The sequence below is a fragment of the Panthera pardus genome, unplaced genomic scaffold (assembly GCF_024362965.1).
Source record: "Panthera pardus isolate Hobbes unplaced genomic scaffold, ASM2436296v1 HiC_scaffold_16, whole genome shotgun sequence".
NCBI lineage: Eukaryota > Metazoa > Chordata > Mammalia > Carnivora > Felidae > Panthera > Panthera pardus.
This window is the reverse complement of record NW_026526721.1, coordinates 49,905,189-50,049,367: the sequence shown is the minus strand read 5'-3', so window position 1 is coordinate 50,049,367 and position 144,179 is coordinate 49,905,189. Positions and strand designations below refer to the sequence as shown.

At 35.6% G+C, this 144,179-nt stretch overlaps 1 pseudogene; it reads right to left on the bottom strand.

Moving 5' to 3' along the window:
• Nucleotides 1-54,823: 54,823 nt before the first annotated feature.
• LOC109266261 (G-patch domain and KOW motifs-containing protein-like) lies at nucleotides 54,824-56,096 on the bottom strand (annotated as a pseudogene).
• Nucleotides 56,097-144,179: the final 88,083 nt, after the last annotated feature.

Sequence of the window (144,179 nt, the reverse complement as noted above, 5' to 3'; positions counted from 1 at the left end):
TGCAGGGCTCAAACCCACAAACCATGAGATCATGACCTGGGCTTAAACCAAGTGTTGGGTAGTTAACCACCTGAGTTACCCAGGTACCCCGCTGGTGGTATTTTGATAGGGATTGCCTTAATTGTGTAAGTTGCTTTGGGTAAATAGACATTTTAACAATATTTGTTCTTCCAACCTATGAACATGGATGTTTTTCTATTTCTTTGTGTCATCTTCAATTTATTTCATAAGCTTTCCATAGTTTTCAGTGTATAGATCTTTTACCTCTTTGGTTAGGTTTATTTCTAGGTATCTTATGGTTTTTGGTATAGTTGTAAACAGGATTAGTTCCATGATTTCTTTTTGTTTCTTCATTAGTGTGTAGAAATGAAACAAATTTCTGTACTTTGATTTTATATTATGCAATTGCTGAATTCATGTATGGGTTCTAGTAATATTTTGTGTTATTTTTCTTTTTTTATTTATATGAAACTTATTGTCATATTAGTTTCCATACAACACCCAGTGCTCATCCCAACAGGGGCCCTCCTCAATGCCCATCACCCATCCTCCCCTCCCTCCCAACCCTATCAACCCTCAGTTTATTCTCAGTTTTTAAGAGTCTCTTATGCTTTGGCTCCCTCCCTGTCCAACTTTCTTTTTCCCTTCCCCTCCCCCATGGTCTTCTGTTAAGTTTCTCAAGATCCACATAAGAGTGAAAGCATATGGTATCTGTTTTTCTCTGTATGACTTATTTCACTTAGCATAACACTCTCCAGTTCCATCCACATTGCTACAAAAGGCCATATTTCATTCTTTCTCATTGCCACATAGTATTCCACTGTATATATAAACCACAATTTCTTTATCCATTCATCAGTTGATGGACAGTTAGGCTCTTTCCATAATTTGGCTATTGCTGAAAGTACTGCTAAAAACATTGGGGTACAAGTGCCCCTATGCATCAGCACTCCTGTATCCCTTGGGTAAATTCCTAGCAGTGCTATTGCTGGGTCATATGGTAGGTCTATTTTTAATTTTTTGAGGAACCTCCACACTGTTTTCCAGGGTGGCTGCACCAATTTGCATTCCCACCAACAGTGCAAGAGGGTTCCCGTTTCTCCACATCCTCTCCAGCATCTATAGTTTACTGATTTGTTCACTTTGGCCACTCTGACCAGTGTGAGGTGATATCTGAGTGTGGTTTTGATTTGTATTTCCCTGATGAAGAGTGACATTGAGCATCTTTTCATGTTCCTGTTGGCCATCTGGATGTCTTCTTTAGAGAAGTGTCTATTCATGTTTTCTGCCCATTTCTTCACTGGATTATTTGTTTTTCAGGTGTGGAGTTTGGTGAGCTCTTTATAGATTTTGGATACTAGCCCTTTGTCCTATATGTCATTTGTAAATATCTTTTCCCATTCCGTTGGTTGCCTTTTAGTTGTGCTGGTTGTTTCCTTTGCAGTGCAGAAGCTTTTTATCTTCATGAGGTCCCAATAGTTCATTTTTGCTTTTAATTCCCTTGCCTTTGGAGATGTGTCAACTAAGACAAGTAAGACAAGCTGTGGCTGAGGTCAGAGAGGTTTTTTCCTGCTTTCTCCTCTAGTGTTTTGATGGTTTCCTGTCTCACATTCAGGTCCTTTATCCATTTTGAGTTTATTTTTGTGAATGGTGTAAAAAAGTGGTCTAGTTTCATTCTTCTGCATGTTGCTGCCAAGTTCTCCCAGCACCATTTGTTAAAGAGACTGCCTTTTTTCCATTGGATGTTCTTTCCTGCTTTGTCAAAGGTTAGTTGGCTATACTTTTCTGGGTCCAATTCTGGAGTCTCTATTCTATTCCATTGGTCTATGTGTCTGTTTTTGTGCCAATACCATGCTGTCTTGATGATTACAGCTTTGTAGTAGAAGCTAAAGTCTGGGATTGTGATACCTCCTGCTTTGGTCTTCTGCTTCAATATTACTTTGGCTATTCGGGGTCTTTTGTGGTGCCATAAAAATTTTAGGATTGCTTGTTCTAGGTTCAAGAAGAATGCTGGTGCAATTTTGATTGGGATTGCATTGAATGTGTAGATAGCTTTGGGTAGTATTGACATTTTAACAATATTTATTTTTCCAATCCATGAGCACAAAGTGTTTTTCCATTTCTTTGTATCTTCTTTAATTTCCTTCATAAGCTTCTGTAGTTTTCAGCATACAGATCTTTTACATCTTTGGTTAGGTTTATTCCTAGGTATTTTATGATTCTTGGTGCAATTGTGAATGGGATCAATTTCTTTATTTGTCTTTCTGTTGCTTCATTATTAGTGTATAAGAATGCAACTGATTTCTGTACATTGATGTTGTACCCTGTGACTTTGCTGAATTCATGTATCAATTCAAGCAGACTTTTGGTGGAGTCTATCAGATTTTCCATATATAATATCATGTCATCTGCAAAAAGTGAAAGCTTAACTTCATCTTTGCCAATTTTGATGCCTTTGATTTCCTTTTGTTGTCTAATTGCTGATGCTAGCACTTCCAACACTATCTTAAACACCAGCGGTAAGAGTGGACATCCCTGTCGTGTTCCTGATCTCAGGGAAAAAGCTCAGTTTTTCCCCATTGAGGATGATATTCACTGTGGGCATTTCATAAATGGCCTTTATGATGTTAAGTGTGTTCCTTCTGTCCTGAGTTTCTTGAGCATTTTTATTAAGAAAGGATGCTGAATTTTGTCAAATGCTTTTTCTACATCGATTGACAGGATCATATGGTTCTTATCTTTTCTTTTATTAATGTGATGTGTCACATTGATTGATTTGCGAATGTTGATCCAGTCCTGCAGCCCAGGAATAAATCCCACTTGATCATGGTGAATAATTCTTTTTATATGCTGTTGAATTTGATTTGCTAGTATCTTATTGAGAATTTTTGCATCCATATTCATCAGGGATATTAGCCAATAGGCCTCTTTTTTTGCTGGGGCTCTGTCTGCTTTGGGAATCAAAGTAATGCTGGCTTCATAGAATGAGTCTGGAAGTTTTGCTTCCCTTTCCATTTTTTGGAATAGCTTGAGAAGGATAGGTATTATCTCTGCTTTAAACGTCTGGTAGAACTCCCCTGGGAAGCCATCTGGTCCTGGACTCTTATTTGTTCAGAGATTTTTGATAACTGATTCAATTTCTTCACTGGTTATAGGTTTGCTCAAGTTTTCTATTTCTTCCTGTTTGAGTTTTGGAAGTGTGTGGGTGCTTAGGAATTTGCCCATTTCTTCCAGGTTGTCCAGTTTTTTGGCATATAATCTTTCATAGTATTCCCTGATAATTGCTTGTATTTCTGAGGGATTGGTTATAATAATTCCATTTTCATTCATGATTTTATCTATTTGGGTTATCTCCCTTTTCTGTTTTTCTTTTGAGAAGCCTGGCTAGAGGTTTATCAGTTTTGTTTATTTTATCAAAAACCCAACTCTTGGTTTTATTGATCTGCTCTCCAATTTTTTTAGATTCTATATTGTTTATTTCTGCTCTGATCTTTATTATTTCTCTTCTTCTGCTTGGTTTTGGGTGTCTTTGCTGTTCTGCTTCTATTTCCTTTAGGTGTGCTGTCAGATTTTGTATTTGGGATTTTTCTTGTTTCTTGAGATAGGCCTTGATTGCAATGTATTTTCCTCTCAGGACTGCCTTCACTGCATCCCAAAGCGTTTGGGTTGTTGTATTTTTATTTTCATTTGTTTCCATATATCTTTTTTATTTTCTTCTCTAATTGCCTGGCTGACCCATTCATTCTTTAGTAGGGTGTTCTTTAACCTCCATGCTTTTGGAGGTTTTCCAGACTTTTTCCTGTGGTTGATTTCAAGCTTCATAGCATTGTGGTCTGAAAGTATGCATGGTATGATCTCAATTCTTGTATACTTATGAAGGGCTGTTTTGTGACCCAGTATGTGATCTATCTTGGAGGATGTTCCATGTGCACTTGAGAAGAAAGTATATTGTGTTGCTCTGGGATGCAGAGATCTAAATATATCTGTCAAGCCCATCTGATCCAATGTATCATTCAGGGCCCTTGTTTCTTTATTGATCCTGTGTCTGGGTGATCTATCCATTTTTGTAAGTGGGGTATTAATGTCCCCTGCAATTACCACATTCTTATCAATAAGGTTGCTTATGTTTGTGATTAATTGTTTTATATATTTGGGGGCTCCGGTATTTGGCGCATAGACATTTATAATTGTTAGCTCTTCCTGATGGATAGACCCTGTAATTATTATATAATGCCCTTCTTCATCTCTTGTTACAGCCTTTGATTTAAAGTCTAGCTTGTCTGATGTAAGTATAGCTATTCCAGCTTTCTTTTGACTTCTAGTAGCATGATAGATAGTTCTCCATCCCCTCACTTTCAATCTGAAGGTGTCCTCAGGTCTAAAATGAGTCTCTTGTAGACAGCAAATAGATGGGTATTGTTTTTTTTAACCATTATGATACCCTATGTCTTTTGGTTGGAGCATTTAGTCCATTTACATTAGGTGTTATTATTGAAAGATATGGATATAGAGTCATTGTGATGTCTGTAGGTTTCATGCTTGTAGTGATGTCTCTGGTACTTTGTGGTCCTTGCACCATTTCACTCACAGAATCCCCCTTAGGATCTCTTGTAGGGCTGGTTTAGTGGTGATGAATTCCTTCAGTTTTTGTTTGTTTGGGAAGACCTTTATCTCTCCTTCTATTCTGAATGACAGACTTGATGAATAAAGGATTCTTGGCAGCATATTTTTTTCTGCTCATCACATTGAAGATTTCCTTTCTGGCCTGCCAAGTTTCAGTAGATAGGTCTGCCACTAGTCTTATGTGTCTATCTTTGTAAGTTAGTGCCTGTTTATCCCTAGCTACTTTCAGAATTTTCTCTTTATCCTTATATTTTGCCAGTTTCACTATGATATGTCGTGCAGAAGATAGATTCAAGTTACGTCTGAAGGGAGTTCTCTGTGTCTCTTGGATTTCAACGCCTTTTTCCTTCCCCAGATCAGGGAAGTTCTTAGCTATGATTTGTTCAAGTACACCTTCAGCCCCTTTCTCTCTCTTCCTCTTCTTCTGGAATTTGTTCTGTTTGATTGCATCACTGAGTTCTCTAGTTCTCCCCTCATACTCCTGGATTTTTTTATCTCTTTTTTTCTCAGCTTCCTCTTTTCCCATAATTTTATCTTCTAATTTACCTATTATCTCCTCTGCCTCTTCAATCCGTGCTATGGCTGCCTCCATTTTATTTTGCACCTCATTTATAGCATGTTTTAGCTTCATGACTATTTCTTAGTCCCTTAATCTCCGTAGCAATAGATTCTCTGCTGTCCTCTATGCTTTTTTTCAAGCCCAGAGATTAATTTTATGACTATCATTCTAAATTCTTGTTCCATAATATAATGGATGGATATATATATATATATATATATATATATATATATATATATATATATATATATAAAATCATTTTTTTTTATTTTTTTTAACGTTTATTTATTTTTGAGACCGAGACAGAGCATGAACAGGGGAGGGTCAGAGAGAGAGGGAGACACAGAACCCGAAACAGGCTCCAGGCTCTGCGCGGTCAGCACAGAGCCCGACGCGGGGCTCGAACTCACGGACAGCGAGATCATGACCTGAGCCGAAGTCGGCCGCCCAACTGACTGAGCCACCCAGGCGCCCCTATCTTAAATCATTTTTGATCAATTCATTAGCTGTCGCTACTTCCTAGAGTTTCTTTTGAGGAGAATTCTTCCATTTCATCATTTTGGGTAGTCCCTGCAGTGGCTCCAAACTGCACTTCCCCTGTGCTGTCTGGAGTAATTTGTTTTGGTGGGCAGGGCTGCAGTCAGAACTGATGTGTGCCCCAGCCCCCCCCTGGGGCCATAGTCAGACTGGTGTGTAACTTATCTTCCCATCTCCCAGGGGCAGAACTGACTGTGGAGTGGTGTGACCCCTGTCTGGGCTACTTGCACACTGCCAGGTTTGTGGTGCTGCTTCGATGGGATCTGGTGTATTAGCCAGGGTCGATCTGCAAGGTGCACAGGGGCAGGAGGGGCAGGATTAGCTCGCTTTGCCATAGGTGGTCCCCTGCAAGAGGGTCCCTGCAACACGGGTGGAATGGATCCACAGAAGCACAGTGTTGGGTGTTTGCATGGTGCAAGCAATTTGTGTGATGGTAACTGGTTCCCTTTGGAATTTTGTCTGGGGGATGGGAGAGGGATATGGCACTTGCCAGCACCTTTTTTTCCCTGCAGAGCTGAGCTCTGTCTCCCGGGACTCAACAACTCTCCCTCCCGGTGTCCTCTCGCCCTCCCTGCTCTCTGAGAGCAGAGCTGTTGACTTTTAACATTCCACATGTTAAGTCCTGCTGGCTGTCAGAACTCATGCAGTCCAGCCTCTCTGTTTTTGCAAGGTAGACTTCAGGAGCTCTGCCTTTCACGGTGGGCTGCCCCTCCACCATCCCCGCTCCCTCCCGCCAGTCTGTGTAGCACTCACCGCCTCTCTGCCCTTCCTACCCTCTTCGATAGTCCTCTTGTCTACACTTGGCTCCGGAGAGTCCGTTCTGCTAGTCTTCTGGCGGTTTTCTGGGTTATTTAGGCAGATATGGGTGGAATCTAAGTGATCAGCAGGACGAGGTGAGCCCAGCATCCTCCTATGCCACCATCTTCCTGCTTGTTGTAGTCTTTTGGGTTTTCCTCATAGAGTATTATTTAATCTGCAAATAGTGAACCTTTGACTTCTTCCTTGCCAATTTATTTCTTTTTGTTCTCTGATTGCTATGGCTAGAATTTCCATTACTGTGTTAAATAACAATGGTGAGAGTGGACATCCCTAACTTGTTCTGACTGCAAAAGTAAAGCTCTCAGTTTTCCCTATTGAGGATGATATTAACTGTGAGTCTTACATATATGACCTTTATGATGTTGAGGTATGTTCCCTCTATCCTTACTTTGCTGAGGGCTTTTACCAAGAGTGGATGCTGTATTTTGTCAAATGCTTTTTCTGCATATATTGAGAAGATCATATGGTTCTTATCCTTTCTTTTATTAATGTGGTATATTACATTGATTTGCAAATATTGAACCAGCCCTGCATACCAGGAATAAATCCCATTTGTGAATAATTCTTTTAATGTACTGTTGGATTCAATTTGCTAGTATCATCTTGAGAATTTTTGCACCCATGTTCCATAGGGATATTTCCCTCTAATTCTTTTTAGTGGGGTCTTTGTCTGGTTTTGCAATCAAGGTAATGCTGGCCTCATAGAATGAATTTGGAAGTTTCCCTTCCATTTTTTATTTTTTGGAATAGTTTCAGAAGAATGGGAAATAACTCTTCTTTAATTGTCTGGTAGAATTCCCCTGGGAAACCATCTGGCCCTGGACTTTTGTTTATTGGGAGATTTTTGATAACGGATTCAATTTCCTTGCTGATTATGGGTCTCTTTAAAATTTCTATTTCTTCCAGTTTCATTTTGGTAGTTTATATATTTCTAGGAAGTTATCCATTTCCTCCAGAATGCCCAATTTGTTGGCATATAATGTTTCATAATAATCTCTTATAATTTGTATTTTTGGTGTTGTGATCTTTCCTCTTTTATGATTTTATTTATTTGGGTCCCTTTTTTCTGTTTGGTAAGTCTGGCTATGGGTTTATCAATGTTATTAATTCTTTCAAATAACATCCTCTTAGTTTTGTTGATCTGTTCTGTTTTGTCTATATTATTTATTTTTGCTCTGATCTTTATTATTTCCCTTCTTCTACCACCTTCACACCTTATTTGATGTTCCATTTCTAACTCCTTCAGGTATAACATTAGGTTATGCATTTGAGACTCTTCTTGCTTCTTGAGGTAGTCCTGTATTGCTATAAATCTAAATTCATTCTCTCTTATGACTGCCTTTGCTGCATCCCAAAGTTTCTGGACTGTTAGGTTTCCATTTTCACTTGCTTCCATGTGTTTTTAATTTCTTCTTTAATTTCCTGGTTAACTCATTCATTCTATGGATGTTCTTTAACCTCCATGCATTGGTGGTCTTTCCAATTTCTTTTCTTGTGGTTGACTTCAAGTTTCATAGTGTTTTGGTCAGAAATCATACATGGTATGACCTCATTCTTTTTGTATTTGTTTGACTCAGTATGTAGGCTATTCTAGAAAATGTCTTATGTGCCCTTGAAAAGAATGTGTAGTCTGTTGCTTTAAGATAAAATGTTCTGAATATATCTGTTAAGTCCATCTGGTCCAGTATATCACTCAAAGCCATTGTTTCCTCTTTGATTTTCCACTTATATGATCTATTCATCGCTGTGAATGGAGTGTTAAAGTTTCCTACTATTATTGTATTATTATCAATGAGACTCTTTGTTAGTTGTTAATTGATTTATATATTTGGCTACTCCAAAGTTGGGGAAATAAATATTTACAGTTGTTAGATCTTCTTGTTGTATAGACCCCTTTATTATGACATAGTGCCTTTCTTCATCTCTTGTCACTTGCCTGATATTAGTAGGGCTACTTTGGCTTTTTTTTTTTTTTTTTTGACCTCCATATTATAATAGATGGCTCTCAATCTCACTTTCAATCTGGAGATGTCGTTAGGTATAAAATGAGTCTGTCTAGGGCAGCATATAAATGGGTCTTGTTTTTTATTCCATTCTGGTACCCTATGTCTTTTGATGGAGCATTTAGTACATTTACATTCAGGGTGGTTATTAATAGGTATTAATTAGTGCCACTGTATTATCTGTAAAGTCAGTGTTTCTGGAGATTTTCTCTGTTCCTTTCTAGTCTTTGTTGCTTTTGGTCTTTTTTTTTTTTTGCACTCAAAGAGTCTCCTTTAATATTTCTTGCAGAGCTGCTTTAGTGGTCATGAACTCCTTTAGTTTTCGTTTGTCTGGGAAACACTTTATCTCTCCTATTCTCCAGCCTTGTTGGATAAAGTATTCTTGGCTGCATATTTTTCCCATTCAGCATGTTGAATATATCATGCCACTACCTTCTGGCCTGCCAGGTTTCTGTGGTGAGATCTACTTCTAACCTTATTTGTCTTCCCTTGTACGTTAGGGTTCTTTTCCCTTGCTTTCAGGATTCTTTCCTTATCTCTGTATTTTGCAATTTTACTAAAATATGTCTTGGTGTTGGCTGGATTTTATTGATTTTGATGTGAGTTCTGTGTGCCTCATGGATTTGGATGTCTGTTTCTTTCCTCAGATTAGGAAAGCTTTCAGTTATAATTTGCTCAAATAAACCTTCTGCCCCCTTTTCCCCTCTCTTCTTCCTCTGGGACTCCAATGATAAAATGCTATCATGCCTTGTGAAGTCACTAAGTTCTCTAAGTCTATATTCATGATCCAACATTTTCCTTTCCCTCTTCTGAGCTTCATTATTTTCTATAATTTTATCTTCTGTATTACTTATTCTGCTTTTTTCATCTTTGTGGTCATTACATCCAGGCAGTTTTTCATCTACGTTATTGCACTTTTTTCTTTTTGGCCTGACTAGTTTTTAGGTCTTTTATCACTGTGATGTGAGACTCCCTGGTGTCTTCTATGCTTTCCTCAAGCCCAGCCAGTATCCTTATGATTGTTGTTTTAAATTCTAGTTCAGGCATAGATTATTTATATCTCTTTTGACTAGATCCCTAGCTGTGATCTCTTCTTGTTCTTTCCTTTGAGACGAATTCCTCCATGTTGGCATTTTGTTTAGGTCTCTGTCTTCTCTGTGTAGAAAGCCTGTTATGCTTCCTACTCCTAAGAGCAATTGCTATATTAAGAAGAGATCATATACTGTCCAGGGCCTGGTGCTTCAGGGGTATAGTGTTTCTGGGGTATGCTGTGTGCGTTCGGCTGTTGTATTTGGCTGCTCTTTCCCTCAGGTCAGTCTTTTGTAGAGTTTCTTCTTGACTAAAATAGGGACTTTTTGGACCTTGTCCACTGTGCGGTGAGTTTTAACTAGGTGTGCTTTCGTCTGCCTGTTAAAAGAGGCTAGATCCTATTTCTCCTAGAGCTAAAGTTTTGCAGCCCTCTTTGTGTTGCTCTTCTGAGGGAAGGGCCCATTGCTATTCTGATTCTCAGCCACACTTGCCATAGTTAAGAAGCACCTACAGAGCACAAGGAGGCAGGGTTTGCTGTGAGAAGCTGGAGCCTCTACTGTGGGCACTGTGCTGCTCACTGAAGTCCCTCCGTGTTGATGGGTGGGGGAGAAAATATCACCAACCAGGGGCTCCTGGGTGGCTCAGTCGGTTAAGCGTCCAACTTCGGCTTAGATCATGATCTCCAGGTCCATGAGTTCAAGCCCCGCATCCGGCTCTGTGCTGACAGCTCAGAGCCTGGAGCCTGTTTCAGATTCTGTGTCTCCCTCTCTCTCTCTCTGCCCCTCCCCCTCTCACACTCTGTCTCTCTGTCTCTGAGAAATGAATAAACCTTAAAAAAATTAAAAAAAAAAAAAGAAGATGTTATCAGCCAGTTATTTCATTCCCAGAGAGGGGAGATCATGCCCACTGCTGTTCAGAAAACCTTCACAGGAAAGTGAAATCTCCCCTCATTTGTCCCAGACTTCCCTCAGATCCCTGCCTTCATCCTGTGTCCAAGCCATCTGACACGTGACGTAACATACTCCTACGCTTTATCTCAGGCACACCAGCTGGGTTTCAAAACTCCAAATTTTAGGTACCCAGCATGGCATTGACCCATGCTGATCCTCTGGGGGAAGATCTCGCCGCATTGTGGCTGGTGCCAGTTTGTCCCAGAAGGGCAATTGCATGAAGGTATAGGGGCTTGGAGTTGAAGGAAAAGGACATCAAAACACTAGTGTCCAGGTTAACTGTCCTTAGCATGCATCTCTGCTCATATGCTCGCGAATGGGCAGCTCAGTGGCACCTCATGGCTCTTTTGTCCCTGTCAAGACAGTGCCACCTCTTCAGAGTACACTCCAAGAAGGGGAACCGTCTCTTTCAGAGTGACCCAGGAGATCATCAGACCATGCTGCACACTCTCGGGTTCTCTGCCTTCCTTCCCCAAAAGAGAACCTCTACGCCCAGCAGGCTCCACTCAGTGATGACATAGACTTCTAAAACTTCAGACTTTGAACTCTGCTGCTTATAAAAATGTGCAATTATCATCCCCTCTTGTTTTCCCCATCAGTGGTTTTGGGGAAATGTTTTTCTTATGCAATGCCAGGTGCTCTGTTCCCTCTGTCTCTCCTCCTCTCTCTTTCCTTGATCAGGCCTACCTCCCTTCTTCAGTACCAGCGATTCTTTTCTCTCTGCAGATCCCACCTCTGCACCTCCTATCTTCCATGATGTGGCCTCTTTTCTCCCTCTAGTTGTACAGTTTGTTCTCTCCGTCCTCTGATTTCCTGAGTGTTCAGAATGATTTTATATTTATCTAGCTTTGTTTGAGGGACAAGGCAAGCATAGAGTCCTCCTACTACTCCACCATCTTAACCTCTCCTCAGATTATTATATCATCGTAATGTGTTGACCTCTTTATCATTATACAATAACCTTCTCTGTCTCTTTTTTATAATTTTTAGTTGAAGATATATTTTGTCTGATACAAATATAGCTATTCCTGCTTCTTATTTGGTTGCCATTTGTTTGAAGTGTCTTTTTCCATCCCTTTACTCTCAGCCTATGTGTGTCTAAGGCTAAACTGAATCTCTTTTAGGCAACTTATTGCTGATATTTTTAAAAGTCAATTCACCCATTCTATGTATTTTAATTGGAGAATTTAAGCTATTTACATTTAAAGTAATTATTAATACATAATGACATACAGCTGCTATTTTGTTAATTGTTTTCTAATTGTATTGTAGATCCATTTCTTATTCCTTATCTTGCTGCCTTTTCTCTGTATGTTTTGATCACTTTAGGTATCAGTATGATTTCAATTTTTTATCAGGTTCTTTTGTGTAATTACTACAGGATATTCCCTTATGATTACAATGAGGTTTATATAAAATATCTTAAACTTAATACCCAAGTTTAACCTAATTACAAATTAACATTAATAGAAATAAAAAAAAAAAAACTTTACACTTTTACTTTTCTTTCACCTCACATTTTAGGTCATTGCTTTTACAATTTACATTTTTTAAGAAAAATATTGTGTAACTAATAACACAATATTTAGTTATGGCTATTTTTACTTTGTTCTTTTTTTTTTTTAACTTTTAAACTAGGGTTTTAAGTGAATTATGTACCACCATTACCATATTGCAGAATCTAACTATGATTATATATTTACCATTAACAGTGAGATTTATGCTACCTTTTTATGTTGTTATAATGTTAATTAGCATTCTTTTACTTCAACTCAAAGAACTCCCTTTAGCATTTCTTATGAGACTGGTGGTAATGAACTTCCTCAGATTTTGTTTGGGAGACTGTTTTTCCTTCATTTCTGAAAAATAACTTCTTCAGGTGTACAATGTTTGGTTGAGAGTTTCTATTTTGATTATGTCAGCCTATTCTCTCCTTACCTGAAGAGTAATTTTACTTTTTGCTCTTCAATTCTTTCTTTTTAAATTTGGACTTATTTTGCCTTATTTTGGTTCAACATATTTGAGATCCTTTGAGTTTTATGGATCTTGACATCTATTTCTCTTGCTATGTTTTGGAAGTTTTCAGCCATGCTTGCTTGCTTGATTTATTTTTGTACTATATTTGATATGTAATATTATATTACTTTCAGGTGTGCAACATAGTGACTCAACATTTATATTCTGAAATAACCACCATGATAAGTATAGTTACATTTGTCACCATACAAAGTTACTACAATTGACTATATTCCCTATGCTCTAATTTACATTCCTATAAGTTATTTTACAACTGGAAATTTGTGCCTCTTAATTCTCTTCAACTATTTTACCCATCACCCCACACCCTTCTCCTCTGGCAAACACTAGTTTGTTTCTGGTACTTATGAATCTCTTTGTTTTGTTTTGCTCAGTTGCTTTGCTTTTTAGATTCCACATATAAGTGACAGTATAAGGTATTTACCTTTCTCTGACTTATTTCCTTAGCATAATACCATCTAGGTCATTCATTCCATGTTGTCACAAATGGCAAGATTTTCTTTCGTGGCTGAATAATTGTGTGTGTGTGTGTGTATCATATTTTTATCTGTTTAATTATTGATGGACACTTAGGTTGTTTCCATATCTTGGATATTGTAAACAATTCTGGAATAAATATAAGAGTGTGTATATCTTTTCAAATTAGTGCTTTCATTTTCTGCAGATAAATAGCCAGACATGGAATTCCTGGATTAAATGGTAGTTCTGTTTTCAAGGTTTCAGGAACCTCCATAATGTTTTCCACAATGACTATTCCCACCAGCAGTGCACAAGATGTTCCTTTTCTTCACAAGCTCACCAACACTTATTTCTTGTCTTTTTGACACTAGCCATTTGGACAGGTGTGAAGTGATATCTCATTGTGGTTTTGACTTGTATTTTCCTGATGATTAGTGATACTGAACATCTTTTCATGTGTCTCTTGGCCATATTAATGTCTTTTTTTGTAAAAATATCCATTCAGTTATGTTTTTAAGTTGGATTCTTTATTTTTTGTGTGTTGAGTTGTATGAGTTCTTTACATATTTTAGATATTAACCTCTATGGAATATATCATTTGCCAATATCTTCACCATTTGGCAGAGTGCATTTTCATTTTGTGAATTCCTTTACTGTGCAAAGGCAAAGGCTAATTTCTATTTCTGATAATTCATTATTAATGCATAGAAACACACCAGATTTCTTTATATTAATTTTGCATCCTACAACTTTACTGAATTAATTTATTAGTTCTAATAGGTTTTTGGTGGGCTTTTTATAGTTTTTCATATCTAGTATCATGTCATGACAGTTTTACTTCCTTCTTAACAACTTGGATGTTTTTATTTTTTTCTTTTCTGATTGCTCTGTCTAGGACTTCCAGTACTATGTTTGATTAAAACTGTGAGAGTGGGCATCTTCATCTTGCCTCTGACCTTAGAGGAAAAATTTTCAGCTTTTCACCATTGAGTATGATATTAGGTCTGGGTTTGTCACATGTAGCCTTTATTATGTTGAGATATGTTTTCTCTATACCTAGTTGTTGAGATTTTTTTTTATCATGAATTGATGTTGAATTTTGTCAAGTGCTTTTGAGATGATCACCTAATTTTGATCCTTTATTTTGTTATTATGTTGTTTTCTGTTGATTGATTTGCAGATGATAAACCATCCTTACATCCCTGAATAAATCTCACTTAATCATGGTGTATGATTCTTTTAATATATTGTTGAACTCGGTTTTCTAATATTTTGTTGAGGATTATTTCATTGATGTCCATCAGGGATGTTGGCCTGTAATTTTCTTTTTTTTTTTCCTCTTTCTTTCTCTCTTTCTTTCTTTCTTTCTTTCTTTCTTTTTAAATCTCTGGTATCAGGGTAATACTGGCCTTGTAGAATCAATTTGGAACCTTTACTTTGTCTTCTACTTTTTGTTCTATTTTTTTTTTTTAACGTTTATTTATTTTTGAGACAGAGAGAGACAGAGCATGAAGGGGGGAGGGTCAGAGAGAGGGAGACACAGAATCTGAAACAGGCTCCAGGCTCTGAGCTGTCAGCACAGAGCCCGACGCGGGGCTCGAACTCATGGACCGAGAGATCATGACCTGAGCCGAAGTCGGCCACTTAACCGACTGAGCCACCCAGGCGCCCCTGTCTTCTACTTTTTGAAATAGTTTGAGAAAGATAGATATTAACTCTTTTTAAATGTTTGGTGTTTGGTAAAAATAACCTGTGAAGTTGTCTGATCCTGGATTTTTGTTTGTTGGGAGTTTTTTTAATTTTCTTTTTAATTACTGATTTAATTTTATTACTAGTAATTAGTCTGTTCATATCTTCCTGATTAAGTCTTAGAAGATTGTGTGTTTCTAGGAATTATCCATTTCTTCTAGGTTTTCCCAATTGTGGTCATCTAACTGTAGTAGTCTGTTACAAACCTTCACATTTCTGTGATGTCTGTTCTAATTTCTCCTCTTTCATTTCTGATTTTATTTGGCCCCTCTCTTTTGTTTTTTCCTTCATGAGTCTGGCTAAAGGTTTATAATTTTGTTCATCTTTTCAAAGAAACAATTATTAGCTTAATTGATAATTTCAATTTTATTTATTTACACTCATCTTTATTATTTCCTTCCTACTAATAATTTTGGGCTTTGTTCTTTTCTTTTTTTTTCTAGTTTAACTTTAGGTTTTGGTTAGGTTGTTTTAGATCTTGTTTCTTTTGTGGCAGGTCTGTATTGCTATGTATTTCTCCCTTAGAACTTCTTTTGGAGAATCCCATAAATTTTGGAACATTGTGTTCCCATTTTCACTTGTATGGAGGTGAAATTTTATTTTGTTTTTGATTTACTGACCCATCGACTGTTGAATAGCATGTTGTTTAGCCTCCACATGTTAGTGTTTTTTCTAGTTTTTCTTGCAACTGATGTCTAGTTTCATACCATTGTGGTCAGAAATGATACTTGATTTTTCAATCTTCTTAAATTATTGATACTTGTTTTGTGGCATGTAATTTATCCTGGAAAATTTTTCGATATGTAATTGAAAAAAAAAGTGTATTCTGCTTTTTGGGGATGGAATTTTTGGTATATATCTATTAAGTGCATCCTTTCTAATGTGTCACTTAAGGCCATTGTTTCCTTATGGATTTTTATGTTTAATCTATCCACTGATATAATTCAGGTGGAAAAGTCACCTACTGTTATTGTATTATCAATTTCTGCCTTTATTACTGTTAATATTTGCTTTGTGTATTTAGGTGCTTCTGTATTGGGTGTATAGATATTTGCAACTGTTATATCCTCTTGTTGAATTATATGACACCCTTTTGTGTCTCTTACTAGTCTTAAAGTTTGTCGCAGATATGAAATGCTACCCCAGCTTTCTTTATCTTTTCATTTGCATGAAATATTTTTTTTCCAGCCCTTCACTTTATGCATTGTTTTCCTAATGTTAATCGTGTTTTCTTATAGTTCATAAACTTCCTTTAGATGTTCTGAATTTTTTGTCTAATGTTCCATAGATCTCCCTTTTTTTAGGGTCAGTTATTGGAGTTTCATTGGTACTATCAAAGTTACCTTATTTTTCATTATCTTTGATTTCTTATATTGATATCCATGCATTTGAGCAATTGCCCTCCTCTTCCAGTCTTTACAGGTTTGCTTTGGCAAAGACAGTTTTTCACAAATCAGCTCAATTTGGGTTTCTGGGTGTGTCTGCTGGTAATGTCCTTGGACCTGATAATGTATGTGTTTTTTTGTTTTTTGTTTTTTTTGACAAGGCTACTGTTTGAGCTCTGACAACTAGGGACTATATGTTTTGCCACTGGCTGTGAACAGTTAGATAGGACTATTGGCTTGGTTCCCTACCCAACTGAGGCTATATGATGGGCTCTGTGGTGGTCTGGATTCTCTAGTCAGGCTTGGATTCTCTAGTCAGATGGTTGGAACTATATTCAGTAGGAGATGGACCTGTGAATTAGCTTCTGTGCTCTGTTAGGGCATCAGAACAGGACCCCCAATGTGTAAACCTCATTTTTCGGGGGAGCTGAATTAGGCTTGAGTGTGCCCTGAATTCCCTGGTCAGGTGAGGCCATTGGTTTTGCTGTGTAGATTGTGGAAGCCACAGGCTGTGCCCTCCATTCAAGTGCTACTATATGTAGTGCTGTTGAATGGGCTTGCAGCTTCCCATGTGCTCTGGTTAGGTTCCCTGTTCAGATGTGGAATAGGGCAGCTCTGCACCCCAATGAGGTCCCTGGTTAGAGTGCACCCTGCGTGGTTCTGCAGATAAGCAAACCTCCAGTTGGGACTACTACTTGGGTATTGCAAGTATAAATTTGGTCTACCAAGATTCATGTGCTGGTTGTTGCAAGCCTCTCCCCTTCTGAGATACAGTCAGATTCCCAGTAGTTGAGCCCTACAGATTGTCCTCAATCCCTATGGTATGAGATCAAAGTAAGGGCTCCTACAAAGCAGCCCACGATGCTGGGGTGGGGGTGTGTGCTAGGTTCTCTTCTCCCACTAGAAGACCTGGAGCTCTTTGCCCTGGAGACCTCTCCATGAAGTTCTGGGTTGACATAGTAGAGGAGCAATGTGGTCAAATGTAGCTGCATTTCTTACCCTTATAATTGTCAGTCTTGGTCTCTGTGGTGCAGGGAGGGTGCTTCAGTCACCTTATGTTCTCAGATTCTCCCCGTGGTGTATTGTTCTTGAGTAGTTGTTAGCTGTTTTTCTTGTGTTAAGGAGCAAAGTCAGGAACAACCTATGTCACCATATTAGTGGCATTACTCCCTTCATAAAACCTATTTTACAACTCTGTGAATGTAAGATAACAGATAATAAAGCAAAATGATTCTTATATAAGTTTATTGACTTCCCTTCATCTCCCCCAACCTCCCTCTGCCACCCTAAAAAAAAAAAAAAACCCATTTGCCTTCATGTCCATAATCATTTCAATATTCTCAATGCATAAATGTGTATGTTTCAGAGATTCTTTTTGAAATTATGTAGAAATGAAGACCCCCAAGTGAGAAAAAATAGAGGTTATCTATTTAAAGTTTGCTATATCATGGTAGGCAGCCTCCATGACTTGATTTTGGTAGACTAAAAGCCAAGCAGGATATTCAGGAAGTTTTATAGTGAAAAAAGGGAAGAATGGAGGTTGTTGGCAGTGAGAAAACAGAGGTGGACTAACTTAAATTGGGGTTTCTTTTGTGATTGGTTTAGATGGAATTTTTGACTATCTTAGGTTGGCCTTGAGTTGGAAGTGGGGACAAAATTTAGGGAAGTTGGCAGTCATTGATCAAGTTCTGGCTGGTCTGAGACTGTGATTTGGCTTTTCAGACTGCTGCAGATGTTATGAATAACATTTCTACTGTCATATATGGCCAGCCATTGTTTGCATCTTCAGTTTCTAGTACTGCCTTTTAGTTATTCTCTTACTTGAGAGAGGTTAACCAATTTAGGGAAAGCTATATATGTAGATCTTTACCAGAGAGGGATTCTTTAGTTACCTCCCTAGTCACTGTATTCCAAGTTCTTCTTGACCTTTATGTTGTTGTGTAAACATGGTGATTATCTAATGAGAGCAGCTGTGCTGAAGTAGTTAAGAATGAATAGAATGCAACAGACCAACATCATTAGCACTGATAAGGTCCCTTCCAATAAGGTTCCAGAGCAAATTATTTCTGATGCCTTTCTTAGTCAATGAGATGTTGAAGATAATAAAAAAGCTGCTTAGGAAGATACTGTGGGAAGGCAATCCTAACCTTTTGGTGATAATCTTTTGCAGTATTTTGCTATGTCAGTGTGGAGCAGGACAGAGTCCAGTAATGAAGATGAAATTCCTAAATTCATGGTAATTCTAGTTACCAATTTATAATCAGAAAATTTTTAAGTTGTATGAAAAGCTTTACTTTTATTTTACACTTCTCTGCACTTTTTGATATTTTGAAATAAAGTACATTACAGAGCATATATAGATGATGTGGGGTAGCCTTATTTTTTAAAACTTTTTACACATTTCTGGAAATTTTTTTTTCCTCTCAAGTTTTTATTTAAATTCTAGTTAGTTAACAAAATAGTGTAATATTGGTTTCAGGAGTACAATTTAGTGATTCATTGCTTGCATATAACACTCAGAAAATTGATATATATATAGCCTTATATAGCCATAAGTGGCAGTACCTTGGTCAAGAGAACCAAAAGTTTCTAAAATTGTGCTAGTTTTAAATTAAGGATGTCATTATTTCTTTCATCTTTTTAAAGATTGTGGATGGTAAAGACACAGTAATTTTTGAATATACAAGAATAATACCCTTAGGTTTTGTGCCTTGGCCGTTTGATAGAAAAATTGATATTCCCCAGGCTGAAAATACAAAATCAAGCATCGTTTCAGTGACTGTAAGAGCTATAGCTTTTCAGCAAGGAAGTACTTTAGTCCATCCCCAAAATAGATCCACAATCACTAAACCATATTCAAGTTTCAGAGAAGATAAAGCTGGGTAAAATCCACATGGCTACGTTCAAGGGGAAGACTCAAGATTCTGATTCCTGGCCATGACCTCCTTTTGCAATTTTTTGAGGATTATATTTTTGACAGTTGATCCACAACTTAAAAGTAACGTCAGATTTTAAACAATATTTCTCCACAAATGTAGATTTAACAAACACAATTTGTCTATGCCATGATGAGTAGTTTCATGAAGAAATCTATTTAATCAATTGTTACCTCTAGGTAACTATTTTGAGTATCATCTTTACTTTTTCCATTCTTCCATCTCAAAATAAGGGGATAAATGTTGATATTTTTAATGGCTTCCTTGAATCCCTCCACAGATTTATCCTCTGAGTGTTTAGATGGCATCATAACCTTGGTTAGGGCTGCTTGTTTGGCATAATGCTCTGCTAGCCATTTACCTTAGTTTTTTTTTTTTTGTTTTTGTTTTTTTTTTTTTTTTTTTTTTTTTTTTTCAATGTTTTTTATTTATTTTTGGGACAGAGAGAGACAGAGCATGAAAGGGGGAGGGGCAGAGAGAGAGGGAGACACAGAATCGGAAACAGGCTCCAGGCTCTGAGCCCTCAGCCCAGAGCCCGACGCGGGGCTCGAACTCACGGACCGCGAGATCGTGACCTGGCTGAAGTCGGAGGCTTAACCGACTGCGCCACCCAGGCGCCCCTACCTTAGTTTTTATACTCTTTTTGCAGGGGCCTCAACCCTCATAATAGCCATTTCTATAGGAAGTTGGAGTGCATCTAAAAGTTTCTGTTGGCCATTTTTGAGAGTTCTAGCAATGATGAAAACCTTCGTTTCCAAAACACCCAGAGTCATTTATTACTCTAAAAACACATATACTATCTGGGTCTATGATTATTCTGATTGTTTTTGGCTACTTGACAAGCTCTAGTAATTGCAATAATTTCTGTCATTGGGACTGATTTTACTTTCGGTTCAGGACTGTGGCCTAAAGAGGGCTTTCAATCAGTGATAGCACATCCTGCTTGATAAACTCCAGTTTTAGTTTTGAAATATAATCCATTAATAAGTAATATTAGGTCAGGGTTTTCAATGGTAGTCTCTAATAAATCTGAGCAAGGTAGTGAAAGTTTCCTATTTGAGGTTGCATAAAGTTTGCTTTCTTCTGGTAGGTACAAGAAGGTGGTGGGGTTCAGGGTGCTACAGTGGTAAATATTGATGTAAGCAAGCAAGAAAGAGAAACTTGGAAGAGGTTAATCAACTAGCTGAAAAGTATTGTGTGTTCCCAATTACCAGTGATGTCTGTACTGCATGGAACCATCAGATTCAATGGGAGACCTAAACCTAGTTAGCAGAAATACCAACAAAATTTTCAGTGGCACTATTTCCCTAAGACAAGGTGGATAAGACTTGGCAACCAAGTAAAGAGTAAGAATGTAGTAAACAATTTTTATTTTAAAATACTTTATTTTTTAGAGCAGTTTCATGTTTACAAAAGTAAGTGGAAGGTACAAAGATTTTCCACATAACCTCTGCTCCCTCTCATGCAGTCTCTGCCATTATAAACATCAATTACCAGAATGGTACATGTTTACCCAGGATGAACTTAAATTGACATCATAATCACCCCAAGTCCAAGCCCACCTTGGAGTTTATTCATGGTGTTGTGAATTTGTTGGATGAATGTAAAATGACATATTTATCATTATAGTATCCAACAGAATATTTTCATTGCCTCCAAATTTCTCTGTGCTCTGCCTATTTCATTTTTCCCCCACCATTACACTGGGAAACCATTGGTCTTTTTGCCATCTCCAGAATATCATATAGTTGGGATCATATAGCATATAGCCTTTTCAGCTTGGCTTATTTCACTTAGTAATATGTACTTAAGATTTTCTCATGTCTTTTAATAACTTCATAACTCATTTCTCTGTAGTGTTGAAGAATATTTCATTGTATGGTTGTACCTCAGTTTATTTATCCATGCACTTACTGAAGGATGTTGTCATTGATTCCAAGTTTTGGCATTATGAATAAAGCTTTTATACAGGCTGTGTAGATTTTTGTGTAGATAAGTTTTCAATTCCCTTGGGTAAATACCAAGGAGAGTGATTGCTTTTATGGTAAGAGTATGTTTAGTTTTGTGAGGAACTACCAAATTCTTTCCAAAGGGGGTTTCTCATTTTGCATTCCCACCAGCAAGGTCTGAAAGCTCCTGACATTGCCAGCACTTGACATTGTCAGTCTTCCAGGTTTTGGTTATTCTAAGAGGTGTGTAGTGGTATCCAGTCGTTTCAATTTGCATTTCTATTGTTAAATGATGTGGAATATCTTCCTATAAGCTTATTTGATACATATATATCTTCTGTGGTAAAGTGTCTCTAAAAATATTTTGTATAATTTTTAATTGTTGTTTATTGTTGAATTTTAAGAGTTCTTGGTATATACTGGATAACAGTCCTTTATCAGATGTGTCTTTTAAAAATAATTTCTCCCAATCTACGACTAGTCTTTTCATATAACATCAGTTTTTAATTTTAGCTTATCAATTATTTCTTTCATGGGTTGATTTCTACTATGTTATCTTCCAGGGGTTTTACTGTTGGGCATTTTAATTTAGGTCTACTTTGAATTAATTTTTGTGAACGATAAAAGGTCTGCATCTAGTTGTTTTATTGTTGTTTGTTTTCGCATTGGATATCCAGTTGTTCAAGCCTCATTTGTTGAAGAAACTATGTTTTTCCTTGTATTTCTTTTGTTTCTTTGTCAAATATAAGTTCACTGTATTTCTAAGTGTCTATTTCTGAGCTTTCTATTCTGTTCCATTGATTGATTTATCTATTCTTTCACCAATACCAAACTGACTTGATTACCACAGCTTTAGAGTAAATTTTGACTTTGGGTAGTGTCATTCTCCCAACTTAGTTCTTCACTTTCAAAATTATATTGGCTATTCTGAGTCTGTTGCCTTTCCATATAAACTTCAGGATCAGTTTGTTGATATCCATAAAATAATTTTCTGAGATTTGATTGGGATTGCATCAAATCTATATAGATTAAGGTGAGAAGAATTGATATCTGACTCTTGAGTCCTCTTAGCCACACCTATGGAATATTTCTCATTTAGTTTTTCTTTGATTTGATTAATCAGGGTTTTATGGTTTCCTTTACATAGGTCTTGTACATATTTCTATAGATTTATACCTAATATTTAATTGTGGTGGGTACTAATGTAAATTGTATTTTTTATTTCAAATTCCACTTGTTAATTACTGGTATATAGGAAAGCAATTGACTTTTGTATATTAATTTTATATACTAAAACCTTGTTACAACCATTAATTTGTTCCAGGAGCTTTTTGATTGATTCCCTTGGATTTTCTACATAGATGATAATGTCTTCTATGAACAAATAAAGTGCTATATCTTCAGTTTTAGGAGTCCTGTTTTTGTTGGGCTATTTACTCCCAGTTCAATACTTTGGTTTTGTTATTGGTCATCATTTGTTGGTGATTGGTCCTTATCGTTGATGGAATCAGACCATTACTTTCATCCACTTTTGCTCTCTTTTCTGTTTCTGTTTTGTGTTATGTTGTCTAAAAGTGCTGCTTGTCATAAAAAGAACCACAGAATAGAACATAGGTACAGGTCCCATCAACCTGTTGTTCGAGCTTCTTTCACAGACTGGTGAATATGAGGTTTTCACTGGACTGGCATCCATTTGTACAAACTTTACTGTGGGTCATCAATAAAATGATGAGATTCTCCTTCTATTTTGATTACTTTGTCCAAAGAGCTTGGCTTTTATACAGAGAGAGCATTTTCTCTGGTTTTCCTTCACCAAGAGAAACTTTTAGTCTATGTTTTCAGAGGTGGTTGACCATCAGGTTGAGTGCCCACAGTGACACTGACCCAACAGTCCAGAACAACATGGCACAAAGGGCTATTATGGTACTGCACCTGGTCAGAGGTTGGATTCCATCTCAGTGAGCAGTGCAGGTCCTATCTTAGTGGAACTCCCAGGAAAACTGTGGGAATAAACAAAGGCCACACAAATTAGAACAGAGACTATTTATTCAGAGCTTGTTAAATTAAAGGGAGTCAGTCATCATCACTTACAGTTGGCAGAGACTCAAAGGCAGTAAGGTGAGTGGGAAAGCTTTATAGAAGGAAAGACTTCAGTTGTGCCTAGCAGTGGGTTGTTGGCATAAAACTGCAGGTGGGATATTTGGCTCTTTCCAGTTGGTCATGAGTTGGAAGTAGAAATTAGGGAAGCTGGCAGGCATTGACAAATACTAACCCTTCTGGGCTGATGGAGGTTGTGATTTGGCTTCTTAGGCTGGTTGATGCAGAGGTTTGGGGTCATAGTATCACTGTCATGTATGATATGGCCATTGTCCATTTGTATAATCAGTCTCTCAATTATAACATCCATGTGTTTCCCTCATAACTTAAAATCTTAAACTTGTTAGTTTTAATATTTGTATGAGAATCATGACTTTGCTTTTCAATAATTATCCTTTAATAATACACTTTCCAGGGGTGCCTGGGTGGTTCAGTCGGTTAAGTGTCCAACTTCGGCTCAGGTCATGATCTAGCACTCTGTGAGATCGAACCCTGCATTGGGCTCTGTGCTAACAGCTCAGAGCCTGGAGCCTGCTTCAGATTCTCAAACATTCTTTAAAAATTAAAATAAATACACTTGCCAAAATATAACTTCTATGTCTCCCCAGGTTCAGTCAGGATCTTCTGTAATGAACACTCTATCTTTCTGCTCCAGGGCTTAAAAATCTTTGATAGCTCCTCCTGCCTATAGTATAAAATTGAAACATGTTATCCTATTATCCAAAAGTTTTCTGAGATTCAACTCTTTCTTTTCTCTCCAGTGTCATTTTTTGACACACATCCCTGCTTGCTCCCTCTGTGACCAAGTGAATTATTTGCCAATACTCTTGGAGTGTTTGCTACCTCCAAAATTTTATGGATGTTCAAATATTCTTTTTTCCTAGAATGTTGTCCTCCTCCTTCTGCACAATAAAACTATTCTGACCTCTACGCCCAGGTAGAATTAACCATGTTCCAATTTGTATATTTTACATGTCAGTACATCTGCCAAGACAACCAACAGTTCATAGCAGGTTTTCTTTTTCATATCTGCCTCTAAGATCTCCTTAAAGGACCAAAGTCTGTGTCTTAGTGACTTCCAGTGTGAGGCACAAGATAGAAATTAAGTAATTGATTGCTGAAGGAACAAATGAAGGAAGAAACTCTTATTCATAGTACCAACACATCATAGCAAGAATTAAATTAATTAGATATCTTCCTAAGCACTGACTAGAAATAACTGCACTAATAAAAATAGAACATTTTGTTGGAAGAAAGGGGCTGGAGAACCAGAGGAAAAAAATAATTAAGACTGGAAAGCAAGAGAGGAATTTTGAAGAGGGGAGTGAAATGTTAAGATAAAAAGATGAAAGCAAAAACAGAAAACAAAACAGGTTATATACTTTAGCATTTTTATAATATCCCAACCTTTTAATATAATCAAAAAGGTATCTGGCTGTCTTTCATATCATACTGGAGAGGGAACATTTCCTCTTCTGTATTCATATATCCTTCATGATTATCATCTCTTGGTCAAAACTTCCGACAGTTTATTTTATATTCTGTTTGTGAGAATACTATCATTCAGTTCCATTGTGTTTCTGGAAGTATCCAGCCAAATGCCTCATCTCAAACTTTACCTGAATTCTACCTAATTTTTACCTTTTTCTATAACTGGATGAGCTATTGGTAAGGCTTGTTTACTTCTTTTGTGAACAACTCTTCTGTGTTATACTAGCTATTCTTTTTTTAAACCAGAAAGGCCATTCAGCAGTTAACAGAATAGCCTTTTATTATGCCTTTACATATAGCCCTTAGTTCTGTGAATAGTTTTTAATGTAGTTAAAGCTACAGTGTCAATCGATATTTTATTATTATTATTAATGTTTATTTACTTATTTACTTCGAGAGATAGAGCATGAGTAGGGGAGTGGCAGAGAGTGAGGGAAAGAGAATCCCAAGCAGACTCTGGCTGTCAGTGCACAGCCCTACTTGAGGCTCTATTTCATGAACTGTGAGATCATGACCTGAGCTGAAATCAAGAGTCAGACTCTCAATGAACTGATCCACCCAGGTGCCAATATGTATTATTGATAATAAGTTTGCCTAGATGGGCAAGGCGATGTTTAGAACTAGAGTTATGGTAAAATCCAATTCTTAACATTCAACAAAATACTAATGTTTTAACTGAAACTGATAAAGAAGTGGAACAATAGTTATAATTTCCAGCATATAATTAGCAAAGTATTTCATGAAGTAATTGACTATAGTTCTCAGTTTTCATATCAGTCTTCCTTATGAAACTTTACCATAAAAAGTAAAAAAAAAAAAAATCTCTTTAATTTTGCCAACTATTCTTTTTCATTTCACATAACCAATCTGAATTGTTGGCTCTTAGAAAAAATTATATTTAAAATTAAATATGGCCTGTAAACATATAGGCCACACCACCAGATAGTGGTAAAACAGTATAGTAATTAACTTCTTAGGGGGTCTCTTTATTACCTGGGTGAGTTAAGTTTCTTTTGTTCTAAGTATCAGAAACCAACCTGAAAGCTTAAAAAGAAATGACAAAACGGTGCAGGCATAGATCTTGAAATTCAGTGTCAGACATTTAGCTAGTCATGAGGAAGAACTGAAAATGCGTAATTGAAAAGCTGGTGGGACCCCTGGAAATAGACTCTGTGCCCCTCTTTACTCGTTTCTAGATTTCTACTATATCTACAAAGAGTGACTTCCACTTTGTAGTACACACAGCTAAATCTACTTACTAATGAATTCTGAGTTTACATGTCACAGACTCAGGTACATGAAAATGCTTGATTCTCTCTTGGCCCTGCTTCAACCGGGAGCATTCTGGAGAAGCATAAACCCAGGTGCCCGTCCCTGGTTCTGCCAACGGTGACTGTGGGTTGTGGTCTCTGCGAACAAATACGGCTGCTAGGAAGCTGTGTTTGTTAAATCGAAGGGGTGGTTAGAGAGGCTAATTAAGGAAGGTATTGGAGGGGCGCCTGGGTGGCTCAGTTGGTTAAGCGTCCGACTTCAGCTCAGGTCACGATCTCATGGTCCGTGAGTTTGAGCCCCGCGTCAGGCTCTGGGCTGATGGCTCAGAGCCTGGAGCCTGCTTCTGATTCTGTGTCTCCCTCTCTCTCTGCCCCTCCCCGTTCATGCTCTGTCTCTCTCTGTCTCAAAAATAAATAAACGTTAAAAAAAAAAATTAAAAAAAAAAAAGGAAGGTATTGGAGACATGGCAGACGCGCAAAAAGGTGTGTACTATGCCCACCCCCTTTCAACCTATCCAAAGACTTTCATGTTTTATTTTAGGTGTTTTAATATTAACATGATGTAAGATAGAAGCGGACATATTTCATCCTTTTTTTTTCCTAACACTTTTATTTGGTTAAATTACAATGTTGTGCTGAATACTCCAGAGGATCCAAATACTGACAGGATCTCATTGCTTCTCTTTATCTAGATTATAGCTACTTTAGATACATATTTTAGAAACATAACATATGTATAATATATATAAGTATAAAAGTTTGTTAGGCATCACAGAAAAGACTAGAAATACCTTCTAACTTTCATTGCTCTTCTTTCTGGGTGTTCTTGAACCTTTTTATCTCCCTCTTTGTCTTGAATAATGGAATTATTGAGCTGGGTGTGAGGTGAAGATTCCATCTATGTCTTTAGGTTTTTTATTCTGTAGAACACCAACGTGGAGGCCTTATTCTTCACAGATGTTTCTCTGAGGAAATTGCACATGTAATTCCATCTTGGTGTCAACATCCTACAAGACACAAAATGCCACATCCACACAACCAAAAGGTCTTTCGGAGTGGCAATAATTCTTCCTTTTCCTTTTGTATATTTAATAGTAAAGAAGGTAGTGTTTTGAGATGAAGACACATTTGGAGGAAGATCCAGACCTCACCTTGCTAAAAAGAAAGTGGACTTTCCACAAATATTTAGACATTGGAAAGTACCACTGGGCACTGGGTATCTGGGCAACTGAGTCTATCTACCCAAATATTCTCCTCTTTCATTTAATGCATATTTGATGGATCCATCACTATTTTATCTTAGGGCTTCTGGTCACAAGAAAAACAGGGTTCTTCTGAAGACCTCATTAGAGCAATGGTAATGACGGTATGATGGACAATGTACTAATAAATCCCATATAACATGTCATCTCACCTGTAAATATCTCAGCAACATTTGGTGTGGATTTGGTTTGGCTATTATGCCACTTCCAAATGCACACATGTAACCACATTTTCTCACCTTTGCTACACCTCTTGGTGATATTGAGTCTTAGATAAGCTGGGGTTTGGACTACAGATCTGAGGGTGGGTAGGGATTTTTCTAATTCATGTATTCATTCAACAAATATTTGTCAAGCTCCTTTCACATGCGAAGCACCATTTAACATAATGGTGAAAATACTGGGAACAGAACAGACAAGACTCTTCTTTTGTGGAACAAGTACACAAATAGCATAATCTCAGGGACTGTTAGTTTCCATGAAGAAGACAAAAACAGGATAATGTGATAAAGAGTAGAGAAGTGATTCTCTAGATACAGAGACCCTGAGAGGAGGCAATAATATGGGAGCTGAGACTAAGTGATAAGAAACTAGCCAAGCAAAGATCTTTGAGACAGCAGACAGAGGCATGAGCAAGTAAAAAGTTTCTGAGAACAAATTTTACATGCTAGAGAACAAAAAGCTGGCCATGAAACTAGCACTTAAGAAGTTGGAGAGGAGCAGGGATCAGGTCATGTAGGGCCCTGGGATGATGATGAGGCAAGAACACTATAGGGACTAGTTGACAAAAAGAAAGGAAAGAAAGATAAAGAAAATTCCTATCTAGTTTTGATACACTACTATACAACTGAGAAGGATAAAAATAAAAACATAGTTCCTTTATTCTAGTAGTCTAAAGGTCTAATGAGAGAATATATACACAAAAATAACCCTAATGAAATGTGATCCAGGTAAATGGAGATGTACTATACACTGAAATTTCTAGGATCTTCAGAAGTAAATCAAAGGAGTATTTATCCCTTATATATTTTGTGATGTATATACAAAAATGCAGGAACTTGAGACTTGATACATTTTGTTTAGCTTTAGGGAAAACAGAATTTCAGTGAATGTGAAATAGAATAGAGCATTTTTTACATTTAATCTTATCTCTGAAGGTAGGGGAACACAGGCTAAAAGCTACATGGCTATGGAAATCAGATGAGAATTTTGTAGACAGGAATGATTTCCTTATTTATATATGCTGGCAATAATTGCCAATAGAAAAGTTTGAAGATATGGAAAAGTGAGAAGACACTTCATGGAATAGCATCCCCTTGAAGATAGCTGAAGATGAAATTAGTTCCCATCTAGGCATTTGCTTTGGGGTACACCTTACTTTAACTGGAGGAGTGTAAAGATAAGTAGAACATTAGGGAGGAGGAAGCATGAAAGCCTTTTACCACTACTGTTTGTGAAGAAAGGAAAAGTGGAAGATAGAGATGGGAGATTAATTAGAGTATGATCATCTTAAATTCCCACAGATAATTTAGAAAAAAAAACCCTAAAAGATAAGAGAGTGGATAGTAAGGAAGAACCAGCATTCATTCCAGAGAAGAAAAATTATGATGTGTACAAGGGACTTCAAGTTCAGTATGGGGTGGGGGGAAGATATGGGCATGGGAGTGTGTAGAAGAAAAGGACATTTTGTGATGAGAGTGTTTTAAAAACTCTCTGCTTCACTTACAAAGAAGCCTCACTTTAATGGTATGTTCTTTGTTCAAAGTGTCTTCTTATTCCATTTAATGACTTCATCTAAGTCTAGACTCAGCTGTAGTTTCTGAGGATGAAAGACTAGTGAAAAAAAGCTTGCTTTAAGCCCACAAGGCCCTCTCAGCCTTAGTACTCCCTAGGCTGCCTAGAAGCTCTCTATCAACTTAGTTTGTGAATTTTGACTCTCCCCATATGAGTGCTGCAATGATCTGATGGGAGCACAGTGTAAAGAGGGCTTTATAGAAGCAGCAACATACCTGTTTACTTTCCACTTCTGCTATTTCTGAGGCTGGCTTTATACTTTGCTTTTAGCAAATTGTACAAATGCAAATCCTGGGTACTGATTCTGCCAAACTACTAGAGTGAGGTCAATGTGTTAATGGACCTACCCTCCCTCCTTAACTACTTTATCCCAGAGCTTTTTACTCTAATATGACAGGAAAAAACACACCAGCACTTTGTACTCCAGGTTTGCCATATTTCTCAAATGGTAAATCTTTTCAAAGTGTAAAATGGAAACGTTTTCAATGGGAAATAATGGCATACATATCTTTCACTGAATTTTTCTTTAAGGCTACTAAAATGACGTAGTACAGAAGCAGCCCTGTCCTATTTGAGAGATTTGTAGTAAAGGCTGTGTGCTATAACAACAAATACAAAATGCATTTTACTCTTAATATTTTTGTCTTAGAATTTGAGTGCTAAACGTCCCAATTTATTTACATTTGCTGCCCAAGAAATGGCATTTCGTTGTATTACAACTTGGAACTTATATTTTGATGCTGTAACTAGCACCATGTCTTGCCATCTGCTGGCCAACAAAGTAGTTACTTGTAATTTCATACATGACACCTACTCAAAAACATGTATTTAAGGGAAAACTCTTGGCAGTATAGCATTTTATTATGCAGTTTGTCCAAATGTATACCAAATGTGGAGATACCATTTTTTTTATACCAGAGGAAAGAATATTTTACAAATAAGTCGACAACCCCATAACCCCTAATTTTCACTTGAAAGTGATTAATTATGATTTGCATATTGTACTTTAAAAGCAAGAAACTTGCAATGTTAAGTTCACGCAGGACTGAAACAAGAATAGAAATATTCTACTGTAGAGTAATATGTGAACAATAGGGTAAATCTGAGAAAGATAGCATATAGTTTAGAGACCAGGAGCAAAGCCCTGGATGTCAGATCAATTAATATGTAAGTAAATAAATAAATAAATAACTTTATAATATTCGCGGCCATATTAACTGTTTTTTATGAATCTGGTATCTAAGTGGATCATAGACACCATAATTAATTTCAGGCCATCTTCACTATCCAGGTTTGCTGGTACACTTTGGCCAGGTTCTTCAAAAATTTTTTTGTATACTGTCCAAAGTAATTATGAAAGGGTATGTGCCCCTTATACATTAGGTTAAAATGTAAAATTTCATCATTTAATTATAAATGACAGGTTTCTGCACTATTGTAGTTTTGACATGTTAAAGTTTTCAATTTGTTAGAAAAATATTAAAATTTGCTAAACTTAAGAGAACAGTACAATAAATCCTCTCTATCCATTATCCAGATTCAACAATTATTTGGATTCTACTTCATTGAATCCTATTTTTTTTCTCCTTGTTGAGGCATTATAAAGCAAACCCAGGGCACGTGGGTGGCTCAGTCTGTTGAGCATCTGACTTCCCCTCAGGTCATGCTCTTGCAGTTGGTGAGTTAAAGTCCCACATCAAGTTTACTGCCATCAGCACAAAGAAAGCCTGTTTTGGATCCTCTGTTCCTCTCTCACTGTTCCTCTCCTACTGCACTGCCTCAAAAATAAGTAAAAATTAATCAAACCCAGAAATCATGCCATTTTAATGTATTTCAGAATGTATTTCTAAATAGTATGCACTTTTCTATTATAACCATTATCCCGACAAATTAATGGTAAGACCGTGGTATCATCTGATAGTTCATAGTCAAATATTCCCTTTCTCTAAATACATTTTTAAAGTTATTTTATTCAAATGAGATCCCCCTAGGATCACACATCCATTTGGTGTTATAGCTCTTGAATCTTTTTAATGGTAGATTTTCTTTCCTTTTCATGCTTTGTGCTACCAATTTTTACAGAAACAAACAGTTACTCTCTAGAATGATCTACGTTCTCAATTTCTCACTTTGCTTCTTTGAAGTATTATTTAGCTTCTTGTTCTATCCTCTATATTTCCCATAAATTTAATTATGATCTAGGCTAGAATCAGGGAAAAGTATTTTGGTAAGCATGCTGCAAAGTGTGGGGTGCTTTACATAGGATCTGCTTTACAGAAGGACAAAGGGTGATTTCACCCCTTTTGGAAATACAAAGATTTCAGTGGGTTCAAATGATGATAGTTGGTCCCCTCCACTATAAATTCTGCTATCATCCTTTCCTGTTACAGTTTCACCCACTGATGATCATTATCTTTAAAAATTGGTTTATACAATTGTAACTAATATTCAACTGACAAAACAAAATTACAAACTTCAATAAAAAAACTATGTAAAAATCATTGCAAATGCACATCTTAAAGATACAGATGAGACAAGTTTTGGTGACCTTATTAAAGACATGATGAAAACTATTAGATTCAGTGTACCTTCACGAGGCATCCATTGTAAGTTTCAAGATGGTTAGATTCATGTCTTTCTTTTTTAAGTGAGAAAACAAATTGTGAAAGGACAGAAAGGAAAAAACTGTAAGCCTTTCCTAATTTGTTCCTAGCTTCTGAAACAAATCAGCAGTGGAGCAGGGTAAAAAAGGCATTTTTAAAAGGTTATTTATTATTTATTTTGAGATACAGTGCATGAACCAGGGAGGGGGAGAGAGAATCCCAAGCAGGCTCCGCACTGTCAGCACAGAGCCCGATGCTGGCTTGAACTCATGAACCATGAGATCATGACCTCAGCTGAGATCATTAACCAATTGAGCCACTCAGGTGCCGAGTAAAACACATAGTCCTTACCAGCCAACTTCCCTAAGAAACTGTCCCGAGTTGAGTTTTAATTCCGTTGGGTACTGGTTTTGACCTGCTCTGAGTGGAGTTTTCTGGGCCAGAGGTGGCAAGACTAGAGATGTGGAGGGGATCACATTAGACCAATAAGGAGAAATCCTCACATGGAAGTCTTTAAGATTGGCAGCTGTGCTAATGACTTAGGTGGCTGTCCTGTGCCCCAGACAGACAACTTTGTATAAGAATAGATGTAAAGAGGGGCTTCAAGTTTCTGAAAATTATTAAAATTCCAGCTAGTGTATTAACTTCTAGCCAAAAGGCAGGCTTTCTCTTCCTCATAGCCATGGGCTAGAGGATTGCAGCCTAAGAGCATACTCCTTGAAAGTCCCCTGAAATGAAAGTAAGGATGGAAAAAGAGGAATTACTCATCAAGTTTGCACCAAGGCTCAGAGTCCAGATGAAAAGACTTGAAGCCCCAAGTAAGGGCACCAAAATGATGAAATTATGAAGTGAGGATTGTGAGCAAATGGCTAAGAAAGAATTCTTGAGATGTTTTTGGTGCAAGAAGGTGGTTTTATTATAGCATGGGGACAGGACCCATGGACAGAAAGAGCTGCACTGGGATTTTGAGGAGGGACTGATTATATACTTTTAAGTCTGTAGAGGGAGGGGGATAGAGATAAAGTAAGTTTCTAAGGAATTTGGGAAGCAAGGATTTCAGGGCCTTGAGGGGCAAGCTGCTGTTAAGGTTACTTTTAGGTTTTAATAAAACATAGACATTAAGGTAGTAAGGCAGCCATGTGTTCCTTGAGGAAGGTCACGCTGTGTGTGTGACTATCAGGTGTCTTATCAGTGGGCTGCAAGCTGTAAGGAGACCTAGTTGAAGCTATATTTCTCTTGCCTTTGTTTCCCTCATTACTTCCTATAAAGATAATAAGGGAAATACATAAATAGTAATTCTTAGTTTTCCATGTCATAAGATCCCTAGATTTTAAAATAATATGACAAAAGGAGAGAAAAGAGAGGATTAAAATATCTCTTTGAAAAGAGGGCTATCAAGATTATGTTTAAAAAGGGGTTAGACAGGAGATATTTTCATTTGTGATACCTTTTTTTGTTTACAATCAACAATGTTGCCTTACAAATAATTTACTTCCTAAGTCTATCCATTCTTAATGTATACTAACATTTGTGACTTAGATCCAAAGATTTAAAACTGCATTTTGCACATGCTTGGGGCCTCATTGTCTTTACAGAGTGTATTGGGAGTTTTGAGGGAATAAAAATGCCTTTTTGGGGGGACCTGGGTTGCTCAGTGTCTTAAGCATCTGACTCTTGATTTCTAACCTATCAATTAGATCTCTTCTGCAGGAAACAGGGCAAATGGACTGAGGTACGCTATATCCAGCCCTGAATGGCCCTAAATCAGGACCTCAACATAAAAGCCTCTCACAGAATGTGTTTGGCCACTAACCAGGCTGATAAACTCTCTCGTGATATATTGGATAATTGTCTAGACAGGCCTCCTCTGAATAAACCCAGGTTGCTGGAGAAAACACAGGCTGTCCTTAAGGAAGGGGATGTTGACACTCTCTCTCTCACTGTTCCTTCTAATAGACTCAGGTTACTCTACCTGTATGTGAGGGTTTCTCCTTCCTTCATTTCCCAGGTTAATGGCTAGGATAATTGGAGCCAACTATCTGTGGTTAACCTACCTTAGGATGGGGACTTTAAGGAATAGTCCCAAGCAGGCTTTTGTTTTGGGGAAATTCCCTGTCTTCTCTCGTCTAGGTGGACTGCCCATTTCTACTTGTTGGTCTAAAACAAATAAATCAAAAAACACTATCTTTTCATCTGTCCAAGCTGATGAGCTTTAGGACTGGGAGACCTCTTTCTGTGACCTCTGAGCTTTTATCTGCCTCCAACCTTCCTGGTGGCACCTCACCTCTTCTGCCTTCCCCTCCCTCTACTCCCACTTCAGATTTCCCCTCCAGTCCCCTTAGTTAAAATTGACAAGGGTGAACAAATTGACTTTCAAGTGATCCAAATGGAACATATTGGGTATTTAAACTAATTTCAGTTTGTTGCTTTAATTAAAATAGAGTCTTTAGAATTATCAACATTAAATGTGAAACTTCTTCTACCTCAGTTTACTGAAGGTCAAATAAATTCATGTCATCTATGTTGCAACAATTTTTAGCAAAGGGATGACTTAAAATAATGGTTAATTTGTCTGTCTCAAAGTTCTCATGAACAATTGTTAAAATAGCTTTCAAAGTCTTTGGTAACCTGAAACTTTCAAGTTTTGCTTGGATGAGAAATTGGATTAAATTTGTTGGAATGTAGACCTTTTCCAAATAGGATGAAATGTGGAAGTGTTGATTACTGAACATAGGTTTATGTTTTTGCCTTCCTATTTTAAATCTGTTAAAAAAATACTTCTGCTTAATTGATTCATAAGCTTGTCATCTAAAGAATTCTGGTATAACAGTTCACAATTGCTTACTGCTTAGAAACCTTAGTCTCCAGTGAAAACTAAATGTAATTCAGACTGATGGAAGTAAGGAAAGCAACCCTGTATATAGAAAAGCAGGAGATATATAAGAAAACTCCTAAGAAATGGGAATACATTTTTGTTGAAGGTAAAAGAAGGTAATTGTTTGTTAAATGAGACTGGTTATTTGGAGGAAAATGGCTTAGGTGAAAATCTGAATGCAAAAGAAAGTTGCAGAAGGTTTGTGAAGGGAAAGCTTTAAAAAAGAATTTTATGTGTGATCAAAACTAAGGTTAAAATGAATTAATTTTAAAAGTACACTGGTCTAAGATTAAAATTCTGCTTTTGTCTCTGTCAAAAAGATAAAGTTTTCTTGGTTTTTGGTCTGCTCCTAATAAAAAATGTAAGCAAAGTGTGTTTTTTTTTTTCTATTTTGTCTGCCCAGAAAATCAGTTATTAAGTTCTTTATCAAGTCTTTGATTACTTAAGAGATCTAAAACTTATCAGTATTAAAGGAGCTAAGTTTTACTAACAACTACTTAACTCTACCCATTTGCCTTTAAAATTTTATTGCCACCTTAGTTAAATAATTAAGTTTTAGGGGCACCTGGTGGCTCAGTCAGTTAAGTGTCCAACTTCGGCCCAAGTCATGATCTCACTGTTCGTGAGTTTGAGCCCTGCCTCGGGCTCTGTGCTGACAGCTCAGAGCCTGGAGCCTGCTTCGGATTCTGTGTCTCCCTCTTTCAGCCCCTCCCCTGCTCATGTTCTGTCTCTCTCTAAAAAATAAACAAAATTTTAAAAAATTTTAAAATGGTCTGTAATCCTATCTGGGCATGTGCTTTGTAACTATCAGAAGTTTTTAACAAACTTCCCTGAGATTTAAATTGTAAATAAAGTCTTTTTGACCAAATAAGCTTGTTTATTTGGTATGTTAAGTTACTTAGCACTGTCAAACAAATGATAAAATTTAGGTTGTATTGCTTGGGTAAATGCTATAGCTGTTTATAAATGCTATGATATATATAACATAATATAAAATTTCTGAAGTTTAATATGTTTTGATAAATATTCAGAATACTGAGAGATGACCTTATTGTGTCACAGAAATAATGGAATTTCCTTGTCAATTGCATGACAATCTTTTGTCATTTACAAAATGTTTCACCATTAAGGATATTTGTAAAAAAGGACTTTGATATATTTAAAATCATAAAAATAAAATGGATAAAAATTTCCAGAACAGAAAAAGCATTCAAACTTAACAAAAAATTAGACAATAATTAGTTTATGGTTCTTGTCTGAAATGTTTCTAGTTCTCTCATGTTTGCTTTTCCACATTGAAAAAACTTTCTCTTAAGGTAACTATGATATACAAAAGTATAATAAAATATTCCTTTGTGAACCATTTAAAGCATTTAACTTTTCTCGGGGCACCTGGGTGGCTCAGTCGGTTAAGCGTCTGACTTCGACTCAGGTCAGGATCTCACGGTTCCGTGAGTTCGAGCCCCGCATTGGGCTCTGGGCTGATGGCTCGGAGCCTGCTTCCGATTCTGTGTCTCCCTCTCTCTCTGCCCCTCCCCCGTTCATGCTCTGTCTCAAAAATAAATAAACTTTAAAAAATTTTTTTTTAAAGCATTTAACTTTTCTCCCTGGATCCTCTAAATTTCAAAAACTCTTAGTAAATATTCTTTCTTCCATGGAAATTATAATAATTTGCCTAAGTTCAGTATGAATCTGTTCTTGCAACAGAAAACCATTGGAAACATTGATTACTTTGCCAAGGCTTTGACTGGAATCTCCTATTTGAGAGAGGTATACATAGACTCAGATATGAACCAGACAGCTTTAAGGAATTGAGTCATTGACTTTAGGAAACACAGTGCCATAAAGCCCCTTGGAAACGTTGGCCTGATACCTCGCTTTACAGAGTTCCCAGCGGCCTTACTGGGTGAGTAAAGAATGTCACTTCCTGGCAGGTGCAGGAACCTCAGGACACTTTGGGAACCTCCTGAAGAGGAATTCACCCAAATCTGAAGGTATTACAGGCATGTCTGATGGCAAGTACTTGGCTTGGCTTCTAGTCTTGAGAGGATACTAAAAGTTCATCAAGTTTCCTTATAAAAGGTTCCAGCAAAGCAAGTTTTAAAATATTTATGTGATCAATCATTCTTCTTGCTGAGCTTATTAAATAATTAGGCCAAATTTTCTAAAATTGGACTGTTTTACAAACAAATTAGCCTTAATTTGGCTATCTCTGAAAATAAGGGCGATTTTATTTTACCTTTTTTTACTGTTTTTATTTATTTTTGAGACAGAGACAGAGCATGAGCAGGGGAGGGGCAGAGAAAGAGGGAGACACAGAATCCTAAGCAGGCTCCAGGCTCTGAGCTGTCAGCACAGAGCCCGACGTGGGGCTCGAACTCACAAACTGTGAGATCATGACCTCAGCAGTAGTCAGAAGCTTAACCAACTGAGCCACCCAGGAGCCCCAATAAGGGCGATTTTAGAGGGAGAAATTGTTTCAATAACACATCTTTGTAAATGTTAAATTCTAGTTCTGATTGTCTTTAAATATTTGTTATTTGCCAAAGCTAGACACCTTGAGGTAAACTTCAGAGAAATGGCCATAAGACTCATGTATAGATGATCTTTGGTCCTGTTGCTCTATGGGCCACTCAAAAGGATCACCAGAATAATTTGAATTACAAACCAGAAAAACCAATCAGATTCCTGCTTCCTGTGTCCACTCCTTCTGAGGATGCTTTAAGCCTGGCATCTAAAAATCTTCTCACTGACAGCAATCAAGATTCAGACACTGGGTTTATAATTTGCTCTAACCATTAACCTAGATTTTTCTTTTCTTTCCATAAAAGTGCCTTTTATTAATTATCTGATTGCTTACCAAACAAAACAGTGTCTGTATGATGGTTAACACCGCATGCTACACAATTAAGGCCTTAAATAACTTTCAAAATAATATATTATGAAACACTGAAATAACTCAAATGCATAAGGCACTTCGACAAAATAGAATGACATTAGATGTTTTAACAGCTGCACAAGGTGGAACTTATCCTATCATAAAAGCAAAATGCTGTATATATATTCCAGATTACCATAAAAATATTTCTAGATTTCCAATTGACATAAATGCTCAGATTGGCACTTTAACTGATCACTTTCTTTCCTTTAATAATTGGTTAAACTCCTGGACTAAAGGAAGGTTTTGGTCACCTATCAAAGGGTTCTTTTTTGGGCTTTTTTTTCTTTTTGTTATTCTAATCATGTTTTTCTCTTTTCTCCCAAGTCACTCCACCTGGTGTGAGACTCCTTCATTGCCATAACTTCAAGTGGACAGATGATCATTTCTACTGAGCACTGGGTGTTATAGGTAAACAATGAATCATGGGAATCTACCCCCAAAACCAAGAGCACGCTGTATACACTGTATGTTAGCCAACTTGATAATAAATTATATTTTAAAAAAAGAAAGCTTCCATATGATATCAACTCTAGATACAGTTGCTTTAGCCTTCCCTAACTCCTATTAAATTCTCAACTGACCAACCTTGACCCACAGGTAGGGACATCTCTACAACCCTATTCAGCAGGAAGGAGATACAAAAGATGAGCCCTTCAGCCCTCAACAACCTTAAAGATTTAAGGATAAAAGTTGTTTTGGAGGGGGGATGATGAGGGAGACAAAGGCAAGAGAAATGTAGTTTAAATTTCCTTTCAGCTAACAGCCCACTGATAGACCCCTGAAACATGCAGAGGGTGACCTTCCTCAGGGAACACATAGCTCCCTTACTGCCTTAATGTCTATGTTTTATTAAAACCTAAAAGTAACCTTAACAGCAGCTAGCCCTGCAAGGCCCTGAAAGCCTTGCTTCCAAAATTCCTAAGAGACTTACTTTATCTCTATCCCCCCTCCCTCTACAGACTTAAAAGTGTATAATCAGTCCCTCCTCACAATCCCAGTGCAGCTCTTTCTGCCCATGGGTCCTGTCCCGATGCTATAATAAAACTATCTTTTTGCACCAGTCTCAAGAATTCTTTCTTAACCATTTTCTCATGAACCCCACTTCATAATTTCATCAGGCAGAAGAAGGCAGAAAAGAGAAAGAAGTCAGAATTGCAGAGAGAATGTAAAAAAAAAAAAGATATCTGCTTTTTACTTTTAGATTATGCATTTGGATTAAGACTGCATAATTTAGGTGGCTTGGAACAAATGGAACATCTGGAACAAATGGATTGTTTTCTGTGACTCCTTGGAGTTCCACAAATGCATGGAAACACCAGACTTAATTTATACTGGATGAGGTCAATACCAGATTTTTTTATGAAGCAGACTAAAAAGGCAATGATTGTTCACTGTGCCCCTCTTTCCCTCTACCCTTTCCCCACTTTTTCTCTTCCAGAATTTACGTTTTTAAAAAGTCATTCCCCATTGATTACTGTATCAGCCTGGGGTTTCCAGAGATATAGAAATATGAGGATATATATAAAAAGGGATTTAGTATAAGAAATTGGCATAGTTGATTATGGAGGCTAAGAAGTCCCAATATCTGTAGTCTGAAGTTCTGAAAAACATATTCCAGCTCAAAGCCATCAAGCGGAGAGTAAAATCTCTCTTGCTCATCCTTTTTGTTCTAGTTAAGCTTTCACTGGATTGGAGGAAACTCACCCATTTGGGTAAGGAAATCTGCTTTGTTCAGTTCATTAATTCAGATGTTAATCTCGTCCAGAAACATCCTCAAAAACACATCCAGAATAATGTTTATAAATCTGAACACCATATGACCTAGTCAAGCTGATGCATAAAATTAACCATCATGATCAAAATTTAAGTCTCTGACATTCTAGCAAGGAAAGACTGGGGAAGGGGGTGCATCCCCAAACAAAATAATAACTAAAGCTGCTTAACAGGTTTTCCTTCAATAAACAACTGCTTTTATACCAAAGTGGTTGTCAATATTTCATTCTAAAATATGAAGGAGGTTTTAACTCACTACAAGTCCAATAGGTCTTCTAAGAAAGAATAGAAGAGCTAGGATTGAAGCATTTCAAGAGGGTTTCATGGAAGAAGGAAGGGACTTAAGCCTTGGAAATGAGTGAGGATTGAATCAACAAAGAAATGCACAAATGCTGCCTTACAATTGCATTGTGTCAGGATCACATCACAGGTTAACAAATGGCATCAGCAAACAATGCAATGTGCCAGTGAATATTTTGTATTCCCAGTTCTTAAATTTGGCCTTGTAGAGAAAATTAGTTCATATTTGCTCTCCTGTCTTTTTCATCAATTGCCTTGAGCCCTGTCAAAGACATGTGCTATGGAAATAGGAGGGAGCAGAACAGAAATTACTTCTAAGTTTATCAATCTCTTTTTCTGTTCAGCTTGTCATTAGATATGTCAAGCTAAGGTTTAGCCTAAGTTCATGATCCATGGAGATATTTTTAAGAATAATAAATACATGAGGTGAGACTATTCAAATAGTGAAACTGTTTTTCTTCTTCTTCTTCTTCTTCTTCTTCTTCTTCTTCTTCTTCTTCTTCTTCCCCCCTGACTTTTGGATCATCAGAAAAATAATTTTCAGTAGGAAATCGACCTGAGAAGATAGAATATCTTGGCTATCTGATTAACCCATGAGTGATTTTTTTTTTGGTAAACCTATAAGGTCTTATCTCAAAAATGTAGATCTCACTTTCTCAAGGTCAAAGGAGAGATCATGACTTCTTTAGAGTAAACATATGTCAGGCATCAAAAAAGCCCTAAAAGTAATAAATGTAAGTCTGTAAATGCTATCTTCTATTATATCAAACTACAGGTAATTGTCGTTTTACTGCACCTCACTTTACTGCACTTTACAGATACTGCAATTTTTAAAAACTGAAGATTTATAGCAACCTTATGTTGAGCAAGTCTATCAGTGCCTTTTTTTAAACAGCATTAGCTCATTTCATGTCTCTGTCACATTTTGGTAATTCTCACAATATTTCAAATATTTACATGATTATTATATTATGCTTATCTGTGATCTATTATCTTTGATGTTACTATTATAAATGTTTTGGGACACTATGCACTATGCCCATATAAGATGGCACACTCATTCAATAAATGTTGTGTGTCTGCTCCACAAACTGTTCCCTTGTCTCTTTCTCCTCAGGTTTCCTTATTTTCCTGAGACATAACAATTGAAATTTGGTCACTTAATAACCCTGCAATGGCTTCTAAGGGTCAAAGTAAAAGGAAGGATTGTACATCCCTTACTTTAAATCAAAAGCTAGAAATGATAAAGCTTAGCAAGGAAGGCATCTGTAAAGCTGAGAGACCAAAATCTAAGCATCTTGCACCAAACAGCCAAGTTGTGAATGCAAAGGAAAAGTTCTTGAAGGCAGGTAAAAGTGCTACTCCAGTGAACACATGAATGATAAGAAAACAATAGAGCCTTATTTCTGATGTGGAGAAAGTTACAGTGGTTTGGATAGAAGAGCAAACCAGCCACAACATTCCTTTAAGTCAAAGTCTAATTCAGAGCAAAGTCCTAACTCTCTTCTATTCTGTGAAGGCTAAGAGAGGGAGGAAGCTGCAGAAGAAAAGTTGAAAGCTAGCAGAAACTGGTACATGAGGTTTAAGGAAAGAAGCCATCTCCATAACATAAATATAACAGTTCAAGGTGAAGCAGAAGGTTATCCAAAAGATCTAGCTATGGTAATTAATGAAGGCAGCTACACTAAACAACTGATCTTCAGTGTAGACAAAATAGCTTTCTATTGGAAGAAGATGCCATCTAGGACTTTCATAGCTAGAGAGGAGAACTCAATGCCTGCCTTCAAAGCATCGACGAATAAGCTGACTCTCTTGTTAGGGGACTGATACAGACAGAAAATTTAAGTTGAAACCAATGATCATTTACCATACCAAAAATCCGAGGGCTCTTAAGAATTATGCTACATCTAAGGGTGCCTGGGTGGCTCAGTCAGTTAAGCACCAGACTCTTGGTTTTGGCTCAGGTCATGATCTCATGGTTTGTGAGTTTGAGCCCTGCATCATGTTCTCTGCTGTCTGCACAGGTCCTGCTTCAGATCCTCTGTCCCCACCTCCCTCTGTCCCTCCCCCACTTGCACTCTCTCAAAATAAATACATAAAAACTTAAAAAAAATTATGCTACATCTATTCTGCCTGTGCTCTAGAAATGGAATAGCAAAGCCTGGATAACATTTGTTTGCATAGTTCAGTGAATATATTAAGCCCACTGTTGAGACCTACTGTTCAGAAAAACAAACAGAAACAAAAGGAATCCTTTCAAAATAATACTGCTCATTGAGAATGTACTTGGTCACCCAAGAGCTTTGATGGAGATATACAAGGAAATAAGTCTTATTTTTGTGCCTGGTAATACAACATCCATTTTGCAGCCCATGGATCGAGGAGTAATTTTGACTTCAAGTCTTAAGAAAAACATGTCAGAAAGCTATAGCTACTATAGACAGTGATTCCTGTGATGGATCAGTTCAAAAGCAATTGAAATTCTTCTGGAAAGAATTCACCATTCTAGATGCCATTAAAAAAATTTGTGATTCATGGGAAGAGGTCAAAATGTCAACATGAACAGGAGTTTGGAAGAAGTTGATTCCAACCCTCATGTATGACTTCCAGGGTTTCAAGGCTTCAATGGAGGAAGTCATGGCATATATGGTGGAGACAGTAAGACAACCAGAAGTGCAATCTGAAGATGTGACCGAATTGGTACAATCTCATGACAAAATTTTCACGTGAGGAATTGCTTCTTACGGATGAGCAAACAAGGGGTTTTGAGATGCAGACTGTTGAAATGACAAAGGATTTACAATATTACATAAACTTAGTTGATAGAGCAGCTGCAGGGTTGGAAAGGATTGGCTTCAAATTTCAAAAAAATTCTGTGCTAAAATTCACTCAAACAGCTTCTCATCCTACCAAAAAATCATTTGTGAAAGGAAGAGTCAATCCATGTGGCAATTTCATTTTTGTCTTAAAAAATTGCCACCACCCTGATCAGTCAGCAGCCATCAACATTAAGACAAGACCCTCTATGGGCAAAAAGATTACGCTTTGCTCAAAGTTCAGATGATAACATTTTTTAAAAATGAAGTATTTTTAAAGTATGTACAGTTTTTGAAAATAGTGCTACTGCTCACTTAGACTACAGTATAGTAGAACATAACCTTTATATATACTAGGAAAACAATAAATGTATTTGACTCACTTTATTATAATATTAATTTTATTGTGGTGGTCTAGAACTAAACCCACAGTATCTCTAAGTTATGCCTTTATTTAAATAAATATCAGTGAATTTCCATATTATTCCTATAATTTAAGGGAGTATAATGATTATGCAAATTTTAGAGAATAGAATAACCATAGATGAGAAAAATATTAGTACTTAGTTTTCAGTTTTATTAAATCTAAAACTCTTGGAAATAAGTGTTTTTTCTAACCAACTTTGAACTTTTTTCTTTTTTAGTTTTTAGTTGTTTTTTAAAATTATTTTTGCTTTTGAAATCTAAGCAATGACATTTACACTGATTTGTATTAAAAATTAAAAAAAATCTTGAGCTCACATAAACCAATTTAATAATAGGTGTGTGCAAAATATCCCAGGCCAAATAAATGACCAAACAATACTTGTTTTGGTGTATATTACAAAAAAAAAGGCTAGAAATAAATTTAAAAAATAAGTTTTAGGTCTCTTTTTCTAACACTCAGAAAACATATTGAATAAAGAAATTGGAAAGCAGAATTTGAAGAACTCATCAACCTAGCTTTTGATAGAAGTAAACACAAAGCATCTTAGTTACTGATAATCTTACACTCTTAAAAAATCTAACTCAGTAGGAATACCCACAAACTCTCTTGGTTACCCTGACCAGGGATTCACTTTCTCAAGAAATAAATTTTGAACAAGAAATCATAGTTTTTGGTTTCATCTTGTCATCTCCACCCTCCATGAATATTGAGCACATCTAAGGCACAACTAAAACTAACTGAAAAATATGGTACTAATTGGTCATCTCTATACTTTTCTCATTGGACCAATAGTTCCCAATGGATGGAATAAATAAATATAGATGTGAGCCATCACAAAGAAATCTTGCCATTAACAACAACATGGATGGAACTAGAGTGTATTATGCTAAGGGAAGTAAGTCAGAGAAAGACAAATACCATATGATTTCACTCATATGTGGAATTTAAGAAATAAAACAGATAAACATAGAGGAAGGGTGGGAGAAAAAGAGAGGGAAACAAACCATAAGAGATTTTCAACTATAGAGAACACATAGAAAACTACAGAGAACTTGCTGGAAGGAAGTGGGTGGGAATGGGATATATGGGTGATGAGCATTAAGGAGGTCACTCATTGGGATGAGCACTGGGTGTCACATGATGAATCACTAAATTCTACTCCTAAAAACAATATTACACTATATGTTAACTAGAATTTAAATAAAAAGTTGAAGAAAAAAATCTAGATGTACTGGCAATTAGTTCCTGAAGTCTGTATTTTGCTTTAGTCATTTTTTTTTTTATCGTCTTGGTTTACTGTATATGTGATTTATACTGCAGAGAGAACAGACTTTGGGGAAATCAGACTGTATTCAAATCCCTAATTGTTCAATTTTTCAGTTGTATTATCTGGGGAAAATGTCCTAACCTTTATTCACCTCAGTTTACCCTAGTTGTGCATGTTAGTTGAGGCCTGAGCACATTGTTCAAAATTAATGTTGCACTGTGCCCTTTAATAGCACTTCTTTCACACACTTTTATACTTCATAACAGTCATAAATACAAAAAATAGTCATCGTATAAAAAGCCATTTTCTTTTATATTCTTATATTTTTCTTTAAAATAGTTTTATATTCATGCAACCATTTTGATTACCTAATGCATTTCATTTATTGTTCAATTATTTCACAAACATTTATTGGTCTCCTACTATGTGCCAGGCAGTGCCAAATCCTGAGAATGAACGAGGTATAATCCCTACTCTCAAACAGTTTATAGTATATTAGGGAAGAGTAGAAGGAAAAAAAAATGAATGGTTATATGTGCTATAACAGATACATAATCAGAGTTCTTGGGAGAGAACAAAATGAGAGATACTAGAGTATCTATTTTAAAAAATTTTTTAACGTTTGAAAGAGGCCTTGGAGAATGAAAAATATTCCTCAGATAGAAAACCAGGGGAACCAGGAAAAGGATAATGTTAGGCACAATGAACAGCTCATGCAAAGACACAGAGATGTGAAACGTTAGCACATCAATCCTAGCAACCATACTCTTCAATCAATTATAAATCTATTATCACTTTCCAGTAATCTTGGTTCCTTAATACATTCTCTGTGTATGACTTATAAAGTAATCATTTTATGTAGGTATCGATCTACATAAAACTATCTGGAAGTAAGAATACCTCAGCTAATTTAATTCCATCTCATTTCTATTTGTTTAAATGTTTGTTTATTTTTGAGAGAGAGAGTGTGTGAGCAGGAGAATGGTAGAGGGGGACAGAGGCTCCAAAGTGGGCTCTGCACTGACACCAGCAAGCCCGATATGGGGCTCAAACTCACAAACCATAAGATTATTACCTGAAGTCGGATGCTCAACCAACTGAGCCACCAAGCCACCCCTCATTTCTATTTTTAAATTTTAATTTCATAATATATTTTTTCACACAGTACAGTCCTATAGTTCCAAAATTGAAAGATCAGGGTATACATCGAAAAATTTCCTTCTCACAGCCACCCATTTGTTAACTTACATCACTGCTATTTAGTCTCTTGTTTTTGTCTACAGTTATTTTATGAACATGCTATCAAGTACTCTCAGATATTCTTTTTTATTCTGTAATAAATCCTACAGATCTTTCCATGACGCCACAAAAAGTTATTTCTAATTAATATAATTTAAATAGTCTCCTTAAATAGACATGCATATTGTTTCCAAACTGTTGCTATTTAAATAATGCAGAAATTAATATTTTTTACATGTTATTTCACTCGTGTGAAATGTCTCTATAGGCAAAATCTAAAATAAAATTGGGGGGGCGGTCAATGAATATACATAATTATGTTCAACATTGCCAAACTCTTTTTCATAGTGGTTATATTACCATGGTACCCATACTGAAACCAGCAATATACAAGGGTCTCTGCTTTCCCATAGCCTGGGTAACAATGTGAGCTATTTATCATGTATTTTGGGGGCTATTTTCTAACCTGGTATATCTAGATAGATAGAAAATGCTTTGTTTTGGATATAAAATCAATGCACAGAAATTGGTTGCATTCCTATATACCAATAAGGAAGCAACAGAAAGAAAAATCAAGGAATCGATCCCATTTAGAATTGCACCAAAAAAACATAAAAAACCTAGGATAGGTTCCTGGATAGGAAGAACAAATATTGTTAAAATGTCAATACTACCCAAAGCAATCTACATATTCAATGCAATACCTATCAAAGTAACACAAGAATTCTTCACAGAGCTAGAACAAACAATCCTAAAATTCGTATGGAACCAGAAAAGACCCCAAATAGCCAAAGCAATCTTGAAAAAGAAAACCAAAGCAGGAGGCATCACAATCCTAGACTTCAATCTGTATTACAAAGCTGTAATCATCAAGATAGTATGGTACTGGCACAAAAACAGACACTCAGATCAATGGAACTGAATGGAGAACCCAGAAATGGACCCACAAATGTATGGCCAACTAATCTTTGACAAAGCAGGAAAGAATATCCAGTGAAAGAAAGTCTCTTCAGCAAGTGTTGCTGGGAAAAGTAGACAGCGACATGCAGAAAAATGAACCAGGACCACTTTCTTACACCATACACAAAAATAAACTCAAAATGGATCTAAATGTTAAGACAGGAAGCCATCAAAATCCTTGAGGAGAAAGCAGGCAAAAACCTCTTTGGTCTTGGCCATAGCAACTTCTGACTCAGCATGTCTCCAGAGACAAAGGGGAACAAAAGCAAAAATAAACTATAGGGACCTCATCGAAATAAAAAGCTTCTTAATAACAAATGAAACAACCAGCAAAAGTAAAAGGCAATTGACAGGATGGGAGAAGATATTTGCAAATGACATATCAGATAAAGGGTTATTATCCCCTTATCAAACTTATCAAACTCAACACCCAAAAAATAAATAATCCAGTGAAGAAATGGGCAAAAGACATGAATAGACACTTCTCCAAAGAAGACATCCAGATGGCCAGCCAACACATGAAAAAATGCTCAACATCACTCTTCATCAGGGAAATACAAATTAAAACCACAATGAGATATCACCTCACATCTGTCAGAATGGCTAACATTAACAACTCATGCAACAACAGATGTTGGCAAGGATGCGAAGAAAGAGGATCTCTTTGGCACTGCTGGCGGGAATGCAAACTGGTCCAGCCACTCTGGAAAACAGTATGGAGGTTCCTCAAAAAACTAAAAATAGAACTATCCTATGACCCAGCAATGGCACTACTAGGTATTTATCCAAGGGATACAGGTATGCTGTTTTGAAGAGGCACATGAACCCCAAAGTTTATAGCAGCACTATCAACAATAGCCAAAGTATAGAAAGAGCCCAAATGTCCATTGATGGATGAATGGATAAAGAAGATGTAGTATATATAGAGAGAGGAGTATTACTTGGCAATCAAAAAGAATGGAATCTTGCCATTTGCAACTATGTTGATGGAACTATTATGCTAAGCAAAATTAGAGAAAGACAAATAGCATATAACTTCACTCAAAGGAGGACTTTAAGAGACAAAAGAGATGAACATAAAGGAAGGGAAGCAAAAATAATATAAAAAACGGTGAGAGGGACAAAACATAAGAGACTCTTAAATATGGAGAACAAACAGAGGGTTACTGGAGGGGTTGTGGAGGGCGGGATGGGCTAAACGGGTAAGGGGCATTAAGGAATCTACTCCTGAAATCATTGTTGTGCTATATGCTAACTAACTTGGATATGAAAGAAAGAAAGAAAGAAAGAAAGAAAGAAAGAAAGAAAGAAAGAAGAAAGAAAGAAAGAAAGAAAATGCTTTGTTCTTTTTAAAGATCTTTCTATATATATATATATATATGCAGTGTTTGAGTATAATTTTGTATAGTTTTATATTATATGTAGCAATGAGCATGGTTTTATTACTTTAAGAATCATTTTTTTTTCTTTTCAAAATTTTTTTAATGTTTACTTATTTTTGAGAGAGAGACAGAGAGTGGAGGGGTGGGGGCAGAGAGAGGAGACACAGAATCTGAAGGAGACTCCAGGCTCTGAGCTGTCAGCATAGAGCCTGACATGAGGCTTGAACTCACAGACCACGAGATGATGACCTGAGCTGAAGTCAGGCACTCAACAGACTGAGCCATCCAGGTGCCCCTGAATCATTTTCTTTTTTAAGGGGATGCTTGATCTCAAGTGTCCCCCCTTTTTCCTATTTAGGTTTTGATCCTATTCTAATGTAATTATAGGTGTTCTTTCTATATTAAAATCAGATAGACAGATATAGATATTTAATACACAAAGTAAAATCTATGATGAGAAAAAAGCATTTGTATTCAAAAAGTCTATTTTTCCTCTATCTATAATTACTAGAGTATTTTACAGTCAATACAGATTTTCCTTCATACCAATACCCACACTCATAATTCCCAAATGTCAAATTCTAATAATAAATAAATGGAAATAGCAATAAAAGATGGTGGGTATACTTAAAGTCAAACTTGAAATTAGTGCTATTAATTTTTTATTACTTAAAAGAAAAAAATTAATGAGTGCTCCCAATGTAATGAATTTCATAGATTTCGATTTTATTTTGAGATGACATTTTAATGAGAAGTGTAAGTAAATTAGAAAAAATAGTCACTAACACATGAAATAAAAACTCATTTGCAGAGCTTTTTGGAATGGGTGGTCGATAAAGAGGTTGACGTGTTGATCATTTTCTGTACAATATTCTGTGAAAATATTTTTAGATGATTTCAAAGGGGGACATACCATTTTAGGCAAAAGAGCTTCTGATATTTTTCAGAATACTTTTCTCTACCAGGCACTGTGACCACAATGGGCAAAATGCATGGTAGCACTATTATAACAGAATGAAAGATGGACTTACGAAGTTAATATTGTAAAAAAAGGATCTAAAGTAACTATATTAAGTGATGTGATTTTGTGTGAGTATTCCTTCCACATCAAGTTTCACTGAAATACATGGTGCAGCCATCTTGTTCATTTTCATACATCTTTACCTATTTAATTTAAAATGTAAACACTCTACATAACCAATTTTACTACATAATAAAAATGTTTTAATACTTCACTGAAAACTCAAATGTGTTTAACAATTTATTTTTAAAATGCTCTAAATTGATAATGTGCAGAAACCAGCAAGTTTTAAGGTGACATGATTTGAAATAGTCATGGAATGCTACCATTTAAAAATAACAAATATGTATCATATAAACTGCATTAAGTAAATCATAAGGTTTTTACATAGTACTAATGATTCACCCTGAGCATACTGTGAAAGTTCAATCATTAAACCATTCATTACCAGATGCCAAGAAGAAGTAGATGCTAACCCTGCTGGATCTCTAATCTTTGGCCAAGGCACATTCCAAAAACAGTGAGAAATTAAAAGCTTTGCTGATTGGATTACTAACACGCATAATGGTCAAAAGGAATTTCAAAACGCAACTATTTCAGAAATCTGTAGTTTTCTTGGATACAAAACTAAGAAAAGTAAAATTCTTTAGAATATGAGATCATTGAAAAGTCAATTCTTTCAAATACACATATAAAATACCACAATTCCTACCATTTCTGTGTTTGCCTTGCATCTTTTCCAAAATAACAACATTTAGATTTCAGTGTTTTGTTTAAAGGCATTCAGTTTTGTATCCTTTCATTGGTAACTCTAAAGAGGTAAAAGACCAAAAACAGAAAAAGACAGGTACCATTGTTCTATATTTACAAATGAGACAGCTCTAGTGACATCAATAATTATATTCATTATCCTTATATCCTTGTGACTTTTAGGTGAACATGTATCTACCGTGTTTCTGTGGCAACTAATTTTGGAAATGCAGAAAAACAACCTAAAAAGCCAGAGCTGCTTTGGCTTATCTGCAAAGTTTGGGGACTGTTATTGTACATAGCCAACATAATGGCAGTGCTCTCTGGTGTGAGTTCTGGGTATCCCTCATGAGTTTAGATTTCTGCTCATTTTTATAGAGTACTAATCCTGTATGTTTTCCCTGTATAGCCTCACCTTCCATTGATCTCCACCAAATTCATTCCTGGACTAGAGAAGAGGCTAATAACAGGAAATATTCCTGTGGTTATTATGGTCTAAATACTGTGTTCTTTTGCTGTCCTATTATAATTATTCCTATAATAACTCTATGAAGTAAAGGCATTTTTCACTCACCCCTTTACAATTAAGTAAATTGAGATAGAAAAAGAATAAGTTATCCTGCTCAGATTATCCAAATGTTAAAATTCAGGGCAGAAATTGAAACCCAAAGTCTTTGGGATGTCAGAGTCCTGGATTTTAGCCTGTTTTTCTCCCTTATCTAATAGATTCTAAATATCTATATTAATGACTAAAAATGTCTTCAAAGGTGAAAGAATCAGGTTTGGTTTTTTTGGATTCTGCAGTTAATTTGGGGGTATTCAAAAAACATAAATTAGTAGACTGGGTCAAATAAAATCCATTGATGTCCTAAAGATAACTCTATGTGAAACCTTTTGAAAATATAATTTAAAACTATGGTAGACTTCCAAAAATATATTAGAAACAAATAGAATATAACCTCCAGAGGTCATCTGAAAATCAAACTACTTCAGATTTGTCACACACAGGTGTCTTTTACAAAGAGGGTATTCACCTCCAAAAGTCAAACTACCATATAAATCAAAAAAATACTTAAATTCAGGTTTCGTTTTTTTGTTTCTAAGTTTGTACCTGACTATATTTACTGTCAAAAATTAAACTTGAGATATTACAATGGTAATAAAAATGTCACGTAGGATTTGCTTATATACTTTTAAATGATATTAAAAGTGAGTTGTAAACTGGACTGCATAAAAGAAAAATGTGTATGGCTATTGATCTTCTTTAAATGAGAAGGTTTCACCATTGCTGTGGTAGGGAGGCTTGCCACAGGAATGTAGACAGCTCATTAATGTCCAAACTTAAAGATAAAGTGCCCTATTTTTAGACAATTAGAGGGTTGAAATAGTGTTTTCTCATCTTAGAATTCTACACAATAGCATTGCAGAAGACCATTTCAAATGATTAAGTAAATCTGTGACCTTGAAATGTGGGTAAAACACATGAGAAAGATAGGAATAGGGCTGAACATGTATCTGAGGAATTGACACAACATGGTGACATATAAGAGACCACAGGGCCTAAAACTATGCTTTCCTCAACTGTCAGAGAGGAAAAAAAAAATGAATTAATCTCCCTTACACCTACAGGGACATAACCCAATATGTCTTGATCAATCTCAAAGACCACATAAGTATGATAGTGGATATACAACAAAGCTCCCCAAATTAATTTTACCCCGATGGTGGTGAAAATAATGTTTTTATGTGATCATTTACTCCTACTTTTTTTAAATCATTTCTTTGTATATAAGTCATCACGATGTTTAGATATCATTCTAGAATATGCAACAGAAAAATGTTTGTACAAAAATATGTATGTCTACCTTTAAAAGAAGAGGTAAAATGTGTGTTCCCAGCAAGTAGAAGGAATCCCAAACAGTTCTCATGTGAATAACACCAGGTTATTGCCCACAGGGCCTGAATGTTGTCAGTGGTCTCAGATTTAATATCTTCCAAGATAGAGAGGAACAAAGTTTTTGCACCAGACTACTATTCATTCTTGAGATACCATGCTGTTTATGTAAATTTTACATTTTTAAAATCAGGAATTTCAATATCTGCACTTAGATTTTTTTTTAATATTCCCTAGTCATTAAATGACTATTAATTTAGCTTAAATTTCAAATGGTATAAAAACACATACTGCAGTGCCTGATTTTAATGCTGTACCTTAGAACAAATTTTGCCATTATACAGGTCAGTTCTGAAGCTGGTTCCTTTTGTGAAATACACTCTCATGGTAACTCCATATTTTATATTTATGTTTGAATTACATGTTCCTATTTTAATCATTTGGATTACAAACGTCATCATAACAAATGTGTTTAGTAATATTTATATTTATCATGTTGCTATACATTCTCCCTAATCATCAGCAGAGAAGAGGAACTCACTGTTCCTGGTCTCAGGCCCCCTGAATCATTTGGGGTTCTGGAAATTCTCCCTCTGGCTCCATATTTAGGATCAAAAGAGAACATATTCTCCCCTCCTTGACCCTCTTTAGTTCCCATTCTCCATTCTTTCTAGTCCCAGAAAAGATTCCTGTCTCATCCTCCCCAGAAGTACACCACCTACATGTGAGGCAACAGTACTGGTTTCAACATACATTTATTTCAATTACTAAGAAAAACTTCAGTTTACCCTCACATTAGCATTCATACCTCCAGGACACCTGCACTAGTTGACCAGTATCCCATATATTGACCTCATTTTCCAATTCTTAGAGTCTGTCTCCTCTCAGAATCCCATGTCATACAAACCTGATTTAGAAAAGCCCACTATCTAGGCCTTTTTCTGTTGTATCCATAAGCATGACTCAGGGGAAATCACATCATCTCTTTGAGCCACATTTTCCCTCTACAAAACAATGGGTTTATTACAGGACATATTATGAAGCTATGTGAGCATTCTGTGGTTAGCTGACCATAGGTGACAGATCATTGCTCAATATATTTGATATTATGACTTAACCTTTTGAATTTATTTGTGGAATAGAGATATTTAAAGGGGATATAAAGATAAACAACACATGACATAAAAATAGAATTCCTACCCAGTTAAATATGAAAGTAACCTTTAGTCTTTTATTAAGCAGATAAACCAGGAAATGTTTTGATGAGAGAAAATGAAATGAAAATTAACCAGCATTTTCCAATGACAAATGTTAGCCTAATAATAGGAAAGAATGTTTTTCTACCAATGTTATGAATCCTATAGTAAGAAATTCGGAAAAATCTCTCTACCTGATGCCCTCATTTAGTAGCTGACTTATTGAATCAGAAAAATTCAAGTCATGCTAGAGAAGTGGTTCTCAGATCCTGTGTATAGATTTGTTACAACACTTGGGAAGTTACCTTATAAAAGAGATTTCTGATTAATTTACAGGCCTAAGGAAACAACACCACTGTAAGTATCAACGATTTATAATTTGATAAATATTTCCCATGCTCTGCCAAAGATTGTGATAAAAAGCCAGACTCAGGATTACTGTCCTAGAAGATATTATCTATTGCCTTCATCTTTAAAGAATTAGTCCTGTTACATAGCCTATAAAGTAGCACATATAAGAGACAAATAAAAATTTTGATCTGAAATTTCAATGAAGGTAAATAAATCCAGATCAAATTATGGCTCTTACCTGTGTAATTGAAGTTCAGTAAAAGAGTAGAACTTAAAAATTCTCATCAAACAAACAGACAAAAACTCAAGACAAATATGTGAGAGGTAATAGATATGTTAATTCAAAGGGGGGAATTCTTTCACAATGTATATGTACATCAAATCCTGATGTTGTACACCTTAAATATCTTTTTTAAATTATTTTTAATTTTATTTAAACCCAAGTTAGTTAACCTATAGTGTAATAAAACTATTTTTACCTTCATATGCATCAATATTTTCTTTATATAACTTAGGTACTCTCATTTTGGGTGCATATATTTATAACAGTTATATCATCTTTTTTTAAAAAAAGTATCAAGTTAGTTAACATATAGCATAGTATTGGTTTCAGGGGAATTTAGTGATTCATTACTCATATAGAACACCCATTTCTCAGCCCAACAAATGGCTTCCTTAATGCCCATCACCCATTTAGCTCATCCCCCTACCCACCTCCCTCCATCAATCCTCAGTTCTCTTTATTTAAGAGTCTCTTATGGTTTGCCTCTGTCTTCTTTTTCCTTCCCTTCCCCTACATTCATCTATTTTGGTACTTAAATCCCACATATGAGTGAAATCCTATGGTAGCTGTCTTACTCTAATTTTGCTTAGCATAATACACTCTAGTTGCATCCATATTGTTGCAAATGCCAAGACTTAATTCTTTTTGATTCCTGAGTAATATTCCATTACATATATATATGTGTGTATATATATATATATATATATATATATATATATACACATATATATACATGCATATCACTGCTTCTTTATCCATTCAAAAGTCGATGGACACTTGGGCTCTTTCCATGACTTAGCTATTGTTGATAGTGCTGCTATAAACATTGGGGTGTATGTGCCCCTTCAAATCAGCATTTTTGTATCCTTTGGAAAATACCTAGTAGAGCAATTCCTGGGTTGTAGGGTAGTTCCATTTTTAATTTTTTGAGGAACCTCCATACTGTTTTCCAGAGCAGCAGCACCAGTTTGCATTTGATTGGGGATGATTTAGAAGCAGTTGTGCCTAAAGTTCCCACTTCCCTTTTGTTAATTTTTGTATCTCAACCCATTATTACATGGGAAAATGTTTGAGGACTGACAATCTTTTTGAGAGTCCAGTTACCTGGAGCAATCAGAGAGATTCTACCCAAGACAAAACTTTGTTACCTTCAAGCCAAAGTTTCAGGACTAAAACAGGGGCCCCCAAAATTAACTGGCGCCTCTGGGAAGTAGTGCAAACACATCCCATTTGTGAGTGGAAGCCTCCCTTCCTGTAGGCTCTCTTATCACTGGCTTAAGATATACTGTGGATGTCTGGCCTGGACCAGGAGTAAAAGCAGAGCCACCACTAGGATTCTTGCTCAGGAAGTTGTACAGAGATGTGGCATTCTAGACTCCATAGCATCTGCTCAGGGAACACACTTGGAAGCTTCTGTATTCCGAGAATGAACTTGTGAGCAGATCCTTTAACTTGTGTGTCAGCCCATGCATGGTGGTGGGACTGAAGCCTAGAATGGCTCCTACCTCTGTCAGCCCAGCTCCCTCTTCCACCCCGCTCAGCACACACTTATGATCTTGTCATTTCACTGAGGTTTCGAAATGATTTTTATAACACCCTAGCTTCTGGAGAATATTAGGTTTGTTTCAAGCCTCCCTTCTGGTCTACCTATTTCATGACCTGTCCCTGTCCTGGTTCTGGGGCTGCCTGCAAGTGGAGGACGGAACAATGATCTCCCCACCTTTGTGAAGACTGGCTTTTCACACTGTACAGAGCTGGCAGTAGCCTGGGGGTGGGGGATGGGGGTGGTCATGGGTCAGTCTTCATCTGAGTTACTGGGGCCGAGGTACTGGCAGACAGCATCATAGTGAAGCTCCACCAGCTGATTCTCTCTTCACAGTTGCACCAGAGCCCGGCTCCGTTTTCTGTCCCAGTCCAGCAGGCGTCCCACTCTTCCAGCCTGTGGCCCCAGCACCGGTTGCCTTGGACTTTGGGGACCAGGGTCTCCAGCATGTCTTCCCTCAAGCCTTCCAGGACTAGGCCTTCATCTGTTAGACACACACAGGTATCTGGGCTGAGGACATCTTCAATCGTCATCTTGGTGTTGTAATACCAGCCACAATACAACCTTGTGCAGCTTGTCCACAAAGGAGGTTTTATGCAACTGGCTGAGATCCAAGGAGTTCTTGTCAAACTCCTGCTGGGAGACAGGTGCAGCCAGTATTCACTAACAGTCACCATTCGGCTCCCCATGGCCAGGTGAACCATGGCCCGAACACTGTCAGGATCGAGGCCTTCTACCTTTCCATAGAGGCCTCGGTGAGGGCCAGAACCACCACACCTCCCCGGGGCACCAGTCCTTGAGGCTGGTCTTCCTTATCCTTCTCTTGCTCCTCATCTGGGCTTCGCAGGTGGTGGAGGCCGGTGAGGGGCCAGGGCCCCGACTTCAGTCAGGTTCGCACCCAGGCCTAACCCCTTCGGCCTTGGTGGGTTAACACAGGGCTTCAACACTTGATTGAATGTGCGGCCAATGCCCTCGCCAGGTTTCCAGCCCATACCTCATAACACAGCCAGCCCATAGGCTTCTACAGGGACTGCCTCCTAGTCAGCTTCCTCCAGCACTGTCTCAAGCCCAGGGTTTGCTATCTGCCACCTCCTGGTTGGGGATGCATTCTTGCTGGATCATGGGGTTAGCAAGCATGGGGTCAACACCTGATTTTTCTCTCTCCTCCAGGGACTTCTTGGAGTTCTCAGTGAGCTCCTTCACAGCCTGGGACAGCACCGTATCCACCAAGGCCTCAGTATTTGTGGATGACCCAGAAGCCTGGGCCGGTAGCTGCCTGCGATGGCCATTCTGGATCAAAAGGATGACGAGTTCCTTGGGGGGTTCTGAGGGTTTCATTCTCGGCAGCTTGCTCCCTTCCAGGGTCTTTAAGAAATCCTTCTCCTCCAGAGCCGCACCTGAGTCATCTGTATCCGCCAGCGGTCTCTGCTCCATTGTGTGACTAAAGCTGAATTTAATTGAGGCAGCAGAGGCTCCCGCGGGCCACAAAGTACCCTCTTCAGCGTCCACCATCTCACCCCTCCTTCCCGGGCGACTTTTACACCTTAAGTATCTTAATATTTTACTTAATTATATCTCGATATAGCTGCAAAAAAATATGGCTCTTATGATGCAATGTTATTTTCACTAAGGTTCTTTCCAAGTTGACTTAATGCATACTTGACAGAATTAAGGATATGTAATTCTCCCTTATTCTGTTTTAGGAAATGAAGAAAATAGGTTTTCAAACTAATCTCATTTGCAAAAATATACCATTAACTACCTTTACAATTCTATTGAACTAGGCCTACTTTTTCTTTTCATTTTTAACTTCAGACAAATATCATTTTTAAAATATTTTTATATGTTGTTCCTCGCTAATTTTTTTTTTTTAAAAAGGATTTACTGTCAGGTAAATCATGTAGATCAAAGGGCACAAGTTTTCAGTTATAAGAGGAATAAGTTCTGAGAATCTAATGTGCAGCATGGTGACTATTGCTAATATAGTATTGTATACTTGAACCAAACTTATTTTAAGCATTAAACTCTTTAAGAAATTACGAGATTTTCTTATCTGCTTTTTGAGTCAGGTTTTCAAATATTCTTGAATAAGCAGTTGTTGTAACTGGCTTTCTTATTATACATTGCTCATGCCATGATGTCAAGTTTTTATTCTCAGTGTGATAATTGTCTCCATAACATTACAATGATATAAATGAGAATTACAGCTGCAAATTCAGAGATACACATGCTATTAATGATATATGCTCTAAGAATCTTAGATTGGGTTGAACTACCATTGAAAACTAAAAATTATAATCAGTATACTGTTTTATATATGAATAACACTATCAAAAAATTGCTTTCACCTGTTTTATCATGCAATTGGTCTGTTTCACAGAAATAATAGCAGCTATCATTTTATTTTTATACATATTTTATCTCAGAATTTAATCTCAGAATAGAAATATGTCCCATATAGAGGTCCTCCTAAAACTTATCTCCAGTATCAATTTAATTGATATGAACAACTATTAGGCAGATGTTAAAACTCTCTCACAGGAAAGACCCAGCATTGGTAAAATAAAACAAAACATAAAACAACAATAAAAAAACAAAAACAAACAAACAAAAAACCCTTATCCTAAGTTCCAGTGCAAATAAAGTAAATGGAGAGAATCTGATTGAGGCCCAACCTAAGTTACTTCAACAGTAATGCTATTTGGATTACACTGTGTTCTTCTCCTGATATAAAAATAAATCAGATAGGAATCCTATGCTCAATTCTGTTTTGCTAAATTGTTATTTCTGCTTTTCCCTAGGCTGTGTCATCTACTGCTCATGATTCAGATTTATCTGGGCATGTGTTTCAAATTGATGGTATAAGCCTAAGAGAAATCTGTTTATGTGTGTGTATCTGGACACACACATAGGATAATCCACCCTGTCCATCACAAGAAGTCTCAGTGCCCAGGTGTGAAATAAAGGCACAAAGAAAGCCAGTTGTTTAATGGGAAGTGTGGTAAGTTATTCAAATCCATTTTCACCCCTACTCCCTGGGCTCATGTTCAAGTGGAAGGGAAAAGAAAGTTGTTAGCAAAAATGAAACAGATGCTTACTATGAGGTATAGGCAATGCGACTATATGATCCTTAACTTAGCATGTATAAAGAAACAGGAGCCCTTGTTTGCCACAGTGAAATAAATGCTTGTTTATTTTTTAACTAGAGACAGTACAAGCTGGGAAGGGACAGAGAGAGAGAGAGACACACACACAGAGGATCCGAAGCAGGCTATGCACTAACAGCAGAGAGCCCAATATGGGTCTCAAACTCACAAACTGTGAGATCATGACCTGAGCTGAAGTCAGAAACTTAACTGACTAAGCCACCCAGGTGCCCCTGCCACAGTGAAATAAACAGCAAAAGAGAGCTCAGCCATGACAAGAGTTCTACTCAGTTATCTGCTGTAACAGGACCAATTTGCAGCAGCTCTTGCCATGCCTAAGGGACCAGTGGTGACGACAAATCAGAGAGAACGTACCTACAGTAGAAAAGCACTTCCAAAAAAGGAGCTCAAAGGCCCTAAGGAAACCGGATATAATAAGAAAGTACATGCGAATCTTCTCTGAGAACTTCCATAAATATTTATTATGATGAGCACAGGGAATGCAGTTGTTAGTACACTATATTAATAAACTGTCCCCATTTGTATCTATAATCCAATATGGTCCAGTAACATTGAGCCTCACTTGTAGCTATTTATGTACATGGCCCATTCCATATTAACAGGCTTTTTGACTCATATGAACTCTAAGAGACATGTATGAGGTCAACTTTAAATTCCCTGAAAAACTCCCCATACCACCAGTCAATGAGTGGTAGAACTAATATTATAACCAAAGATTTGGTCCCTTCAAAATCTGTATTGTTTCTTCTACACTACTGCTTATAATCTAGCCAAATTAAGAGCAACTATTGCCCTTTTGGAAACATCCTTGGAAATTGTGTCAGGATGTTCTCTTATCTAACTTTTAGATATTTTGTGTAAAAATTACTTAATATAAGCAAGGCTGTTCTCACCTTTTTCTGTTCAATATTGTTTTCTAGTGTGACAACAAAAGAAAAATATATTAAAGTCAAAATGATTAGAGGGGTGCCTGGGTGGCTCAGTCAGTTAAGCATCTAGCTCGGTTTCAGCTCAGGTCACGATCTCAAGATTTGTGAGTTCAAGCCCTGTATCAGGCTCCATGCTGCTGACAGTGCAGAATCGCCTCCTCCTCCTCCCCCTCCGCTGTTCACATGCTCACTCTCTCTCAAAATAAACAAACTTTAAAAACACGGCAAAATGATTAGAAAGGAGAAAATAAATTGGTCATTATGTTCAAATGATAGAAATATCTACATAGCATAGGTTTTGAAATTACATAAAACGAGTTAAGCAAGTGCTAAATAAAGATCGATATACAAAGTTCAATTGCACTTGCATGTGTACCAGCAAAGATTAAAATTCTTTAAAAACATTTGATACTATTTTTTAAAAATTAAAAAAAAAGGAGGGGTGCCTGGGTGGCTCAGTCAGTTAAGCGTCCAACTTTGGGTCAGGTCATGATCTCACAGCTGGTGGGTTCCAGCCCTGTGTTGGGTTCTGTCCTGACAGCTCAGAGCTGGAAGCCTGTTTCGGATTCCATGTTTCCCTGTCTCTCTCTGTCCTCTCCTGCTCATGCTCTCTCCACACCCCCCTCTCTGTTAAAAATAAACATTAAAAATTTAAAAAATAAAACCATTTTATATGATTTTAAAATAAGAAAAAATCCATAACAAAATGCCCAAAAAAAGGGTATGTAACATCTACACCCAGAAAATCATATAACATTATTGCAAATCAATAAAGAAGAGCTAAATTAGTAGAGACCTATCTATGGGCTTGAGTGGGAAGACTTCATAACATATTAAGGTGTCAATTCTTCCCAAATGGATGTATGTATTCATTGGAACTTCAGTTAGAATCTTAATGGGATTCTAATAATATTTGAACGTTTGCTCTAAAGTGTATATGGAAGAACAAAGTAGGCTTCCTGAAGAATAGGGGATTTACTTGCTTTACTATATGGGAAGATGATTATAAATGATATAAGATGTATGGTGTAGGTATCGAGTAGACTCATTGATGAACAGAATAGAACAGGCTAGGTATTGGAATCATACATGTATAGAGCTCGGGTAGCTCACAAATATATGATGGCAAATTAGAGAAAAAAGTGCCAAAAAGAAATACTTTTTCACATGAAAAAAAAAAAAGCTGGATTCTTACCTTCCACCATAAAATAAAAAAGAATTGAAGACAAGGAAGATAATCAACTCCACATAGGTTTTCAGAATTATTAATCTAGCTTGAAATTTTTTTAAATTTTTTTTTAAACGTTTATTTATTTTTGAGACAGAGAGAGACAGAGCGTGAACAGGGGAGGGGCAGAGAGAGAGGGAGACACAGAATCTGAAACAGGCTCCAGGCTCTGAGCTGTCAGCACAGAGCCTGACGCGGGGCCCGAACTCACAGACCGTGAGATCATGACCTGAGCCGAAGTCGGACGCTTAACCGACTGAGCCACCCAGGCGCCCCTAGCTTGAATTTTTTAACATATAACTGCCTTTCTAATCCGAGTTTAAGAAAGGATTTCCTAAACAAGACACTATAAAAAACTTGAGAAATTAATTTCTATAAAGATCAAGAAGTTCTCTTCATCAATGGATACCTTTAATGAGGTCAAAAACTAAGCTACACACTTGAATTATTTGCAATATGTATTACTGACAAAATAGTTTTCAGAATATTGACTTTTAAGCCAGTAAGAAAAAACAATCCATTAGATAGGAAAAGTAATGAGAAAATACATGGACAGTAAATATAAGAAGTGATTATCAAAATAAGTAATCACAAAATATAAATCAATATTAAAATGACATATCATTTAATACCCTTAAAATCTGCCAAAATTAAGCAGTTGGACAATTTGAAATATATGGTATAGATCAATGCAGCAATAGAATCCCTTACACATTGCTAGGGCAATTTCAGCTTTGTTCAAAACACACTTAAACTTTACAAGATAATGCCAAATTGGTTAACATTCACATGCTATGATAGATATTTAATGGCCTCAAATTCCTCCCTTTCCTGTGTGCACTTCCTTTTATCATGTGACTTTGCTGCCTCTTTTATTAAGAGCCGGAATGAATATAAATATCAGGAAAAACAATAGCATAGTTGGATTTTATAGGACCCTGAATAGCCAAAGCAATTTTGAAAAAGAAAACAAGGCTGGAAGCATCACAATTCAAGCTATATTACAAAGCTATGGTCATCAAGATAGTACGGTACTGGCACAAAAAAACACTGATGAATGGAACAGAATAGAAAATCCAGATATGGACCCACAACTATATGGTCAACTCATCTTTGACAAAGAAGGAAAAAATGCCCAATGGAAAAAAGTCTCTTCAACAAATGGTGTTAAGAAATGGAGAGGAGACATGAATGAACATTTTCCAAAGAAGACAAATAGCTAACAGACACATGAAAAGATGCACAATATCACTCATCATCAAGGAAATACAATCCAAAACTACAGTGAGATAACATCTCACACCTGTGAGAATGGCTAAAATCAACAATACAGGAAATAACAGATGTTGGAGATGACATAGACAAAGGGGAACCCTCTTACACTGCTGGTGGGAATGCATACTGGTGCAGTCATTCTTGAAAATAGTATGGAGCTTCCTCAAAAAGTTAAAAATAGGGGCACCTGGGTGGCTCAGTTGGTTGAGCGTCCAGCCTTGGCTCAGGTCATGATCTCATGGGTCGTGAGTTAGAGCTCCCCATTGGGCTGGCTGCTGTCAGCCTGTCAGCACAGAGCCCACCTTGGATCCTCTGTCCCCCTCTCTCTCTACCCCCCCCCACTTACACTCTTTCTCAAAGTACAAATAAAACATTAAAAAAATTATTTAAAAACATTTTTTTTAAAAAGAACTACCCTACAACCCAGCAATTGCACTACTAGGTATTTACCCAAAGGATACAGAAATACTGATTCAAAGGGACACATGCATCCTGATGTTTATAGCATTATCAGCCAAAGCCAAATTAGGGAAAGAGTCTAAATGTCCCCTGAATGATGAATGGATATAGAATATGTGGTACATATACATACATTGGAATATTAGCCATTAAAAAGAATGAAACCTTGCCATTAGCAATGATGTGGATAGAGCTAGAGTGTATTATGCTTAGTGAAACAAGAAAGAGAAATAGCATATGTTTTCACTCACATGTGGAATTTAAGAAACAGATGAACATAGGAGAAAAGAAAAAAAAAGAATGGGAGGCAAACCATAAGAGACTCTTAACTATAGAGAACAAACTCAGCATTGGGGTTTAGGCTAAATGGGTGATGGCCTTTAAGGAGGGCACTTATTGTGACGAGCACTGGGTGTTATATGTAAGTGGTGAATCATTAAATTCTACTCCTGAAACTAATATTACATAATATGCTAACTAACTAGAATTTAAATAAAAACTTGAAACATTAAAAAAATACAGAAAACATTCAGTGGTTGAAGTTAACCATTACTTGTCTCTGTAAAAAATAAATGTACTCTTTATGTGATTGTTTCAGTGACAGTTTTATTTAAGTAATTGAGTAGACTTTTCCATATATTGTGCTGTAATCTACTCAAAGTTAAAGTTACATTAACAACTTTCCCTTTTGATTCAATTTAGCAAGTCACATTCAAATCTTTAACATTATTTATTTATATGCTATCGTATACTAACCTTGCTCTTCTTTTCTGAAAGCAAATGTTTGAATTTAGTCAGCTTCCCCAAACCTTCAGAAGGATTTTTAGCTTATGTTAACTTCCTTATATTTATTCCAAAGAAGCAAATTAGCACATTAAATTTAAATCAGAAATGAATTTTAAAACATATTTAAAGATCATGGGGTGGTTCTACTTTTCACTTTTTTGAGGCACAATGGAATATTATTCCACCATTATAAAAATGAAACCTTGCCATTTGCAATGACACAGGTGGAGCTATAGTGTATTATGCTAAGCAAAATAAGTCAAAGAAAGACAAATGCCACATGATTTCAGGAATATGTGGAATTTGAGAAACAAACTAAGCAAGCAAAGGTAAAAACAGGGAGGCAAACCAAGACACAAACTATAGAGAATAAACTGATGGCTAATAGAGGAGAAGTGGAAAGGAGAATGGATAAAATAGGTGATAGGGATTAAGGAGTGCACTTGTTGTGATGAGCATCTGGTGATGTACAGAAGTGTTGAATCACTCTATTGTACACTTGAAACTTATATTACATTGTATGTTAACGATCTGGAATTTAAATAAAAACTTAAAGGGAGAAAGAAAAAATAAAGGTGTTTAGAAATACAAAAAAAGTGCATTTAAAGATTGTGCTAGTTAGTAAAACATATTAAATAATTATGATTCATTGAGTATACCACTCCAATTAGGTCTGACCACTACATAAAAATTTAAAATTGGTTTCAGTATTAGAGATTGTAGAAGATACCATAAAAAATAAATTTAAAACAAATAAGATATTTCTTTTTACTCCTTTAAGGAGTTCCCAATCCAACTAAAATACCTTCAGCAAGTTGAATGCAGTTGTTACCTCTTGTGACCACTGGAATTGACACAACGCCTTACAGGTAATAAGCCCTCAACAAGGAAATTGTGTTGACCTGATGAACATCTGCAATACAAGACGTGCAACTCAAATACAAGATTTCTAGTCTATTGATTAAATATTAAAATTAATCCATTTTACAAAGTTTATTAAGCACCTTCTAAATACATAACATTGAGGCAAGATATAATCTAGATTTCAGTGAAAGCTATCATAATATTTGCACCTTAAAGAAGTTTATAACTATTCTGAGAAAAAAAACAAAACAAACAAACAAAACCCAAAACACGATAAACCAAAAAGAGAAACTACCTCTTGGACAGAATACAAAGTTCTGCAATGCTTAATATCTGTATGTTAAATCATGACTAGACCACCAGTACTGTAAGGGAAACGGAAAACAGAGGAGGAAGATACTTAACTTATATAAGGACAGAGTACCAGTAAAGTTAACATTTGACTTAAAGTCCCCTGTCAATCTTCAGAAGTCACACACCAGGGTCTAAAATAAGGATCACAAACCAGGGAAATGGACAAACATCCAGCGTCATAAAGAATAGGAGCTCAGAATTCTCTACATAAAGCAAACCTTCCTAAAGGGAAACACGTTCAGTAGGTAAAATTAGGAAAACCAAAAAAATCAACAAATCCACTCTTCAAGAGCATGCCAGCCCAATAGGAGTCTGAATTGGGACTGAATGGAAGGAAAAAAAGGAAGTAGAAAAGAAGAAAGTATTCCCTAACCATAAGTTCATAATCATACACACTTGTGTCATAAAATCATACCAGGTGTGGCCTTAAAAGTATGAGGACAATGATGCAATCTTGGGGCACCTGGATGGCTAAGTCAGTGGAGAATATGACTCTTGATCTTGGGGTTGTAAGTTCAAGCCCCACATTGGGTGTATCGATAACTAAAATCTTAAAAACAAAAAAGTACCCTAATGCAGCTCCATATTGGCTTTCCCATAGGAGTTTGGAAAAAGCAAATATAAATGTCCTTTGGAGGAAAACATTTTAAATAAAGACACCAACTTCTTCCTATTTATGAAATTCCAGAAAGCAGCCCCCATTCAAAATAATGAGACCCGTCAAGGATCACATAATCATGTAAACCCAACAGAAAAGCCAAACTGAAGAATAAGATTCCCAAACTGCACATGATGGAATCACTGAATTAGTTTATAAAATAAAGTATTGAGATGTACACAAAGAGAGGTATTGAAGTTATAAACAAAATTCAACTAAATATACCTGAAAATGTTGAAATATAGGACAAATTAAACTTGAGAAATGGAAAATAGACTACTTATATTAAATCTGAGTACTCTTATTAAAATAAAAAGTTTACTACTAATATTTAAATTTAAATTTTAAGAATTCATACAAGTTAAAAGCAATTTAACATAGCTCTGAAACAATTAGTGGAGTGGAATGTAGTTCTATAGAAAATTTGTCAGAAAGACAAAGATACAAAATATTAAACAGGGAGGGTAGAGCGAGTAAGCTTTAATTCTATTTTTAGGAGCTGAGCGAATAGGAAGATTAGGATAAAGGCCATATTCAATGAAGTAATGTTAAGTGATACCCTAGATTTTCTATAAGATCCCCTTCCTCAGACTCAGACAATTTAAATAATCCCAAACAGGATTAATAAAAAGAAAATCCCCAATTGGATATGTCATGGTAAAATAGCACAGGGAAAAAGGAAAAAGGAAGGTTTTAAAAGCAAAAAGCAAGATCAGTTGACCTACTAGGGAATAACAGATAGTCTACCTCTCGATAGCAGAAAAAGAAAGCCAGAAAAGAGCGAAATAATATCTTCAGAATGATAAGGAAAAATATCTATCAAAGTATAATTGTGGTATGAATTTGTTTTCTTTGTTCTCTTTATTCTACTTTTAATTAAAATAGATTCTCATTTATTAAAAATTACTACATTAAGTAGTAAAAATGTCCTATATTTTCTTTATGGTTTGTGTTTTTATCTTGTTCAAAAACAACCCTTCCTTATCTGAAGTTCATGAAGAATAGTCTCCTTTATTTTTCCCCTTTATTTCCTTTTAAATAAGATTGTTTTTAAGCCACAAACTTAAAGAAGATTTTTCAACATCCAGCTGAGTAAAGATTTCATTTGGAATATAAAATTAACTCCAAATTAGTTACAAATAATGATCTGTAAATCAATAAGAAGACAATGTAATAGAAAACCATGGGGAAAAAAACAAACGTATTTCACACGAGGACTTCAAAATTAGAATGATTATGTCAAGCTGAGAAATATTGATTTTTTTCCCTATTCTTTAATGGCACAAATAGTTCTCTATGATATACTTCACACAAAAAATATGGTAATAAATAATGTGAAATCACTATCAGGTAAGATATAATTAAACTTCTAGTTAATTTCCATAGGGATTTCAAGGAAAGAGAAAGTACAGTGAGCCTGGAAGTGTTATCACATTCTTTTAGGAGCAGTAATTTGCATTGTGACATTCCTGACAAGAGAGAGGAAGGAAGAAGAAAGGAAAAGATACACAGGAAAAGGGAAAAGATAGTATTTAGGGATGGTAAATGTGGGGCCATTCTAAGTAAACCAAGGCATAGCTCTAACTTTTTTTTTTCCTGTTACTAAGCAAACCTTTTTTAAATTGTTCGGTTTGCCCCCTTGAAACATGTCAAATGACTCATTCCAGGTTTAGGGAGAGAGCGTTGCCTTTCAATAGTTCCATCCTCATATCCCAGAAACAATCATTCTTTCACGGCATGGTTACCTCATTTAGTCACCTCTGGGAGCTTTTGCAGGTGGGCAGTATTTCACACGCAGTTGGGTTTGTGTACTCTAACATCACTGAACAAAAACAAATTCATTCAGAAAAATAGCACTAGAGGGATTGGAGGCTGCTAAGGATAGTCATTCTCAGAAATGAAGTGGCCCAAAGCTTTGCTTTCCTTCAGAGTACAGAAGGGAAGCATTTTTATGAATGACATAAGGAGAACAAGCAGAGGAAGGAGCAGAGACAGAGAGAGGTAGGCTGTGTGTATCTATGCATGTTTGAAAACTGTGATTAAACTGTGGCCATATTTTGTTTTACTGTAATTTTCTAGAAAACAAATGGTTTTATATAGGTAGTTATATATTGAAAAACATACATGAAATCAGCCACTTACAGGACAATTTCACTTTTTAAGAATATAGGTCTAAACCTTAGCAAATAATTAGATTGCCACAAAATCAATATAATTAAATTCTTCCTATAGTCAAAAAAACCAAGGACTCTTTCAGTGGTGCATTATTCATGTGGCCCAAAAAAGAGCCACACAATCGACTTGGAAGGTAATGCTGCAGAACACCAGTTGCAATGGGAACAATAAATGTATCTAATAAAGCTTTCTCCCAGCTAGATGGGCAATTAAGGAATAGTCTCTGCCACAAAATTGTCACAGAAACAATACCTAAACCATGTCTCTGGATCCCTCAAACCTCTTTCTGGAGAGAAGAAGTGTTCTTTTCCAAATGAAGCCTTGTCTTAGTAACCTGTTTTGTGATGAGGGCTGATAATTGCTGTTAAGTTGAGCTTTTTGGCTATACTGAAGCAGTTAGATTGGCTAGGTACTTAGGCTTGAAAATCACATTTATCAAGCCAACCTAAAAGGTCTATTATGTAGTCTTAGACCTTGCTAAGAATGCTAAAGCTAGGGAAATTATAGATCATCCAGAAAAGTCCCAGTTAGGTCTGGCAAAAATAGCTGTGCCACAAAAGTATTATTTGTAGGATTAGCTTTTATTAAGTTAAAGCTAATTAACAACAAAGGAGTTCTATAAAGACTCAATAATTCTTTGGATTATCTGGTAAAGACTTCTAACTGGTTGATACATTTTATAAGCTTCAAATTTCATCACAAAGTAAGGGAACATTATGGTGTATGAGTAAAAGAAAAAAATTAGTTTTAATTTAGGACTTTATTCTATGGAGGGGTTTTATTCCTAAATGTGAATGCTGCAGTATCACAACTAAGATTTTAACTATGGGGAAATATGTATCATATGCTTTTGAAAGTGTCGTGGTTTTATTATCTCTGAAAATGCCCTCTTATCCTTCTCCCTTTCTTGTCCTTTCTCTTTCTCCAAAGGCAATCTTGTTACCAAAGACATAGACCCTGAAACCGATGGTTTGTTAGGATTCCAAGGAGGGAGACGGTGATCACAATACATAGAAACACACTTCCAAGTTTTATCAACAGCAAGTTGAAACAACCAACCACTCACTTCAATATTCATTACCAAAATAAATAAACTTAAAATATATATGCACAAAATTCAATTGTTTGGGGGTGCCTGGGTGGCTCAGTTGGTTAAGCGTCCTACTCTTGATCTGGGCTCAGGTCATGATCTCATGGTTTGTGAGATCAAGCCCCACATCCAGCTCTGTGCTGATGGTGCCAAGCCTGCTTTGGACTCTCTCTCTCCCTCTGCCTCTTTCTCTCTCTCTCAAAATAAATAAATTAATTTAAAAAACACGCAAAATTCATTACCATGACCCTTGGCACTCACTTTTATCCAATTCAAAGCTTTAATGTTTTTTAATTTTTATTTATTTTGAGAGAGAGCATGAGTGAGGGAAGGACAAAAAGGGAGGAAGCAAGAGACAATTCCAAGCAGGCTCTGCCCTGTCAGCATGGAGCCTAATATCGGGCTCGAATTCATGAACTGGGAGACCGTGACCCGAGCTGAAACCAACAGTTGGATGGTTAACCAACTAAACCACCCAGGCACCCCTCAATGCTTTTTTTTATAGGTTGGAGGTTACAGAAGGAATAATGCAAAGGAAAGACTTAGTGTATAAAGTTCAGGTTTAATTATATCAGTAAGTCCATTTATATTAATAGAAAATTCTATTATACCATTTAGAATTTGGTGTTAAAATTTGAAAGTGTATATATATATGTGTATGAAATTGTATCTTGTGTTTCTGAAAATTTTATAACATGAGGATCAACCTAATTCCAAAGCAAAATTCTCATTGTGATTCCATTACGCACATAAAGTGAGCATGTTACACATAACAATGAACAGTACTGTCTGGAGGTGCAATTTCTCTGCTGTAAAGGAAAGGAAAAGGGAAAGGGGAAGGGAAAGGGGAAGGGAAAGGGGAAGGGGAAGGGGAAGGGGAAGGGGAAGGGGAAGGGGAAGGAAAGGAAAGGAAAGAGTCCCTTTATACATGGCAATTTAAAAAGAAGTAAATGCCTGTGAAGGATTTGTAATGGATTATTAATAACATGAACCTAGCTCAAGACTGTCTACTCACCTTAAACTGATTTTTTAAAGTTTTTCTAGAATGAGCATTTCCTCAGTGTAAGTGATGATAATTATAATACGAGTCATAATTCTTTTCTAGACAGAAACCTGATATTGCAGTTTTTAGCCCAGAATTACTTACCTGATTTATAATATCTAGTTTATAGTGAATATAATGAAAAACTCTAAGGATACAATGAAGGGTTTTTTTCATATTTAAAAAATCAATTTTACTCACAGGTTATAATAAGACCCTGGAAGTTCGATAGTAAAATTCATTCCAGCCTGTTGTTTTACACTCCTGCTCTGCATGCATATAGGTTTATTATGGTCCACTTGTCAAAGTTTCCATTTCTTGTCCTTTAATACTCTTTTTTTTTTAAGTTCTTTTTGTCTAACTCTTTCCTTTTTTCCGCGCTCAGTCACAACGCAAACACACTCACACCATCACACACACACAGGCACACAAATCCACAATCACAGTAAAAAATCTCACGGCTTTATTAAAGTAGATTATCAAAAGGAAGAAAGTTAAGTCAAATTGTGGTCTTATGAGCTTGTCCCCCAGGTACTGTTTCTATGTGGTGACCGAAGATACATTTATTATACTCTTTGCAATGTCTAAAATTTTAATTTTCCGCTATGAAGCTTCTCAGGTCTGTCTGGGATAGTCGGAAATGTGTTTCTAATTGCTTTTTCCATGCAAAAGAACTACAATAGATTACCAACAACAGGACTATTAATCATCGATCTAAGTGCAGCTTTTCTTCTGCATGCAATATTTATAAGTGTTTATATACTCCTGGCTAATGCTAACAATCAATGCCTACTTGATGAACCAACCTATATAATTGTCAAATGCCTGAAACTCACCAAAAGATTCAGTTTATCATTGGCTTCTGTTCCAGATTATACTTGTGATTAAAAGAAAGAGAAAGAGAAGATATCTTTTTCAAGTTTCTATTAAGAAGAGGAAAATGTTCTAGCTGCATTTTCTTGTAGATTGCACAGAAGCCTTTCATTACTGTCTATTTTCTTACATCAACTATAGCAACAAAATAAGAAGAGTTCGTTTTTCCTACCACTGAATTTGTGAAAGTCATTTCCATGTACAGTTTCTGGGATGCTGAATTAAGAACAAAATCCAATTACTTTGATAGTTTAATCAGAAAAGTTCAGAACTTGGAAGAGTTAAGCTGAATTCTCAATCTCTTTGGTGTCTGTTTAGTTATGTTTAGTAAGGTAGGGCACTATTTGCATTCTCATAGTGATGTTCGTTAACTACAGGTCGGCCTATTTTTTAAAATTTTAAAAATTTTGGTAGTTAAATTTACATAGAGTATTGTATTTCAATCAAGAGTATGAGTTTTCCTTTTATTTATTTATCATACAAGTATGGAATTGCAAGACTATGTTTTACATTTGAAATTTTACAATTTATTCTTATGTCATATATTAATGAATCTATATGTCTATAAACTATATGATTTTAGTATCATATGATTATACTATATGATTATAGTATCATATCACACTCTAAATTTGGAATTTATTGATTTTCCAACTAAATTTTTGCCCTTAAATATTTTTCTACAGAATTCAAACCAGAAGAATTTTGAAGTCTACATTGATTTATTTGGTAATTTATAAATATATGCTATGTATATCATACCACACCACGTTCTATAAATGGTAAAGACTCTCTTCATATCATTTATCTCAAGGTTTGTTTTTTAAGAGGAAAAAGACAACCATGGCAAGTTCAGTACCAATATACAAATGTGACATAAAGTCATCCTTGAGGAATGACAGTGGGAAATTAGGGGATTAATGCTGGGCAGTGTAGACAGAAGACAACATCTCAGAGAGAGTGGGGCTTAATTGTGTCAGGAAGAGTAGCTGGGATTTGGTCAAAGAGAAGAGAGGAGCTCAAGTCGGAGGGAGACTAAGCAAAAGCTCAAGTGTGGAAATGATTTGTGTGGCTCAGTAGGCAGATTGGGGGAGGTGGCAGAAGAGAGGGGAGTGTTTCTGTGAGAATCACTGAATAGCTGGAGATATGTTTATGAGGGCAGTATGAGCAGACTGTATGCAGGGTACTGAATTTCAGGCTCAGTCTGAAATTTTATCTTGTAATAGAAACCCATTTTATTTTTTTTTTTAATGTTTATTTACTTTTGAGAATGGGAGTGGGAGGAGGGGCAGAGAGAAAAGGGAGCCACAGAATCCAAAGCGGGCTCCTGGCTCCCGGCTGTCAGCACAGAGCCCGACGCGGGGCGCAAACCCACGAACCACGATATCATGACCTGAGCCTAAGTCAGACGCTTAACAGACTGAGCCACCCAGGTGCCGAATAGAAATCCATTTGAAAATAATGTGTAGGAGGGGACAGGTGAGAAGCAGAATCTCACAAACATTTATCTAAATGAAGTTGCAGGTAAGACAAGAGCTGCACTGCCACAAGACAGGTTAGCCTATCATCTCAAGAGTACCGTTAAACCAACCCTTTTGCCAGGCCACAGAATGGATATCTTGGTGAAGGACTGGGAGTTTGTAAGGATTGGAGAATTCTGTTTTGCTTTTCTTTTTTATGGCTGGAATTTTTTAATGAGGTGACATTGTAAAGAGGAAAATTAGACTAACTAGGCTTTAGGAAATTTGCCTATTTCTTGAGAGGGTCTTTTGTGGGTTTCTGGTCTCCCAAATCTCCAGAACATGTTACTGACACATGCAATTTATTGTTGTTTCCAGGACTTAGTATTATTCAAGATAATGGTGATACATGGTTTTCTCACTGTGAAAGTAAGGCTCATAGGATGAGATCACAAATGTGACCGCTTCTCGTCTATGCCTCAGTAATCACACATTATTTTCTTTCCTTCTCATTGTCTAGCCTCATCTCTGCCACAAAACCCTTCCTTTTTGTCCCTTGCTCTTTTTATCATCAGTACTTTCCTTTTGTCTTTTTTCTACTTTTTGCTACTACAGAATGGTAGTAGAAGGCACAACAGAGGTATAGAACAGTGTCAAAACAAAAATAGGGAGCCCCTTACTTCTAGACTGAGGAGCACTCATTGTGGGGGAAAAATGATTCCTGAGTATCAACAGACTTAATTCAGAGTAATTAGAAAAAGTGATAATTACGAAAGCTAAAGAATGCTATTTCCTTAATTTTTTCCTCTCATTTTATCTCTTCAAGGATAGGCTGTTCCTATCACAGTTTATAAGCATGCCAGGTAGCCTCATCTATAATGATGGAAGTTTGGATTGTCATCTGATGGAGTGACATCAAGAGAGTTTCCCCAACAGTCTTGCCAAGTGGAGCAAGCACAAGAACAGTTTTGTGACAAAGATACTCTGGATGGAAGTATCTGGATGGAGATACTCTGGATGTCTTCATGTCACCACTCAACCACCATAAGGATATGGGGCTGCAGGAAAAGAACTTGAAGAGAAGAGACCCTCTGCATCCTACCTTCCCTGCACAAGAGCCAGTGGCCACATACTTTGAAGAAGTATGGTATAACCTGCCACCATTTCTAACTTACACCTAACCCCAACCTCTAGATGATAACTGTCTAGAATAGTAACATTTAAATACTACTAATAAAATGCACACCACTATAAGTTACATATGCTTAATATGCATGGATATTTAAAATTTTTTTTCAGTGAAAGTACACAGGATGGCTCTTTTATTTTGCGTATGTTTCCTGAGATATTTTGTTTCCTTTAAGTGATCTGAAAACACCATACCATGGGCCATTATTTACATATCTTATAAAAACTAGACTCAGTCTGAGCTTTCAGGGGGGAGAATTTGGCCCCACGCTGAGGAGACACTCCAAAATTCATCCTTCCATATGAAATTCAGAACGTTTGCCACAATTTTTAAGAGCGGCATATCCTCTAACAGTAGGCTGTACATACTAAGAAAAATCTTTGGAATTTTTTAGCAGGAGAGGCCCCTTCAGTATTTGTACATCTGTTCTCAGTATTGTCGCCAGGTATGTAGCCTTTCTGGTAGATGACGAAAGTTAATTAAACCTAGCACATATTTTATTTACAATATTTTAGCATCAGAGTTTAACACAATTCTGTTGGTATCTTTTTCTTCAAAAATATTTACAATTTCCATTTTAGTGGGCTGCTTGAACATTAAAATCAGACTTCAATTCTTTAATTAAAGTGTAAGGGCATTACCACAGAAAGCTCTTGTTGCTCAAATGAAATATAAAGCATGTGGGGGGAAATGAAAATGTCCCAAGCTCTCAGAGGCAATTAGGCCCATTAGTTGCAGTTCTCCTTTAAGAGGGAGAGGATAATCTAATTGAATGACCATATGCACTACTTTATTAGGCTGATACTTTGCATTTTAGCATAGCTGACATTTATGAAAAGAACCCTTCACTGGGACAATCTTTGAAATGGCCAAAACAGACAATTTATCATCCGGTCTGCTGCTTAGTTGAAATATTTGCATAATGTAAAACGTCAGTGAGGTGACTGCTATCTGAGAACTGAACAATTTTTTTAAGTATAGATTTCTAGCACATATTCTCCTCAGCTGCACACCTAAAGATTGTGATCAGCATCAAATCATTTATCGTAAAAAAAGACTTTGGAGTAGGGTATTATAAAACTAAATGAAAGACCATCAAATGTCAGGTCAAGAGGCTGATTTTGATAGAAATGATCTATAAATTGTTTAAGAGTTATGCAAGTTAGATATCCAAAGGAAAACACAGCTATTTTAATTGATTTTGCTTATTGGAAGATACCTGGGGTGCCACTGATAAACTGATTTCTCAACTTTCAGGGCATATCTAGTTTCTACAATCACAATATAGTATCATGATCTAATTGTGCACAATGCATCCCTCAATTAATCAAACAGTGCCCTTGCCCTTCTTTGAACAATTGCCTGATATTTAACTAAGGCTATTTAGCCAACAAAACTCTCCTATGCTAAAAGGAAAAAATAAGTCCTAATCCCTAACTAGATGGCAGAATAAGAGGATCCTGAGTTCACATCCTTCCACAGATGGGGCAAGTCTACAACCACATAAAGGGCAACTCTTTGATAACAGCCTAAAGACTAGAAGAAGAGCTCTTCCACAGCTAAAGAGAGAAAGAGAAAGCCACATCAAGAACAATAGTAGGGTCAGAGGTGTGGTCTGGCTGGGACTGACACTCCTGACATTGCAGCCCACAAGCGTAAGGGATATCACAGGCGAAGTGGTCCAACCTGAGGAGCAAAGGGTTCAAGCCCCACATGGGGCATCCCTTATCCTGGGGCCCAACACAGAGAAGATAAGCTTCCATATTGTCTAGTTTTGAATCAGTGGAAATTAATTCTAGGAAAGCCAGAGGGATGTAGGAAACAGAGACTCCACTCTTTATTAAGGGGCCCACACATAAACTCACTTTCTCTTTAAAACCCAGCACAGAGGGGTGCCTGGGTGGCTCAGTCAGTTAAGCGTCTGACTTTGGCTCAGGTCATGATCTCACGGTGGTTCGTGAGTTCAAGCCCCGCATTGGGCTCTGTGCTGAAAATTCAAAGCCTGGAGCCTCCTTCTAATTTTGTGTCCCCCTCTCTCTCTTCCCCTCTCTCAGTCTGTCTCTCTCCCTCTCAAAAATAAGCAAACATTAAAAAACACACACACACAGAGACAATAGTTTGAAAAGTGCCTGGGCCTCAGGATTTAATGACTTAATTTTAGGCTGTGTGACAGAGGCTTAGGCATCTGTAGGAAATTCCTCCAGAACAGAAGCACTGGTGGGCATCATTTTTCTTGCCTTCCTTCTGCCTACTTGACACACTGCTGGTGGGTGCCACTTTTGACAATCTCCATCTGCCTTGCTAGAATCACCCACCCTACCCCAGTGTTCCCCTGTGGCCATGCCCCAACAGGTACCCCTCCAAAGTAGCTCCTGCCCTGACCCACCCACTGGGCTGCCTCGTCCAGGACCAGCTCCGTCCACAAAGCGCCTACTGCCCCACCACACCAGGCAGGTGGCCTCAGCTGAGACTGAAGGCCTTGCAAAGTATCTTCTGCCCTGGTGGCCACAACCAACTTAAAATAGAGTTATATAGGTTGTTATATATGAATCTTATGGTAACCACAAACCAAAAATCTATAATAGATCAACAAAAAATAAACAAGAAAGGTATCCAAACACAACACTAAATGAAGTCATTAAATCACAAGGAAAGAGAAGAATAAAGGAAGAAAGAAGAACTATAAAACAACCAGGAAACTATTAACAAAAAGAGACAGAGGGTAGTGAAATGGAAAGAAAAAAAAAAATCTATATGCTACCTATAAGAGACTCACTAACAAACCTAAAGATACATACAAATGAAACTAAAGTGATGGTAAAAGTATTCTATGCAAATTGAAGTAAAATTTTAAAAAACTGGGGTAGCAATACTTAGATCAAACAAAATAGACTTTGAAACAAGACTGTAATAAGAGACAAACAATTACTATAATCTGAACATTTGGGGGTACCTGCGTGGCTCAGTCAGCTAAGCGTCTGGCTCTTGTGCTGTTCGTGGGTTCTAGCCCCCATCAAGCTCTGTGCTGACAGTGCAGAGCCTGCTTGGGATTCTCTCTCCCCCTCTCTCTGCCTCTCCCCTGCTTGCTCTCTGTGTCTCTTTCTCAAAATAAATAAACTTTAAAAAGTAAACATTTATAAAATAGAGAAACCTTGGAAAATTAAATTGCATTATATATCTTTCCTATGTTTACTTTCAATAACAAATAATATTAGTATTTTAATAAAAATTAGAACCACCTCCTTACTACAAATCCCAAATAATCAGTTTTGTTCTGGATTTTATCAGTGGATATAACTTTTATTTTGTAAAGTTATTGTGCTTGAAAATGTTTGTTACCAACAAAAGTTTCTATGTCACAGCATTTCTTACTAGAGCAGCTGGTAAAGGTTATATATACTCTGTGATAGGTTAGCTTTGAAATGGCTAAATAGGGTAAAATAAAAGGGGGGACTATACTGAATGCACTGAATTAAAAAGTCAGTGGGAATTTCCATTTTAAGTAAGTCTTGTATCATGCATAATAACATCTCAATATATCTTATATTGATCCCCTTATCAGTTTTGGTATTACTCTTTTCTAATTAACTTTTTTCTAATTTTAACTTTTAATTTCTAATTTAATCTAGTAGTTTGTTTACATTTCAGACAAGATTTGTGTTGGGTTGAAGTAATGACAACATTCAAGGAGTAAACATACATGTTTGTGGGTTATGATCACTAAACTAAATCAAAGGTTGTTCTAATCTAAATATTCAAAGAGTAACTGTACATTTACAAATAGTTCTGTTCTTTTCCTCCAGCAGTTCAAGTGAACTGAAACATTGTAAATTAAACAAAACAAAGGAGCAAAAATCTAAGAAAATCATCTATTAAATAAATTTCATAGGGCGGACTTTCTCTTTTGCAGATTAAATTTAAAATTGTAAGTAAAACAAGCAAAAATTTTAAAAATTTTTGATTTAACAAGATACAGACTATACTACATGTGTTTGTGGATACCTACAAATAAGGCTAACTTATAGACCTTTTAATCTTCTGAATCCATGTGGCAAAGACAAAGGAAAGAGTAAGTTTATTTAAAATAAGTTTTAAAATAAGTTTTAAATTGCAAAACCATCCTAGAAATGCTAAACGACTAGTAATAAAATCAGACATCTCGTAAGCAGTTTCACAATAACAGGATTGCAAGAAAGATATCTCATAGAATAATTGTCATTGTTTTTACTTGATTTCATTAGCATGTGTATAAATTCTCAGCTCTATGTCTTGGCAATTTATCTATGTTAGCAATTTCTAATAGCCCAAGAGAATACAACATAGTTGTTTTCTCCTTTCTGTTCTGGTGACCATAGAATAAGTCTCACGTGTCAATCCATGTATTTGAGATTGGGATTAACTTCAGTAGAAAATACATGGATTTGTGGAAATACTAGAAGGCAGTATAATATAGTAGTTAGGAACAAAGATCCTTTATTTAAAAATATTGGAAATTCTGAATTTAACATTTAGTAGCTATGTTTTACTTGGCAAGTTATTTAAGTCTATAAAATTCAATTTGTCAAGCTACAGTTGTGGTGAAAATCCAAGAAAAAATGGTTTATCTTAGTATTTGGAATATGCTACTCTAACATACAACATAGTCTTAACTATGATTTATTTTTGCCTAAATTCATCAATCTGATAATTTCCTTCTTCACTTTGAGGAAGTCCTAAGGATTCATGTTGCATTATTCCCTATGGGAAGAAAGGCTTGTTTTTCTTTTCTATATATTTTTTTAAATATAACTTCATTGATTTATTTTGTCAATTATATATGTAATGGATGTCTTCACAATCAAAATAATTTCAAGAAATAAATAAAATTTAAACCTTTCTGCCATTTTCCACTCTCACCTTCCTGAAATAACCAGCATTAATGGTATTGTGTTTAGTCATCCAACTTTATTTCCACAGCACACACATCCACTCATATGTAGAACTCATTTTTCCCTAAAAATATGTTCTGTATCGTTTCCTATTCAAAAATGTATATCATGGTAGATTAACCATAATTTTGAATATTCAAATAAACATGCTTCCAATTGCAATGGCAATTTCTAAAAATTAGTTCATAAAATATTTTGAGCATTTGTAGAAAAACTGAAAGAAATGCACAGCATCCCAGGAAAGGAGAGGATATTGAAAACAGCACAAATATGATTGAAGGTGTCCATGTTTAGTTAAAATTCAATTACTCTCAAATTCAGCCAGAAACTGTTTTTAGTATTTGTTTTAATAAAGACAGAAATATTTAGGTGGTAAGGAAGGATAGGTCAAAGAAATGTCTTTTGCCAGCTAGAAATTTATTATCCATCATCTGTTTTTTTCGTATTTATAACCAAAATTCATGTGTTAAAAATGTTGATCACTGTCTGTATTTATATACAAAATCAAATAGATAATATTTTGGCCAATCAATAGCCAAAAGGACACATAGTTTCACATTCAATCTAATACAGCTACCTTGCTGTTTTAAAATAAATAATTCAAATGCCTACTTGACAATCTAGTCCTTTTTACAACTCAGAAAAGGAAAGTAGAATTTCTATTCCATAATGTGAATGTATACTCCCCAATATTTTAAAGTCACACTGTCTACTGCCCCATTATTTTGATACTTAAAATAATGCCAATATTCAGGCCATGAACAGTATAGAGACTACAGCAAACAGTGTTAAATCTGCATTTATTGTCCTGTATGAGGTTTATGTTAAGCTGTACAAAGTTTATCAGTTTATCAGTTTCAAGTTACATTTTATTAAAATATCACTCTGGGACTTCTCTTATAATCAGAAGGGAACACTTGATACTCATATTAAAAAAAAAAAAAAAAACTCTCATCCCAAATTCCAATGTTTATAGGAGACAAAACCAAACTTTATTTTTTCAAGTTTTTATTATAATTGGGATTAATTACCAGTAAATTCAGGTCTAAATTTTATTATCTCACCCTGCGTTATAGAAGGAAAACTGAACTCTGTGTCTATATTTAGAATTACTTCTTTGAGTTAATTCTATGTCCATTATTATTTTTCTTCTGGAGTTGCCTCAACTTCAGGAAATTGCTCTGGTGACCAGATTTCATTAAGTACGTGTATAAATTCTCCACTGCATGTCTTGGCAATTTATCTATATTAGCAATTTATAATAGCCCAAGAGAATACAACATGGTTGTTTTCTCCTTTTTGTTCGGTGATCATAGAATAAACTTCATTCTTCAGTCAATGGAATTGAGCTTGGAACTAAGATAAATTGCTTCTAATCTTAAGTTCCTTGAGGACAGATAGTCACATGTGTGTTTTTCCAGTGTCTATCATAGCGCATTATACTTAGGCAAAGAAGACACTTTGAATCCTTGAATTGAAATATAATTAATGGAAAGATAGAGTATTATTTAGTGCAGTATATATCTAAAAGTTTGTATACCCAAATTTTATGTACCCGGGTAGACAAGGGAGCCAAAACAGAGTAAGGTACACCTGAGGGGTACTAATATCTTTGAGCCTCAGTATTTTATTTTTTATTTCTACAAAATGGGAATGATAAAAATAGTAACAACTACTTCATAGAAGCATTGTGAAGATGAAAACAATACAAAGGAATGAGTATTCTATGGCACATAATATGAACCACTAAGGGGGAGTAATAGTTCTTGGACTTCTTGAGAAGAAGGGAAAGTGAAGCAATATTTTTGAATCCCTACCATATGCATCATATTTGGTGATAAAATGTTTCTTAGGTTACTCATTTTTTAATTATTAAATAATCAAATCTATTATACATAGAAACTGAGACTCAAGGGAGTTATAGTTATATATGGACATGTGGTAAATAAGAGTTCAAGCCTACATCTTCTCAGACCAGAGGCCTTGCTGTTCCCTTGATACCCTGAACCAGAATGCTATGACATTTGAGGGCACGCAAGCATAGAGAAAAAGCATGTAGCAACTTGGGTCACTATCTTCTCTTTATGATTTCTCGGTGGATTTTCTAGGTTATTATTAAACAATGTTCACCTGGAGGTAAGTGGGAAAGGAAGCTCACATGATCGGATACTAGTTTAAATATTAAGCAATACACATTTATACACACTCTAGTGAACACTCAGTGCATGTGAACCATTGCTACAATTATCTGATAAAGATGGGATTGAATATAATGATTTATTCCATAATTCTGAATACAAAGAGAAAATGATTACAAACTGGTGAGGTCAGGTGTTCTAGTATAGCTCCTTTGTACTTCCTTTCTTTCTCTGTGTTTCTCATGATAATGACAAACCCTGCTGACTTAAGTCACAGGTGATAGAACGGAGCTGCCAACAAATAATGGTAAGAGCTCAGAAAATATTACATTTTATGGAAATGCTAAATCAAAGAGTCAAACCTTTCTGGTTGAGGACAATAGACAGGATATTCTTAGCACCTAATGCAGTCTCTAATCTAGTATAAACCAAAAATTTCAGCTATTTATGAAAATTACTTGCAGCAATTTTAATTTTAAGGCTTTTAAAATGCAGGGACCCCCTAATGAGAATTCATTTCTACTTCAGAATTTTCAATGTTGTCATTTCATTTAATACAGCTCCTAGGTTCTTATGTTTCTTTTTCAAGTTTCTAACATGTTAGAGGGTTTTTGTGGATTAACGAAGAAATACATGACAAAAATACATTTTGATATCATTCTCTCACTTTATCTAGCAGTTTTCTTATATGAGTTTGCAATAACACAAAAACACAACAGCAAAAGGAACGCTTACATTAACATTAATTCTCTCTTTGCTAGTTATTCTTTAACATTATATATATATATATATATATATATATATATATATGTATAAAGTTTATAGAGTTAAGTCTGTTTATAGAGTTAAGTCCCCTTCAGAGTAACCAAAAACATTTGCAGAGGATTAAGCCAACATTTAGGAAGTTCTAGATCATAAACTGTGGTCCTAGAGATTGTGTTTTTTCTTTTTGAACATCCTCAGTGACTTAACATGTCTCAGACTGCTGATTCTCATAATGTTTTCTAGATTCCATAAATGCCAGGCTTTTGAACATTTTTTCCACACACATACCACATCACCCCAGCCAGAACCAGGTTTCCTCCATGTTATTGCTTATCTGGGAAAATAACAGTTCAAAAAGTCCATTCAGATCAAAACAATTTTATGGTCTAATCAAGAGCCATGCCTGGATTCAGAAAGACCTGTACAGAGCACTGGTGGCATTGTACAGAATGACTAAGGCTTCAAGCAGGATTTCAACAAAATAAAAATTATATATTGTAAAACAGATTATAATCTAAGTACAGACTTACGTTTTCTCTGTTATTTTTAGTGGTCCTGTGTCTGATAGGAGAATGTGTATGTGTGTGTGTTTGGGGGAATGGAGGGGATTCATGCATTTTTGCATGATGAAAAAGATATGAGGACATCATCATTTTTATCCACATTAGCTGAGTATATGTATAGGATAGTATTGCCAGGTAATATACAGGATGCTCAACTGAATATGAATTTCAGATAAATAATGGGTTATTTTTAAATATAAGTATATCACAAATGCGGCATGGAGCATAGTTATATACTTATGGAGTATACTTATATACTAAAATGTTATTCATTGTTAATCTAAAATTCAAGTTAAACTGGGTGTTTTATATTTCTTGTTACATCTGGTAACCCTAATATAGGTACAAACTTCCTAGAAAACAATTGGCTAGAACTCAGTAATTCCACTTAGAACTCAATAATCTGTTCAAAGGAAATCATATCAGAAATGCAGACAAAGATGTGCCTTTACAGAGACATTCCATTTCATGCACTGAATTTCATACATATTCTAGGTACTGGGAATAAAGCAGAGAAGAATACCCTAAGATTCTTGCTTTCATAGAGCTGGCATTCTCACAGAGGACCAAAACTGTTAAAATAAATACGTGAACAAAGTTTTGGTTCCACGATGAGAATGAAACCAGAAAATATGGAAGAGAGACTGAAGATCTACTTTTGATTGGGCTTTAAGGGAATGCCTAAGTGCAAAAGTGACATTTAGGCTGAGAAGTAAATAAAAAGTAGGAGCCAGCCAGACATGCTACTGGGAAACAAACATAACGGTTGTAAAAGCTGCCATATCAAAACAACAGTTAGAAAAGTGACAGCATGGCTGAAGACAGTAAATGCAAAGAGAGTTTATGAAACAAAATCATGGGGGTTTGCAAGATCTCATAAATTTGGGATCCAAAAGGTCCGAGGACTTGAATTTGGATTTTATAGTAAATGAGGAAACAAATACAGGGGGTTAAGCAGGTTAGTGGGAAAAAGGGCAATTTTTGTTTTATAAGGATACTTCTAGTAAGTGGATTGTAAGCAGTCAAGTGTGCCAACCAGGCAACCAATGAGGGGGGGTCTTGTAGGGAGAGACTAAGGTGGTAGTAGGGACATGAGAACTACATGTATAAGGAACATGAGGAGTTCAAGGTGACAGGATTTCCTGGCACAATGGTTGTGGGGATTGAAATAAGAGAGGAGTCAATGGTACCTGGTCGTTTTTTTTTTTTTTGGGTTTTTGGGGGTTTTTTTTGTTTGTTTGTTTGTTTGCTTGTTTTTTGGCTTAAGCAGATGGTAGATGGTGGCAACATTACTGAGGTGTGTGCATAACCAAAGAGTTTGTTGACTGGGAGTTTAATTTGGTGTATGTGAACTGTGACATGCTTATAAGATATTCAGGTGGAGATGTAAAGAAGCAGGTGGCTGTGAGTCTGGAGTTCAGGAGAGATACCAGGCTGAAGATGTTGCTTTTTAGGTACTTAAAGGCATAGCAGTGGATAAGATTTTCTAGAAGAGGTTATAAACAGAGAAGAACATGGCAACAAATGTGAGTCCTGAAAAAGAGACCTAGAAAAGAGCAGCCAGCCAAAGAGACTGAGGAGGAGGAGCAAACGAGTAAAGAGACAATCTATCAGAGTACAATACACACAAAAACACTAGAATATTTTTTTCAGAAAATAGGATTGGTCAAACTAGACAGAACCTGGGAACGAGGTCATTTGAGAGATGAGGCAAGCTCATTTAGTATTTGGTAATATGATGGTCACAGGTGATCAGGGATGAGTAGATTCAGTGGAGTGCTTAGGAGCAGAAATCTGGCTGAACTTAATAAGGGAAAATGCAGATGAGAAAGTGAGTAGAAAGCTACTGACAACATATTCAAGGAGCTGTGCTATATAAAAGGAAGGAAAGAAATGTAATTATATTTTAAAAGAAGTGGGGTTTTTTTAATAGATGGAACAACCTAAAGAATAGCTTATGACAATAAAGATAATTCAACAGAGGGGGAAACTGATGGTATGAAAGAGAGAGAAAATTTGGGATAAATAACCTTGAAAGATGAGATAGGATGGGATCTGGAACACAAATGGGAAGGCTGACCTTAGAGAATATTGGAGCACTTCCTGAATTGTAGCAATGGTCAGATGTCAGTAAAGGGGGAGGAGAGTATACGGGGTGTTTGAAATAATAAAAGAAAATATTTAATACTATGAAACATGGATTCAACTTGAAAAATCCAAAAGTGAGAAATGAGCCGTATCATGAAATGTAATGCATCCATTAATACGAATATTTTAATGAGGTAGGGAAAAAAAACCCCTCAATGTTAACTTAAAAAGGATTAAAACTATGTATCTATAGTATGATATCAAGTATGTAAAAATGTGTCAGAATAGTAGGACCTCTGCTAAAATACTATTAGTGGTTAAATGTGGGTTTTGTTATTATGACTATGGATTGTTTCATATTTTACACGTTTATATAATAGGGAAATACTTTTAAAGAATGTTTCACAGTAACGGGTTAACACCACATGAAAAAGGATTCTCTGTCCCACTTCACAAATCCCCACATACGAGTTGAGTAATTCTAACACTAATCCTAATTTATTTTTAGAAATTTCAAATGGAAGGCCAAGTAGTAAATAAAGTATGCATAATCAAGGTTTGCGTTAGAAATATTTGACAGTCTCCTGAAGAAAGACGCCACAGAAGAAAACAAATTGTATCCAGCATTTTAGAATGATCTATTTGATACATTCATCAGGCTGTACTTCTTACCAAAAGAAGAGGAAGAAGCTGGGATTGACAAAAAGTATACAAACAAGGGCTGGAAGACAACACTATAAAACTAATTGTAGATCCAAGAACCACTTTAATCTCCATAAAGGAAACTCTAGAGGAGATGCTGAGGAGGAAACTCGATTTGTTTCAGATTCATTATTCTGCAGTGTCGATTAGTTTTATATCCTGCAACCTAGTCTCATTCCTATAGTTTTTAATTCAACAAACAGATCTTCAGGGCTCAGTGATTTTTTTAAATTATAGGTCTCCTCATTGAACACATTTATATTAAATATATCTTATTAAAACATCTGGTTTTCAGGGGTACTTTGTTAATCACCTGACTTGATTTCGGCTTGGGTCACAATCTCATCCTTCAGGTTCATAAGATTGGGCCCTGCCTCGGGCCCTGCACTCACAGTGCAGAGCCTACTTGGGATTCTCTCTCCCCCTCTCTCTGCCCTTTACCCGCTCATGCTTCCTTGTTCTCTCTCTCTCTCTCTTTCTGTCTCTCTCTCTCTCCCTCTCTCTCAAAATAAATAAAGAGGGGCACCTGGGTGGCTCAGTTGGTTAAGCATCCGACTTTGGCTCAGGTCATGATCTCATGGTCCATGAGTTCAAGCCCTGCGTCAGGCTCTGTGCTGACAGCTCAGAGCCTGGAACCTGTTTCAGATTCGGTGTCTCCTTTTCTCTCTGACCCTACCCCGGTCATGCTCTGTCTCTCTCTGTCTCAAAAATAAATAAACGTTAAAAAAAATTAAAAAATAAAGAAATAAACATTAAAAAAAAACATCTAGTTTTCAGTTATAATTAGAGGCTGCATTTAACAGGTAAAATGGCAAAAAAAATAAAGTGATCATTTTCTTTTCAGGATATAAATATACTAGAACCTTTAAAAATTTTAATGTAGAACACATTTTTGGTAGAGCCTTTAAAGTAAGTGGTTTGTCATTATTATTTAATAATAGGTAAAAATCTACCAGCAGGCATGTGACACTCTGCTGGGGATTTTCTTTCTTCTTTTTTTATTTTAATTTTTATTTTTTGGGGGGGGGGGGGCATTTTTTCCTAGCTGTTTGTCCCATTAAATAGATTGTAACACCCCAAAGAAGAGGAACTGCATTTTATGCATGCTTGCATTCCCAGAATGCAGCATGGTTCCAGGAATATGCTGAGTGGCCAATATACTTATTGAAAAAATATACAATATAAACAAAAAATACACAAAATATACAGTATACTTGTAAAAAAAATAAATAAATAAAAGAAAGGAAGGGAGGAGGGAAGAAGAGTGTGTGTCCTCCAGAAACCGCATAGTCCCAGAGAGTGCTAAGTATTTTTAAAACATAATGTTCCTTTTCATGGCTTCTAAAGAAATCTTTCTCCAACACAGTTGGAATTTCAAGGAGCAGTCATCTTCATTGACTGTGTTTGGGGAGTTTGAGAGGCCATCAGTCTTTAAGGCTGTTTGTTGATCTGGAACATTTCATCAAAAACATGTTGTTTTGAAAATTAGAAATGAAAAAAAAACAACAACCAAAAAACCCTCTGTGCTGTCCTGAGGGAGACTTATTTCTAATCGATTGAACATGCCTGAATGCATTCTTTAGGCTTTGTAGAAGTATTAAAACAATGACTCATCTTGTAGTAACATAATAATAGACAGCATCAGTTGCAAATATAGAACAGCCACTTGTAAACATCATGAATATATCCAAAGCAGCAACTGGGCCATATTTTAAAATGACTTATCTATAGCGCTCTTGTAGAATGACTCAGATTAAAACAGAAAGCAAAATGGTTTAATTCAGAATTCAAGCACTTACCCAATATTTTTTTTTCCTATTTCTATTTCTCATATACAGTACTATAACAGGTAGTCACACAGAATGAAAACTAGGTAAACTGGACAATGGTAATTGAGAGTAGAGTGCTATTTCTGACCATTAAGATGCATTTATTTTTATGTAAGGAATCACTACATTGCTTACATATTAAGAGCTATTTTTAAAACTATGATTTGAATATCTTACCATACTTGAAAAAGCTTAGTGTTCTGAATCATTTTTTCCTTTGCTTTCTAAGATATTAAAAAAAAAGTAATCATCTTTATCCTATTTCCCCCTAGATCTAGTTCCCTTAGGAAAGTCTATTCTAAACAAAACAGAGTCTTACAGGCCTCTAAAAAAGAAAACAATACATCCAAAAATTACGTACACTAAAAAAATAGAATTTATAAGTCGCAGTTAGTTGTACTCCAATAAATACAAAATAATTATATTATCTGTTAGTCAATTCTTCCTAGATCACCATATATTTTTTATAAGACCTAGTTTCTAACTTAAAGGAACATTTAATGATTTCGTGAGGTATGTTACATACATACATGTTTGATGCATTTTACATACAGCTTTTGGAGAGCTTAGCCCACACCACAACCTGTTCAAGGCTCTAGGGATGCAGAGCCATTTTCTCAGGGAGATTCGAGTCTAGAATGTTAGGAGAGATAGCTGTTAATCATGTTACTGGAAATGAATGTAAAATTGTAGCTATGGCAAGTACAATGACATACAGGTGGTTGGACTCTGTGAAGCTGTAATAGGAAGTTTCGTCACATAGACCTTAAATCTTGTTCTCTTGAGCTCTTTTTAAACCACGTCATCTATTATTGATCCCATAAAATACAGAGTTCAATAATCCTGAATTTTACAATGACTAAGTAGGCTTTATCCCACAAGGACAGGACAAGCATTTTAATATGCTAAAAGTGTAACTTTTCTGTGTACATGGGCATTAAACTTACAGGACAAATCGTAATTTCTAAGCATTTGTCCTTTCATGTCAACAAAATTAATTCCTTGAGGTTTGGACAGTCTTTTTAAAATAGCATTATCACTCCATTTTTGATGGAGGAAAATATTCATTTACTATTTTCATCTTTCCCGTCTCCATCTTCATTTCAACTATCTCTTCCATCCTTGACATTAACATGAGGAATCTTGTAAGTTATTAAGATTTCTAGGGTTTGTTCTAACAGCAAATAAAGCATAATTCTTCCAAAGGTCATCAGATTGTAAGGAATGACTAAGACAAACTAATTTATTTTAGAACTACTAATTTTTAAAATAATTTTAATTATTTTTAAAATAATTTTAATTATTTTAAAGTTAGTTTTAAAATAATTTTAATTATTTTAAAGTTAGTTTTAAAATAATTTTAATTGTTATGCAATTAAAACTAAATTGTTTGCCATTTTTGCCAATGGGTTTTGGAAAATGAGTTCTTTAAAATTAAACGTAGGAATGAACCATTTTAATTCTCTAATAGCCACAAGAAATGATATTAAACAGCTTCTCCTTTTTTACTTTATTGTTTCCAAAATGCAGACACTAGGTATCAATATAATTTACTTAAATAATTACACTTTTTTTTAAGATTGTTGAATCCCCATTGATGGGGGGAAAAATGAGCACTTACAAATCAGGGAAAACTCTGGCAAGAATTGAGTGTAGCTAATTAATATGTTCCAAAGTCAACCAAAAACTAATCCTTTAAGAATAAGGGACTAAAAAATTGGAGGAAGCTAGAATTTGTCCTGGGAAAACAAACAAACAAGGGAAGAACTGGACTGAATACAATGTGCTATACTTATTTTGAAGAATAAATTTTTTAAATCACTGCTTTCATGCTTTCATATACTACTCAATGGCATGGAAAAGCAGTACATTAAATCTTGGAAGCTCTTTTAGTTCTATTTCCTGCTATTTTTTTTTTCAAGTATGTTTATAGGATTGCAAAATCTATAGGGCACTTTGTACATTATTTGGTCATTCAAATAATAAAATAGTAAAAGTGTAAACACTATTTTTGCCTTTTTAAATACATGATATTAAAAAGAAAACTTTTTTTAGTATTTTTAATAATTTTAAAAGTTCAATTTAGTAACAGAAAACAAAAGAAAAGAGGAACTATTCATAAATGGGAAAATGCTAATGAAAGTAATGTCATAGCGGACAAATTAAAAAAGAACAAACTAACTAAAATAGGTTTAAAAAGCAAGTATGGTCTTTTAGGAATTCTAAACAATGTCAAAATACTGATCTTTCAATGGAAATCAGAGTTCCAAAATCAGTAGAGTATATAAGTCTTGGTCTCAGGGTTGTGAATTCAAGCCCCACGTTGGTTGTAGGGCCTACTTAAATAATAATGATGATGATGATGATGATGATAATAAAATTTAAGAAAATGAGGATATGAAGAAAAGGTAACACTTTTTCACTGCTGGTGGGAATGCAAACTAGTGAAGCCACTTTAGAGAATGGTATGGAGTTTCCTCAAAAAACTCAAAATAGAACTACCCTACAATCCAGCAATCTATTAGGCATTTACCCAAAGGATACAAAAATACAGATTTGAAGGGGTACATACACCCCAATGTTTATAGCAGCATTATCAATAACAGCCAAACTATGGAGAGAGCCCAAATGTATGTCCATCAACTGATGAATGGATAAAGAAGAGGTGAATATATATATATGTATATATATATATATACATACATACATATATATAGGGTATATGTATATATACATATATATGTATGTATATGTATATATGTATGTGTATATGTGTATATATATGTATATATGTATATGTATGTGTGTGTGTATATATATGTATGTGTGTATATATATGTGTGTGTGTGTGTGTGTGTGTGTGTGTGTGTGTGTGTGTGTGTGGTGGAGTATTACTCAGCCAGCAAAAGAAAGAAATCTTGCCTTTTACAATGACATGGATAGAGCTAGAATGTATTATGCTAAGTAAAATAAGTCAATCAAAGAAAGAAAAATACCATATGATTTTACTCATATGGAATTTAAGAAACAAAACAGATGAACATATGGGAAGGGAGGGAAGAGAAGAGAAGGAAATCAACCACAAGAGGCTGTTAATGATAGAGAACTGAGGGTTGATGGAGGGAGGGAGGTAAGAGATGGGCTAGATGGAAGATGGGCATTAAGGAGGGCACTTTTTGTGACAAGCACTGGGTATTGTATGTAAGTGATGAATCACTGATTTCTACTCTTAAAACCAATATTGCACTGTATGTTAACTAGAATTTAAATTAAAAATAGAGGGGCGCCTGGGTGGTCCAGTTAGTTAACAGTCTGACTTCGGCTCAAGTCATGATCTCACTGTTTGTGGGTTCGAGCCCCACGTCAGGCTCTGTGCTGACATCTCAGAGCCTGAAGCCTACTTTGGATTCTGTGTTTCCATCTCTCTCTGCTCCTCCCCCACTCATGCTCTCTCTCAAAAATAAATAGACATTTTAAAAAATTTAAATTAAAAAATAGAAAAATACATCTTCTATGGGACCAAGGAACTTTCCAAAGCATGACTGGATCACAAAATTCTGGCTTCTACTGTCAGAGTAAACATATCAGTGTCTTCCCTTCATTCTCTTTATGTTTTTCACAGGTGTTGAGTTGACAGTTTGAAACAGAATAATTTGGTAAATAGACTATTGTGTCTACACAGAGAGGTACAAACACCAGAGTTATGTCCAATTTGGTAATCTTATTTCTTGGTAGTGTTTAAATATGCACAACAGCTGCAACTATTCTCAGATCTGACTAACAATTTATCCACTGAAAGCAACTTTCATCAAGAAGAAACACTGAAAAAATAATGGAGCATCATTTGAGCATTGCACCATGTTTTAATCAAGCAATAACAGAAACAGACTTTCCACATCATTAGCAGTGTTCCCTTAACATGATCATGTATGCGTGATGTCCCAATTTCAAACACCATATGAAAATCTTCTCATTTCCAAAAGGGACTATGGAAAAGCCATTTGTCCGACTGCATTAATTAGCCATTTTTTTTTCCTAAAATACCTGGAAATTTTGTGATATCTCTGTTAACCACTAATATCAATTTACCTCAGAAATCTTGTTCATCCCCATTTTTGCTTACTAAATGCAAATAAAATGTCTGGACCCGGCATCAAGATTAATATGGAACCAAACCACAGTTAAAATTCAGTCAACAGTTACAGACTCAGATAAAGGTCAATAAAATGGGAAAATATCCTCATTATGAAGATAAACATGAGAACTGAATGGATCGGCTTTGAGATCACAGTTCAAACTGTCCTTGGCTTTAGAATGATAAAGGCATTTCTATTCTATTTGTAATACCTGAAGAAGATTAATATTTTTCAACGTATATTTGTCTTTCTAATTTTCTGCATATATTATACATTTTATCACATGTATGAAGCCCAGACAAGTAATTTTTTTATCAGAAATCTGCAATAAACTACCAAAATAGACTCAAGAGAAAAGAGACCCATGAAGTCATGTCCCACAATCACTAAGGGCATTAAATGAGTTTAAAGACTCTTAAGCAAAAAGTTGCCATAACAAAATTATTTAGGCAACAGTAATCACAAACCACTATACACATATGAAAATGGCCCAAACTTGGAAGTAACTAAGATATCCTTCAGTCAGCAAATGGGTAAATAAACTCTGATAAATACAGACAACTATTATGCAGCCCTGCAAATGAGTTATCAAACCATGATATACATATATATATATCAAACCATGAAAATATATAGAGGAACCTTGAATACCTATTACTAAGTGAGAGAAGTTAATCTGAAAAGGCTACATATGGTAGGATTCTAATTATATGACATTATGAAAAAGGCAAAACTGTGGAGACAGAAATAAGATAAATGGTTACCAAGGTGGAGATGGGGACAAATAAATAGGCAGAACACAGAGGAATTTTAGGGCAGTAAAAATATTCTATATGATACTATAATGATGAATACATATTATATAATTATCCAAACCTATAGAATGTGAAATAACAAGAGTGAGCCCCAAGGTAAACTCTGGACTTTGGGTGATTATGATGTGTCAATGTAAGTTTATCCTTGGTAAAAACTGTACCATTGTAGTGATTAATGTGTATAATGAGAGGCAATATATGTGTGGGGGCAGAGAGTATACAGAAAACCTTTCTTTCTTTCTCTCAATTTTGTTTTAAACTTAAACCTGTTCTTAAATTTTTTTTTAATGTACCAGGATTTAAGAAAAATAGTCTTTAACAGGAGCAACACATACTATGAGTATCTGAGAATAAGTTAATCATTATATAATAAAGAAATTCGTAGGTAAAATTGCAAAGAATAATTGACAAACTTAAAGAAAATCTGTAATACTGAGAGATATAAAATATGAAGTTTGTTTCCACTAAATTACAAAGCTATACTAATTAAAACAGTATGGTATTGACATAAAAACAGACACATAGATTAATGGAAGAGAGAGCCTGGAAATAAACCCAAAAACATATGTTCAATTAATTTATGATAAGGAGCCAATAATATACAATGGGAAAAGGACAGTTTCTTCAATAAATGGTGTTGGGAAACTGGACAACCATGTGCAAAGAAAGAAAGTGGACCACCATCTTATACCATACACAAAAACTAACTTAAAACTGATTAAAAACTTGAATGTGAGACCTAACTCCATAAAACTCCTAGAAGAAAACAGGTAAGTAAGCTCCTTAACACTGGTCTTGCCAATGAGTTTGTTTGTTTGTTTGTTTTGGATTTAACACCCAAAGACACAAAAGCAAAAATAAACAAATAGGACTACAGCAAACTAAAAAGCTTCTGCCAAGCAAAGGAAACCATCAATAAAATAACAATGCAACCTACTGAATGGAAGGAAATATTTGCAAATGATGTATCTGATGAGTTAATATCCAAAATGTGTAAAAAAAATTCATACAAATCAAGAGCAAAAAAGTAAAAGAAATCCAATTAGAAAACTGCCAGAGGATCTGAATAGATATTTTTCCAAAAAAAAATGTGCAGATGCCCAATAAGTACATGAAAATGTGCTCATCATCACTAATCATTAAGGAAATGTAAATCAAAATTATAATTAGATATTACTTCACACCTGTTAGAATAGCTATTATCAAAAAGTCAAGAAATATGGAGTTAAGGAAACTCTTGAGCACTGTTGGTGAGTTTGTAAATAGAAACAACCATTGTGGAAAATATGGAGTTTCTTCAGAAATTTAAAAATAGTAATACCATATGATCCAGCAATTTCACTGAGTATTTATCTGATAAAAATAAAAATAGTAAATAAAAAAGATATCCACGTTCATTGCAGCACTATTTACAATAACCAAGACATGGAAACAACCTAAGTATCCATTGACAGATGCACGCATACATATCTATACACACAACATATACATACACACAGGGATATCACACAGCCATAAAAGGAAGAAAATCTTGCCATTTGCCTTGAGTATATTATGTTAAGTGAAACAAGTCAGACAGAGAAAGACCAATACAAGATGATCTCAGTTAATATGTGGAATCTAAAAACAAAAAAAAACCCCACATATACAGAAAATAGACTGGCAGATGCCAAAGGCAGGGGGTGAGTGTAGACAAAATGAGTGAAACAGGTCAAAGGGTACAAACATCCAGTTATAAAATATATAAGCCATGAGATGTAACATACAACATAGAGACTATAGTTTATATAACACTGTATTGTATACTTGAAAGTCACTAAGAAAGTAGATCATAAAAGTTCTCATCACAAGAAAAAAATTATAACTATGTATAGTGATGCATGTTCACTAGATTTATTGTAACAATCATTTCACTATATAAACAAATATATAATCAATATTGTACACCTGAAACTAGTAAGTTATAGGTCTACTACATTGTAATAACAAACTTTATTTATTTATACATTCATTCATTCATTCATTCATTTATTTATTTAGAGAGCACATGTATGCAAGTGGAGGAGAGGGAGCTAGAGAATCTTAAGCAGGTTCCATACAGACCACAGAGCTTTATGCAGGGCTCAATCTCATGACCATGATATCATGACCTGAGCTCAAGTCAAAAGTCAAACACAACTGACTAAGCCACCCAGGCAACCTGCAATAAAAATTTTTAAATAGGAAGGTGTAATGATTCAATATTGTAAAGATTTTTTCTCCCCAAGTAAGCTATAAATCAGTGCTTTCCCAATGAAAAGTACAAAAGAGCTTTCATAGACTAGGACAAGATAAACCTCCAATTCATATCGAAGAGGAAGGATTCATGAACAATCAGTATAACTTTGGAAAGTGACAAGAGGAAAATACAACTTTAGTAATTAAGACAACGTGGAATTAGCCAAAAAATAGGCAAATATACAGTAAAAATAACAAAATAGACTAACACTTATCTAAAAATATGGTATAAGATTTTGTACAACAAAAATCAGTACAAAGGGATTCAATCAATAGTCCTGAAACAATTGACTAACCATATGGAAATTTCCATGTAAATTTAACAACAAATAAAAATAAAAATTGAAGAAAAGAAATTCCTTTGACATTGATTATGGAAAGATGTTATAATAGGACAGCAAAAGGCAAACTATAAAATAAAAACTGACAACTTAGAAAATAAATAATATTTAAACCTTCAACATAACAGAAACAAATTTTAAAGACAAGCAAATAATGGCAGAAAATGATTACATGATATATTTATTCAATGTACCACAAATGTCTAAGAGGTGTTTATAAAATGGCATGAGCGAATTGTAGAGATACTTGGAATTCACACAAAAAAGTAAAGATCCCTGAACTAATAGAGCTCATATACTGGTAGGAGAAGTAGATAGAAAAAGCAGACTATACATAATAAGTTAATAAGTTAAACATAGAAAGTTAATTAAAACATAATAAATTTGAAAAAGTAAATAAAACACAATAAGTTTAATAGCTATTCTTCTCAAACTATTTCAAAAAAAAAATTGAGGAGGAGAGAATAATTCCAAATTCATTTTATGAGACCAGTATCATCATACCAAAACCAGACAAAGAAACCACACACAAAAAATAAATTTTATGCCAATATCCTTGATGAACATAGATGCAAAGATTGGCAAACTTAATTCAAAAATACTTCAAAAGGATCATACACAATAATCAACTGGGATTAATCCTAGGGATGTAAAGATGTTTCAACATTTGCGAAATCAACATAATATACCACATTAACAAAATGAAATGTAGAAATCATATGATCTCAATAGGGAAAAAATTCAATTCCATTTATGATAAAAACTTTCAACATAGTAGGTATAAAGGGAACATATGTCAACATAATAAAGGCCATATATAAAAAACCTATAGCCAACATCACATCAACAGTGAAAACCTGAAAGCTTTTCCTCTAAAATCAGTATGAAGACAAAGATGCTCACTCTTGCCACTTTTATTCAAAACAGTATTGGAAATCCAAACTATAGCAATAAGACAAGAAAAAAAATAAGTAAAAGTCCTCCAAATAAGAAAGAAAGAAGTAAAATTGGTAACATTTGAAGATGACATGGTACTATATACAGAAAACCCTGAGGTATCCATCAAAGAATTGCTAAAATTGATAAATTAATTCAGAAAAGATGCAGGATATGAAACCAACATACAGAAACATGTGGTGCTTCTATACACTAATAATGAACTATCAGAAAAAGAAATTAAGAAAGCAATCCCATTTACAATTGCATCCAAAACAATAAAATACCAAGAAATAAATTTAACCAAGGAGGTGAATGACATGTGAAAGTGATGGGACACTATTCTGTGAAAACTGAGAAACTGATGGAAAGAAATTGAACAGTATACAAATAAATGGAAAGCTACATCATGCTCTTCGATTGGAATAATTTATATTGTTAAATGTCCATACTCCCCAAAGTCATTTACAGATTTAATGCTAGAGTGCTGGCTGTTATATGTAAGTGATGAATCACTAAATTCTACTTCTGAAACTAATAACTAATATTACATCATATATTAACTAACTAGAATTTAAAAAAAACTTGCAACATTTAAAAAAAAAAAAAAGAAAAGAAAACACTGCACTGTAGAAGGTCTTGTGTTCCCAGGTAATAATATACAAATGTTATTCTGTAGACAACAGCAGGCCAATAAAATTTTTTAAACTGTGAAAGCAAATAAACAAACACCAATGGTGTTTTTCACAGAACTGGAAGAAATAATTCTAAAATTTGTATGGAACCACAATACATCCTGAATAGCCAGAGCAATCTTGAGCAAGAAGAAAGGTGGAGTTATCATGCTTCCTGACTTCAAACTATATTAGAAAGCTATAATAATCAAAACAGTATGGTACTGGCATAAAAACAAACACAAAGATAAATGGAGGATAAAAGTCAAAAAATAAACCCAAACGTATATGGAAATTAATTTAGGACAAGGAGCCAAGAACACACAGTGGAAGGACAGTCTCCAATAACTGGTACTGGGAAAGGTAGACAGCCATTAAAAAAAAAAAAAAAAAAGGAATTACACTACTAACACCATACACAAAAATTAACTCAAAATGAATTGAAGACTTGAATGTAGACGTGACACCATAAAATATTTAAAACAAATTCTAGGCAGCAACTCCTCAGCATTCATCTTTAGCAATGCATTTGTTGATCTGATGCCAAAGGGAAACAAAAGCCAAAACAAACAAATGAGACTACATCAGACTATAAAGCTTTTGCACAATGAAGTAAACCATCAATAAAATTAAAAGGCATACCATTTATCTAATCTAAGGCAAATCATTTATCTAATAAGGGGTTAATATCAAAAAATATAGGGGCGCCTGGGTGGCTCAGTCGGTTAAGCGTCCGACTTCGGCTCAGGTCATGATCTCACGGTCTGTGAGTTCGAGCCCCACGTTGGGCTCTGTGCTGACAGCTCAGAGCCTGGAGCCTGTTTCAGATTCTGTGTCTCCCTCTCTCTGACCCTCCCCCCATTCATGCTCTGTCTCTCTCTGTCTCAAAAATAAATAAACGTTAAAAAAAAATTAAAAAAAATATATATATATAAAGAACTCCCACAACAATAAAAGAAACTCAGTTTAAAAAAACTGGTAGAGGATATGAATAGACATTATTCCAAAGGTGACATCCAGATGACCAATAAGCACAGGACAAGATGTTCAGCAGCACTAATTATTAGGAAAGTATAAGCCAAAATCACAATGATGGACTTCTGGATGGCTCAGTCGGTTGAGGGTCCGACTCTTGATTTCAGCTCAGGTCATGATCTCATGGTGGTGGAATTGAGCCCATGTCAGTCTCCATACTCAGCTTAAGATTCTCTTTCTCTCTCCCTCTGCCCCTCTCCCCCCACACACTCTCTCCTTTTCTATTTCCTTCTCTCTCTCAAAAAGTAAAAATTAAAAAACAACAACAACAAAACAATGAGATATCACCTCACATCTGTAGAATGGCTATTATCAAAAAGACAAGAAATAACAAATGTGGCCAAGGATATAGAGAAATGTGAACCTTTGTGCACTGTTGATGGGAATGTAACTTGGTACAGCTACTATCAAAAACAGTATGAGGTTCCTCAAAAAAACTGAATAAGAAAATTACATACCATCAAGTAATTCCACTAATGGGTATTTATTCAAAGAAAACAAAAACACTAACTTGAAAAGATATATTCACCCCATATTCATTGTAGCATTATTTACAGTAGCCACAGTATCCAATTACAGTGTCCACTGATGGAGGAATGGACAAAGAAAATGTGGTGTGTGTGTGTGTGTGTTGTGTGTATTCCATGTAATATCCAACCATAAAAAATAAGGAAATCTTGCCATTTGTGACAACACTAATGGAACTTGAGGGCATTATGCCAAGTAAAATAAGTTAGACAAAGAAAGACTCACTTATCTCACTTATCTGTATGATCTCACTTATCTGTGGAATCTAAAGCAAACAAAAAACCAAGCTCATACCTACAGAGAACAAATTTGTATTTGCAGAGATGAATATGGGAGACATGGGTGAAATGGATGAAGAGAGACAAAAGAGGACAAACTTCCAGTTCTAATACAAATAAGTCATAGGGATATAATGGATGGCATGGATACTATAGTTAGTAATACTGTATTACATATTTGAAAGTTACTAACGGATATCTTAAAATTTCTTATACGAAGAAAAGAATTCTGTATGTATGGGGGACAATTGTTAACTAGATTCACTGCAGTAATTACTTCACAATATATACAAACATCAAATTATGGGTATACCTGATATTAATACAATGATATATTAGTATACTATCAGTATACTTATTTCTCATTTGAAAGGCTAATTATTGATTCATTATCTTTAATAGATAAAGGTCTTATCTATTTTATTAGATTCATACTTTTTTTTTTTTCAGATTATATATCCTTGTGTGAGTTTGGGGTATTTGTGTCTATCAAAGAGTTGGTACATTTCATCTACATTGTCAAATATATGGGCACAGAGTTGTTTACAGTAGCCTTTTCTTATCCTTTTAATATCATTTTGACCAGTGTTATTACACTGCTTTCAGTTCTGATGTTGGTATTTTGTTTCTTTCCTCTTTTCTTCTTGGTTACCCTGGGTAAAGCTTTATCAAATCGTATTCATCTTTTCATTGGACCATCCTGTGTTTTATGGACCTTTTCTTTTTTTCAGATTCATTGATTTATACTTTAATTTTACTTATTTTTTTATGTTTGCTCCAAGCTTCAATTACTCTTCTTTCTCTAATCCCCTAAAGCTTAAATTATTGATTTTAGATTTTTTCTAATATATGCATTTTACTGCCATAAATTTCTAAGCACTGCTTTTGCTGCAACCCACAAATTTTAAGCTTCATTTTCATTTACCTCAAAATGTTTTTAAATTTGTCAAGATTTTGACCCATGTTTATTTTAAAAAGTGGTCATCTCCAAATATTTGAGGATTTTCCAGGTATTTTTCTGTTACTGACTTTCAGTTTAATTCCATTATTGAATGTGCATTGTATGATTTTTATTATTTTAAATTTGTTAATGTGCCTTATGTCTCAGAATGTGGTCTATTTTAGCAAATGCTCCATTCAAAATTGAGAAGAATGTGTATTCTGCTATTGTTGGAGGCACTCTTCTATAAATGTCAATTAGATTCAGTTGATTTATGATGGTGTTCAATTCAATTATACGCTTACTGATTTTCTGCCTTCTGAATCTATCAATTAGTGATAGAGGGGTATTGATTTCCAACTATAACAGCATCTCTCTCCTTGCAGTTCTACCAGTTTTTAGCTTAAATATTTTGATGGTCTTTTATTAAGTGTATATGAATTAAGGACCGTTGTTTCCTTAGGTTAATGGTATGTTGGTGTATAATGTTCCTCTTTGTCCCTGATAGCTTTCCTTCTGAAGTCAGTGTTGTCTAAAATTAATATACTAATCCAACTTTGATTGGTGTTAACATTATATGGGTTTATTTTTACGTTTGGCCTGAGTATTTTTTTTTAATGTTTATTTATTTATTTTGAGAGAGAGCAAACAAGTGACAGAGATCACCCGTGCAAATGGAAGAGGGGAAGAGAGAGGGAGAGAATCCCAGGTAGGCTCCATGCTCAGCATCGAGCCCAAGTAGGGCTTGATCTCAAGACTGTGAGATCATGACCTGAGATAAAAATCAACAGTCAGATGCTTAACCAACAGCTATCCAGGCACCCCAGCCTGAGTCTTTATTTTAAGTGGATTTCTCATTAAAAAAAACAAAAAACAAAAAAACAAAAAAACCTAGAATTGGGTCTTCTAGGTTTTTAGTCCACTCTGACAATAGTATATTTTAATTAATGTGTTTAGAATATTCACTATTCAAGTGATTGATACAGTTGTACTAATATCCGCTAAGTCGGTTACTGTTTCCTATTCGTTGCACTTGTTTGTTGCTTCTTTCACCCTCTTTCTGTCTTTTCGAATTTCAGTTGATCATTTTATGATTATTTTTTATTTTTTAGCAAATTACATGCTTTTCTCAGAAAACTAAGTTGATTATTGTTTCCCTAAGGTTTGCAATATACATTTTCACTAATCTAAGATCATTTCTGAGTAGCACTATACCAATTCACAGGTAGTACTGCTACCATATAACCAAATATTTCCAGTTTCTCCCTTCCATCATTTATAACATTATTATTATTCACTTAGTTTATCCATATAAATATCACCCAATACACTGATGTTATCTTCAGGTTGTATTTGGATCAATTATAATTAAAAGATTTTAATATTATTCAGTTTCAGGGTTCTCTATATGTATCTGAATTGGTTACCTGTATCATTTTCTCTCAACTTAAAGGGCTTTAATATTTCTTTCTTGAAAGGCAGTTCCTCTGGTGAGGCGTTCCCTCAAGTTTTTACTTCTCAACTTTTCAAAGAGGGTTTTTCTGGGTATATAGTTCTGGGTTTGTGGATTTTCTTTCAGCACTTTCATTCCACTCTCTTCTTGCTTACATGGTTTCTGATGAGAAGTTGCCTTTAATTCTCACCTTTGTTCCCCTATAAATATTTGTGAAGCTGGCATGATTCTTGGAGGTAAAAACTTAGGAAACTGCAGGGCCTTCTTAATGCTGCAGTTCTCAGGGTTACTCACTCTTATACTAGTCCACACTCATCCTCCAACAATTCATTAAAATTATCAGAAGTGTTCCTACCAGTTTATGGATCTATTGGGTTCTATTCCAGATAAGCCAGTCTTATTTGTGACTCCCTGGCTTCCCCTGTTTTCAGGGTGGCAGTTTGCCCAGTCATTGATTTTCAGTCTGTTCAATTTTTTTTCTTGTTGTGAGGAGAGGAGTGATCATGTCCAAATTCTGTGTTAGAACCGAAACCAGAAATCCCCAGAGCCACATTTTTAATCCAGGAGTTAGTACTCTAGGCCATGTGCTCTTAATTACTTTGCTGTGCTGACCCATTATACTTCCAAAATCAAGCCTCTGCTTTTAACAGCTTGTGTGGTGATGAGAACTTGATTCTGTTTGTGAATTTCAGAGTGTTTAATTCATTTTGTGATAGGAAGAGTGTGAATTTCTCAGCTGTTCTTTCTACTGCAACAGTCAGGCACTTTTCCAAACTTAAGATGCAAGTTCCCTAGAGGACAAACACCTCAGCTTTTCAAAATCATCTTCTTGCCAGAGCTTAGAACTATGCCCTACAGTCACTAAGTGCTCAATAAATATGTTGAATAAATAATTGTTCTAGGTTATTCCAGGAATGGAGACTTGAATCTAGGTTTAAAAAAAAAAACTAATAATAAAACCCTGGGACCCTAACTCTTTCCAGGCCAATATTAACTCCCAGAACAAACACTGACACTAAGAAGCTGTATGCAAGATTTCATGTGGGTTGAATCATGACTCTTCTGAGACAGGGATGCCCTTGAAGTCTGGTGTCAATACAAGTAATAGTACATAGGTCTATGAAAAATATATCAAACAATTGACCATAGCATAGATCAAGTTCCAGACAAAGGGTGAAAAGGTAATTTTGAGGCTTATAGGGAAGGGAGAAATCCATTACAAGTGATATAGTAAAGAAATTGGAAGAAAAACTTGGCCCTGACAATAGTATAGGAAACATTTAAATAAAAGGAAATGAGGAAAGTGAGGAGCAGACAGAAATTCCAAACAGAAAAAGCAGGATGAGTCATGGAATGAAAGTGGCAGCATGGTTCACGGAATGAAAGAGAACAGCAGGAGCATGATTTGTTGGGTATAGAGGATTTAGACTGATACAGTGTTAAGTCAGGTTAGAAAGATAAGGGCCAAGTGCTCATTTAAACTTTAGTCATTGGGGCACCTGGGTGGCTCAGTTCAGCATCTGAATTTTGTTCAGGTCATTATCTCACGGTTTGTGAGTTCAAGCGCTGCATCAGGCTCTCTGCTGTCAACATGGAGCCCACTTCAGATCCTCTGCCACACACCCCGCCCCACCTACACTCATGCTCATGCTCTTTGAAAAATAAAAACAAATATTAAAAAAAATAAAGCTTAGTCATAAAACCAAATGGTAGACTGGGGCGCCTGAGTGGCGCAGTCGGTTAAGTGTCCGACTTCAGCCAGGTCACGATCTCGCGGTCCGTGAGTTCGAGCCCCGCGTCAGGCTCTGGGCTGATGGCTCGGAGCCTGGAGCCTGTTTCCGATTCTGTGTCTCCCTCTCTCTCTGCCCCTCCCCCGTTCATGCTCTGTCTCTCTCTGTCCCAAAAATAAATAAAAAACGTTGAAAAAAAAATTAAAAAAAAAAATTAAACCAAATGGTAGAAATAAAATGTGCCTTCTGTAGAAATTCTAGACCTCTTCAGGAGCATTTTTTTCTAAGTGATAGTAAATCACAAGAGCACTAGATGATTTGGCATGAAAATGATCCACTAAGTTGTAGACATAATCCAATTACATTGCAATCAATACCATAGGATTTTGGAACATTTGCCATAAATTTTTATATGAAACTCTATTATCAAATATGAGTGCAGTTGTAGTGAAAATCCCAGGTTCCCATCACTATTGGAAAGTTTTCTGACCTTAAACACCTCAATCTAAAATGAAATAAAGTATGTGGAAATTGGCCTGAGAAATGGAATTAAAAATCTAGAGAATAACTGAAAAAGTAATGAGAACTATATTCAAATATTTGAGGATCCATCAACATAATGTTTTATCTAGTCTTTAAATAATAAACCCAAACACCCTCAATATGCATTAATTTTTTAATATTTTTATTTTTTTTAACATTTATTTATTTTTGAGAGACACAGAGAGACAGAGCATGAGCCAGGAGGGGCAGAGAGAGGGGGAGACACAGAATCTGAAGCAGGCTCCAGGCTCTGAGCTGTCAGCACAGTCTGACATGGGGCTCAAACCCACAAACCATGAGATCATGACCTGAGCTGAAGTCGACTGAGCAACCCAGGTGCCCCAAATATGCATTATTAAAGAAGTGTCAACTTTGTAGTAAATTAAGCCCACATGATTTAAGACTTACAAGAACTTATCAAAAAGTTAGAGTATAAAGCAATCATTATCCTCTAAGGAATATTCACTATTGCAACAGGTTTGATTTACCATCAACTATGCTTACCTAAGTCTGTGTATGTGAGAGGTTGGCCAAAATCTCAGGGACCATAAAATTATACAAGATCTAACAGTAAGTAAATAAAGTTCTCCTCTCTCTTAAAGCTCACCTATTACATGATGCATTAAGCATTTTAAAAATACCACTTCTTGGGTGCCTGGGTGGAACTGTCAGTTGAGCATCAGACTTCGGCTCAGGTCATGATCTCGCAGTTCATGAATTCAAGCCCTGTCTCGGGCCTTGTGTTGACAGCTCAGAGCCTGGATCCTGCTTCGGATTCTGTGTCCCCCTCTCTCTCTGCCCTCCCCCGCTCTCACTCTCCCTCTCTCTATCAAAAATAAATAAACTTTAAAAAAATTAAAAAAAATAGCACTTCTTCATTTCTCTCCTCCACAGGTTCTGTGTTTCAGGTTGATTTTTGCACATTTGTTGTTAACCTATATCAATACACAGTGACATCCTGAGCAATAGAAATGCGTGCTCATTTAGATTTATTAAGCTATATTGTTATCTGTTATGTTGCAAAAAATACTAACAGATCATGTTATGCTTCAAAAGCCTCAATTACTAGAGCTTCTGTGACAATGCCATATTATTTTCCATTTGACTTCCAATACCAGTGATACCTGAGTGATATATCAGGTTTAAAAGCAAATAACGAACTATGTCTACATACATCAAATTCATGATAGGAGAACCATTTGTGCATCGTAGAAAATACTGAGGTCTAAAAACAATTGATCCTTGAATGACACATTCAAAATGTTTGAGTAAGACAGTAATGTCAAGAAAGAACTCAAACAATCATCAGAATTGATTTTTTGACGACTTTTACTCCCATTATTAGTTTTACATTGATGTAACTTTTATATGTTTTCACGTTCTAAGGGTTTCACATCTATAAAAATAGGTCAAACATACAAAAGTTTCAAATTCAAAGCTCAGCAGACCAGGAAATCCAAACTTAGGTTACTGGAGATTTTATTACTTCAACGTAATTCACCTTCTTGTCATTCCATAAAATCCTGCTGCAGATAAAGTCCTAACAAGTGTCCATATGAGATCCAATATAATATATTCACAAGAATGAGTTTAAAAAGACATATACAAACTGTGTGTCATTATAAATCGTTTCCTATCCTTAAGTACAGTCACCTTAACATGCATATTCTCTACCATGTTATGTAAAATTATTCTATATACTCTTGTCATGAAATAACTATTTTATAACAACTAAATAGCCTTAATTGATCCTGATAAAATCACTTGTCAAAATACTAGTTACAGGACTTTTAGAAAAATATCTTAACATAGAATTCAATATTTATCATTCGTCTTCTGTGAAAAATTATTAAATGTTCTTAGTCATAGAGAAATTAGTCACTTTCACACACTTTAAGATGAAAACTTGGTTCATATTTCATCTTGTATTGACAATTATTTCTGTTCAAGATTTGATATTTTCAGAATGATTTTAATAAGTCCCTTATATAGTGTTCTGAGAACACCAACTTCAATTTTTCTGATATTTAAATCTTCTCAGAAGGATCCATAATGCTCTTTATATATTTAAATTACTGTATTTAAACATCATATTAATCTTATCATTTTTAGATCCTGAATATCTTTCATCTTTTATTTGATTTTATTAAGCAATCACATTCTTCGTCTTACACTTCCTTCTAGAAGTTCTAATTTTATTGAAGTGCTCAGTTCTTTTACAGAATCTGATGTATAGTGTATTACAAATTATTTGAGGATATTAAACAACTTGCTCAATAATTTGTATAATAATTGAATGACATTATGTTAAATCAGCTCTTAAGAGTGCCAGTGCCAAGACCTAAAATCTGTGCTTATATTCTTATACTTCGTTGTGCAGCTCTGTCCAGGATTTAGGCTATTAGAATTTTCATGCTTCTTCTCTAAGGCCCACCACCATGTTGCAGCTCCTTCTAATTAGTCAGTACTGCACTTCATAGTATCACTGACCAAACTGTGTGAGTGAGGACCGCTTTATGATCAAACCAGCCAACTGTTTGGCCCCTTATTCTCTTTCCAGTGTCATGCTGTGCAATGCACTGGGACACAGGCAGTTCTGTGACAAATGCCAATTTTAATATCATTTTTAAAAATCTGGAGAAATATCCCTTAATTGTATGTTATGTCAAATCAGCGGTTTCCAACCCTTGTTGCAGATTAGAATCTCCTAGTAACTTGAAAGTAACTTTTGATGTCCAAGTAACCAATGCATTGAAAACAACTGGTCCAAACTTATGTGTCACTTTTGTTTGAGATAAATTATAAAATCTTCACTACACCCTGAATTTTCAGGAAATTGTCAGAAACATAGGCTTTCAATCTACTAAGATGATATGAAAAAGGAATGTTACAATGATGTACTACAGCTGATAAATACTAAGTTTGTTAAATGACTTGAAAAATACCCCTATGTCGATGAACATGGCAAACCACTTGTTAGTTTATTCTTAGAAATGACAAAGCCAGAAAATCTTACATGTAGTTAACTGTTAGCTGACATGTTAACTGACAATCTCAAACAAAGTTGACCTTATTTTTTTCTTTTTTCTTATTTTGCTATTATCACGTTATAAAAGTGTGTATTAAAATGCTCTATATTATATAACCTTGGATATGTGGGTATCATATGTGAAATATTATCTTAAACAAATGACTCTTTGTGAAAATATTTCCAAATTTTAAAGTTCATTCACTCACTAATTCAAGGAACAAGAGCCAAGATTCTGCTATTGGCCAACAAATTTTCCAAGTTCTGAGAATAAGACAACAAACAATGGACATGGATTTTAGCTTTGAGAAACACCAACTAGTTTCAGAGACAAGTCTTCAAACAATTAACTACATTTTCCTTTAATAATTAATACTGTAATATTCAAATCATATTAAAATAATGGGAGAATGAGTCTTAATAGTCCTTATTAATGCTCCATAATATAATAGATAATTGTGTTCAAATCTGTGGATCTTATAAAACTCAGAGCATTTTAAAAATAAGATATTAGAGAAATTCTGAACCAGGGAATAGAAAACTTGAGCCCATCACCTATTGCTATCTGACTTGAGAGTTAAGAATAGTTTTTATAACAACAGGTGTTGGCAAAGATGTGGAGAAAGGGGAACCCTCTTACACTGTTGGTGGGAATGCAAACTGGTGCAGCCACTCTGGAAAATAATTTTGAGGTTTCTCAAAAAGTTAAAAATACAACTACCCAGGGCGCCTTGGTGGCTTAGTCGGTTAGGTATCCAATTCTTGGTTTCGACTCAGGTCATGATCTCATGGTTTCATGGGTTTGGCCTCTGCCTGCCTCTGGCTCTGCATTGGCAGCATGAAGCCTGCTTGGGATTCTCTCTCCTTCCCTCTTTCTCCACCCCTCCCTCACTCATGCTGTCTCTGTCTGTCTAAATAGATGAACTTTAAAAAAATGTACAACTACAATCTAGCAATTGCACTACTGGGTATTTACCCAAAAGATACAAAAATACTAACTCAAAGAGACACATGCACCCAGATGTTTATAGCAGCATAACCAACAATAGCCAAATTATGGAAAGAGCCCAAGTGTTCATCGACTAATGAATGGGCAAAGAAGGTATACACAAAATGGAATATTATTCAGCCATAAAGATAGTGAAATCTTGCCATGACGTGGATGGAACGAGAGAGTATTATGGTAAGCAAAATAAGTCAGAGAGACAAATACCATATTTCTCTCATAAGGAATTTAAAAACAGAACAAATGAACATGGGAGAAAAAAGAGGCAAATAATAAAACAGACTCTTAACTATAAAGAACAAACTGAGGGTTGATAGAGGGAAGAGGGTAGGAGATGGGCTAGAAAGGTGATGGGTATTAAGGAGGATGCTTATATTAAGAAAGACACTTATTGTGATGAGCACTGGGTATTGTATGTAAGTAATGAATCACTAAACTCTACTCCTGAAACTATAATATTACAGTGTATGTTCACTAACTGGAATTTAAATAAAAACTTGAAAAAAAATAACTTTTATACTTTTAATGACTGGGAAAGAGTAATATTTCATAAAATAGAAAAATTATATGAAACACAAATTTTAAGGTCAGTGAAACACAGCCACACTCATATTTTGATTATTGTCTATGGTTGTGTTGCATTGTAATGAGAGTGTTGAGTAGCTTCAAGAGACCAGTCTGGCCTTGAAAGGCTAAAGACTATCCAGGTCTACACAGAAAAAGGTTGTCAATGCCTGTTCTAGATCAACACTGTTGAATAAAGCTTTTTCTGTGATTATGGAAATTTTCTATATCTGCTCTGTTGAATACAGTATCCACTAGTTACATGCAGCTATTGAGATCTTGAAATGTAACTACTGTGATAAACTTATTTTCTAAATTTAACTTTAATTTAAATTTAGCTCATTTTGAATATTTCATTTTAGTTATTTTAAGTTTATTTAGCTCATTTTGAATGATGTAATATAGCATTAATCATTAAGAGTGTTTGCTCTGGAGTTAGGATGCATGGAATTTATTCCAGCTCTGATATAAACTGGTTCTGAAACTTGGAAAATTTAATTTCTTGAATGTACTTCTGGATCTTGGGTAGTAGTACCTATCTTAGTTATTATAAATATTAAATGAGTAACATTTAAAAAAAAACTTTTTAACGTTTATTTATTCTTGAGACAGAGAGAGACAGAGCATGAACAGGGGAGAGGCAGAGAGAGAGGGAGACACAGAATCGGAAGCAGGCTCCAGGCTCTGAGCCATCAGCCCAGGGCCGGAGGCGGGGCTCGAACTCGCTGACCGCCTGATCGTGACCTGAGCTGAAGTCGGACGCTTACCCGACTGAGCCACCCAGGCGCCCCATAAATGAGTAACATTTTTAAAGCACATATAATTCTCCCTGTCATACAGATGCTCAAAAAATAACAATTACATTATTATTAGTTTTGACATTAAAATATATTCAGCAAACTAATATACCAAGTATTTGTATTTCTAGCACTTATTGTAGGTGCCAAGAATATACAACTAGAGCAACAGAAAAGACATCTATTTTTTGTACAACTTAAATATTGTAAGCCACCAAGTAAAATAAAATACAACCCAACCTGAAATTTGATATAAATTACAGGTAATTATCTAGATCATATCAATTACAAGATAATATCAATGTCATGAAAGGAAATAAACCAGAAATTATCTGAAGGCAAAAATCTGCTACAAGCTATAGCTACTAATTTTAAATTTTCATTTACATTGGATCATCTCCAATATCCCTAATAATTGAGTTTATAGAAATAAAACTAAAAATTAAATTTTAAAAAGAAATTTATATTAATGGAAAGCCACTAGTGTCTGTTTCATACACTGAGATTTCTGAATAAATTTTATTTTTAAAGTCTTCTACTGCTAATGTGTGTTAAGTATCACTGTTAGGTCTAGAGAACAAGCAATTATAGAACTGAGTAACCAACATGGAAGCTCTCTAATTTGCCTGAAGGTGTTGATTCTGCCAGAGCTTGGTTGAGAGACTACACGACCAACAGAGTTCTGATGACCAATGTGCCTTTTCTGGAGAAATGACATATTTAGGAATTCTAGGCACAGGTAACTACAATAGCCACATGAAGTTGTAGGTGAGATTTGAAAATTTATTCCACATTCCTAGAAGGGCTAATAAAAGCATTTCTGGAGGTAGGCCTGATTATTGTCTATAATTTCTTTTTTGAATAAATTCATAGAATTTATAGAATAAATATGGAACCAATTTATTTCAATTACCATGCCAAGGTTTTCTTTTAGGACATTTTGTTTTAATTAAGTAAAAGCATCTCCCTTGTAACATGGCCCTTTCCTGCTATTTAGTCTCATGAGCAAGCCAGAATTGTTACAGGGTAATCAAAACAGAACCACCACATGAGACACCTGGTTCCTACCTTAATTGACAGGGAACTACATCAACTAGGTCATTTCTGGCAAAACCAACACTCCAGTCCAACACTCAAGCAGAATAAAGGAGGAACATTCTGTCCAAATGGTATAGTCTAGTTAATGAAATCTAATGCTTCCTAAAACTCATCCTGGGCAAGCAAAAATGTGCCTCCAGAAATTGGCTTCTTTGTCAAACACTGAATGCCAAATATTTTCTTAAGGCTACAATCCTGAACCATCCTGATACTCCACACAGGTTGAATTCCACTGGAAATCATAATTAGGTTAAATCATGGTTGGTCTTTTCTCAGCCAAGGAATACAGTAAATTAGGAACTTTTGGTTCAAGACTAATCAAGAAGAATGCATGTCCATGAAACTAATATATGTTTAAAAATTAATAGCAGAAACTTGAATACAGCAGATGATATGAACATTTGACCATGTTTCTTAATAAAATATAATCTAAAATCTTAAATACTGTTATAAAAAAAAGGGAATGTATCATAATATAGAATGTGGCATTTGCAAATAAAAGTATGTATACAGAGTAAAGCCTAACATCAATTTTTTTCAATAGTACTAGACAATACTTTTAAGAAATGTAAATTTTTAGGAAAAAGAGAAGAGTACTGAAGTACAGAGATGGCTGCATTTTGAATAAACTGCTCAAATTTTTTCCTCAGAGGAGCCTTATAAGAAAAATTACTATGAGTCATTTTATGGGAAACTAGATTTTAGCAGGTTGAAATTTACTGGGAGCCATTTGTGCACCCCACAATACTATCAACTATGAGAATATAACCACAAGTAGAATCCCTTCCTCATATTTTTAGTTTGAGCCCTACTGTCCATCGACTGATGAATGGATAAACAAGATGTGGTGTGCGTGCGTGCGTGTGTGTGTGTGTGTGTGTGTGTGTGTGTAGTAGTGGAATATTAGTGATCAAAAAGAATGAAATCTTGCCATTTGCAAAATGTGGATGGAACTGGAGTGTATCATGTTAAGTGAAATAAGTCAGAGACAAATACAATATGATTTCACTCATGTAAAATTTAAGAAACAAAACAGATGAACATAGGGGAAGAGAAGGAAAAGTAAGATAAAAACAGAAAGGGAGTCAAACCATAAAAGAGACTCTTAACTATAGAGAACAAACTGAGGGTTGCTGGAGGGGAGGTGGGTGGGTGGAGATGGGCTAAATGGGTCATGGGCATTAAGGAGGGTACTTGTTGGGATGAGTACTGGGTGTTATATGTAAATGAGGAATCACTGGGTTCTACTCCTGAAACCAATACTACACTATATGTTAACTTTTGAATTTAAATAAAATCTTAGAAAGGAAAAAAAAGATGTTATGTAATTAGAATCACATTGCTGTATTTTATAATGGATTTTTAGTTTTTATCAAAATTGTGTTAATTTTTTCTCATTCTAATATTATCTTCTATATATAAATTTTTATTATTTATTTATTTATTTATTTACTTAGAGACAGAAAGCACAAGTGGGGGAGGAACAGAGAGAATCACAAGCAGGTTCTGCACTCAGCACAGAGCCTGACATGGGGTTCGATCTAACAAACTGGAGATCATGAACTAAGCCTATCTCAAGAGTCAAATGCTTAACAGACTGAGCCACCCAGGTGCCCCTATATGCAATTTTATTTGTAATTTTTTACTTAAAAAAAAAAAATATCCTTTCCCTTCCCCCCCAACTCTATAAGCTTTGGATACCACAAAATCTGGATCTAACTTTGATTATCAGATTTCAAAATGGAAACTAGTAAAAATACTATGTTAAAGTAAACTTACTGGACTATATATATATGTTCCATAAACAAAAGAAAACTACAGAAAATGCTAAAAATGTGTAACTCTAGATATATTTCACAGTAGGTATTACGTTTCTTTATTGGTAATCTTAAAACAGAAATTCCTTTGAATTTTGTAAAAGTGGAAGCTTTAGGTCAGATATAAGGCAGCCAGAGAAAGGAAGGGAAATCCAACATTTTTAATGTGTTACTTTGAAAGATTTTTCTTTTCAACCACATTTTACCTAATATTATCTCTGAGCTATTAAAAATTAATAACTTCATATGATACATGATTGAGTTCATAGCTCTCTATTTAAATATTACAGTTTGCTCTGGAAGCTTTAAAGTAACTTACATAAGTGGGATGAATTAGTAACCCATATACCAACTGTTTCTCTGCCCATTTTCATTATCAAGTTGTAACATATTAAAGAATATTATTCAATACCTATTCCTCTTATATGCAGAATCTTTCCCTCTCATTCTGTCCTCCTCCTCACATTACTAGTCACACCATGAAAATGAAGCAACCTTGCAATTTTTTTATTAAAAAATGTTTTTATAGCATATATACACCTTACTTGTCTCCCCAATCCCTTTAGCAGATCATTCCATTGTCTTCTTATTTGCCCAGTTTCTTTAAATTTCTTTAACTTTTATATATTTTTGAGAGAGAGAGAGAGAGAGACAGACAGACAGACAGACAGACAGAACATGAGCAGAGGAGGGGCAGGGAGAGGGAGGGAGACACAGGATCTGAAACAGGCTCCAGGCTCCTACTGGTCAGCACAGAGAATCATGCAGGGCTCAAACTTGGGAACTGCGAGATCATGAGCTAGGCCAAACTTAGACGCTTAATCGACTGAGCCACCCAGGCTCCCCATTATTTGCCCAGTTTCTATACAAGATGTGTTTTATTACATGGAACTTACATTGCTTGATATTATTTCAAGTCACTCAGTCCCAGTTTCTATTTTTTATTTTTTTCCCTGTGCTTCCATTGGGATGGATTCTATTGCTAGGTCTCCAGGTTCGCTAATCTTCTGCAGATAGTTTCTAATGTTATCTGCTGTTTAACTCATCTAGAACAACTTTTATTTTAGTTATTTCTTATCTCTACAAATTCCTTTTTGCCTATTTTTATGTCTTCCATTTTTCCCCAGAGAAAGCAGGAGCTGTTGTTGCATTAACTTCATTTGTTTATCCTTTTTTCATTGATCACAGTCCCACCCTGCTAGTTAGCTAATACATGAAAAGAACTGCTCTATGTATTTTGTCCAGTTTCCTAATGATTTACAACATTAAGAAAAGTGTAATACTCCATCATAGCTGGAAGCAGGGATCTTCAGATTTTTTTGTTCATGTACATGTGACCCAGGCAGCCATTAGCAGACCTTAGTTCAAAACCAGAAGGCTCATTAACTCAACAAAAAGACATTTGTCTTCAGTTATCTCCACGTGTGATGAGGCTAACTCCATCATGACCTGCAGTTGTTTGTGTAATATCCAACTGTATCTTAGCATCAAAGTGTATATGTATGTGTCTATCATTGATTTGAGATCATAACTGAATAGATGAAATGGCTCAGTATTTTACTTTGGATACTTTTTTTTAAAAAAGGAGAATCTAAATCACAATATGAGAAATTAATGTAAATATAAGAAATGGAGGGGCGCCTGAGTGGCTCAGTCGGTTGAGCGTCTGGCTTCAGCTCAGGTCATGATCTCACAGTTTGTGGGTTCGAGGCCCGCATCGGGCTCTGTGCTGACGGCTCAGAACCTGGAGCCTGCTTCAAATTCTGTGTTTCTCTCTCTCTCTCTCTCTCTCTCTCTCTGCTCCTCCCCCGCTCATGCTCTGTCTCTCTCTCCTTCAAAAATAAATAAAAACATTAAAAAATTTTTTAAAAACGTAAGAAATTGATAAAAATAGGAAAGGAATCAGTAGAAATTATGAATAAATCTAAGATTGTAAAAATACAATTTTTAAACTAATGTGATGTTAGAACCAGAATGTGATAGAAAAGAGGAAAAAAAGTAAAAATACAGATCATTTGTTGAAATATAATTATAAAATTCCTAAATAAAATACAGGATCAAATTGGCAATATATGAATAATACATGATGTCCCCAAAGGATTTATTCCAGGATATGAAGATATTCCATGTTAGTTCATTCTGTTCAATAAGCACTGGTGACCTTGGGATCAAATTACAGTAAAATTCACAAGACAGTACATTTCACATAATAAATATATTCTTTTTTAAAAATCTTTTTTTTTTAATGTTTATACTTATTTTTGAGACAGAGACAGACAGAGCATGAGTGGGGGAGGGGCAGAGAGCAAGGGAGGCAGAATCCGAAGCAGGTTCCAGGCTCTGAGCTGTTAGCACAGAGCCCCACGTGGGGCTCGAACTCGCCAACGGCAAGACCATGACCTGATCCAAAGTCGGACACTCAACTGACTGAGCCACCCAGGCGCCCCTATTCTTTTTTTAAAGTTTATTTTTATTCATTTTTGAGAGAGAGAGAGCAAGTGGAGGAAGAGCAAGAAAGAGGGAGACAGAATCCCAAGCAGGCTCTGCGCTGTCAGCTCAGAGCCCCATGTGGGGCTCGAACTCACAAACTGTAGGTTCATGACCTGAGCAGAAATCATGAGTTGGACTCTTAACCAACTGAACCACCCAGGTGCCTCTAATAAATATATTCGTAATTAAAGCTAGGTAAAAGGCAACAATGAAGTGTGTACAGAAACAACGAAGTGAAGGTTCTAGGACTCTCAGGCACAGTTTTCTGTGTCCACAGATCATTTCACACTTGAAATACACATATTCACCTAAGTACAGGGAAGCCATAAGCTTCATGGTTTTATTATATGTTGCTCGTCCCAAAGCAGCCCCTTAAGAATAATGACCAACTCATATTCAGGGCCACTACACTTCATAAATACTAGTTACTAGTTACTCAATAAACATTATCGGTGATTAAGTACACGTTGTTGTTCTGGCACATAGTTCTTAATGTGATTCCCATCTATGTTGGCTGTATTATTTTTTGTAGATTCTTTGAATTAATGTTGCAAAAACAATCTGGCCAGGCTAAAAAACATCAGCCATTCATGAAACTATAGAAAGAGCCACAGAACTATCTATTAACCTCTTCCTTCCAGTCAGTATGGGGAGATAGATATAGATATATAGATGTATAGATATATAGATATTTTTTTACCCTAATACATGAAAATGAGAAAGGATTCACCTATGTACACAGATATACAGAGTATACACGAGGGATCTGGTAAAATTCAACATTCAGTCTTGATTTTTTTTAAATCTTTAATAAAGTTAAAAAAAGTCCTTAGTAAAATTAAAAAAAAAAATCCTTAGTAAAGTAAGACTTTACAAATATCTTAAATATCTTACAAATATCTTTATAAATATCTTTACAAATATCTTTACAAATATCTTTAAAATGGTTTAAGAATACAAATTTCCAAATAATTGTCAATGTCTTATGATACTTAATGGTGAAACATTGTATTCCAATTAAAGTAAGAAACAAGAGAAGGAAATGATATCATCAAGGTACCAGTACAGGCAATTCCCAGCCTCAGTCTTTTTTTTTTCCCCCAGAAGACCAACTAGCAACTATCCGGACAAGACACTACTGTGAAAATCCCAGAACTCAGAGATGAGGCTGAAGCACTTCCCTGGACCAAGAAGGATGGCATTAGAAAGGTTAAGAGGAAAAGTTCCATTTTTACCACACCACCTCTCTCCCAAGTCAGAACAGTGCTGCATCAAGAGGGCTTTCTCCAACGGTAAGGAGAGCCCAAGGTGGACCTCGAGCTCCCTCCCAGTATTGTGAAACACTTCTGGAGGTCCACACAAGTCTTGCCTCATGGGGATCCCCAGGTGACTCTGCAGGGCTTAACCACTAGGGATCAGATAGATGAAAAGGAGGGAGAGCCTTATATCACCCAGCATTCAGATCCTGGTGGACTGCATTACTGCTTGCAGCTGTGCCCAAGCAGCTATCTAAGCCAGCAGCTCTGCACAACAGCTCTGCAGCTGGTGGCCCAGTCTGGATAGAGGATTCAGGTGGCAGTTCTGCTTGATTTGGATTCTCAGCCAGTAGGCCATACCAGCCACAGAGACTATTCTAAGTCTGCACCAGGTCAGGGAAGCAAATTCATAGCCTCATCTAACTGCTGAGCATAGCCTCCCATCCCACTGGATCAGGAAACCTGGCCAGAGAACCTGGATAGCAGCAGAACCCATTATAAAGCCCCATTGGGCAGTGAACCAAGCCAGGAGCCCTGCCAAGGTGTTGTGCATTGCATCTGGCCTTTCATTACCAGGGAGTCTCAACGGTGACCCTAGGCAGCCTCTGAGCACATCCTGCAGGCCTGCCTGATGACTGGACACAGGCTGTGGCTTAGACCAGGAAGCGAGCCCAGCCAATGGCTATGCCCAACCACTGAGCACTGTCTCTAACCCCAGCCAACATCAGGATACAGTAGGAGGCTGCACCCTACCAGCAAGCAACCATACCTAACAATAAAACACAGCCAGCAGGCTACATGATCATGAAGCGCAGCCTCTGTATCCTGCCCAACTTCAGGGCACAGCCTGTGGCCCCATCAGATTACAGAGCATAGCCTGAGACTCTTAATGACCACAAAGCCCTACCTATGGCCCTGCTGAACACAGTTTTTGAGGCCTCACCCTGTCAGGAACAACTGCAGAGCCCAGCCCTCAGTACTCCTCAATTGCAGAATTCAACCAGTGAATTCTGAATCCTAGCTGGATTCAGACCCTGCCCAACCAGAAATAAATGCAGAGCAGAACAAGTGGGCCCCCTCTAATCATACAGTCTAGCCAGCAGTCACAACCAATTGGGGAGCCCACAAAGGGGCCTGCTTGAACCAGCAGCCCAGCCAGCTGGTTTACTTGACTGCAAAGCCCAGGCAACAGTACCTCTCCCAGATATCAAAACAAAGGTAGTGGGATTGCCCAACTAGAAACCCCAATAGCAAGCCCTGCCTGCCTAGAAACTACCAGCTGACCCATTCAATATCCCAAGCTGATCTGACTTGTGATGGTCTTTCCTTGCAGAAGCGAACCTGTCAAGTGTGGAAGAGAAGACTGCTTCCTCAAATGTACAGATACCAATGCAAAGATACAAGAATCACTAAGTATCAGGTAAACATGGAACCAAAGGAAACTAAAAGATATACTCATTGGTAAAGATAAATATACAATCCAAGTAGATTCTCTAATATTTTATTGGTGGCACATAAATCACAACTATAGTTTTAAATTTAAACATATTAACAACCATAACTAATTTATTTTTGGATGCACAATATAAAGAGGTAAATGTACATCAGTAACCTAAAATATGAGAAAAGGGGAAGGTAAAAGAGTAAATCTCTGCTATGAAAGTCATCAGCTTAAACTATGTTATTTCATGTAAGACCTATAATAAATTCAAGGAGTAAAAGCACACACAAAAAATGTAACAAAATCACAGAAGACAGAAAGAGGAGAATCAAAAAAAGCAAAGGATTTATAGAACACTCAGAAAATAATTAAAATGACAAAAGTCCTTATCCATCAACAATTTCTTTAAAGGTAAAAATGTCTCCCATGAGAAGACATAGAATAGCCAAATGGATAAGAATAAACAACAAAAACAAAACAAAAACCCCCACAAGATCTAACAATACACTGCCTACAAAAAACTCACTTTACCTTTAAGGACATATATAGATTGAGAGAGAAGTGACAGTAAAAGTATTCCAAAAGGTGCCTGGGTGGCTCAGAGGGTTAAGCGTCTGACTTTGGCTCAGGTCAAGATCTTGCAGTTCCTGTGTTACAAGCCCTGCATTAGGCTCTGTGCTGACAGCTCAGAGCCTGGAGCCTCCTTCGGATTCTCTCTCTCTCTCTGTCTCTCTGCTTCTCTTCTACTGGCACTCACTTGCTCTCTCTCTCTCTCTCTCAAAAATAAACAAACATTAAAAAAGAAAAAGTAAAAGTATTTCAAGCAAATGACCACCAAAAGAAAGCAGGTATAGCAGTTGCTATACCTACACACAGGGAAATAGCTCCTTGACATTGGTCTTGCCAATGACTTTGTATATTTCACAAAAAGCACAAGCAACAAAAATAAAAATCAATAAGTGGATTATATCAAACTAAAAAGCTTCTGCATAGTAAAAGAAACGAACAAACTTAGACAACCTGTGGAATTAGAGAAAATATTTTGTAATCCATATATCTGATAAGGGGTTATTATCCAAAATGTTTAAGGAATTGGGGGTGTCTGGGTGGCTCAGTTAAGCCACCGACTCTTAATTCTGGCCTAGGTCATGATCTCAGGGTTAGTGAGATCAAGCCCACATAGGGCTGTGTGCTGACTGTGCACAGTCTGCTTCAGATCCCCTCTCTCCCTCTCTCTCTCTGCCCCTCACTCTCCTTCTCTCTCTCTCTCTCTCCATCTCTCTCTGCCCCCTTCCCTCCCCCCCTCAAAATAAATAAACATTAAAAATATTTAAGGAACTGAAACAACTCAAGAGCAAAAGCCCCAATAATCCAACTGAAAAATGGGTGAAGGGCTTGATTAGACATTTTTCAGAGAGGATATTCAAATTCCCAATGTGTATATGAAAAGGTACTCAACTTTACTAATCATAAAAGAAATGGTAAAACAAACTACAATAATATTACCTCACACCTGTTAGGATGGCTATCATTAAAAAGTTAAGAGACAGCAAATGTTGGCTAGGATGTGGAGAGAAGAGAACCTTTGTGCATTGTGGAAAACAGCATGAAGATTCCTCAAAAAATTAAAAATAGAACTACCATATAATCGAGCAATTCCACTTGAGCATATATCTAAAGGAAATGAAGGCACTATCTCAAATATCTGCACTTCCCTGCCCCAAAATTCATTGCAGTATTATTTACAACAGCTAAGACATGGAAACAAATTCAGTAGCCTTCAGTGGATAAATGGATTAAAAAATGTGACATATATGAAATATCCAGCCATGAGAAAGAAGAAATCCTGTCATTTGTAACAAATTGCATGAAACTTGAGTACATTATGCTAAGTGAAACTAGTCAAAGAAAGACAAATACTGCATGATTATCACTTTTATGTGGAATCTAAAAAAAACCTGAACTCACAGTAACAATAGCAGTGGCTGGGTGGTAGAGGAAATGGGTAAAGGAGGTCAAAGTATACAAATTTCCAGATATAAAATGAATGAATTCGGGGGGAGTAATGTACAGCATGGTGATTATAGTTAATAATACCATCAAGCTGTTTACTTGATAGCAGCTAAGAGTAAATTGTTAAAGGTCTCACCACACACACACACACACACACACACACACACACACACACACAAATAGTAACTATGTAAGGTTTATTGTGGTAATCATTTTGCATTACATACATATATCAAATCATCATGTTGCACAGCTTAAATTTACCCAATGTTATATGCCAATTATCTCAATAGAAGTGAGAAAAATATAAAATACTGAAAATAGATGAAAAATAATGTAAGAAACAAGGTAAAAATGTACTCATGTTAATATAATTTACCTTTGTTCTGGAATTCTTAGTAAATGTAATTTCATAATAAAATTAAATAGCAAAGTATAAAAGCAAATAGAAAGGAGAAAATTAATTACAATAACTGCTTCTGGAAAAACATTAAGGTGGCTGATTATAAAATACATGTTAATAAATCAATAGAGTGTTCTTTATTAGTTAAATAATTGAGTACTTGTTGTGTGCCAAGTACTCTGTTACTTAAAAGATCAAACAGTGAATCCTTTCCACAATTAAATTATCAATAGCAGTGATCATCAGAGTTTCATTGGAATTACCAGAAGAGTCTTTGGCTAAATATACACACTTGAGGCACATTTCAAACCTATTGATTTACAATATTCAAGGTCAGGGCATAGGCTACTTTATTTCAGGAGAAAAAAATTAACATTGCCCCACTGTATAAATTAACATTTTTTTGTAGAAAACAACAAAGGTGAACTACAGACCCAGGAGATATACTAATTGAATGGATACTCCTGGCAAACAACAACAACAACAACAACAACAACAACAACAACAACAAAACACCAGATAGCCAATAATCAGGAATAAAAGGCCATTACTAAAGACCACTTAAAGAAACAGAAAATGGAAATTTTAATATTCTGAAAAATATTTATGAAATATCCTGCTTGCTCCAGCACTTTTTCAGTTAGATGTATAATTTGGACAAATTTCAGAAGTGATCTCATATAACTTCAGTTTTTAGGCAAATATTTATTAGCAATTATGCATCAATACTGTGAGTAAGCCTGTGAGACATGAAGATGGAAATACCATTGCCTCCAAATTCGCAAACCAATGTGATAAATACTTTTGAATAATTTCAGAACAATCTTATGTGCTGTTATAATAGCCTAGAATAGTAAATGAGCATAAGAATAGTCAACCCAAGTTTCAGATTGCCAATAAAGGCTTTTGGTAGCAATAGAAATAAAGGTAAAACCAAAAAAAATAAATGTAACAAAGTGGATCTTGAAGGATAAGAGATAATGGCAATGAAAGCATCTGCATGGGGACAAGAGTGTAAGTCAATAGTCATATAAATATGACCCAACTTCATTTTGGGAGAAACTGATCAAATTGTGTATTGATTACATAGTTAAACTTGTAACTGAGAGGGGCGCCTGGGTGGCTCAGTTGGTTGAGCATCTGACTTCAGCTCAGGTCACGATCTCTCAGTAACTTCGAGCCCCACATGGGGCTCTCTGCTGACAGCTCAGAGCCTGGAGCCTGCTTCAGATTATGTGTCCCTCTCTCTCTGCCCCTACCCTGCTCATGCTCTGTCTCTGTCAAATAATAAATAAAAACATTAAAAAAAACTTGTAACTGAGAAAGAGGAGAGCTTAAAAGTGGTTGTATATCAAGGATAGGATGATGAAGAACTTGAGTAACTTTGTATTCTATGCTTAAGTTGACGGCATTTAAAAGTGTGAGCTGCAGAATGTTGTCAGCATCATATATGAGCCTGTAAATGCAAAGTCTCAAAGTTCCATTCCAGATCTGTGGAATCTGCATCGGCTTTTTTAATGATTGCCTGGTGATTTCTATGCACATTTAATTTTGAGAAACACTGAATCAGAACAATCAAAAGGGAATATTTTATTCATTGATGGAGGCAAGATTCAAAGAGGAAGAACAATTGGAAAGGCAACTAATAGCCTACATAAAGTATACAAGATACAAGATCACTTCATACTTGTTAGAATGGAGATGATCAAAAAGAAATAAGTGTTGGTGAACATGTGGAGAAAGGGATCCCTTGTATACTGTTGGTGGGAAAGGAAATAGGTTCAGCCACTATGGAAATCAGTATGGAGGTTCCTAAAAAAATTAAAAATAGAACTACCATATGATCCAGAAATTCTACTTCTGGGGACTATCCGAAGAAAATGAACACACTAGTTAAAAAAAAAAAAAAAAAAAAAAATATATATATATATATATATATATATATGTGTGTGTGTGTGTGTGTGTGTGTGTATGTATATATATATATAGATAGATATGGATATATATAGATATAGATATACACACATATGTATGTGTATATATATATATATATATATATATATATATATATACACCCATGTTCGTTTGACATTATTTTCAACAGCCAAGATATGGAAACAACCTTAGTGTTCATCAACAGATTAATGGATAAAGATGTGGCATATATGTATATAAAGTGGAACATTATTCAGCCATAAAAAAGAAGAAATACTGCCATCTGCAACAACATGGATAGATTTTGAAGACATTCATGCTAAGTGAAATAAGTAAAAGAAAGACAAATACCATATGTCATCATTTATGTGTAGAATTGAATAACAACAACAACAACAACAACAAGAAAAAAACAAAGCCAAAACATCCACCTCATAGATACAGAGAACAGATTGGTGGTTGCCAGAGCTGGAAGTGAAGTGTAGGAAGGTAGGGTGGGTGAAATGGTTGGAGTCAAATGGTACAAATTTCCAGTTATAAAATAAGTCATGGGGTGTAACATACAAAATAGTGACTATGGTTAATAATGTACTACATAGTTGAAAGTTGCTAAAAGTAGATCTTATAAGTCGTTATAACAAGAAAAAAACTTTTTTTTAAACTATGTATGGTGACAAATTTTAACTAGGCTTATTGTGATTATTTCACAATGTATACAAATACCGAGTCATTATGTACATCTGAAACGATTGTTTTATGTCAATTACATCTCACAAAAGAAGAGAAAAAGGAGAGACAGCTGTAGTATTATACATACAAGTTGAAAGGGACTTGATAAGTCAGGAAGATAATAAGAAAGAAAATCTGAGAAATAATTTAAAGGGAAAATAAGATATATATTTATTAAGTTAGATTTGAGGATTGAGGGGAGGGGGAGTAAAAAATTATGCCCAGTCTACTAGCCTGGGTGAAAAGACAGATGATGACTATATTACTAGGAGCAGGTATAGAAAATACTTCATCATACAGGGAATAAAAGCAGATGAATATTATGTTATAATAATTCATGATAATGCAAAAAAAGGCTTTTTTGTTGTAAATTTTAAGTCCCTGATTTCATGGTGTTTCACACTTTGAAATTTACCTCTTTAACAGAGATAAATTTTATAAAATAAAAGTCATTTTCTTCACAATTTAAGACTAGATTTCTATCCAATCATGAGTTTAGGGTTATGGTAACATAATTTATGTTGACAGTTTCTTGAATTATGTTCTCTTATGTGCCGTACTTATGACTACTGCTCAGGAAATATCAGACACATTTCAAGATTGTTTTTCATTAGTATTAAAACATTTATAGGAGAAATTGCCTGAGTTTCCATCTTTTCTAATACTACTCTAGAGAGCTGTTCTGCAAGCTGTGCCCACATAAGCTATCCTTCAGCAAGTCTTCGTTTCAGCATTTCCAAATGCATCAACATTACTCCTGCTCATAATGGCTTTTTTGTTTGTTTTTTAACCGAGGCAGTCAGAAAGCTCCAGCAGAATATGCCCAGAAAGTTGTTGGCAATACAAAGTACAAAATAGTCACATGTTGCAGGACTTGTTCAGCATGCCTGAATTATGGGTTTTGTCACCAAAATGGAAATAGACAATCAACTTCTAGGTATTTGACTCCATAAGAAAATTATTAATAGCTGTCTTCATTATGCATACACTGAAAATTCATGTGAGATGGAAAAAGAAGTGTCAAATAACTATTTGAAACGCAAATAGGTAAGTTGCTTCCTGTGAACATCAAATTTTAACCATTTATCAATGATAAATAACAGAACAGAATGTTCTTAGCTAAATCTGAGAACACCTTAATATTTTTTTCTTATATTTGCCAGAAACACTGCCCTGTTAAATTTTTCTTTTTGCTCTATAAAATTTCTGCTGTTGTTTTGATTTGATATTGAATTATACTTAATACTAAATTATATTACCGTCCTGTGTTTTATGTTACCCCTTTCACTGCAACTGTATTACAAAAATTTTTTTCAACATAAAGCCTAAAACAAAATTCGACATGTTCATTTATATTGAAATTCATCTCTGTGAAATACACTGATTGAGCACTTATGGTTTAAAAGCCATTCTTCTAGTTATGTTATTACTGATGTAGGAGGGCAGGAATAGAAGGATAGGCAGGATATAAATTTCATTTTAAATAACAGAAGATCCAATATGGCCAAATGAGTAATATAAATAGGTAACCAACAATATAATGGAGAATAATCTGAAAACAAAAGACAGCCTAAATCCCACAGAATACATTTGGAACCCTTTAACTAAAAATTTGGTATTTATACTCAATAACATTTCTGTGCCTATTGGCTTCTATTTTTCTTCAATAATATGTTTATAGTCTATGCAGGTGAATTAAATAAAGCAATGAATTTAAGATGGTTTACACAGGTTATCTAAAGCCTAAATCCATTCATAAGAAGAGTTAAGGAAAAAAATCTGTTTTATCATTGGGTGGCTTATAGGCTACTTCCATGAATATAAATATGAATATTATTAAAAAAACATTTTTAATGTTTATTTATTTTTTGAGAGAAAGAAAGAGACAGACTGTTAATAGGGGAGGAGCGGAGAGAGACAGAGACACAGAATCTGAAGCAGGCTCCAGGCTCTGAGCTGTCAGCATGGAGCCCGATGTGGGGCTCAAACTCATGAACCACTAGACCATGACCTGAGCCAAAGTCAGATGCTTAAGACGACTGAGCCGTCCAGGTGCTCCTGATTATTACATTTTTACACAAGTAAACTTTCCTGCATGGTCTTCCTTGTGCAGCAGTGAGTGCCACCTCAAATTTGTGGACGATTTAAGTTAGGGCAGTGAAGTTTAATTTTTGTTTTTTCTTTTTCAAATTGGCTGTAACATGCTCATGTAATAATCAAAGAGAAGAAAGTTTCCAAGAGACTGCAATTTGATGCAAGTTGCCAATGGTAGACTGTCATTTCCTGAAACAATTCTTTTCCTTCTCGGTTATTCATTCAAAGGGAATTAATTGTGCCACTGAGATTCCATTCAAATGATCTATCAGGTTACTCAAGTATTCACCAGGCTCATAGACACATATGTACCTTAAACTTTTTAATAAGGGTAAGTATATTTATGTAATTCTAGTTCATTTTTAATGAATATTTTAATCATCTGGCTTTACAACTTAAGCAAACAAAAAACAAGGACAGAAAACCAATTTGCCAATCGAAAAATCAGAAGAATGAATACATCAAAGTTGTTTTTCTTGGTTCTATTACTTTTTAGAAATACCCTTGTCCATAATTTCTGCTTCTACTTTAAAATTAAGATCAGCATCTTATATGTGGCAGCTCAATCAGAGGTGATTCTTCTCCGTGATGCTTTGTTATTTACTACTTAAAATGATTTTTCTTCCCAAAAGCAATAGACTTCAATTTAAAATCCATGCAGATTCTATATTCAAAGGAGATTCATATACTGTAACTACATATAACAAAATTGTTGAAAAGTCTGTCATGAAGCAACTTGACAGCCCGGAGGCCAAACAATAAATGTTTGTCCAACTGAAATCTCCAGACCCATTCTTCATATTTTCACATTTTCTGTGTTCTTTGTAAAACACAGAGCATGAATAAATAAAACAAATGAATATTTAACATAATCTCATTTCAGTATCCTATTTTGCTTCAGGTTACCCATTCGGATTTTGCATTGGCTTCCTTAATGAGACAAATTACATATATGCCTTTGTCTCCAGGAGGAGATCTTCTAACTTCTCCTAAAAACCTGAAATTTTTATTAAATAAAAAGAATTTAGACTGCACAAAAGGAGTTTTGTGCTCCCTTCCTTGCAAAGAGTATCTGCAGGAGGAGTATTTTTGAGGTCAACTACCAAAGGTTATTGCATCAAATTCTTTACCAAATGGTTATTATGTATAGATTTCAACCTCCATGAAAGCCATTAGAAATGACTTTTTAAAAAATGGTTCCATCAAACTAGTCAACTAGATGTCTGTGGGATGAAAAGACCCAAATAGCATAGATTAAATTCCAAAATCGCTCTTAAGGGAAAAAAAAAATAAATGTGCTATCGAAAAAAATAAATGTGCTATGCTATGGAAATAAAAAGAAAATCAACAAGGTTTAATTTTTCCTATTATGGATTTTACATCCTGGTTGGAGAGTTTTATTTAGTAAAGGTCTTCAATAGATTTTGGAACCGGGGGAAAATTATATTTATGTGATTCCTACAACTGAGTTCAAAACTTAAAGGTAAATCTTGACCCAAGCACTGAGCTAATTGTTATATTTTCAATAACATGTCTGAAGGATTTTGCAGAACACTTTAATTGGACCATATTTGGTTCTTCAAAGTTTACGTATTTAACTGTTTAGTGATAAACTCAATAAACTTAAGATTAAAATTATCTTTGATGCAAACTAATTGAGTAATCCTATAAATATGCTAAAAAAATTTTTAAAAAATTGTAAAATGGCTTGGTGTATTTTTGGCTTTACTATTTGAAAAATAAGACTTCTTATCTAAGTCTATTTTTCGAATGTAACCTTGGTGATTTGGCCTTGTTTTTAAATGTCTTCATATGTACATTGAATACATATTTCCATTTCCAATAATTCTTCTCAGCTCATATCACTGTTAGCAATACATATGTATATTAAATATATATGTATACTAAATATGCAAGTATAAATGTATATTAAAAGACTTTTGTCTTTTTTCACAATGTGATTGAGTAACTTTTGGCTTTTTCCTATAGTATAAAGAACGCAAGCTTTGAGTTAAGTTAGATCTGAGAATAAGTAATAGCTCGACAGCTTTTCTGGACCTGTAACCTTGAACTAAGTTCTAAAATTATACTTAGAGTCATCACTAAAATTACACCTATAGAGAGAATTATAAGTAAATATTATACTCTATGTAAAATGTTTGATATGATGTCTAACCTGGTGAAGGTAGAAAATGCTTGTCTCCTTCCCCTTTACCAAAGAAGGATATTAATATTTTAATGAAAAGTAAGTGTTTTTATTCAGAACACATTCCTAGGTTATTTCTATGTGCATTGCAAAGACATTCGCAATAGTCTAAAACGGTCGATAGGGCAAATGTATTCTGTTTCTTTAGATATGTGCTTTGCATTTTTCCATATCCACCCTCCTTAGCCACATTGATGAAGCCTTGTGCAGCACCTACTGGATGAATGACTGAATGTTCACAAGTAAGCAAAAGACTGGTAGGACCAAGGAAAACCTTACTATCACAATGCATCTCCACGAGCACATTGTTGACTCATATGCACACTGGTTTGTGGAAGAAACAAAAAGCACTGTTTTAGCCAGTTAAAATAATATTAGATGGTATTTTCCAAAATAAATATTTATCAGCTGGCATATTGAATTGAATGGAAATTGGGTTTGAAGTTTTTAAATATATTATTCTTGAATATCCTTGGTGAGTTATATTATAGAATATCCTTAAAGGAAATGAAGAAAATGCCTATTTCAATATCTATTAGAAAAATACGTAGCTGGGGTAAGACACAGAGCTGTAAGCCTCTGAAATAAAAAACAAGCACTATCAGCTTTTTAAAACAGCTTCAAAAAATAAAATACTAAATGAGATGCTCAGAGAAAAGGTCAACACAGGGTTTGAACTTGTATCCTGATAAAGGACATGTAGAAATATGACCCTGAATTTAAATACTGACAATTCTGAAATGCAGTGGCTTCAGATAAATGAGGAATACTATCTGTATGCCATGATGTCCAAGCATCCTAATGGCTTATTGTGAAACCCCTAATGTATAAGTTACAGATACAATGGCTGGACTAAGACCTTAAGAAACAGAGGCATTAATTTCACCAGTTTGATAATTTTCATCCATGCTCAAATCTTATCTCTTACAACTTAGCCAATTAAATGCAAAAATCAAATACAATAACAAAAAGTAACTCAAAATGGATCATGTATCTAAATATAAATGCAACACTAGAAAACTTTTGGAACATAGGAAAAAATCTGGATGATCTTGGGCTTGGCAGTGACTTTTTAGATACAACACAAAAGACAGGGAGGTGGAATTCCTTAAAAATGAAAACCTGTGCTCTGTAAAATACACTATCCAAAGAATGAAAAGACAAGCCGTGGATAGGGAGAAATGTTTATAAAAGACCTATGTGATAAAGGACTATTATCCTAAATATACAAAGAACTCTTCAAACTGAATAAGAAAACAAATAACCCAATTAAAAAATGGGCAAAAGACCTGAGTAGAAATCTCACCAAGAAGATATGTGGATGTCAAATAAACACATGAAACGATGTTTCATGTCATTTGTCAACAGAGAAATGCAAATTAAAACAACAGTAAGATAACACTATACACCTGTTAGAATGGCCAAAATCCAAAACACTGACAACATCAAATCCTGGTGAGGATGCAGAAAAACACAAACTCCCATTCATTACTGATAGGAATGTTGAATGGTACAGCTACTTTGGAAGATAGTTTGACAATATCTTACAAAATTAAACACTTACCATATGATCCAGCAATTCCATACCTGAGTGTTTACCAAAAGGAATTGAAAATTTAGACCTACAAAGAAACTTGCACATGGATGTTTACAGTAGCTTTATTCATCATTGCCAAAACATGGGAGCAAACCTAAATATGCTTTACTAGGTAAGTGGAACACATCCAAACAATGCAATATTATTTGTCACTAAAAGAAATGAGTTATGAAGCCATTAGAAAAATAGACAAAAATGCATATTACTAAATGAAAGAAGTCATTCTAAAAAGACTGTATACTGTGATTCCAACTATTTGAAATTCTGGAAAAAGCAAAACTATGGAGAAGGTAAAAAGATCATTGATTGTCAGTGGTTAGGAGAGGAGGAGGGATGAATAGGTGAAACACAGAGGATTTTTAGCCAAACTATTCTATATAATACTACAATGGTGGATACATCATTATACATTTATTCAAAGCCACAGAATGTGCAACACTTAAAGTGATCCCAAAGGTAAACTATGGATTTTGGATAATGTCAGTTTGCTAATTTGAACTAATATACTTCTCCTGTGCTCTGGTAAAGGATGTTATTGGGCAGGGAGAGTGGAGGGGGGAGCTATATGGGAAATCTCTGTATCTACTGGTTTTGCTGTGAATCTGAAAAACAAAGCATTAAAAAAAAAAAAAAAACAAAACAAAACATCTAATGCAAGAAAACGTATTAAACCAATGGTGGGAACATAGTGTTTCTCATGAGTCTTTCCATCAGTTTCATACTTAGGCTGAACTGACATTAGTCATAGCTCCTGTAGCAAGCAGACTGGTTTTATTGAAGTATAATCAAGATAAAGACCCTTGAGTCCATAAATAACAATAATAATATCAGTGTACACACACACACACACACACACACACACACACACACACACAGTTTGGGTTCCAAAAAAGTATGAACAAAGAAAAACTGCTGAAATTTTGATATTCAAATGGTTGCTGACCTATCCATACTTTGGTCTAGCAAAAGTTTTGTATCATGAAACAGGAAACTAATCTTATCAACAGCTACTGTATGAAAAAGTGAGGAAAACGGGGGAAAAAAATAAAAACCTGATAACAGCTTTGGAAATAGTGAATCTATTAAGCAAGGAGGAGGGAGACTGACTAGAGAAGTTGTGGCCTGTTTTTATAACAAGTTCTGACTCACATTGTCAGCCCACTGCTCTTTTAATTACCTGGAGAAAATCCCATTCAACTGTTATATCATTCAGTTGAGAATGTTAGTTATGGGTGCTGATTCACAATTAGGTGAACTCTGGTATTGAATCCAGTAACAGCTTGAATGTAGTATCTTCTTAGGTTCAGTAAAAATCAGTGAAAGATAAATATAAATAGGAGAAATTTTCCCTTCTCTCTGCCACAATAATATGGTATGCAACACTAAAACATTAGATATTGTAACAATGGCTTAGAACGGATTATATGATAATCAAAACAGTCTCCTCCAGTGTGCCACTAACCCAGATATGGTAGATACAGTAATTATACATCATTCTTTGTGCTCCTACTTGGAAGACAAGAAAGCATCCATACCTCAGTCCAGATTCATTTATTACCTCACATTTGGATTATGGCTGGTAAAAAATTCCGAAAAGGAGTACACGGGGAAAAATCATTTCTCAGCCTAATGTTAATATTGGTAAAGAGATTAAAAATGTATGAAAACAGAGTTATTAAAAAAGACTTGGTGGTCCAATGTTATCATTAAAGTGTAGAAGGCAAAAATATATCTACTTCATCATCATTCCTCCTAAAAGGACACCACCCAGGTATTGATCCTAGTATAAATAAGACTAAGTCTAAATAAATAAGCATAAATAAGTAAGTATAAGTATATATAAGTGAATTCACATGAGTTTACATAACTGAGTTCACGTAAGTGAGTTCATGTAAGTGAGTACAAATAAGTCTAAAACATGCAAATCAGAAAAAGAATCAGGAAAAGACTACCAGAACATGCTACAGAAATCATTTCCATCAGAAAATAATAGAAGTGCATAAATTTAAGGCTAGGAACTTTCCTGTAAACCTGGTAGAAAATGCAAGCTTGCATGCCCCTCATGTGGTAGAAGTAGAAAAAGTTTGTCCTTGGGTTGTTGATGAAAATCTCCATGCAAGGTTATCTGTACCAATGACCCCATGGCACACTATGGAGCCCCAGGTAAAGCTGAATATTTATGGAGACACAGAGGTAAAAACAGCTAGCTAATGATAAAAGGAGAAATAGGAAACAAGATAAATACATCATTGGGTAACACCATCCTAATAAAAGTATATAATTGTATGTGTGAGTAATAGCTGTGTCAACTTTGTCTAATATTTATTAGAAATGTAAAATGAGAAATATTACAATTTCCTCAGCCACCTTTTCTGATAAATGCTTTTAGGAATATAGAAGGCATAGAAGGCAATAGAAAAACTTTTGTTAAAAGAAATAAAGAAAGCAGGGAATTAATACTAATCAACTCCCTATGGTCCAGTGTATTAACCCTATAATTAGGTTGATGGACTTACAGGGTGAAACATTAAGATTTAAATTTTTGAAATAAAGATGGCAGTGGAATGGATCTTTGAAAACAATAAAAAGTAACATATAATTCTATACACAAAAAAAGACATCTTTCAAAAATAAAGGACTGAATAAAGACACTTGTAGACAAATAGTTTGAGAGAATCTGTTGCAGGCAGGTCTGCACTGAAAAAAAAAAACGCTAAATGGAAGGAATGAAGAATACCACAAAGGGCAAATGGACAGGCAGATATACATACATACTGAACATAAATAGTAAATCTAATGTCTAATGGACTTCTAAACATATGCAGAATTAAAATGTATTACTCATTTATAAGGTATTTTATCAAACTTGGAGTAAAATAGAATTTCTTTAGATTCATGGCTTCAGATACTTAATATTTTAAATATGCCAAATCTCTCCAAATTAATCTGTAATGATGCCAAGCAAAATTACAAATAGTGTTTGTTTCTATGATAATTGTCAAGATCATTCTAAATCTTTACAGAAATATGAAGGGTCAAGAATACATAAAGCAAAAACAAAGAACAGAGGGGCCAAGATGACGGAGCAGCATGGAAGTTTGTTGTTGTTGTTGTTGTTGTTGTTTGCCTCTCTCATCCCTGAAATGCAACTAGATCAACACCAAACCATCTTGCACACCTAGAAAACTGATTTTTGGATTAACAATATGTACAACTTGAACCACAGAATTCAGCAGGTATGTGGCACAGAGAGGTGAACTGGAGAAGAGAGAAGCCTTGGAGGGTTGGAAGCTGTTTTTGCTTGTGGAGAGAGGATGTAGAGAGAGGGGAGAGTACAGGAAAAGCACTCCCCACAAAAGCAGCTGGAGAGAAAAAGAAAGAGTGGAAACACCTGCAAGGGACTGAACAAAAAAGGGAGAAGGGAGAAAGGAGAAAGGAGAGGGTTTAGATACTACTAATGACTCTATAAATAGGAGAGCACAGAGTCTGAAACTCCACAGCTCAATACCTGGCAGAGCTCTGGTGGGAAGGCCAAATCCCTAGGAGAATATAGCAATGTACTAGGGATCCAAGGGCCATATGGGGAGAGGCAGTTCCTCTTCTGAGGGGGATGTTTGGTAGAGACTGTGTGGCCTCCCCATAGACAAAGGTCCCAGCAGACTCCAGAGAACAGCCACATTTGCTGGTGTTGGAATAAGGATATCAAGGGTGAAGCCTGGTGCCAGATGTGTGTTGTGATTTACCATAATCCCTGAAACACTACTGCTATACAATCGCACAAACTTTTTCAAGGGTGGGCTGGCACCTGGCCACAGTCTCTGGGCATCTGCAGCAGCATGGTCATGCAAACATTCCTGGGGGTGGGCCAGCACCAGCCATTGCTCAGGGAGACTCTCCCCCAGAGGATATGCTACAGGGCCCTCAAAAGTGAGGGGTTTGGGAACACAGCTCCATCTGAGATAAAACTCAGGTGGGAGGTGCTTCCTGGCAGGCTGACAGGTTGGTCATGGAGGGTGTAGAAGTGGGGAGTGGATGGAAGCCAGAGACAAAAGAGGGGTGCTTGATTGATTACCAGTAAGCAAGAGCACAGATTTCTGACACTAGAGAGTGGGTAGCTGGGTGACTCCATTTTCACCCCTTCCACATATACATGCCTACATGTGCCATAATAATCAACCCCAGTAAACAAAGCAGCAATGTCTACTGGAGAATGAAGCCATTACACCATGTCTGGTCCAACTGAACCAATTGTGCTCTAGAGGAACACCACAAGTTTATCCACCTGCTTAGTTTACGGACTACAAAGTGTTTCATAGTTTGAATTCTAGGGAAAACTGGATGTAATTTCAATCATATTTCCTTCTGTTCACTGGTCCATCCATTCAATTATTTTTTTTTTATTCTTAAATACAGAAAGACAAAAAAATTACTTTTATTTTCCATTTTTATAGAAAAGATTTTTAATTTTTCAAGTATATTTTTTAATTTTTTGTGAATTCTTAAATTGTATTTTACGTTCATCATTTCATTTTATTCTATTTTATTGTATTCACTTTTTAAATTTTCAAACATTTTCTTTTTTTCCTTTTTTTCTTTTCTTTCCACCTTTATTCTGTTAAGCTTCTTTTTTAAAAATATTTTTTAATTTTTTTTTTAATTTTATTTTGGAAAGGGAAAGACAGATGGAGTGCAAGCAGGGGAGGGCAGAGAGAGAGGGAGACACAGAATCTGAAGCAGTCTCCAGGCTCTGAGCTGTCAGCACAGAGCCTGATGCAGGGCTCAAACTCACAAACCATGAGATCATGACATGAGCCAAATTCGGATGTTTAACTGACCGAGCCACCAAGGCACCCCAAGTTTCTTGAAACAACCAGACCAAAACACACCTAGGATCTAGCATCCTTTAATTTTTTGTGTGTTTTAATTTTTCAATTTTTGTTTATTGTTTTATTAATTATTTTTCTTCCTTAAAAATGATGAAATGAAGGAATTCACCCCAAAAGAAAAAACAGGAATAAATGACAGCCAGGGACTTAAAACAGATACAAGCAAGATGTCTGAATCAGAATTTAGAATCACAATAAGAATACTAGCTGGGGTTGAAAAAAAGCATACAATCCCTTTCAGCAGAGATAAAAGGAGTAAAATCTAGTCAGGGCAAAATTAAAAATGCTATAACTGAGCTGCAATCTCGAATGGATGCCACAGTGGCAAGGATGGATGAAGCAGAGCAGGCAATCAGTGATAAAGAAGAAAAATTTATGGAGAATAATGAAGCAGAAAAAAAAAAGAGGGAAACTAAAGCAGAAGAGCATGATATAAGAATTAGAGAACACATTAAAAAGGAATAACATCTGAATCATAAGGGGTCCCAGAAGATAAAGAGAGAAAAGGGGTAGAAAGTTTTCGAGAAGTTAGATAGGAAATTAAAAAGTTCATGGAAGCCAATGAAAATGATAACACCACAACCCTAAACCGCTGGGCTGCAGGAAAGGCAGTATAAGAGGAAAGTATATAGTAATTCAGACCTCCCTAAAGAAGGAAGAAAGATCTCAGATACACAACCTAACCTTACTCCTTAAAGAGCTGGAAAAAGAACAGTGAATAAAACCCAAAACAAGCAGAAGACAGGAAATAATAAAGTTTAGAGAAGAAATTAATGCTATGGAAACCAAAAAAACAAAACAAAACAAAACAGTAGAACAGATCAATGAAACCAGAAGCTGGTTCTTTGAAAGAATTAACAAAATTGATAAACCAAGAGCCAATTTGATCAAAAAGAAAAAAGGAAAGGACCCAAATAAATAAAATCAAGAATGAAAGAGGAGAGATCACAACCAACACAGCAGAGATAAAAACAATAATAAGAGAATATTATGAGCAACTATATGCCAATAAAATGGGCAATCTGGAAGAAATGAACAAATTCCTAGAAACATATACACAACCAAAACTGAAACAGGAAGAAATGGAAGATTTGAACAGACCCATAACCAGTAAAGAAATCAAATTAGTAATCAAAAATCTCCCAAAAAACAAGAGTCCAGGGCCAAATGGCTTTCCAGGGGAATTCTACCAATCATTTAAAGAAGAGTTAACACCTATTCTTTTGAAACTGTTCCAAAATAGAAATGGAAGGAAAACTTCTAAACTCATTCTATGAATCCAGCATTACTTTGTTTCAAAAACCAGCCAAATACCCCACTAAAAAGGAGAACTATAGACCAATTTCCCTGATGAACATGGATACAAAAATCCTCAACAAGATATTATCCAACCAGATCCAACAATATGTTAAAAAAATGATTCACCACGACCAAGTGGGATTTATACCTGGGGTGCAGAGCTGATTCATTATCTGCAAAAACAATCAATGTGATACATCACATCAATGGAAGAAAGGACAAAAACCACATTATCCTCTCAATAGTGGCAGAGAAAGCATTTGACAAAATACAGCATTCTTTCTTGATAAAAAACCCTCAAGAAAGTAGGGATAGAAAGATCATACCTCAAGATCATAAAAGCCATATATGAAAGATCCACCACGAATATCATCCTCAATGGGTAAAAACTGATAGCTTTGCCCCTAAGGTGAGGAACAAGACAGGAATGTCCACTTTCACCACTATTATTCAACATGGTATTGGAAATCTTAGCCTCAGCAATCAGACAACACAAAGGAATAAAAGGCATCCAAATCAGCAAGGAGGAAGTCAAACTTTCTTCTCAGATGACATGATCCTCTCTATGGAAAACCCAAAAGATTCCACCAAAAACTTCTAGAACTGATCCATAAGTTCAGCAAAGTCACAGGATAAATGTACAGATATCAGTTGCATTCCTATACATCAATAATGAAGCAGCAGAAAGAGAAATAAAGGAATCGATCCCATTTACAATTGCACAAAACCCATAAATTACCTAGGAATAAACCTAACCAAAGAGGTAAAAAATCTATACACTGAAAACTATAAAAAGCTTATGAAAGAAAATGAAGAAGACACTTGATAAAACGTAAAAGTATTCCATGCTCCTGGATTGGAAGAACAAATATTGTTAAAATGTAAACACTACCCAAACAATCTACCCTTTCAATGCATCCCTATCAAAATAACATCAGCATTCTATACAGAGCTAGAAAAAACAATCCTAAAATTTGTGTGGAACCAGAAAAGACCCCAAATAGCCAAAGCAATCCTGAAGAAGAAAACCAAAGCTGGAGGCATCACAAACCTGCACCTAGAGATGTACTACAAAGCTGTAATCATCAAGACAGTATGGTACTGGCACAAAAACACACACATTGATCAGTGGAATAGAATAGAGAACCCAGAAATGTACCCACAAACATATGGCCAACTAATCTGTGGCAAAGCAGGAAAGAATATCCAATGGACTAAAGAGTCTCTTCAATAAATGGTGCTAGGAAAACTGGACAGCGACATGCAGAAAAATGAACCTGGACCACTTCCTTATACCATGCACAAAAATAAACTCAAAATGGATCAAAGACCTAAAAGTAAGACAGGAAACTATCCAAATCCAAGAGAAGAAAGCAGGCAAAAACCTCTTTGATCTTGGCCACAGCAACTTCTTACCCAACAAGTCTCAGGCGGCAAGGGAAACCAAAGGAAAAATGAACTATTGGGACCTACCTCTGCCCAGCAAAGGAAACAATCAGCAAAACTAAAAGGTAACCAATGGAATTGGAGAAAATATTTGCACATGACATATTAGACAAAGAGTTAGTATCCAAAGATCTATAAAGAACTTATCCAACTGAACAAAAAACAATCCAGTGAAGAAATGGGCAAAAAACATGAATAGACACTTCTCCAAAGAAGACACCCAGATGGCCAATACATGAAAAAAGGCTCAACATCACTCATCATCAGGGAAATACAAATTAAAGCCACAATGAGATACCACCTCACACCCATCAGAATGGGTAACATTAACAACTCAGGCAACAACAGATATTGGCGAGGATACAGAAAAAGAGGATCTCTTTTGCACTGCTGGTGGGAATGCAAACTGGTGCAGTCACTATGGAAAACAGTGTGGAGGTTCCTCAAAAAATTAAAAACAGAACTACCTTATGACCCAGTAATTTCACTACTAGTTATTTATCCAAGGGACACAGGTGTGCCATGTCAAAGGGGCACATGCACTCAATGTTTATAGTAGCTCTATCAACAACAGCCAAAGTATGGAAAGGGCTGAAATGTCCATCAATGGATGAATGGATAAAGAAGACGTGGTGTGTGTGTGTGTGTGTGTGTGTGTGTGTGTGTGTGTGTGTGTGACACACACACACACACACACACACAGTGGAGTATTACTTGGCAATCAAAAAGAGGGAAATCTTGTCATTTGCAACTACATGGATGGAACTTGAGGGTATTATGCTAAGCAAAATTAGAGAAAGACAAATATTATATGACTTCACTCATATGAGGAATTTAAGATACAAAACAGATGAGCTTAAGGGGGGGAAGCAAAAATAATATAAAAACAAGGAGGGGGACAAAACGTAAGAGACTGTTAAATACAGAGAACAAACAGGATTACTGGAGGGGTTGTGGGAGGGGGGATAAGGGGCATTAAGGAAGGGTAAGGGGCATTAAGGAAGACACCTGATGGGATGAGCACTGGGTGTTATACATAGGGGATGAATCACTGGAATCTACTCCTGAAATCCTTATTGCAGTATATGCTAACTAACTTCATGTAAAATAATTAATAAATAAATAAATAAATAAATAAATAAATAAATAAAATTTAAAAAAAAACAAAGGGAAGAAAAACAAGAGCAAAACTATAAGAATTATACTACCTATTATAACAACCTATTTAAAAGTTGTATTAGTAAAACAGTATGGGACTAGCACAAGAATAGACACATAAGATAATGAAATAGAAAAAAGTTTGAAATCAAAGTCAACCAGTTTATAACAAAATAGATACTATAAAACAGTGGAAACAATTATCTTTAAAATAAACATTGCTGTTTTAATTATATTTCCATACAGTGAAAAGTTATCTTGACCTTTATCTCATGCCATATACAAACATCAATTCCACACAGATTAAAATCTAATAAATTTTTGAAAGAACAGTAAGATAAAATTTTAGTAAGTTTTAAAATTTACTGAAAACAAAGTAAAAAGTAAAACAACAATGTTAAGAACATGAACAAAAAACCCATCTTTTTGGCCCTTGAATAAGATTTCTAAAACAGGGACCTAATTTAAAGGTAAATAATAGACTAGACAGTAGGAAAATTAAGAGTTTTCATTCAATAAAAAATAGGCTCATAAGAATGGAAAGGTATATCATAGGATGAGACTAAGTATTTCTAACACATACATAACAAAAGCCTTATGCCCAGAATATATAAAGCACTATAAATCAGTAAGAAAATGACATGGCAATAGAAAAAAAATGGACAAAATACTTGGACAAGTACAAAAAAGGGTATCTGAATGGCTAATATATTTAAAAAGACAATATAATTATTCAGAGAAATGCAAATTATATCATAATTTATCACTACAGTAAATTAAAAAAAAAGACAGAAAACAGCAAGTTGGGAAGGATATGGCAATCAGAGTTCTTTTAGTATTTATGGGAACACAAATTCATGTTTGTGAACACTTTGAAATGCTGGGGATAGAATTTATTGTAGCTGAACATAAGCATATCCTAGGATCTAACAATTGTATTCCTAAACGTACAACCAATGGAAATACATGATACGTTCATGAAAAAGAAATATTAAAGTGTTTGTGGCAGCACTATTCAAAGAACACCAATAAGCTGAAAAATGGCAGAATGGTGAAATAAATCGCAGTCTTTTCTCACAATGAAATTCTATGCAGCAATGAGAATGAAGACTGTAATTATATACAAAAATATGGGTAACTCACAAATGATAAAAGTTAAAGAAGCTATATAGAAGAGAATGTATATTGTTTGATCCAGAGATGATATATATGTGAGTATATGCACATACACACACATACATATACATGTATATATAGAGAAGAAAGTTGTAGGGTTTTTTTGGAATAGTGACCAGAAGTAGACAAGGTAGGATCCTGGAATGCAAGCATTGTTGTTTCTTGATCTAGATTTTTGTTTTAATAAGCTCATTTTATGAAAATCTATTATCCTAAGTGACTATAATATGTGTACATAAATAATGTATATTATACTTGAAAATTTTTAAAAATTGCAACCAAAGAGGGGTGCCTGGCTGGCTCAGTAGGTAGAGTATGTGACTCTTGATCTCTGGTTCATGAGTTCAAGCCCCATGTTGAATATAGGGCTTACTTAAAAATAAATAAAACTATTTTTAAAAATTGCAACCAAAGAAATCCAGGTGAATTGATTAGGTGTTTCAGTAGTAGGCTGGAATGAGAGAGGGCTAAACAAGGGACCATCAAGGACTTCCCATTATAGGGGATGAGTTTCTGTTGCAAGGACTAGACACTGGAGGTAGGACACCAATCAGTCAAAGTGCTGGAAAATGAAGGCAAAGGAAGAAGGAGTTGAAGAAGGAAGCCAAGGAAGGGCCTCAATCTTAGAGGCATGTGGGAACCTGGACAGGAGGGGGAAATGAGAGTCAAACACAACAGGGATACTGTTGGTGGGGAATTATCAATTCTGTATATCTGACATTTGTAGATATAATAATCAGTGGCAGTACCAATTACTCCAAACACCTACTGTACAAATACAGGCACAGATGTGTATAATCTTCTTAGCTGAAACCAGTTAAGAGTTCCTGAGGTTTTCTTTGGTACAAGGAGTATGTTCCTTCTGAAACCTTGCTAACAATGGATTCGAGAGAGTCAAACTAGAAAGCAAGGATCAAGAAGGGCATACTAATGAGTTTTCAAACCACATGGGATTCAACCAAGGTCACAAGTCAAGGAAAGTAAGAATGTAGATGAGATGATTAAGAAACCCAGCTAGCCATAGGTCCTGGACAAACAGGAGATCTGGTACTGACCAGAGCTGGCTTTACAGGCTGTTTCCTATTTGTATCCAGAAGACAGAAGACACGCTTAAAGATTTGAGAAAAGAGTAGACAGCCTCTACCGTAGTGTTTCTGTAACATTTGACTTCAGGACCCTTTTACACTCTTAAAAGATATTGAGAATCCCAAACAGCTTTTGTTAATGCACGTGTGTAATTTATGTAATTACTGTATTACTGTATAATAATTAAAACTGAGACTTTTTTAAAACCCTTGTTTAAAAACAATAAAGCCATTACATTTTAACGTAAATTATATGCTTCATACAAAGATACCTATACTTGGAAAAGCAACAAAAACTTAGAGTGAAGAGGGTCAGTGTTTACATTTTACAGCTCTCCTTAAGGTCTTAGTGGAAATAGCTGAATTTTCCCACCTGCTTCTGCATTCGTTCTGTTCCAATACCAAACTATATAGCCTCTGGAAAACTGCACTCTTCGTTCATCAGAAAATGAGAGTTAAAGAGGCAAATGGTATCTCAGCATTACTGTGAAAATTGTTTTCATATCATAGACTCACTGAAAGTGTATCAGGGAAGGCCAAGGAGCCCCTGGACAATGCCTTAGGAATCACTGTTCCATTCAATGCCAGTGGATTTCAGAGCTGGGTATGACTGATCCTATAGAAGCAAGTTTCCTGAACCCACATTCAGCTGCCACAGCATGGAGCTTAATATTTTTGAAAGAATACAAAAGTTAACTCTCAAAATAATCTATCAGAGAAAAGCACATTTGTCAACTGGCTGGCTATAAATGGCAGATAAATTTGCCATTGAAATGAGGTAAATCTTTCAAAACAAGGTTCAGCTGTCATCTTTATTGATGCTTCAGAAAATCTTTGGCTAAAATAGAAGAGTATTTATAAGGACATTGATGGGAAATATTTGTAAGAAAAGAAGAATGTAAGAAAAGAAAGGTGAGCTTTAAATAGGGATAACGGAAATTTAAGTAAGTACATGGACATATGAGCAGAACATTTTTTGGGTACATTTGATCATAAAGAAATTCTATTTTATTAAGTATATTTCAGGCAAACCATATGTTATAATGTGTCAGAAATGATTTGTGCAAAGTTAGTGGACTTAAGACAGTGTGTTTGATCAATAATTTATTCTGGAGGAGTGAGAGAGGAGGTTGCACATTTATGATTGTGTGACCACAGAGGGGGGCCAAAAAAAAAAAAAAAAAAAGCTGGACTTAAACCAAACTACATGATACCACTTCCGTAAGTCTTAAGTTTGAGCTTTTATAATCACAGAAAGGACAAGATTTTATAAAGTGATGTATAGGAGTTGCCAGTAAAAAGTATCTTAATGGCTTTTGTCATCTATCAATATTTCAGATAAAATGGTTATTGTAAAAATGAATAGACCAGGTGGCAATGAAACCCTGACTTCTTCTCATTGTTTGTATCTGATGCCATCACCATACAGACAAATCTCTGGAAAGCCCATTCTCCTGATGGGTTTAGCTTTTATTGCTATCCTTTTGATTGTCGATGCTACCAAGGAAATATTGAGGTGACTAAGTAAAAATGAGAATGAAAGAGGCAAATAATCTCTTTATTAACATTAGTATTAAGATCTAACAGAAATAACTACTTGAACTCTGCAGGATTGGGAGAGGGACTTCTCTGGGATAAAATTAGGAATCAGTGTTGTCAGTTTCTTAATAAGCAGAAGTCTGAAAATAGAGAAAATACTGCAGGATTTTTGAAGTTTAATTCTCATAACATTTTAAGATTATAGATTTAGATATTTTCCTTTTAAAGTAGCATGAGTAATGCCACATTGCATTACACACACACACACACACACACACACACACACACAGACCTCATTTATTTGAAAAATAATTAATCTAAAATTAATCTGAGACAACCTTGAAAAAAACAAATCAAGAATTCCTTAACATAAGCTAAACTTATTGGCGACATAAACTATAGAAATTCTGATTGGACATGTTTCAGAATCAGATTCTGAACTTTTATTATCAGATCACCAACTTTTATTATCACCAAAATGAAACATTTAAAAGTTCAAATGGATATTAAAGATGACATGAGCTTTGCCACGTCCAAGTCAGATCAGAAGACCAACTTCTCATTCAAGTCAAATACCAGCAATTTACTCATTAAAAATATACGTATATATTTCTATTTGGGTATAGTCAGCACACAATGTTACATTAGTTTAAGGTGTACAGCATAGTGATTTGGCAAGTTTATACATTATGCTGCGCTCACCACAAGTGTATCTACCATCAGTCACCATACAACACTATTACAATATCATTGACTATATATCCTATGTTGGTCCTTTTATTCCCATGTATAACTGGAAGCCTGTACCTTCCCACTCACCTTCACCCCTTTCTCCCATCCCCCTCTCACCCTCACTCCAGCAGTCATGTTTGTTCTCTGTATTTATAGGTCTGATTCTGCTTTTTGTTTATTCATTTAAGCATTCCGCACATGAATAAAAGCATATGGCACTGGTCTTTCCCAGTCTGACTTCACTTACCTAATACCTTCTAGGTCCATCCATGCTGTTAGAATTGGCACAAGTTCATCTTTTGTTATGGCTGTGAAATATTTGCGTGTGCATGTGAGTGTGTGTGTGTGTGTGTGTGTGTGTGTGTGTGTGTGTGATTTATCCCTTCAACTATCAATGGACACTTAGGTTGCTTCCATATCTTGGCTTTTATAAATAATGTTGCAGTGAATATATAGTGTACATATGCTTTCCAATTAGAGTGTTTTTCTTTGGGTAAATACCTAGTAGTGGAATTAGTGGGTATATGGTATTTCTATTGTTAATTTTTTCAGGAACCTCCATACTATTTTCCACAGTGGCTCATTTAAATGTATTTTTAAACAAAATTAAATTTCCTCCTTTGGGTTTTACTTGTCCAATTTGCATTTATTGTTTTTAAGGAAGCCATTACTTTCATTTCAAACTTGGAGTATGGCAATATTATTTTCAAACTGACTTTATACTTTTTACAAAGGAAATCTATTTCTAATACAAACCAAAGCAAATATCATGAAATTATGAATACATGTGTTTATGTATACTATATTTGGAGAGAAAATAATGGGCAGGTCCATAATTTACTTTTATGTTCTCACATTATATATAAAACATAAAAAAAATAAAAGCTATATTTTTATTTGATTAACATAATTAACAATTATTGTTGAAAATATTTTAATCAGCTTATAAGATTTTAGACATGTGATGTTTAAACCTTTTTGAGGTTTTATTCAGGATGCTGTCTTGCCAATTTGTACCTGGAAGAAACTTGAGAATAAGATGGAGCTAATTTCATGTATATCATTCTAGAAGGAGATGGTCTTCAAAAAATTGTGGATACCTTCTTAAACATTTAAGCCACATGCTACTGGATTTTAACAAGTGTTATTACTGTGGTAGATCCTGTATTAGAATGTTTTATAATTACTAAATATCTATTTGTTTCTTAGTGCTCAACAAGCCTTGTTAAGGAACATTTTAAGATAACCTACTTGGAGAATATAGCAAGTGACCAGGAAACAATATAAGCTAGAGTCTATTTTGGGACTATTCAACGAAGATGGGTTTAGGAATTCAGAACAGAGAAAATCATAACAGAGACAAATCAACTGGGTGAGACTTTATGGAGTAAAATGGATACACTCAATGTTGGACAAAAAGCAAAGGCAACATTTGGCTCATTTGACGAACAGCTAAACAGTAACAAGTAAACTGGTCAGAATATCTGCGGTTATCCACAGGCAACCTGGTGTTGCTGACACGTATGGGGCACAGAACAATCAAGTAAGAGTACTAAGGGATAAAGAACTTAAAACAGGGACAACCAAGGGATGGGGTGTGTTTCAACTACCCACCTGGGAGCAGTTTGAAAGTAGCAAGAGTTTGGTGGCAGTAAATATAATCATAAGCCTGTTGAAGTTTTATCAATGCAATGCTATCAAAGTCTGACTAAGTTGATATTAATAATGTAAAGGAAGAAACACCTATGAAGGACTATAAAGGGAGATCCTATTGACAATTTATTGTATATAGGAAGTAAAACTATCTTCCCAACAGTGCAGTTACTTTTGAGTATGCCTATATTATATGAATTATCAATTCCATCTTCCTTTTTGCTTATTTTTCCAATTTAAGAGCAGGTACATATGTAAGGGACATAGAATACAAATATTAAAGTTTTCCCCCCATTTAATTGTTATTTCTCCCTACTTAGACTATTCATATCAAATTTAAAGGTGTTTGTAAAAAGTATATATACTATAATAAATATTTAAGTTTAAGGTGTTTATTATGTTGTTTCTAAAAAAATAATTCCTAAACTATGCCAAACATGATTTGCTCAAATTGCTTTATGTAGATTCCTATGTAACAGAAACATTCATGTGACACTTTGAATTTTTCAACAGTTTGCCAGTGAAATGAATACTCATAATATACTATGTTTAATTCAGTGGGATAAAATTCTTCTGTGTAAAGCAAAACAGACCCTCAGTTGTGGCAAAGACTAAGAAGAAAAGCAAGAAAAAGGCTAGGTTTAATTTTACCAAATAAAATCCTCTATTTAAAATGAAATCCTTGACTTAAATGCTATAACCCATTTCCCGACAACATTCAGAAACAGAGGCTACGATTGATGGACAGAAAACTTTTAAAGAAACAGGACAATGTTTCCAACAGGTAATTGGTTTACTCCAGTAGTAAAAAACTGTCATTGGCTTTACTAAAATTTCAATTTGCTTTTTAGCCATCGCAATTTTAGGTAATTAATTTTCCAATATGCTTTTGGAAAGCAACTCTTAGGCCAAGAAAGAGAAATAGGTAAAATCATCCTTTAACAAGGATATTGCTTTATTTTGACATGCACATCTGGAATCATCTATCATCCTGTGGAAGAGTCCTTTCTGTTTCTGATTTAGGAGACCAGTTTTATGATCTGAAAAGCCTCAAGCCCAAAGCAATGATTCTGATAAAAAGAAGACTTGAAACTGTAAGGAAAAAAATTACATACACTTCTATTTGAGGGTTATGATTATAGCTATAACCAAAAACAGTTACCCTGAAGCATCAATAAATGTAAGCACTAAGCCATGTGTTCAGGGTCTGAAAGAAATCAACAAGTGTCTAATGATGGCCTTGTATAGACATAGGATTATTATTCTTCCTGTAAGTAGACAGTATGGTTTCTTTATCTATTAATATAAATAACTTCAAAAGGAGATAAATCTGTGGATGTATTGAAAATGGGAACTATCAGACACTTATGTTGAGCACTAAAGGTATATAATAGTGATTTTAAAAAGTCAGCTTGGTTTTTCTGTGGCTCCACAATTTGTTGTATAAATTTCAGCAAGTTACATTACCTGCACTTTTCTTATCTCCAAATAGAGATAACAATAATAATAAAATACAGTATTGTTGTAAGGTTTGAATGTGAGTATTTCTTAAGGCTTTCAGAACAGGACTTACTTCCACACACTTAATAATGACAGTGGTCATGATTGAAATTATTCTTCACTTATTAATATACCTGATATAGCCAGCCTTTGTTATCTGGAGTATTATAAGATTTCCTGAAGATTCAGACCTGAAACTAGACCTGCCTGAAGTATGAAAAGAACTGGGGGGAGGGACTTCATGACAGATGGGAGTAAATTCCACTCTTGCAGTTAGAATTTAGTATATTGGGGCAGCTCAGTGGCTCAGTAGGTTGAGAATTAAGGGTGATGGCTTGATTTAGGCTTGGGTCATGATCCCAGGGTCATAGGATCAAGCCCTGCACTGGGCTCTCCACGGAGCATGGAGCCTGCTTAAGATTCTCTCTGTGTGTGCATGCGTGCTCTCGAAAATTAAAAAAAAAAAAAAAAAAAAAAGTAGTGACACGGGGGTGGCTCAGTTGGTAAGCAAACAACTCTTTATTTCAGCTCAAGTCATGATCTCACAGTTCAAGCCGCATTGGGCTCTGTGCTAACAGCATGGAGACTGCCTGGGATTCTCTCTCTCTCCCTCTCTGCCCACCCCCATTGCTATTTCTCTCAAAATAAATAAAACAAACTTAAAAAAATAGCATCTGGTGAGCAAAGTCACAGATGACTAGGGATTTTCTTTGTTTTAAAAGTTTATTTTTGAGAAAGAGAGACAGAGACAGCAAGCAGGGGAGGAACAGAGAGAGAGGATCTGAAGCAAGCTCTGCCCTGACAGCAGAGAGCCCAATGCAGGGCTCAAACTCATGAACCGTGAGATCATGACCTGAGTCAAAGTCAAATGCTTAACCAACTGAGCCACCCAGGCACCCCATGAATAGGGATTTTCTAATTTTACAACATTCATTCAGGGTGTAGAGTCTCTAAACAGACAAGCAGAGGAAAGTTAAGAGGGAGTCCATGCAGGTATTGAGCATAGCTGTGACTGGGGTTAAATTCTAAAGCCAGCCAATAAACCTTAAATTCCCTAAAGTCCCAAGTGTCCTTCAAATTCTCACAGCAAGATAGTGCTTTGTAAAACTACGTATCATCTCCCAATATCACAAGCCCCATGCATTTAATCTCTCCTCTTCATTTGAGCACATGATGAAGCAGTTCAATGGAATTTGAGACCAATGTTACAATGGATATATAAAATTAAAACCTAACTCAGTGTGGTTAAGAATATAAGGAACATATAGAAATTTTAAATCTACCTAGGAAGCAACAAATTCTGATCTTTCACATCTAAGTCATAGGTGTATGATTAAATTGATAACATTCGAAAATTTTTCTCTCTAAATACATGCATATGACATTATGTCTTTTATATTTTTATAATCAAATTTGCAAAGAAAGTTAAAGAATTAAATATTTTCACCTTCATAAGAGGACTTTTAGTTTGTTTGCATAAGTAGAACTATAGCACCCTGGGGTATTCATTTCCATAACCAGCTTAAAATCTATGTTTCTTTACCTGCTTGCTTATACTTCACTTTTGTTATTATTCCTCTTTCCCTTCATATTATGACCTCAGAAATTCTCAGATCTATTTAAATATAACATTCCACTTTTTCCTCAAATGCATCAGAGTATCTAAACATTGCTGGACTAAAATGTATGGCCACATCGCACATGCCAGCCGTGCACACACATAGCTCGGGTCTCCCTTCAGGAGAACTTGCTGCAGTGAGCACAGTTGACTGCACACCCCCAGTGGCAGCACCAACCACTTCTCTAAGACTCTCATCCAAAGCTGAGCTCCTCCTAGAACACCTCCAGCCAATAATTAGATTGCTGCCTATACGGGACACTCCCAGCAGTCCATCATCGCTGGGGGAACTCACATTGGCCTGGCCAGGACATGCTTAGATCTGCACTGCAGTCTGAAGCTCTTACCCACTTTTCCTGTCTTTCATTTCACAGCCATCAGACCTGCATCACCATCTGAAGATTCTTCTCACCTATGCTCGACTCTCCCCTCTACCTTTCACAGGCATTTCCCCCTAAAATTTCTTGCATGTCTAATGCCAACTTGACATCCTCTTCCTGAAGGACCTGAACTGATTCATTAACTTAAATCCTCACCATAAGTCTCAGGCAAAATCTGTTCTTCGTTTCAATTACATTGTATTTCCTTAGTCCATTCAGTCACTTGCCCTTCTGGATAACTAGTGTACCCATTTTCTGCTCTCATCAAATTACCAAAACCTTTCCTCCTACTGCCCCACCTTCCCCGCTCTAGGGCATTCCTTCTTTTCAATATATTTCACTGACAAAAGCATTCGGAAGCACCTAATCTGCCATTCATCAACCCACATACTTTTTTTCTCATATACTCGGCTT